This window comes from Toxotes jaculatrix, chromosome 8 (genome assembly GCF_017976425.1).
Source record: "Toxotes jaculatrix isolate fToxJac2 chromosome 8, fToxJac2.pri, whole genome shotgun sequence".
Lineage (NCBI taxonomy): Eukaryota > Metazoa > Chordata > Actinopteri > Toxotidae > Toxotes > Toxotes jaculatrix.
Genome location: NC_054401.1, coordinates 15,857,840 through 15,992,448, shown reverse-complemented (window position 1 = coordinate 15,992,448; position 134,609 = coordinate 15,857,840). Strand labels below are relative to the sequence as shown.

Genomic DNA, 134,609 nt, shown 5'->3' with positions numbered 1-134,609 from the left:
TAAGTAGACTATACTGTCATGTCATCATCTGCCACTTATCTGGGTCCAGGCCCAGGTCGCGGGGGCGACTGCCACCCACTCCACAATGCACTGAAGTCCTATGGCACCTCCACAGGTGGTGAGCCCATGGTAGGTGGTGCCACCCAGAGTGGGGTTTAAACCCACGACCCTGAGAGATTGAGTCTCATGCTCTACCAACTGAGCTAACCAGGCGGCCCGACTATACTGTCTATACTGCTAAATGTTTGCTCTTTTATCCACTGCTTAATGCTATGTTTTTTTTTGTGTGTGTGAACGTGTGACTTGGCTGCATGCTGCTAATGCAAAGCAAAAATTCCCATTGCATTGTCTCTTACACAGAAGCTTCTGTTCTGTGCTTTATGAATTGCAGTTATTTGTCATCATCATTTTTATTATTCCTTTTATTATAATGATTTTAAATGAAATAAGATTCAAAACAGTGGTTGCTCTAGATTTTAACTTATATCAAAGGATATATGTAGTTATTATGAGAAATAATGCATTATCGCATATGTAGATATTTCATTTAATATGTGTGTCAGTGTATGTGTCATAATTTATCAAATTGTGTAATTATGGGAATATACAATGCAGGAATGTTGAACAATGTATGAGCAGAGCTTCCTTATACGCCCGCCCTCTAAACCACGTTGGATCATTACTGCTGAACTGCACCAAAGAGGGGATTAGCTTATTTATTTTGAGAAAGAAACAGAAATAGTACGAATGTTTTGGCTTAATGAGGTGTAGGAGCTACAATTGATTTTTACTTTTATATGGAAATGAGCTATCAGATTTAATGCACATTCTTTGTTGTGGTAATGACCTTCAAAACAAGCAAACAAACAAACAAACAGAGAGTGCAATCTTATTAAAGGTGATGGTATTTAAAGGTTATTAATGAATCTTTTTTAAATCCTCAGTCAGCCAGCACATTTTTTTTCTTCACTGCAACAGGGAGCAGCTGCATAGACAGGTGTGATTGCACACAAACACGCAGTCACACATGGGGTTTGTGTTGTTGGTGTATGAACAGGTTTTCTGGAGTAATTAGGAGAGTGTAGTGTCCCACTCAAGAGCACTCCACTGCTGGTGCAAGAGGAGACTCAAGCCTCCTCTCGACATGATTTTTACATAAAATATAAGATTGGTTAACTAATAAATGTGAATATCTTTCTGTGTAAAGAAAAACAGACCGCAGAACGTGATCCTCCCTGAATAATGTTCACTCCTTACCCACCTGTCTTTCTCCATCCTCTCCTCTCCATGTTCAGTCACCCTCTTTATTCTAGCTTTTCTCTTTTGGTTTCTTCCCCTGCATCCACAGCTCCTCGTTTCCTTCTCTTCTCTTGTTTCTTTTAGCTCTTCTAGTTCATTCTCATTCTTCATCAGTGCTTCTTCACGCTTTTCCTTCACTCTGCCACTGATTTTTGACATATTGCTTTTAACTGGCACAAGCCCAGTTCACTGAGAAAAAAAACCAAACATTTGTATGTTTTCTACTCATTAGACAGACTGAGTTTTCAGAGATGAGGCTGGAGAAATATTTTTCTTTTATATTTTGCACCATTACTATATTATTTGTTCTTTCAGGATTTAAATGTGTCCTGTGGATTTTCTTGTAAATGAAAAGAAAAAAAAAGAAAACTCCTATTGACATTCAGTGTTTTCCACTGAATGTCATTTTCAAACGAGGTTTATTTTTCTCATGCATTTGCAACACAATCAAAATTGAGACTCATAAAAACATAAACTCCAAAAGCTCCACAGGGTACCTTTAATATTAAAGCCACAGGGTTGCCTTGAAGTCTGCATTTACAGGCAAGTAGAACATGTAAATGTTGATATACATGAATTGAAAATAAGCCACAGAAATAAACATTTGTTTGTAGCTTCTAAATCTGTCATGCTCAAACCAAATGAAAGTAAAGTTTCAAGATTTCATCTGCACCTGATGCAGAAAATGTGGAAAATAGGAACAGATGAAACAGCTTTGTTTAGGACACAATTTCTGTCAACAAATATATTTTACATCAGCAGAACTTGGAATTTGGAATAAAGAGAGACAACACATCAGAAATTTTATCAGTAACCACAGTTAGGGGGTTGCACTCCAATGCAGAATGCTCAATAAACAGGACAAGTACATCTACTACATCTACTACAAGTAGATGTACTTGTCCTGTTTAGTTAGTAAATTAGAAGCAGGTGGATATGAAATGACAGGAACAATGAGGAGAATCAGAGACAGGCAACAGCTAAACAAATATGCAAATATGTTAACCAACCAATCAAATAACAGACACATGTTGAAGTGACTATAAATAGAATACTGCTGGTGAAATAGTATTTGACACTGAAAGTAGTAAGAAGTGGTTCAAACGCTTTATTTTACGTAACAGGTGATATATAACTAAAAGTATTCAGATTACAGAATCACAGATTCATTAAATTTGGCATTGTCAGTTTCTGGGTGGTTCAAAATCCAAGAACCAGAATTACAATCATACATTTGAAGAGTTAAATGTGCAGGCAGCGGAAAGAATATTTGTGTGATGATTCATTTCCTTTGACTGAACACTAAAATATTACTCCTTTGACGTTAACCTCATAAAAGTGGCATTTTCGATACAGTTCATATGATACTATCAAAACAGGCAAAGAAGCTTGTCGTAGATTTAGTCAGTGTTGCTTTGGCTGAGAGGAATTACTATGACACACAAAACTGACTTAAGTGTCAACAGGAGGTAGTCATTAAGGATTCTTTAGAATTGGAAACCTAAATAATTTTTTCATTTCATGCCATTCATGTTTGTTAAAACACTGTTAAGGGGGTTAAATTAATGTCATAAGGAGGAGCAGAGGGGAGGGGTCAGTGGAGGAGCTCCACTACGTCATTTACAGAGAAATGAAACTTACGGTATTCACTCACAGCTCAGTTTGTCCATTTGCATATAGAGACCGCAGAGCTGAGCATCCCCATCCAAGAAGGTAATGTATGTTTACATAATAATATTCTAATGTGGGAGGATATTCATAGCTATGAACTGCATGTAAAAAAATCCACATGCAGAGATGAATGGTTGCTGCTAATCATATTTTTAGGTGAATACTTCAGTGAATACTTTGGCATTTACAAGAAATAGAAAAAGTCTGTTTTGAAATCTGTTGTGTGCCATGCTTTGCCACGTTCAAATTCAGAGCTGACTGTTTGCTGTTAGGTTTATTTATTTAGGTCACTCATTTTAAACTTATCTATTAGATATTTTTTTATGAAGCTCCAGTTTGTATTGACATGGTGTCACACAGGTGACTTTATTATCTATTGCCACCAGAAACACTGTATCTAAAATGAAATCTGTAGAGTGAACTGTTGTCTTTGTCAGCCATTATTTTTGTGTAAAATGGGTCAGAGCAGTAGCTCTTACTGCTAATAATGATGGTTGATGATGGTTCTGAGCTTTAAAACCTCTCCTCTCCTCTAGAAATGGCCTCAGCCAACAGTTTCCCAGCTGAAGATCAGTTCCTGTGCTCCATCTGTCTGGATGTCTTCAGGGAGCCTGTTTCTATTCCATGTGGACACAACTTCTGCAAGGCCTGTATCACCAGGCACTGGGAAGGCAAAAACCGGTGTCAGTGTCCACTGTGCAACGAGAAGTTCAACAAAGGGCTCAAACTCCGTGTCAACACCGGATTCAAGGAGGTTGTGGAGAATTTCAGGAAACGTCGTATCATAGCTAACAATGATGTCCCCGTCAAACCAGGTCAGGTACCATGTGACTGCTGCTCTGGCAACAAGTTCAAAGCCTCTAAAACCTGTTTGGTGTGTTTGGCTTCTTTTTGTGAGACACACCTCGAGCCTCATCAGAGAGTCGCTGCCTTAAAGAGGCACAAATTGACTGATCCTGTGCAGAACCTGGAGGACAAGATATGCAAAAAACACAACAGGATGTTAGAGCTCTTCTGCAGGAAGGACCTGACTCGTGTTTGTGCCCTGTGTACAGAACACAGCACTCATGATAGAGTCCCATTAGAGGAAGTGTATGAAGAGAAGAAGGCTCAGCTGGAAGAGAAAATGGTGGAAGTACAGGAGATGATACAAGAGCGACAAAAGAAGGTTCAGGAGATAAAAGAAGCAGTGGACAGACAGAGAAAAAGCAAAGATGAAGCAATAGCAAATAGTTTTCAGGTCTTCACTACTTTGGTGGTCTCAGTTGAAAGAAATCTGTCTGGACTGGTGAACGTGATTGAAGAGAAGCAGAAAGCAGCAGATAGACAGGCTGAGGTGCTGGAGAAAGAGCTGCAGAGGGAAATCAATGAGCTGCAGAGGAGAATCACTAACCTGGAGCACATCTCACACACTGAAGACCACCTCCAGCTCATCACTAGCTTCCTGTCCTTCTCCTCCACCTCCTCTCCACACAAAAACTGGTCTGACGTCGGTATCAGTGGGCAGCACTGTGTTGAGGATGTGAAGAGAGCTTTGGTGAAGCTGGAGGACACGCTCACCAAAGAAATGGAGCGAGCCGCACAGGAATTCAGGGTGTGCGCTGGTAAAATCCTTGCTGAAGAATCTGACACAGTGAAAAAAACACTAAGCACAGTCACAGATCTAGAGACCCTGCCTGAAGGCGTGAAGTTGGACACTATCCGGCAGCAGTATGCAGTGGACATGACATTTGACCCACGCACAGCAAACGATCTGCTCCTATTTTCAGAAGATTTCAAACAAGTGCACACTTCTCACATTTGGTGGTTTGGAAATGATGTCCTGCACAAATTCAACAGATATGCCTACGTCCTGGGAAAAAAAGGCTTTTCTGAAGGGAGATTCTACTATGAGGTTCAGGCCAAAAGGAAGACGGGCTGGGATTTAGGAGTAGCCAGAGAGTCTCTGCTGGGGAAGAAGACATTCACACCAAACCCCAGGAATGGAGTCTGGATCATTAGACTGAGGAACAACACCAAATGCACTGCTTTGAATAACGCCCCTGTTAACCTCTCCTTGGTAAAGAAACCTGAGAGGGTCGGGGTGTTTGTAGATTATGAGAAGAGACTCGTGTCCTTCTATGATGTGGACACAGCGTCTCTGATCTACTCTTTTACTGATTGCATGTTCAGTAATAAAATCTACCCATTCTTTAGCCCTGGTCCTCCTGAGGATGGTATAAATGGCGCACCTCTGGTCCTCTCACCTTGCAAAAAATCAACCATGTGGGAAAATATTTCAGAGTTTTTATGGCTGATCTTTACTCTCATTGCTCTGGTTTTGATTTCCCTATATTAATCAGCTCTGCCCCCTCTTTCTTTTAAGGGGGCAGAGCTGAAAGAAAATCTGGTGAAATCGGATTTTTGATAAGCCCAGTTCCTGGGTATTTTGGAAAACCAAGCCATACAAACAAGTGTACAGACCTGTAGACTGATCTCAGTTTAATTGGAAATAATTGCCTTCTTCTTCTGTAAGTGCTTTTTGATATTTATAGAACATGATGTTACACAGTTATTTATTTTTTTTACCTTGGCATGTATTTTTGTAATTACACTTATTGTGTACATTTAACAAAAGCCTTTAAAAAATCAAATCAAATAAAATAAGTATGTGTTTTTACAACAAGTTAAAAAGATTGCTACAGTGGTGGATGTACCTGCAGAGACAAGGAGGGTTAAAACCAGTGTATCCTTCTAGTTGCAAACTCATCATAAAGTCTGTAAATCACAACACGTTTTAGAAGTTGTTGGTACATTCATACTTCCTTCTACTCGATCTTAAATGTAAAAACATGGAAACTGAGAAACTGTTTTGCTGAAGAGAGAATGTCTGTGGAGCGATTCATTAAATTTCTGTGGCAAAACACTAAAGTATCACTCCTGTGAAATTAACCCTTTAAGAGCGGAGACTAGCGAACTCGATTCAGAGATGTGTCAGTGCTTGTGTTAGAGGCACAGTTGCTCATTGCGCTGTTGTTTCAGTCAAGTAGATCTGTAATTACACTGTGACACACAAAAGAATTCTTTATTATCCTCATAATTGCTCCAAATCACGTTTCATTTCATGTCATAGCTTGTTTGACAAGGGTCAAGTGTTAAGGGGTTAATGTCATGTGGGGAGAGCAGAGGGGAGGAGTATTAAAGAGAGCAGGAGCACAATTGCATCATTTACAGACAAGTGAAACTTAACATTGGGGTTCTGCAGAAACCTCAACAACTGGTAAACACAGTTCAGTTTGTCTGTTCATGTGCAAAGAGAAGCAGCAGAACTGAGCATCGGAAATAGGTGAAGTGCAGCTCCTGCATTTACTGAACAATACGATGATACTATACGATATTCATAGATATTTAGTGTATGGAATTATTCATGTAGTGTGGTGTGAACAATGTTACTGTCAGCCATGATTTTTGTGTAAAATGGCTTGCAGCTGTAGCTCTTACTGTTGGCGCCAAAAAAAAAGTAATAAATCATTGTAGTTTAAAACCTCTCCTCTCCTCCAGAAATGGCCTCGGCCAATAGTTTTCTGTCTGAAGATCAGTTCCTGTGCTCCATCTGTCTGGATATCTTCAGCGAGCCTGTTTCTATTCCATGTGGACACAACTTCTGCAAGGCCTGTATCACCAGGCACTGGGAAGGCAAAGACCGGTGTCAGTGTCCACTGTGCAATGAGAAGTTCAACAAAGGGCTCAAACTCCGTGTCAACACCGGATTCAAGGAGGTTGTGGAGAATTTCAGGAAACACTGCATCGTGGCTAACAATGATGTCCCCGTTAAACCAGGTCAGGTACCATGTGACTGCTGCTCTGGCAACAAGTTCAAAGCCTCTAAGACCTGTTTGGTGTGTTTGGCTTCTTTTTGTGAGACACACCTCGAGGCTCATCAGAGAGTCGCTGCCTTAAAGAGGCATAAACTGACTGATCCTGTGCAGAACTTGGAGGACAAGATATGCAAAAAACACAACAGGATGTTAGAGCTCTTCTGCAGGAAGGACCTGACTCGTGTTTGTGTCTTGTGTACAGAACATAGCGATCATGATACAGTCGCTTTAGAGGAAGCGTATGTAGACAAGAAGGCTCAGATGAGGAAGAAAAAAGCAGAAGCGCAGGAAACCAAACAGAAGAACAGAAAGAAGGCTCAGAAGACCAAGAGAAAAGGAAAAGATGAAACGACAGCAAACAGTGTGGTGTCCAATCAAATGCAAGCTCCTCACATTTGGTGGTTTCCCTATGAAGGCCCACACCATTTCAATAGATATTCATTTGCTCCTCGAAACAAGGGCTTTTCTGGAGGGAGATTCTACTATGAGGTTCAGGCTGAAGGGAGGACTGGCTGGGATTTAGGAGTAGTCAGAGAGTCGATGCGTGGGAAGAGGACATTCACACCAAATCCCAGGAATGGAAAGTGGATGATTAGGTTAGGGAGTAACAATATCTGCAAAGCTCTACATAATTACCCTGTCCACCTTTGCTTGTTAAGGAAACCTGAGAGAGTGTTGGTGTTTGTAGATTATGAAAGTGGATTGGTGTCCTTTTATGATGCAGATACTTCAGTCCTGATCTACTCTTTTACTGGCTGCAGTTTCAATGAGAGAATTTTCCTATTCTTTAGCCCCAGTCCTACAGAGGATGTTAGCTGGGTACAGAGACTGTGGAGGAAGGTTCAGAGGAAAATGAGGACACAGCCTTCAGATACCTTATTCTTCTTTATTGCTATGGTCTTTGCTTGCTTGATTTTCAGTCAGCAAAAATGAACATCACATTTTTTCCAGGGGCAGAAATGAAACAGGTTGTGATGAAATCTGTAAATGCATCTCTACAATGTTTTTAGACGTGATAAGTTCAGTTTTCATTTGCCAAAATTAAATAATACGAGAGTTAAAACAGATTTGATGAAATCTAAAATCTAAATCAGAATTTGATTATGATGAACTGGATGTTTTGAAAAACCAAGACTGAGCTCAGTTTAACTGTAAATAATTACCTTCAGCCTCTATAATGCTTTTTGATAATTGTTGAACATTATGTGACATGTTTATTTATTAATTTACCCGACCATATTACTGTAAACTTTCTGAAAACTACTGCATCTATCTAACCATCTGTTTGTTTGTTCCTTCAAACAAATAAAATTTGAGCGTCCAGACTGGGGGCCTCTCTCTCTCGCCCTCCCTCCCTTTCTCCCTACTAACAGTGATCTCCCATCTTGTTCAGTGTTTTTTGCTGATCCATCCATCCACTCCTTCTGTCATAATTACTACAGCCACAAGAGGGCTTTGTCACTTGAACATAAACCTGTTGCTTAGGGGCAGTTGCTGAAAAGACAAATGCTGTCTCACACAGCGACTAAATGTCTCTTCACAATAAAATGTAACAATGGGTCATAATAAGCTGCTTGCACAAACAGCCTATGGGATACATTTTTAATTGAAGAATAGTCTCCAAAAATGAGGGGTCTCAGGAGTGTTGAGCTCTCAAAGAATGCATGCCGTGAGGTCTGTTAGTGTGCTGATCATATTTGCTCAGAAAACTGACTGATCAACCCATCCTTCCATGTTGAATTACCTTACCTTAATTACCCTAAAATAGTAAATCTTAACAATAAAGTAGATAAAGAGACAGAAAAAGATTTAAATAGATATGAACCTATAAAAGGCTTTATAAGGTAATGGTGACAGGTGAGGTCAGAGTTCTAGAACACAGACTTGTGACCTCACAGTGGAACAGATCTCAGTTTGGCTGTGATCTCCACAGTGAACAGACACAGTTTCTGTGCTAAGCTTCAAACATCATCTCAAGAGAAAAACGCAGTGACCAAACTAGAAGACAGAGAGCTCATCAAGGAAAAAAGAAAAGGAAGAACGAGAGAGAGAACGAACACAAACAAAGATCATCTGAAGATGTTTGGAGACAAACAGGTAAACAGGCAGAATGCACTCTGCTGAAGCACCATCGGTAAGTTAGTAAAGAGGTAAGAGATTAATTTTCACAATTTAAAAACTTTTTTTTTATCAATAGTTGATGTACTTTTTTTTAGTTAAAACAATTCTGTGGGGTGGTATCTGTGTTTCAGTAAGTTAATTTATTGTGAGCTGGTGGATACTCAGCATCTGTTTGTCTGCCCTACACAAACAAGATGAAAACTTTACAGTCATTTAGTAAAATTACATGTATTAAATAAAAGATCAGTTACAGGGTTGAATTCTAACAGAAAACATTGAAAATTGAAAATACTATGATAAGTTAATGTGCATTGCACATGTATTAAACACACAGACAGCAGTAAACAACTGACAACATATAAAATCTTTAAGCAAGTATCCAAAAGAGTAGGAAAACGGTTGTACCACAAAGTAGGATAAATCAAGATTTATCTTACTTTATGGTACAACCGTTTTCCTACTCTTAGTCTTAATATATTTACAATTTGTGGGAAAAAAATGAATGTATTGTGAAAATCCTACTGCTAATGAGGTAGAAAATTGTATGTAGACAGAATAAAGTTGTAAAGTTGGAGTTTTCAAGATGTAAATCAGCCCCAACAATGATTGTTGTAATGTTGCACAGGAATATGTTATATATCAGCATTGTGCACTAAGTACATTAACACTTAAACACTTAAACTTCAGTATAATTCTGAATTCAGGACTTAAATATTGTGGTAGTTCAAACTTAAGATGAGAGAAGGATCTGAATATTTCCTCTGACGTTGCTTATATGCTTGTGGGAAAAAAATGAATGTATCATGTGAAAATCCTACTGCTACTGAGGCAGAAAATTGTATGGAGAAAGAATAAAGTTGTAAAGTTGGAGTTTTCAAGATGAAAATCAGCGCCAACGATGATAAGGTAAGATGAAAAAGATTAATCCTCAAGATTCCTGAAGAGGACGAACACATCGCCTGCACTTCCTCTCCAGCACCCCTTCCCAATTCCCCTGTTTCTCCTCCTTCACAATTCCCCTCTTTCTTCCTCTTCCCAATGCCCCTTGTTCTCCCCCTTCCCAATTCCCATGTTTCCCCCCCTTCCAAATTCCCCTCGTTCTCCCCCCTTCCTTATTCTCCTCTTTCTCCCCCTTTCCAATGCCCCTCTTACTCCCCCCTTTCCAATTCCCCTCTTTCTCCCCCTTCCAAATTCCCCTCGCCCCCCCCCTTACTCCCCCCTTCCCAATTTCCCTCTTTCTCCCCCTTCCCCAATTCCCCTCATTCTCCCCCTTCTCTATACCCCTCTTTCTCCCCTTTCCCAATTCCCCTCTTACCAACTCCCCTCTTTCTCCCCCTTCCCAATTCCCCTCATTCTCCCCCTTCCCTATAACCCTCTTTTTCCCCCTTTCCAATTCCCCCCATTCTCCCCCTTCCCAATTTCCCTTTCTCCCCTACCCAATTCCGCTCTTACAACTCCCCTCTTTCTCCCCCTTTCCAATTCCCCTGTTTCTCCCCCTTCCAAATTCCCCTTGTTCTCCCCCTTCCTTATTCTCCTCTTTCTCCCACTTCCCAATGCACCTCTTTCTCCCCTTCCCAAGTCCCCTCTTTCTTCCCCTTCCCAAGTCCCCCCGTTCTCCCCCTTCCCAATTTCCTCTCTTACTCCCCCCTTTCCAATTCCCCTCTTTCTCCCCCTTCCAAATTCCCCTCATTCTCCCCCTTCCTTATTCTCCTCTTTCTCCCCTCCTCTTTCCGACACTTTACAAGGTTTATTGCAATGCATCGAGTTATTGCTGGTAATGATATAAATGGCGATAAATAAATCACCTGCACTTCCTCTCCAGCCCCCGTTCCCAATGCCCCTTTCTCCCAATTCCCCTATTTCTCCCCCTTCCCAATGCCCACTTACTCCCCCTTTCCCGATTCCCCTCATTCTCCCCTTTACCAATTCCCCTCATTCTCCCCCTTCCCGATATCCCTCTTTCTCCCCCCTTCCCAATTCCCCTCTTACCAACTCCCCTTTTTCTCCCCCTTCCCTATGCCCCTCTTTCTCCCCCTTTCCCAATTCCCGTTTCTCCCCCTTCCCAATTCCCCTCGTTCTCCCCCTTCCCAATTCCACTCTTTCCCCCCTTCCAAATTCCCCTCGTTCTCCCCTTCCCAATTCCCCACCTTCTCCCCCATCCCAATTCCCCCATTCTCCCCCCTTCCCAATTTCCCTTTCTCCCCCTTTCCCAATTCCCCTCTTTCTCCCCTTTCCCAATTCCCCTCTTACCAACTCCCCTTATTCCCCCCTTCCCTATACCCCTAGTTCTCCCCTCTTCCCAATTCCCTTTGTTCTCCCCCCTTCCCAATTCCCCTCTTTCTCCCCACAACCAATTCCCCTCTATATCCTCCCTCCCAATTCCCCTCGTTCTCCCCCCTTCCGAATTCCTGTCTTTCTCCCCCTTCCCAATTCCCCTCTTTCTCCCCTTTCCCAATTCCCCTCATACCAACTCCCCTTTTTCCCCCTTCCCAATTCCACTCGTTCTCCCCCTTCCTTATTCTCCTCCTTGTCCCCCTTACCAATTTCCCTCTTTCTCGCCCTACCCAATTCCCCTCTTACCAACTCACCTCGTTCTCCCCCCTTCCCAGTTCGCCTCTTACTCCCCCTTCCCAATTCCCCTCGTTCTCCCCCCCTCCCAAATCCCCTCATTGTCCCCCTTCCTTATAGCCCTCTTTCTCCCCCCAACCAATTCCCCCCCTTCTCCACCTTCCCAATTCCCCCGGTTCTTCCCCCTTCCCAATTCCCATCCTTCTCCCCCTTCCCTATTCCCCTCTTTCCAACTCCCCTCATTCTGCCCCTTCCCTATACCCCTCTTTCTACCCCTTCCCAATTCTCCCCGTTCTCCCCCTTCCCATTTCCCCTCCCTAATTCCCCCTGTTCTCCCCCCTTCCCATTATCCCTCATTCTCCCCCTTACCAATTCCCCTCAGTCTCCCCCTTCCATATACCCCTGTTCCCCCCCTTCCCAATTCCCCTCATTCTCCCCCTTTCCCAATTCCCCTCTTACTCACCCTGCCCAATTCCCCCTTCCCAATTCCCCTCATTCTCCCCCTTACCGATGCCCCTCTTTCTCCCCCTTTCCAATTCCCCTCTTTCTCCCCCTGCCCGATTCCCCTCTTTCTCCCCCTTCCCTATTCCCCTTACCAACTCCCCTCATTCTGCCCCTTCCCTATACCCCTCCTTCTACCCCCTTCCCAATTCCCCTCATTCTCCCCCTTGCCAATTCCCTTCATTCTTCCCTTTCCCTATACCCCTTTCTCCCCTTTCTCAATTCCCCTCTTCCCACCTCCCCTCTTTCTCCCCCTTCCCAATTCGCCTCTTTCCCCCTCTTCCCAATGCCCCTCTTTCTCCCCCTTCCCAATTCCCGTTTCCCCCCTTCTCAATTCCACTTATTCTCCCCCCTTCCCAATTCCCCTCTTTCTCCCCTTCCAAATTCCTCCCATTCTCCCCGTCCCAATTCCCCTCTTTCTCCCTCTCCCAATTCCCATCGTTCTCCCCCCTTCCCAATTCCCCTCTTTCTCCCTCATGCCAATTCCCCTCACCCCCCCTTCCCAATTTCCCTGTCTCTCCCCCTTCCCCATTCCCCTCTTTCTCCCCCTTCCCAATTGGCCTCTTTCCCCCCTCTTCCCAATGCCCCTCTCTCTCCCCTTCCCAATTCCCCTCTTTCTCCCCTTCCCAATTCCTCCCGTTCTCCCCATCCCAATTGCCCTCTTTCTCCCCTTCCCAATTCCCCTTGTTCTCCCCCTTCCCAATTCCCCTCGTTCTCCCCCCTCCCAAATCCCCTCATTCTCCCCCTTCCTTATAGCCCTCTTTCTCGCCCCAACCAATTCCCCTCTTTCTTCCCCTTCCCAATTCCCCCCGTTCTCCCCTTCCCAATTTCCCTTCCCCCCCACCCAATTCCCCTCTTACCAACCCCCTTCCTTCTCCCCCCTTCATAATTCCCTTGTTTCTCCCTCTTCTCAGTTCCCCCGTTCTCCCCCCTTCCCAATTCCCCTCTTACCAACTCACCTCGTTCTCCCCCCTTCCCAGTTCCCCTCTTACTCCCCCTTCCCAATTCCCCTTGTTCTCCCCTCTTCCCAATTCCCTTCATTCTCCCCCCTTCCCAATTCCCCTCTTTCTCCCCCTTCCCAATTCCCCTCTATCTCCCTCTCCCAATTTCCGTCGTTCTCCTCCCTTCCCAATTCCCCTGTTTCTCCCCCCTCCCAATTCCCCTGTTTCTCCCCTTCCCAATTCCTCTCGTTCTCCCAGTCCCAATTCCCCTCTTTCTCCCCCTTCCCAATTCCCCTCGTTCTCCCCCTTCCCAATTCCCCTTTCTCCTCCCTTCCTAATTCCCCTTTTCCTCCCCCTTTCCCAATTCCCCTGTCTCTCCCCCTTCCCCATTCCCCTCTTTCTCCCCCTTCCCAATTCACCTCTTTCCCCCTCTTCCCAATGCCCCTCTTTCTCCCCCTTCCCAATTCCCGTTTCCCCCCCTTCTCAATTCCCCTCATTCTCCCCCTTCCCAATTCCCCTGTTTCTCTCCCCTCCCAATTCCCGTTTCTCCCCCTTCCCAATTCCTCTCGTTCTCCCAGTCCCAATTCCCCTCTTTCTCCCCCTTCCCAATTCCCCTCTTTCTCCCCCTCACCAATTCCCATCATTCTCCCCCCTTCCCAATTCGTTTCTTTCTACCTCTTCCCAATGCCCCTCTTTCTCCCCCTTCCCAATGCCCCTCTTTCTCCCCCTTCACAATTCCCCTCTTTACAATTTCTCTCTTTCTCCCCTCACCCAATTCCCCTCTGTGTACCACCCATTGCCCCATAATTAGTCCCATTAGTTATCTCACCCCTTCTCTTTCTCCCTCTCTTTCAACCCAACCGGTCGAGACAGACGGCCGCCCACCATGAGCCAGGTTCTGTTCAAGGTTTCTTCCTTTTAAAAGGGAGTTTTTCCTTGCCGCCGTCGCCAAGTGCTTGCTCATGGGGGAAATGTTGGATTTCTGTAAATATTAAAAAGAGAGAGCCCACCCCATCAATAAAATTCATTTCAATTAAATCTTCTGCTTCTGTTCATCATTGTTGTATACAGGTAGGGACAAATTCATTATTAGCAAATTATTGTTAATTACCAAACATAAGTAAGTGAGTCTCGTCCAGTGAGAGGCCAGAGTTTGAATTTGAACTTCACACCAAGGTGAGATTGGATTTTGGAGCTGTTCTACCACTGGCTGTAAATCTCTTGCCCAGGCCTCTGGGGCTAAATGTAGGCCCATCTATTGTCTTATTCTCAGCACATGGCATGAGATCCCAACATTTCGGTTTTACAGCTCATAGATTCAGGGTTTAAAGCTTTCATCAGTGCATCTCCTTAAACCTTATTTTCCATCCCGTGTTCTTTGCTTCAGGCTCATGTCTGACCCCAGAGTTAAAAAGAAGTCAGCAGGCTGCGGGGCCTTTTCCTATCAGCCTCAGACTGCCATCAGACTGTCTGACTCTGATGAGACTTTTATATCCAAACTTAAAACTTATCTTTACACCTTAATTTTCAGTTAGTGGCTTATTCTTTAATTGACTCAGGCCTTGTTCCTGTTACCATTCTCCTACTGATGGGGGCTCTCAGTCTCAATGGTTCTATTAGACCTAGTATGTACAATGGAGTTCATGTTTTCCCATGTACATTTCACAAAAGCCTTCTTATAAACGTTCTTATCAATAAATAAATAAAAATAAAAATGTGTTTTACAATAAGTCAAAAAGATTGCAACAGTGGTGGAAGTAGAGACGGGGAGGGTTGAAAACAGTGTTTCCTTCTAGTCACAAACCTGTTTGTTATTTGTGTGAAACGAAATGACAATATTTCATATATGATAAGTCTGTAAATCACAATGTACGCTGTAGAAGTTCTTATGATGACTTTCTGTGATTGTTTTGTCATTTGCTGTTGATTTTTTGTGTTTGAGACACAATGCACAGTTACATGAATTTATACTATGAAAAGGCGATGATAGTGTCATTTCTGAAATGAATCAACAACTCTAAACATTTAGAGTACCTACAGTGCCTAAGCCCGCTGGACTGGTATCAGTGTGTTCACTCTTCCAAACTAAGGTGCAGGGTGGAATTTTGCATTAATGTTACACAATGAAGATCACTCTAGTGAAGATGGTGACTCTGGGTTTATTCAAATACACCACTAGAGGGAGCAATCCACTCACCTTTCGTGCAAATGACCCCTCTCACTCAGGATGTCATTCTGTTTGAGCCACAACATTTAAACTCTTTAATAGTTTGCCAATTAGCAAGTGTTACCACATTAACAGGCCACTAACTAACTAAGATGAACACAGTAAACATTATACCTAATGAAACACCAACATGTCAGCTAGTCATACACTTTACATGGTTTTTTTTTGTTTGTTTTTTTAAAGAGAAAACATTGTTTGAACTTGGAATATGATAAAACCTAAAAGCTCAGTTTGTGTAACCTGTTGATATATTGCACTGAGTTTTGAGGATTGAACAATACAGCACAACACAATTGGAAAAAAGTAATTTCAAGTCCAATATTACTGTTGTAACTACTGAATTTCTGTGGTTTAACTGGGAAAACCTGGTTATCTTTGTGGCCTTTTACAAACCAGAACAAGCAGCTGAACACATTCAGGTCATACCACTCATAGCTAAAAAGGTTTAACATTCTTCAACAGTAATTCAATAAATGAACTAACAGTTAAAAAATGTCTCAGGAAACCAGTCAAGTTTTAACTGCACAGAATTCTGTCTCAGATGCAGCAGCCAATAATTCAGACAGGGAGGCGCCAAAGAAAACATGGCCTAAAAACATCCTAGTCATGAAGTTCAAGCTGCAGCTTTGTGGTTACTCAGCTGATCAGATCATTTCACTCTTTCTAGTTAAGTGGCCAGTCAGTGAGTCTGTATTTGGCACACCTTTTTTTAAACTGAATGCTGATGCCGGCATGGTAACATGACTGTCACAATGACAGTGCTAACATGGTGATGTTTGGCAGATACATATTGTTTGACATCTGTACAAACTTTTGTGGCAATCCATCCATTGTTGGGATGTTTCAGTTTGGATCAAAGTGTTGTACAAACAGACCAAGAGACGGACCATCACTGCCTAAAGCCGTGCCACCAGCATCTGTCTGTCTTATGTTTTCACCTTTTAACTGACACTTTAATACTAACATATTTACAGTGAGTGCAACACGAGAACAAGCTTCAAATCCTAGATCTACAAACATAACCAATGTGTAACATTACCACACACCTGTGATCTGCAGAAACCATAGCATACTTGCAACCAGATGTGTCGAGCACATTGTCAGTCCCCCGCTGATTCAAGCCACTGCTTAAGTTTCCACTGAGGTGCTATTTTAGGAAGCAGGAGTAATTCTACAGGGAATGAGAGGGTTTTCCATTGTGACCATTCAGACATATGGGGTTCACTGAGAGAGGTCAAATGTCATCACCCACTGTCAGTGGGGCCTCGAGAGTTTGGTAGCTCCTGGGTCCCAGTTGATGACATGAACATCCTGGACTGTTAAAAGGGAATCCACAGGAAGAGGTCTGCCCCAGATGCAGATGTGTGAAAACTTTCAAGATGTGCATTCATTTCTAGTAAAGGGAATTACACATCGAAAACTCATCAGTACAAATGATTTTACAATATGTGTTTGTTTTTTTGGGATATTTTTATCAAATACCAAGACCAAAATTTATTGGCTAAGCAATTTTTGAGAAAGGTGATGAGTCTCCAGTACTGCTAAATTGCAGAGCAGCCATATTGTTAGTGTCAGGTTACACCTGATATACATCTGAGTGACCGAAAACCTACATAATCTTGCATGAAAACTGCATTTGTAACATAATGTGATGTACAGCAAAGATTAGCCTCACGTCAAACAGCACCAGATGTTACTCATCATTAAGACTGTCGTTCTGTCTCTCTCTTCTCTCTCTTCTCTTCTTTAGCTTTTACCTCTCAGCTGCTCCTTTTGGGTCTTATTCATTCATTCTCTATATTTTCCTTCTTCTCTCAATTATCCTCAGTTAAAAATCTAAGAGATGATTCCTTCTTGATTCACTTCATGTAATAAACTTGGCTCCCACCACCAGCATCAGTAGAAAATATTTTATTACTTAATGACAATAAAAAGAATCAAACCTTGATACAAAAAATACACATTTATTCATGAAGAGTTTTGCAGTATTGTTCTGACCGATACAGAAACAAGCAGTGTGAAGTATAATTCAAGTAGTACGAAAACAAACACCATATACCAATATATACAATACATGTTTACACTGTTACCAATCAATGCTGTGTATTTGATACACACTCAATCAAACAAGCTATCCTGCAAGTATTCACAAAAACTTTTGTCATTATAAAAATAGCTGCTGTTTATGTGCACTACTTTTAATAAAAAAAGAGTAACAATATCCTTTCTAGACCAAGAACAACAAAAACAAACATTTGCATTTTTTGATGGGAACATAGGCATTATGCATTTTGCAACAGGAGCAAGATTTCAGGCAGATGTTAGAAATGACACTAAGTCACCACAGTGAACTCTCTTTCATAGGCTGAGCCTTTGGTTGGGCCCAGGTCACAGTCCAGTTATTTCAAAAATGTGTCCCATAGTTGGAAAATTTCCATGGTAGTGCCAGGAAAAGATAACAGATCGCCTTATTGAACTCGATTTCCTACTGCCTTTTATTAAAGTTTTTTTTTTTTCTAGATTAAAATGTCAAAAGTGTCACAGTAAAGGAAATGATGAAATTAGACGATGTACAGTACTTGAAGCTTTTGGCTACATTGTATTGCGAAAGCTTTCCTCCTCATAATTTAGGTTGAATGAAAAAAAAAACCCACTGTGGTTTCATGTTGTTTTGCCTAAAAAAATGCTAAATTCTGCCTGATTGACCAACCCACGTGTCAATCAAACCAGCAGGTTGTGAGGCTACATGCAGCCAAGACACTGCTGCATGTCTGTTTGACCCTGTGACTGTACACCTTCATTCTAACTGACCTCTTGTATTGAGACTTTTGTAGGTAAACCTCCACAGTCTCAGAGTATGTACAAGGAGCACTTACAGACCACTGTCTGACCAAAGTCCATTGTGAATAGCTGGTATCGTACTCTACCTGATCTCCAGAAGTGGAGAGAATCAATTCATCACAAGGATTAAGTGCTTTACTAAGCAATAGTGAAGATCACACTAATTTGTCCACAGGATGTTACACGATTAAATCCAATATAGAGCTATTTAATTCTCTATGATTTCAGCCAAAAATTGAAGATTCCCATTATATGAATATAAAAATGATTCTGATCATAATAAGCCTTTATACTCTACAGTTTTAAGACTATCGTACTGTATACATTTTGTTGGGGACAGACTTGTTTGAATCTAAAATTCTGAATTTACGCAACTCATGTTTGAGAAGAAGAGGATGCTACTGTCCTTCAACCCAACTCAAGGAATTCCTGGATTTATGGTTCACTGAAAACTCATTATTATCTTAGACCTATTAACTATTAACCTATTATCTCTGACCTATAACCTCATGCTGCTGTATCCCAGCTCTGAGGGCTGCCACACAGCGTTGTCTCGGGGGCAGTGGCTGTGGCAAGCACAGGTCAGAATCACCATGACTGGCCTCCTGGCGGTTTTACCGTTGGCACACTGGAACTCCACCAGGGCGGTCTTGGTTCTGTGGGGAGTACAGCAGCGACCGTCTGTGCAGGAGCCGCAGTATCGAGGCTTGTAGGCCTGGACACTGGTGCAGTTCTTATAGGAGAGGTGCACGGCTTTGTCACTCCTCACCATCCTCTGGCACTTACTGCCTCTCTGCTGGGAGAGAAAGAGCAATTTACTGATTGAATGTGTAACATATCTGTCAAGGAAAAGAATGTTAAGTGTGATTTTCTTGAACAAAGTCGCCCTGGTACTGAACAAAAAGTATAGCAGCGTATACATTCTCCTGTTACAGGCATGTAACTAAGCTAAAGCAAATGCAGAAAGGATATGTCAATTATGTTGTTCCTAAGAACTACCCAAAAAGTACCTTTGGTGCGAGCTGTGTCAGCTGTGTCTGATCCTGCAGGTCGTTACAGGGTCTGATCATACACAGCCGGCTCTGCTTCACCATCTCACACCGACGGTTCTTATTGGTCACTCTGGTGGACAACCCCATGCCACAGGTTCGAGAGCAGGCGCCCCATTCTGTGGTCTGCTCAATGCAGTTCAGGCTGGGGTCCCAATTGTCAAAGCTCACGGTCTCTTCCTGACGATAGGCTAAGGGAACACACAGAAGGCCAGAAGACTGTAGGTTAGAGTGGAGAAAGAAAACAACACACTGAGTAATAATTCTACATAATTCAAAAAGCAGACAAAGCTGTTTAGTTGAAAACTTAAAAAAAGCTCTCTAAATAAAAGTTTAAAAGTATATTTGGAGAAAACCTGTTGGCAACATGATTACTGACACACTTGTGTTTGGATTCAACTGTTCGGGTGCAGAGCAGTGTATTACATATTACTGTTTCACACTGAGTGACAACAGTGTCTCTTTCCTCTGTGTTTCCTCCTCTTTTCTCATCCCTTATTCTATTTTCCTATTTCCTGCCTTCCTTGGATCCTGCTTCCTTACCCTGAAGAGGTCAGAGTTATGTACATAACCTTTTAACTTTATGTCTCATCACTGGAGTGTCAACAACATCAAAGAGAAACAGGCGACTGCATGTGTGAATCTGTGTATGTGGTCTGCTCATATAAGATCATCTTGTCTCAGCCTACTTCCAGTCTACTCACCAGCCATGGCAAACCCGCCCAGTGCACTGGCCTCAGGCTGGGGCTCACACACCCATGTCTCGCAGCACTCTCCGGGCAACTGGACCCTCCGTGGCATGGGGCAGTCCGGGCCGGGCAGCATCACATCCAAGTTGCAGCGGGGCAAGCAGGCGATCTGTCCGTCACGACACATACACTGGTACTTACAGCTGGGGAAGAAGGTCTGGCCGTTCTGGTAGACAGAACCGTCCAAAACACACACATCTCCCTCATGAGCTGGAGGAAAGAGAGAAAGAAGGCGCAATGGTTTTGATTTAGGTTTTAAAAATAAGCTACTCGTGTCAGGAGCCACTTATGTATTCACAAAGCATTTACCATTTAAAGTATACATTTGGGAATAATATGACCACTCACCTGCACAAATGCCAGTCCTCTTGTGGACGTCAGCTGTGTAGTCACACTGAAGCCCTTTACGTGTGTCACAGGGGTTCATTTCAGAGCAGACCTGTCCTTTCTGACGGGCGCACACCAGGCAGCAGGCACAGTCGTCCAGGATCAGGGGCACTCCAGGGAGACACATGGGGGGCTCCTTAGGGCATTGGCATCTCCGTGGACATGCCTGGGACCAGACTACTGCAAACACCTGGGTGGGGAAGAAAATTAATTTTAGTGCTTGACCATACATGTTGGTGAGTCTCACTCTTTAAACTAATTAATATAACTGATTACTGATAACTGAGGTTGAATGTTACACACAAAAACAAGTCTTTAGAAAAGAAAACAAAAATCACAGGATATAAAAACTGGTAAACATTTTGTAGGGTATTGTAATATTACACATCTTGTGCAAAAAAGGTTGAATTAGCAGAATAGCAAACAGTAACTAGTATATTTTACCAGCAGTAACTTGCTCAATGAAACTGATGTTTAATGTGATGAAGAAGTAGTTAAAAACATGTTTTTCTATGAATTGAATTATATTGTTTAATAATTTGTAGTCAAAGTCAGTTTCATCTGCAAAAATGACCAAAAAAAGTCTTCATGTCTTCTAATCTTAAAATTATTTGTTGATAGATAATCTTAAAACTTCAGTAAAAATATTTTTGTGTTGAAAATAAATTGTTGACATTATTTCAAATTATTGGTGCTACAGCATAAAATACTATCTTAATGAAAGTCATACGAGGGTATTCAGTTACTGTTATAACGCCTACCTGTGCTGTAAAAAAAAAGACAAAGAGAGCTCGCTCTGGAAGATTGGACGTCTTCATGTTAAGTAGAGCAGAATCAAAGATATCTGCAGTCAAGAAAGCGTTGCGTTGTCTTAAAAGGAGCTGAAGTGAGTCCTTTGGTTCAGGGTTGAACGTTCTCCTCTCCTCTCTGGCTGTGGTGTAGCAGAAGGTTGTCCTGTCTTTGTCGTTCTGGCTCAGGACTCCGGAGAGGAGGGACCTTATATAGCAGGGCTGTCCTGCTGGCACCATGACGACAAACAAGAAGGAATGTTGGAGAGATCTCCCAGAGTGTCGGAGGAAGACGGGAGTCACATTTTATTCCAAGATCCTGTCAAAGAGGATAGCACAAATACACAGAGAGAGTTGTCAGACTTTACAGTGTAATATTCTACTAATATTACTTTTATTTTTAACATACATTTTAACACATAAATGGTATACACCTTATAATCACTATAAATTTGTTAATCAGTCAGTAATTAACTCAGTATCTTCCACACACTTTATCTTTTCTTACTGAAGAATCCTTAGCAGTCCATGATGTTCATGTTATCATGGGGCCTGGAGGGGGGGGGGGGGGGGGGGGGGTCCTTACTCTATTCCCACTGACACTGGGTGGTGACCCTTTGACCACTCTCCCCAAACCCCACCTGGGAGGTCACAATGGAAAACCCTGTTATTCCCTGTAGAATTGCTTCTGCTTCCTAAAAATAGCAACAGAGTGGAAACTTTGGCTCATCAGTAGCTTCGATCAATCTGTCGGGGGTGGGCACTGTGGTCTACACATGTGGTCAGAGATGTGTGATGGTTTCTTCCGAACAGAAGTGGATGGAGGGATTTTGATGTCAAGCTGAATGGGCAGTAAGTGAAAAGATCAATGAGTTTCATTCCAGTCCTCTGAATAAATCTGACTTTCACCCAGACCCCAGACCCACCCATTTTTGCACAATAAAATTGGCAATGGCTTAAGGACTGAGATGCTGTGTCCATGAGTGGTTTTCAAATTTCTGTTGAAAGTGTTTTTAGTAGAAAGTAAAGTTATTAAAGTGGCATTGTTTACAAATATGAAAACAAGTAAAATGTATAGATATAGTTCACTAGTGTGTGTAATTATATTTTTCTCTGGAGGTGTGCACAGAACAGTATGGGTAAAGCTGTCTCTTGTCTTACATCAGCGCCCCCCAGTGGTAGTTAAAAAAAGGTGATGTGGCAACTGCACTAGGACATCAGGATTGTCCAAATTTTCCACAAGCAAGATATTAAGCCGTCATAACAATCATATGCTACCAGAAAGACATAAAGACACAAACACATAAAGATATACACAAAATTGTTTTAATAAGGAGTTCACTCATGGTTTTCTCTTAGGCCGCCCACAGGCACTGACTCTCTCCGGCTGTTCAGACTTAATATGGCGGGCTAACCGAAGTTGGACTGTGCCTCCTAACCAAACCAAGCCCAGATTGGTGGAACCGGGCGACTGTCAAAGACAAATCTAATGCAAAGAAGTATGAAGAGGACTGAGGAGGATGTGGGGGACAGTTTGGAAGAACACAACTGTTAGTATTGTGTTAACCTGCTAGTAATACGACCAGCCGCTACTTCACCTGCGTGACCCTCCTTTTTCTAGGATGGACTATAACACACCAAGGTGATCCAGATCCTCACCACACCCCAGTTAGACCAATTTTCTCAATCACCCTGGAGTTTAGTGTCATGGTGCCTAAGGAAAGGACAACGGATTACAACACACACCTCATCCAAGGTAAGACAGCTTGCTTTGCTGCTATGCTAATATTTGTTGCTGGATGAATGAACAAACAGTGCAACAAGAAGTTCGTTTTGCTCATTGCTTTGGCGATTATTTCATAATTATTTATGTTTTAAGGTATTTGTTGTCTGTGGCCACATTTATTTGCTTGTATTTTTTTAGTTAAAATGTTTCAAGGACCGCTCAGGTGTCTTCAGTTATTTGGGACTGATTAGACCAGCTGCTTGTGTGGACATGTCCACTTAGGCCTGAGAAGAGGTCAAATTAGCCAAAACGAATACGACCGCTGGTAAAGGCCTCTGAGAAGAGATTAAGATATGTATATGTAAATAGTATTAGTGTTTGAAATTTTATTATAAACAGGCTTATAAAGGAATTCCTTTTAGATAGTAGGTAATTATAAGATGATGAATTGTAGGAGTTCAATGTTCAACATTTTCTATATTTGATACTCGTACTATTTGGTCACACCTGCTGCTGCCAGTTTTATTTATGGTGATATTTGTTGTCTGTTGCTATAGCAAATACTTGGATCTTTGTAAAGTCAGACATCTAAAATATGTGACCTGGAAATTGTTACCAACTACCTCACTAGGTCAGCATTTTTGGATAGAGACACAAACACAAAATTCTCGAAGAATTCACAGTCTGTCTATATGGTTCCTCAACCAGTACGTGAATAAAGCAATGAAGGTAAGGTTAAGGACAGCTTTCCAAATGGTCTGTGATTCCAACGAGCGGTGGATAACTCTGCCAAAGTCTTGATTCAGTGTTGTTTAAACAGTTTGCAAAGTTTGGAAGTTGAAGAATGTCAAACTTAACTGGATGGCTGTGTTTGCTGACTCTGTGTGGATTTCTGTTCCTTTACTGCTTCTACTTCAGTCACTTTCATAGCTGATATAAATCAAAGTGACATAGTACTGAAGAAGTAACTATGGCTAAAATGCTGTTATCAAATTGCAAGTAGTCTTTAGGTTGGAAAAGTCTTACATTGACTTAAATTCCCATTTTCCCCCTCCTTCTTGTTTTGTTTTCCTCACGGCTTTGACCTTCTCATAAAAGTATAAATTAAGTAGTATTTAGTAATAAGTTAGGTCAGCTGGTCTCCACACCTACTTAACCTAAACAGGCCTGCTCATGCTCTAAAGGAAACATCAAACATTTGTTTTGGTTTATCTCCTCAGTCAATTTCAGCTTCTCCTTCTCATATCTCCTTTAATTATAATATGTATTTAATTCCTTTCTATTGTAATCCTTCAAGCTTTTCGTTCATAGTCACTGGCAGGGAAAAAATATTTAAGCTTGTTCTCTATATTTCTCACAGAGTATCCTGTTGGACTGGTGATCTGAAAGTTAGTAATGATTAACCTGGGAACATTAGCGAAAAGTCAAAAATACAAATATGCATCCTGGAAAACTTAACATTATAGTCTTATTTGCTGTGTGAAACTGTGAATTCCCCCTGGAATGAGGTGGGAAGTCTGCATACGCACATTCACGGTATCTGTGAAATATTTCTGCTTGACTCTAGAGAGGAGAGAGAAACCTATGGAAGAAGACAGACAGGGGGACAGATATGAGATGGAGTAATGAAAAGAAGAGAGGTAGCTGGCATCGTAAAGAACAGGGTGGAGGAGGGAGAAGGATGGAAAAAACTTGTGTAGAGTGGGCAGTGTGGCAGGGAGCTTGAGTGGACGTCTCTTTCTGTGTCTGATTCCTTTGTCCAGAGGGGGTCTGTGTAAGCACCAGTACTTGTTGAGACTTTATACTTTGTGTTATTGTCACACTCATCTTTTGCTTACCCTGAAGATGCACTTCATCCTCCAGTGGTAGGAAATGTTTCAGTACCACTTTAAACTGAGGTTTGACACAGTCCTCTCTAAACAGACAGATCACACAGTGAAAGCCCTCAACAAACAGTCGGCCCGTCGGCCTGCTAGCTGTTGTTGTTGGACGCTGCTGCATGGCTTCAAGCATTTTGCCAAGTGGTCAGGCCACACAGTCGATGCTGCCTCTGAGAGCTCACCATGAGTTTACATGGAGAGTCCAACAACATTTTGCAACAAATCATACAGAAACATTTGTGGTCAGCAGTCTGTGTGGCGCAGTAGGTTGAGGATTCAGCGTCCTCTCTGTGCTTTTCCTTACGTCATGGTGGTCTGTCCATATCTTGGAACTTATATTTTATTATATACTTTTGCAGATAAAGGAGTCTTTGTATTTTCACTTAATGTTCAATATCCTGCTTTCTTGAGTTGCAGGATCCCAGATTCATTTTTTGGCCCTTTTCCTGATGAATTCAAGCATCAGTATACATTAATTTGAATGAATGAAAGACATAAATCCCTTTGGGGTTTTTGGGGAAGCAAAGTTTAGTCATTCATTGTTATTACTGGCACTCTCAGGCATATATTCATTCACGAATCCTTGCTTGCAGACAGTATTAGTTCAGGAACAGATGAACTGTCTGAGATCTCATTACAGCCAATCGCTGACTACAACTTGGATGAGATTCTCATTTCCTTACAAATTTAGGCAAGATAATACAGGTGTATAGGGTAAAATATTTAATAGATACTGAAATTTTATGTTTAAATATCCAGATGAGATATTATCTAATTACATATGTGCTAATTTACATACATTTCCATAACAGAAATCTGAACATTGCATAGAGCCAGGTTCAAAATTCCCTTCATATTTGTTGGATATCTCTTTTTATCACTCCATAAATCAGAAAATACTGTCAACAGCCAGAGGAAAGAGGACATGTTATGGAATCAGTATAATAGCCCAAAATCTCAAATTGAGCAGTGCATGAAAAAAACAATGTTTTTGCCTGCTGTGTCTCGCCTTAAAACAAAAGAAAAAAAACATCATTAAATGTTGCATGTCAAGGAAACGACAGACATGTTTCAGCAGGCCTAATGGGCTATTAAAGAAATAAATGGAGTATTAACATCACATTAGTCTGAACAGCTGAAAAAGCATGAATTTAAATGTTCTTGGCAGGAATCAGATCTTGGCAGAAATGCTCATATTGGCCAGATTTTTGGTAGTATTGAGTGTATGAGATTTTTTTCAATTTCAATAAGTAATGGAAGTTAGTTAGTTAACAGTGTTTTATTAAATTGCTGTTTTCCTTACTGTTCCTCCTCATAATATGTCATTTTAATGTCTTATTCTAACACTGCTTTGATAGTTTAATGGTGACTTAACTGTTTGTAGGAACCTGACAACACCTGAAAACCATCTGGGACTAGTCATACTTTGATCCAAACAGATATGAAGTGTTGTGTAAATATGACTTTTTAACATAGATTGGATTCACTGTAGGTCAGTGTTGTAATTACAAGCACAGATTATTGTTTGTAATTACTGTCTCTGAGCATTACATACTCTACACTTGCTGACATGATGTGTCTCTATTGCCTCATAAAAATGTCTCTGTGGTATGTGTATTTAGGCATGCCAGAAAAGTATTTAATTCATTTACATGTTTCTGTGATGTGTTTTTAAGTGCTCTATCTTCCTGTGCACTGTGTGTGCTACAGAAATGTGTGAAGTAAATCAAAGAGTCTAAGCAGCAGGGATTGGAGCGTGTTTGATCAGTGCTCTTCCAAAGGAAACTCAGACAAATAACTTGAATAATTCCACATGGCTAAAATAGCATTTCCTTTAGTCCAAATATAGTTTTTTTTTCATATCATTAAACACTGGCTTCCAGTCTTTAGACATGTAACTCCACAAGACATTGTTACTGGCTCACAGGAGACATCTACTGAATCTACTGAGGAATTTTAACCACTGTTGATTTGTCCATGTTGCTAGACACAAAATGGAAATGCCTACTTAATGGGCTATGCAACCAGTGAGTTAAAGCACTGCAGATGTTGCTGCAGGGATTGTTTGGAGACAGTTTATATTTCTCTGGGAATGAGTTCATCTCAGGCTCTGGTTGGGGTTCAGGGAGAGTTGAAAGGTCCTGAAGAAAGTGGCTGGTTGGTGGTCCCCCCCTCAAATTGGATTATTTGCCCAGGACCAGCAGCTACAGTATATGCTACTGTCAGAATCTCGCTGCCATTTACTGTCTTTGTCGTGTAGTTTTGTTCTCTGAGCTCAGGTCTTTTCCTGTCTCTCTTTGTACCTCTCCCACATGTCATCAGTTTACATTATTTTCTCCACAAATTCAAATACAAAGTTGAGTGCTCTTCATTATTTCAATTTGCTCAGCTATTGGCAGTCAGGCAGTGGGTTTAACAGCTTGGGAGGCCACCACAAATCCCTCACTCACAGTTTATTTGCCGTACGCCAGTCTACATGAGCTGAGACGCAGGGACGTAGGCAGATGTGTCTTATGGTGGGTGGTAGAGGATGGATGCAATATGGACCAAAAATAACATTCAGTATGGAAAAATCTCAGGATGCATTACAGGAGGATGTCAAAGGCTTTATGTTCGGTCAGAGCAGACACAGAGGCCTGATGGCAGCCCTTGTGGAGGAGGAGTATTGTATCCACTGTTCTTGGCACATGGTGTGGAGAAAGCTTAAGTTTGCAGACTGGATTGCAACCTTTAAACATAAAAAAACTTGTAAAGCACAACAACAGCATGAGGCATTAATACAGTTATGGAAAAAAGTATGAGCATGTTGAGTTGCATGTCCTTTTAAGTGGTGCTCCTAAATTTTGTGCTGATGCTCCTAAAATTTTAGGTAGGGAGCACCAGTGCTGCTATTTAAAAAAAAAAAAGTTAAGTCTGGTTTTTCCACTAGAGAGAAGTCTTCCTGCTAAAAGACATATTTCGGACATCCTTATCCTTATCGTAAATGTTTCTCTGTGGAAACATCTAACAAAGTCAAATATAGGTAAGCGTTCTTCACACACTTGTTGTTTATTGGTACCGGTGGCCGCAGGGTAACAAAAGATTTATAATGTCCCATTTATCGCCACTGAAGTTACCCTACTCCCCCGCTGAGTATTCAGTTCGCAGCCACGGACCTACAGCGTCTGTTCCATGGTGATGTTTGTTCTGACTTCTCCTTGGTTGAAGACCTGAACACATGGCTGCCACTTGGGGGGGAGATCTCATACAAGAACAAACAAAAACATTTAAATTTATGGCCCCATTTTTACAGGTATTATTTTTAGCAGTGCTCAGAGAGCACCAAAAGCAGAACAAGCCCAGTGAGGCCTGACTGGAGAGATGAAACGCAGTATTTCATCCTGGAAGGTCAATGAGATCACAGCTTGGACTCAGATTTTGGAGTCTGATGTTTATATTTTAAGATTAACGATTATCAGTGAATTTTACTTTGACTGTTTAATTGATTCACACAAAGCGTTTGTAGAATAATTAAAATCCTCATATTTGTCATATTGATTTAGTTTGTTGCTTATTAATTCAAATAAACGCAGTGTTTATTTGAAGTAATTGTCCAGTTGTCAGAGCTGGTGTCAACATGATACTACAAAAACATAGTATTCATCACCCAGAGATGGTTTGAATCTTTGGCCTTGTCACATTTCACAAGTTCTTGGTTTGTAACCTGGTTTATTTGGAGCAGTGGATGTAAATCTACAGTGTTTGTCAACCGCAGGAGACAGTCCAGTTTCTAAGGAACGTGACGTGAAGTTAAGAGACTTGCGTCACACTTAATAAACCACAGTTAACACGTGTTTTGCCCAACAGCATTTTAAATGCACTACCCTTTTATGCAGTTTACATGTTGTCCCTCCTGTGTGGTGTACATGCTCTTTATGATTGTTACAGAAATAGTGGTACTGTTAAAAAAAAAAAAAAAGGAACTGCGTCATCACTGTGGCCATTATCTCTTAGCCTTTACTCTTTTTTTAGTCAATTTTTGCACACCATTTTGCTTCTCATTATTAAGTATTATCAAATATCAGATTTGCAAAATTCACTTTGTTAATGTAATTAGGGTTTGTTGCCATGTCAGATCATCTGAAAAACTAATTTAAATTAAATTAAACCTATCAGACAGTTAATCCAATTATTCCAACTGCTATAGATGAATTACAACTGCTTACTCCAAAATAATAGTATTTTGCAATAATACCAGTTTTTAGAAGAATATTGGTAGTAAACCCACTCAACACTGTCTTATGTTCCTGTTTGTTTCTATATGCTGTTTTTACTTGATTTGAGGATGAAAAACATTTGACATATATATAGATAGATAGATAGAGAGAGAGAGAGAGAGAGAGAGAGAGAGAGAGAGAGAGAGAGAGAGAGAGAGAGAGAGAGAGAGAGTTTTCTTGCCAAAACATATTTTTTCCCTTTCACTTCCCTTCTGTTGTAAAGGTCATCGAGGTGCTCAGGTTAAACCCATGGCAACTAGTGAGCTGGCAGATCTATACATTGTGAATTAGGTTTACAATTCAGCTTACAGGTTGCCTGAACTGCATTTAGCCCTGGCATTTTGGGAATGGGATGGGAACTTTAGGTTTCACCTAGGAGAGGGGCAGAAACGCAACCTTAAAGAACAGCAGAGAGAGACTTTTAAGGGTTACAATTTACAGCACCTTTCTTATTTGTTGTTTACTTAGTCAACAACCTTTGGAGGCAGAGAAGAAAAGAAGGAGAGAGAGAAAAGACTTGAAAAAAGAAATGGGCGTCAGTGGTCTGTCTCTGTTAGGAGCTTGGTGCCTTTATATTTAACTACTCATTGTTCTTAGCAAAGCACACTCCAGCTTCGTGCTACAAGCCAGCTACTCTTTCTTAATGGCTCTAGTTAGTTACTTAGTTGCAGTGCCTGGTCAATACAAATGAAATTTCATCATGGTCATATTTTCTGTGCCTGTTGATACAAAACAGTTTTTTAATTTATATTAAATTAGTAATTTATTAGTTATTAGTAATTTACATTACATATAGGATTTAACATTTCCAGATTCCTTTTTTGTTTAAATCGTTATTATTATTATTATTTTTATTATTATTATTTGTTCTATGCTTTAATTTCAGAGTTTACTTAGATTTTTAATGACATTCATTTCAGTAAAAACTGGAAAAAAAAACATGTAGAACAAACTATAGGCACTAAAAAAACGAACATGTACTGCTATTTCCTGCTACTGTTGAGACAGCACAGAAAAACAATGATCATTTGACACAATTTTAACCACGATAACACTCCCAAATATATGGGACACTGGTCAGTGGTGAAATAGGCTAGCAGGCCAGAGCTTAGTCAGGGTTAGTATGATGTTAAAATGACTTCAGACTGACGTGAGGCTGAGTAAGACCCATCTGCTGCCCTCTGCTCTTCAGCCATCACTAAATGGATTAAACCTGCTGCACACTCAGAGCTTTCATCTAGACGTGTGTGTTCGAGGCAGTGGTGGAATTACATCTTAAGGAAGGTGGCCATCGCACATTCTGCTGTGTTTCCATTCAGCCAGCTGTTACTGTCTGCTGTGAAGTCCACCTGCTGTCTAGACACTTACTGCACATTTTAACTTGTTGACATATGGAATATCCTGCATGTCAGAGACAATAACAGTTGTATATGCAGTGTAAGTCTGCTGTATTCTGATCACTGTTTTCCTCAGGGCTACGTGATTGAGAGGAGAGCACTTGTTTATTTACCCACCCTGATTTCCACCACTAATTCATAAACCATTCCAATGAAATTACCTCCACTGCAATGCAGTTTGTAGATGGAAAAATCTGTCTGACACTTTTAAAAGCCCCATGCTTTATACTCATGTAAACTGAAGAAATAAATTTCATGAAACAATCAAAAACTAAACAACAAGCTCCTGAATTCTGGCTTTCTCTTCACACTTAGTAACCCTGTTCACACAACAGCTGTTGGTCAAGGCCTCAGATATTAAATTGACACAAGGGTATGACTTCTAAGACTTAATGGTATTCGAGCGCAAAACAAAACAAAACAGAACAAAAAAAAAAAAATCTGGTTTATAGCCCTGTCAGCCACTTTGTGTCTGCAAATTTCATTTTTTTTCTCTCAAAGATAGCATTTGAAGAATTGTCTTATATTGTGCAGTGAAGTGATCATTAGATTTTCTTGAAATCTGAAAATCCCCAAACTGCCTTGAAGGTGAACACAGACAACACAGTCTTTTTATTACATAATATTGCTTCATCACTATACATTTGACTGTATTATTTGGTATTAATGAGGAAGTATAATTGTGTCTGCGTGTTGGACGGACAGTTCAGTCACTGTGAGACATTCACATACACGGAGAGACTGATTTTAAACAGAGAGCTTCTCACATCCACACAGCCTTCATTTCTACCAGTTTCTATTTTGTTGGATTTTGTAAAAATGCAAATTTAAATAAAAAAATAATAATAATAAAACAAAAACTAAATGCACAAAGGTATTCACAGGATTGTGATCAACCATCACCGTTAATCCCTTTTTATTTCCACTGAAGGATCACATTTGTTTTCATTTCACAGACTAATAGCGGGAAATTACCTAAGATCAGTGTTACTTTTAAAAACTGCTTTAAAAATGAAATGACGTGAATAAAAGAAGTGATGTCCCCAGACTAACCCTTGCATTGACTCAAAGGACATCTGCTGTAATGGCTTTTTCAAGGTTAGCACAGAATAACCTGTTGAACTTTTTTGTTTTGTTGTTGTGTTAACATGTTTTTGCAGACATGATTAAACCTACAGCCCATAGGAGTTCATTTTAGTTATAGTGCTGTGTAAGAACAACATGACACAGAGTTCAGAGATGCTATCCAGCTTAAGTTACTATACTTTATCAGGAGGGTCAAGGTTACTGCAATGCAGGGAGCAGAATGTTTTGCTGTGAGGAACAGATGGTACACTGAGATTAGACAGCTGACCTGCTCATGGTTTGGCTGAAGGTGTTGCTATTCCCCTGATGACCTGCAGCAAAAAATAACAAGCTTGAATTTTACTTAAGTTCCCAGGTAACAAGTTTTATTAGAGGACGCATTTAATCAGATTTATTGTCCTAGATAACAGGAGTTTGTTTGCTTTCCATTCATTTCAGTGTTTCTGCATAAGACATTTAAAGAATAAAATAAATACCTAGAAACACATTTCATTTTCACAGCTCTAGTTTCATTATAGTCATTAGAGCTGGCTTTTTCCCCCAAAACACATTAAGGTGCATGAATATTGCACAGTGGAGTTTAGTTTTTGCAGTTTAGGTGTTCTGGTTAATTCCCTGTAGAAATCCAGTGATGTCTCTGTGGGAATGCAGCAGCCTGAGGTCAGATTAAAACAGGAAGAGGCCAGTTGGCCACGTGTGAGGTTGGAGTTAAGGCTTAGAGACAGATCAGTGTGAGAGGATATATAAACCAGCTCAAACATATAGTCTGTCACATACATACTGTACAGAACTGTCAACTATATACTTACACTATCAAGTCGTTTCGTTTTACGGGACTGGAAATGTCCAGAAATACCAACTAGGAGAGAAATTAATTTGCAAAAGGAAGTTAAGGATCCACCTGAGGACACCTGCTCTTCATCTGCTGCACAACTCTCTTGTTTCTTTTGTGATCTACTCTGCATCAGCAGCCATGGTCCTGGAGGAGAACGAGTGTGACTCAGTCTTTGAGCCTCAAATCACAGTAAGTATCACAGGGAACTTAAGTTAACCTTGAGGATGGATTCACTGTTTTAACTCTAATCTTTGAGCAACGTTAAATGATTTTTAGCTGGGTAATGTGTGGCTACAGAGACCACTATTCAATATTGTCAATATTGTACTACTAGTATGTCTGAAAAATCTGAAAGTGTAACTGACTCTGTGTTTTTGTTTTAGGAGGAGCACATAGAGACTCAGTATGGGAACGTCCACTGCATCATGACAGGGACTCCTAGGGCAAACCGTCCTGTTATCCTGACCTTTCACGATGTTGGACTGAACCGTAAGTCTCATCTCTTAACCCCACAATAATGCCAAGTGACAGTGTCTGTGCGCAGATATATTACAATATGCCTTTATACAAGTGGGAAAAATTCCAAACCTTACCAAAGATGTGGTGAATTTTCCCAGTAAAAGGATGAGGTGCACACATGCCTTCACATCTAAGTTAATGATGTCAAATCGCAGGCAACTGAACTATTCTTGTGTGTATATATCCGATGACTAAAGAACTAGATTTTCAATGGTGTTTGTGCATTTTACTGTAATTCAAAGTTCACCTGCATTGATGTATTGATGTATATATACACTATGCTTTCTATGTCCTTGTGAGATAAATCTTATGTGTTTTCTTACCTTTTGATACTCTTGTGTGTTTTGACTCTTGAGTGATTTATCACTTGATTTTTTTTTGTCACTGCAAACACATATATTAATAGTTCAGTGATGCCATTTTTGCTTTATCTCCCTGTAGACAAGACCTGTTTTGAGACTCTGCTCAACCATGAGGACATGCAGGAAATCATCAGACAAGTGCCTATTTGTCATGTTGAAGCACCAGGACAACATGAGGGAGCCAAAACTCTCCCTACTGCGTAAGGAGACTGCCCTCATTACTCTGTCTCTCTTTCTATGGCAGTCTTACTCTCATAGTATTTATAGTTAATTCTGTAATTATACCATTATTTAATATGAGTTTGACACTTGTAATTGATTAGTGATATTTATTTTGACCTCTCAGGTACACCTACCCTTCCATGGACCAGCTGTCTGAGGCACTGCCTGCCGTTTTAAAACACTTTGGGTAAGACAGACCTGAAACGCCTCAGGTCCCTAAGATTTAATTTGATGTTTACCCAACACTTTTGGTCAGGCTCTCCTTTAAATTAACCACTGACATTTGACTGATTAGCCTTTTGACCTTTTGACTGTGCTCGTTGCAGATTACGTAGTGTGATTGGACTGGGAGTTGGAGCAGGAGCCTACATCCTGGCGAGATTCGCTGTGAGTTCAAATCTCTTCTCTAAATCCCATTTAAACTTGAGACAGTGAGAGAACATGACCTGACACCTAGTTTGTCTGAATCATAGTTTGTCATATGTAAATCAGATCTATGCCAGAGTTATTTATCACCTTATTCCTAAGGAAAGCTACACAGATACAATTATATGTGTCTAATAACTGATCAAAATCTAAGACTGTGGAAATTAAGACTGTTATGTGTAAGTAAGTTATGTGGCAATATGTTGTAACCACAATCATAATTGTAAGAAACAAAATAAATAAGAGAACTGTTGTGTGTGTGCATGTGTGTGTAGCTGAATCATCCTGATCTGGTGGATGGATTACTGCTGATCAACATCAACCCCAACGCTGAAGGACTAATGGATACTGTTGCAAACAAGGTAAACAATATGTGGTGTGTGTGTGTGTGTGTGTGTGTGTGTGTGTGTGTGTGTGTGTGTGTGTGTGTGTGTGTGTGTGTGTGTGTGTGTGTGTGTGTGTGTGTGTGTGAGAGAGAGAGAGAGAGAGAGAGTGTGTTGATGACCTGTCTTGTTTGTCTTCTCACTAATGTGATTTTGTGTGTGTTTTGTGCATAGATCACTGGATGGACCCACACCCTCCCAGACACAATCATCTCACACCTGTTCGGAAAGGTAAGGTATCAGGCCTGCTCTATAAAGACTGGCTTCAGTTACCATGACAACAAAAGTGGAAGCACATGTTAAAAAAAACATCCAGTGAGTCTTAGACCTTATCAAACGCAGAATATCTCTGTCTTACTGTCAAATTTCTCAGGATGAGATCCAGACCAACCACGACCTCATTGCCACATACCGTCACCACATCACAACAACGATGAACCAGTCCAACGTGAGTCAGTTCCTCCGCTCCTACAACAATCGCAGCGCTCTGGAGGTGGAGCGGCCTGTTCCTGGAGGAAACATCAATGTCAGGACACTCAAGTCAGTCAAAAATAATCTCACGCATCCCAGTGATCCTTGTTCATGGTTAAAGACATAAATTAAGTTACTTTTTTTGTCAAGGTTTCACTGTAAAACTAACAAGGCTCAGTCAACCTATGTGTCTTACCTTCTCTGCCTATAATATTTGTCGACCTCCTGTTTTGCAGGTGCTCCACTCTGTTGATTGTAGGAGACAGTTCTCCAGCTGTGGAGGCCGTGGTCGACTGCAACTCTAAACTCAACCCCACCAAGACCACACTGCTCAAGGTAGCCGGACGGCTGACTGATTCAAAATAAGCATCCAAAGAATTATTAAAACACACACACACACGCCTCCATACAATGTCTGATATAAACCTAACACTGTATTCAGAGAGACAGCTACACTTGAGGGAAAGAAACTATTTATACTGATGTGGTATTGTCAAATGTGAACTTACTCTGCAGTGGTTTCGGTTTATGACGGATTCAGCCGAGAGTCTAAACCTGTTTGTGCTTTACCCTTCTAGATGGCGGATTGTGGAGGACTTCCTCAGGTGGATCAGGTAGGCTGTGTCATTTTATTGGCTTCTCTGCCAAAAACACTGTAGAATCTCCACCTCGAATTGGTTGAAAATGTATTTAACAGTTTTCATCTTCCTCTCCACAGCCAGCCAAAGTGACTGAAGCCTTAAAATATTTCATCCAGGGCATGGGATACAGTAAGTAACTGTGACTTAACCTTCAACTATTTTAATCTTAAATTCTCGACTCCCTGCTGGTGGCTTCTTTTTCTGATAATGCAGCTACTCATGATAACTACTCAGTTCAATTCAATTTATTTTTAACTTATCACTGTTAGACATCACTTCCCATAAAAGGGATTCTTACCCGACATGGATGTTTAGAACAGAAAATATTAGACATTTGTTTCTGTTAAGTCCATTTACTGTAGGTCGAATCAATATTGTGCTATATCAAGAACATTAATTCCTTGTTATGAAATAAAAGGTGTATTGATATGAAATATCTTTAAAAGCAGAATAAACTTTGAGAACCTTTAAAGTCAAATGCAAGATAACACAAATCTGTCTCTCCTCTACCTCTAGTGTCCAGTGCCAGCATGACCAGACTCCGCTCACGGACAACCTCCAGCTCCAGCATCTCGTCCTTCGATGGCCCTCGAAGCCGTGCACACACCAACGAGTTGCAGCGTGGCCAGATACACTCACGCGGCACAGAGGAGAAGCGTGGACGCTCGCACACTGATGTCTCCATGGAGAGTATTTCCAACAGTAATGTGGACCACGGCATCTCAAAGTCCACTGAGGTGGCATGCTAGAGCGCACTCTGCCCTATATCCCATGCACTTAATTCAAATTATACCTCATTATGTCTACATAGCTATGTTTTACAGTCTTTCTTTACATCCCCAACTCTACCCCTCTTCACTCTGTAATGCCCTTTCATCTGCACTATCTCTAGCTGCAAGGCCACAGGTCATGTGACCTTCTTCCATCCCTCTTTTCTCCCTCTCCATCCCACTGTTTCTGTACCTATCCATCCATCAATTTAAGGTATTTCCTCACCAGCTCAGCCTCCTCCTCTTCAACCTGTCCTGAACTGTTACTCCATGTCTCTACCTCTGTATCCTTCTTGGTCGTGTGTTTTTCTCTCTGCCCCTGTTAGTGTCCTTTTTTCCTTTTTTTCTTCTTATCTCTCATTTGACCCTGATCTGCAGGTTTCCTAAGTCTCTGATAATCATAATGATACACATTACATGTGGAAAATGTAAAAGCTTGAATGTATTCTTTGGAAATTGAGTCCTTAAGTTATCATGTATTTATGTAAAACTCAGATGTGTATTCATGTATAACGAGTACAATCAATATGTAAAGATGCAGTATTCCCTAGTGTGAAAACTGGATATTCATAACTGTAGGAATGTGTATTGACTTTATGCATCTATGACAGTTGTGTGTTATTAACTACTGTTATGGACATACATTTTAGTTCACAAAATGTTTTGGACTTGATTTGGGTGTTCTGTGAAAAACAGAGGGATGTTATTACTGTAAAGACATGATACATTATAAAATAATAAAATAATATTTAAAACATGTTTTCATGTGAGTATTTCTTGTGCTATCTGTGATGAAACATTTTACTGTAAACATGCAGCTTTCAGGTTTCATTTCTTTAAAGTAAGGATGAAAAACAACAATCTGACCTCTCTGGCATCATCTGCTATTACTGAGTCAAAAAAACAAAAACAACCATCAAGTCCAACTGTAACTGTTTCCATAATAAAAACACATTTCTTAGACTAAAGATGACCAATTTGTCCACCGTTAATGCTGAACTGTATCTCTGTACAAGAGAATAGTAGAAAACAGAGTGTCTTGTTTTCCACCATGCTTAAAATGTTACATTAAAGGAGAACTCTGCATATTTTACACATCAAAGTTATGCAAAGCTTTGTGTGTCTCCAGAGGAAGCTGTGTAAAATCTGATAAATTGCCTCAAAAGTGATTTTGTTGGAGTCAGTGTCATAAATCTGGGGGTTGGAGCTAGAAAGAAGTGAGGTTAACAAACCTCTGCAGCCCACTGTGAATTGAAAGTCTGTACTGCTATGGTTTTTACACTAGATGGAGCTCTATCTGTTCTCTTTTTCTGAACCAGAAGTCTGCCACTGCCAGGTCAGTTTATTCAGCCAAAAAACATTCTATGCTCACTGTACTCAATCTCAATCCTAACTGCTTGTATTAAAATAAAAGCATTCAAATCACACTGAAATAAAACTTATTTCCAGTATTTATTAGTTTTGTTTTTTAATATAACTTATCTGCATTATGGATCTTTTTAATATCATTTATGAGTAATTTTTAGCCATGTCCCTTCCCAGAAGGGTGGATTAGAGTGCATTGTATAATAGTTTCTGTCCCTGCACATGGTCCCTGTTCTGATCACTGATTTACCATTAATTTCATTTCTTCATTTTTGTTTGTTTGTTTGTGGCATCTGAAACAACGTTTTGACCATATTCATCACTGAGTCCAATAAAATTCTATTAAACAGAGTGGCTGCTCCATCGGACACAACACTGAAACCACTGTTTCTCATCAGTTCAGTTGGTGAAATAGATGAGTGACACACACCATCCACTTCTCTAACAACAGTACATGGTGACATTTTAATGCATAGAGTATTGAGTAGAGAAGAGCCTGTGATCTGCAAATGCCTCAAGGTTGATTTACCCTTTCCTTTCTCTCCCATGCTGTTTATAGACCAGAATAATTTTACACTAAACATAATATGTTTTTCCCAACAGCTGCCAAGCTGTGTGACTGCCAAATGCGTAAATGTGGGGTATGGTGGTGGCACAGCGGACACTGTGTAACCATGATGTCAGGAGTTTTAATCCACCTAAGTGTCACCCTCCCTCGCACCATCATTTGCATCACTCTTGTGCGTGGATAAAAATAATCTTTGAACTGAGTGTGTGTCTGCATGTACATGTGTGTGTATGAATATTAGCTGCATGCATGAATGTACAGTGTGTGTGTAGGTGGGACTGTGCATGTAGGCCGTCAGTAGATGGATTGTTTTGGACTGTGACTGTGAGACAGTGGAGACACACATATCCAAGACAGCATAATGGCAATCAGCATCAAAGTCACAATCATTTTGTTTATGAGTGTGTGCTTGCGTGTGTGCATGCTTGCGTGTGTGTGTGTGTGTGTGTGTGTGTGTGTGTGTGTGTGTGTGTGTGTGTGTGTGTGTGTGTGTGTGTGTGTGTGTGTGTGTGCATGTGTTGGGGGTGCATTTTTATTTCAAAGCCTCTTTTGTTTGGCTTACATTATGATACTATGATGAATAATGCATGACAGAAATCTCTTAAGATTTCATTTAAACATGAGACATCAGCTCCAGCACGACTGGGGGGGGGGGGGGGGGGGGGGGGGGGGGGGCTTATATGTATCTTGTGTTTGCTGTTATTTCACTGTGCTTTGGTGCATTGAGCTTCACTATAAAAAAACACTAAATCCTGCAAATTTCCATCTGCATTGGCAGAAATTTTGTGAGGTTGATTTGATGACTGCCTTGCCAGCACAAGTGATTACTTGCCCAAAGCGAGATGGACAAAGTGGAGAGCAATTTAATTTCAGCTTCATCCGGCAGCATTGCTCCAGTGAGGTAATGACTGTTTTGTTCATAGATGTTAGTGCCCCCCACTACTTTTATCTCCTTACCTACAGCAAGGCACTTCTGATCACTCACTGCAACTCAGTTTACACAGCTTTTTATTCAACTCCAACAAAGCAAACAGCCACTATTATGGACAATGTGATAGCCTGACAGTGGCAATGACACAGGAAAAAATCCTGCTCTCACTCCACTTACCAATATATATATACACACACAGCTCCTGGAAAACAAAATCAAATAAATGTAGACTTCAATATGTGTTTACATAATGTTTGACTCAGCCCAGTTTTTGTCAAGGGCTTATACCATCAACCTTTGAAAGCATTGTATGTTTAATACGTTATGTTTATATCTGATACATTCCTATGTTATATAGTCACACACAAACAGTTCATTTAGTTTTTCTTGCCCCTAGATGTAATTTAAAAAGTGTCATATAAGTCCACCTGTTCTGTAGGCTACCCCTCTGGTGTATGAAATTAGTAAAGCCATTTCATATAAGTACTACGTTGTTAGGCTATTGTTTAAATGGTTCTTTTGGAGCCTGTGTCTTTCTCTCTCTCTCTCTTTTTTTAATAGTTAATTTCATGGGTATTTATTTCTTGTGCTCTGTAATCAGTGATGGTTGATTAGCATATCGTATCATCATGCCAGCACTGTAATTTCCATTACTTTACAGATGAATAAAAGTAACCTTAGGCTTTGATACCTGAATAAAATATTGTTTAATATATGATAGTATAATATAAAAAATATTCATTCATTATTCTATAACGCTGCTGGGTCTTTAAACCGTGTATCCTAAGTATAGTTCCAGTGCATTATGTGGCAATAGTTGGAAATTGTGCTTTGGGAAATGAAAACAAATAGAAATAACATTGTAGCTGGAGGAAGGTCTATATTTTGTCGTGTTGTATAAATCTGACAATATTTATTCATATTTTAAGAAGAGCATTATTCCCTTTTCGACAACCATAAAAGCCCCCTAAACACAATTTGATCACATACTGTACAGTGGAAGATTATGGATTTGGGCATAACTGAGATTGGACAGCTTTGCCCTTCATGACTTCATTTTACATAAAACCCGTGCCTCATGTGAAGGGTATTATGAAATGTGGGTCTTACATAAAAAACATATTAGGGGACCCTTGCAGTGGTGTTGGACACGTAGGGGCCCTCTCCTCCTGTCAGTGAGCCCTGCCAGCTGCAGCCATGTTGGAAAAGCTCGGGCTCCAGCAGCAGAAGCAGCAGTGCTAACAGCTAGCGTCAGTGGACACCGACAGCCGGGCACGGCGCTGTTGTGGACAAAAACAAGACAGGGAGAGAGACTCATGACGGAGAGACACAGCCACCAAGCCGGTTCTGATACCAACGGGTGTATGTGAGAAATTCAAACATACTGGCTGGAAAAGGTGCTCGGTTAACGGGAATAGGTGCGGCCAGGCTCCAGGGCTGAAGCGGGTGAGTATTGATCCCACTGGGAGGCGGATTGAGTGGGAATAGCCCGCTGTTAGCAGAGCTAGCTTAGCATTAAAGGGGGGTAACACACACACACGCACAGACAATGGGGTTAACGCTAATGCAATACGCGGGGGGTGTGTTTACGGGGGCCGGTATTTGGATTTATGGTGAAATATTGTGGACTGGGATGATTTGAAACACTGGTCATTTTGACACCGCGGAGTCATTTGTATTCCTAACAGACAGACAGTGGTGCAGTGGCCGAAACCACCCCTCTCTGATTCTCCGGTAGGTGCAAAGGTCCAAGCCACGGAGGATTTCTGTCATGCACGACAACAACGCCGTGGCAAAACATCTGTGTTTTGTTGAACAAGGAGTTGCTCAGGACAGACATTCATTGTTGCAAGCAACGGGTTTGAGACAAAAGGGGGCAGTTCATACTTAACCTGAGCGTCTCAAGTGTATTTTGGGCTGCTCGCTGCCTTGTCAACCACAATACTGAGCACTTATCGCTGTGGTAGGCCGATTGAGATGTATTAAAATTTTAAGTAGGTCTGGTTTTAGGATCACAAATCATTGTTTTAGCATGCTTGGTGTGATTAAACTAATATTTGGTGTTAAAATGAACGGAACTGAACATCGTGCGCTGCCCGGTGCTCAGCAGCTCTGAGGATGTGATTTGCCAGTTTTGCTTGTGGGTTTCTGGGATTTGGGAGTCAAAGCTGCGCTGTCACGTCTCCAAAAGATTTCTGTTTTCCTGCCTTTTTCCCATTTTGTTTCCTGCCTGACTGTTCCTGCCCCTGATCACATCCCCGTGCATATCCTCCAGCTGTCAAACCAGAGGGTCAGAAACACAAAGTGGGTCCTCAGATGTTTTAATACAAGTGTGGAACCCCCCCCCCCCCAAAAAAAAAACAACCAAAAACATACTTTTTGACTAGCTGAGAGCATATTGTTATTGCTGAATGCAAGCCAGGCAAGGCTGGTATCAGCTCACTTTCCAGTAAATAAACTTAAAATGTCATTCATTTTTGCTACTGGTGGAGGATGTGTTTCCAACAATTCCTGAAGAAGGGATATGACAATGTTTTTTAAAACAAGTGTTTTTCTTCCTAGCATGTTCATAAAGTCACTTCCTTCCCAATGGATGAACAGAACTGCTTTTCTGTATAGATGATAATGTAAGACTAGTTAATGTTTGCCAGATTGCTTGTCCAGTCAGTGCTGCAATTCAAGGTTTTTTTTTTATTCCAGTGTTGTGTACAGGTCTGCAGTCAGATATATAAAAACCTGACTCATGCACATCAATAACTCTTGCCATCTGTCTTTTGACATGCCCTTTTATTTCATCTCTGATTATTGTGTCCATATGCAGAATCTCTCTCACTTAAATTGCATTTGCAAGTAGAAATCATATTTTTTATATGCTTGTTATACATACAAATGATTAATAAGAGGGCTTGTACTTTGCAGTGTTTTTTTTTTCTCTTCTGCCTCTGCCTTGGCTCCTCTTCCATCATTTCCACTAATCTGAAGAGGCAGGGATGGGGAAAGCAACATTGAGGATGGATCGATGTTTACATCTGTCTGTTTTCAGTCAGGGACAGATAAAGATGGGAGACAGAGAAGTGGATAAGATGGGAGGCAAAGAAAGAAGTAGCGGGAAGGCAACAAGAAGCAAAGGCTTAGGAGAAGGAAGCAGCTGCTTGGAAACGAAACTCAGCCCACAGGTGTGTCAGTCTGAAACAATCAGGGGGCGGGTGTTTTCCCTACCCTATAAGTGACAGAATACAGTACAACTAGGAAGTGGTGAGACAGAAGACGGACATATAACGGCGCCTGTGATTTAGCAGAGGTTCAGTCCTCTGCGTACCAAGTGCTAACATGCAGTTCTGGGATTTCCTGGGCTGCACCAATGGAGGTATGTACGTGTGTAGTCATACTGATGGCTCAGGGAATGCATTCGGCTTGGACTGGTGTGTGGGTCCTCTGTGCTAGGCAGGTAGAGAGGGTCTGGCAGGCTGAGGGCTGGAAAGGAATTTGTGCTGCTCACCGCTGTGCAAGCAGTTGCATGTGAAAACCTCACAGACAGGTAGAGTGTGGAGCACAAACAAAGACGCAGGAGGCACTGATACGGTGTCAGTCTGCTCTGTTTTCCTTTGATAAACCTGGTCGATTGCTTTTGACAGCAGATTTAACAAATGAATAAACAGACACAAATGAAGTGTTTGTTGCCCGGAATGTTTTTGGATCTTGCTGGCTTAGCTTTCCTCCATGAAACATAGTGTGAACACGTGCCTTCCTGTCTGTCTGGAGTTTTTTATTTTTGGCTTGTTTACCTGTCATTTTAGTTTTCTTTTTTATGTTTGGTGTATAATTTAAAATCCCACAAACCTAAGGATGGGGATATAACAACTACTGCTACTGTCATTGCTCATCTTACTGTGACTATCAGTGCCGCTGTGACTGTAGTTGTCAGAAAGTGCTGTCACACTGTCACAAAAAAAAGTCAGAATTCATAGGGGCCATTTTGACTGCAGACAAGCCGAGCATTGAATTTATCGCCCTGAAAGTCATTTTTCATGGTTCTCTGTGCCGTGACCAGTCATGCTTCACACTCATCCTGTGCATCTAAACCTGCATTCACACAGACAAAAAGGGTTTAAATGTTTAACTTCTGAATGTGACTCACATCTGAACTTGTTTACCGCTCAGGGAAACCCCATGAAAACTGATCTTCTCCAGACTTCTTTTGGACAGCCATGTCTGGTCAGACCTATGCCACAGAGAGTTAAACATCAGAATTCTGTTCCTGTATAAATGCAGCTAAACAACCACAGGCCACAGTGATCAAATGTCACATTGCTTGTCCACAAGGACACACGTAGGTGTGCGACTGACAGCAGGGTACGTGGAGCAGATGTCTGGCAAATGATACTTTAGTGGAAGTATAATCTTAAGAAGAAAGTAGTGAACCATTTTTATTATATAGAACTTGTTACAGCTTTAGTTACCTTTTTAGCAAACCCATATGTTTGTCTGTGCAGTCGAATGCAGCTGATCAACAGACCTACGGAAATAAAAACACTGTGTTTGCAATAAGTAGTATATAAAAACACACACACACACCCTTTTAATCTATGTAGGATGTAAATCTCTGCCTTATGATCTCAGTTAAGTCTTGTGTCTTCCCTCAATTGTGGTTACTTTATTTGTGCTGCATTGAATTCCAGGACAGTTCCACCTCCAACACCCATCCTGTGCCCGGGGCTATGTTTTCTGTTATTGCGCTAATAGCTATAGCTGAGATACCTGATGCGTTGTGTCATATTCTTTACACTTCACTGGCAAGTATCATAGAAAAAAACATTGTTGGGTACAGTTCTGAATTTTGAAGTTGTATTAAACAGTTAGATTTGTTTTTTAGCTGATTGTTCCATCCATGAAATTTTGCTGGAACAAGTTGCCAAATCAAAATCACAAATTGTAGAAAGCAAATGTGTTTGATCTTGAACATATTTAGCCCTGTTCAGTCACCAGTCCAGAACTTGGAGAGCACCGTTACAGTAGGTTTGATGGAGCAGCAGTTGTCATCTGTTTTTGGGACAGTGCAGCAGCAGGTTGTCTGGAAAGACGAGTGAAAGTATGACTGGAAACATGCTCTCATGCAGTGCCATCATCAGTTTTTCCCTATTTGCATCCATAGCTTGCTGTTTTGTTTAACTTGTTCCACGTGGTCAGCACTCAACGCCAGGCGCTTTGATTGTGAAGTGACTCGTATTAGAGCTTATCAAAATATAGCTTTGCTCTTTAGGTTTACATATTGTTCTGCATGTGTAGTCAAAGTACTAGGTTTGGTTACTCTAAGTAAATTAATGTAACACGCCTGACATTCCCATTTATCTGACATCACTTTCAGGCTCGGCAATATGGAAAAAATCTAACTCAACATCACAATAACTAGAGCACCTGCTTCCAATATTCATATACAACACAACATCTGTCTGGGTTTGGAAAAACATGCCAGGTTTTCTAGCTGATGTTTATCACATTGGACTATATGGTAATAGGAAGTCAAATTGAGCATTTCAGTATCGTGTCTATGGGATCCTGGTTGAAATTAGACAATAAGTGATGAATATCATTATTATCTAGGCCTAATCAATCTTTGATGATAGTGTTTTAGGAGTCCAGTAAGCTATATACACCTTTCTCCATCATTCATTTTACCTAGAATTTCCTGCAGAAAAATTCATCTGAAAGTGGTGATCACAACAGCAGACAGAGAAGTAAAGTGGTAGTCAAATATATACCTACAGTGGGGATAAACACCAGCAAGACTGGATTAATTTTTCATGCTTCCACTTATGAGGTTGTTTGAGCAAAATAAAGTGTACTTCAAGTATTTTGAAAGTAGCAACAGATATTTTAATCTTTTTATTTTTATTTTATTTTTTTATTATTATTTTATATTATTCGTATAAAATCATGGAGCAAAAATTCAAAAACAGTGGGTATCTAATAGCACAGTCCTTTATTCTCAGCTCCTGAAAGAATTTAGAGATGTGAAGTTTCTGTGGGACCCCAGAGACACAGTGTTTTGGATCAATATATTTGTGAATGTCTGAACATTAACTTTGGTGCAGTGTGCAGCACACTGAGGTAGAGCAATAAAAAGGCTTGTAAAAAAAAAAAGAAAGGCTTGTTTGTGTAAAATAAAAAAAAGGGGAAAAATGTGATTGTGAAACTATAAAAGGTAAAGAAACTATAAATGAAAATGAAACTATAAGTCTGTGAATTTGGGGAACAACAGCAAGAACAGGAGGGTGTCAAAGGGGGATCTGAGAATGCATGCTGCAGTTCAGTCTTGTAAAACTGTCAGCTTTTTATATAGCCAAAAACTTTCTCTGCAAATGAAGTGGATAATGTTGCTAATAAATGACCCACTGTGTCAGTCTGGAACATAAATTATTTGGTCCACTTCACATATAAATAGACCTCTAACATCATTCACTTGAACAAACTAATCTTAGAATGACTCAAAAATTGGACAGGTAAACTAGGAATTTGCTAGTTTAATATTCGAGTCTTTGTGAATCTCGCTTTTTGATTTGCAAAGGGTAACATTAAAACATTTAGTAAGTAATTAAAGTAAAAGACAGAAATAAGAAAAACAGTTCATGTGGAAAAACAATATGTTTTTCTAATTTATTTAATAAATGTAATGTTTTATTGTATAAAGTCATTATAATTGAATCAAGTCTTCGATGCAGCAGATTAAATTGAAAGGAGAGCGTGTAATTCACTTTATTTGTTGTTAGGAGGAAAAGAATTGATTCCACTGGGTGATCATAGGCTCCACAGCTGGTGATGAACATACAGTATGTGAGGGATGTCACGAACTTCATAAAGTATATGTTCTGCCTGCTGTTGGACTGTGAATTGCTACTGCACTGGAACGTATAGTAGTGCATTATGTTCAAGCATTTATATCGGCAGACTGCGTAACAAATTGAGCATGCAGCTGTATTTGATTGAGTGTACACAAACAAATGAACCTACAGGGCTGCCTCTCTCGGGTTATGTACTGTATGTATTCCATGAAGGTTATTAACACAGGCGTTAACAACAGATAACATTTGAAAACATTTTAGTGACGTCAGCACATGCAAACACTTCTTCTTCCAAACATAAAAAATACAGATGTGAAAAAGGCCGCCAGTGTAAATCGGATTCCTCTGCCTTGCTTCCATATCGCTGCAGTATTCCCAATACTACAATAATGTTTTCATAGCTGCTACTTACAATGACAGCTACCTCATTAAATCTGTCGCTGCTACTGTGGTGACTTTACTCTCTGATGCCGCGCTCAGAGCTGCACCACTCCATTCTTTTATACTGAGTTCTGATTGACTGATCGGTGCAGAGGAGCTGAAAAAGGCGGTTGTTGTTTTCTTGATGAGAATGGAGTTGTGCAATGCCCTTAGCGTGGTGTCAACTGTACCGTAGCCTCTATGGTTTACAGCCAGAGGCAATAGTTTTCTACTCTGAGTGGGAGAGAGAAAGAAAAAGGCTGCGAGCGTGAGGGGGGGAAATGTGATTGAGTAGGAGGGAGAAGCTCTGAGGAGTGTTTATGCAAGTGAAAATGTTTTAAGAGGGTCTAGTGACAGATGTTTCAGTACTGTTTTAATAACAGGTTCTAGTTTTGGCTCATTATTTGTGGATGTGAAAGATTAAAGTTGGGTTTAAAGCTAGGTCATTCTTGGTTTCTTCCAAGAGGAGTGTTTAGAACCAGAAAGGCAAAACAAAATTTATGTGGGGTGATGTGCATGTTTTCATACTTCTGTTAGGTGTTTGAAACTGTTCAATGAACAGTAACTGTATAAACAAAAGGTGGATGTATAAGAAAAATGTGTAGGCAATGGTGCTTCAGCATTCTGTTCATAACTATATTCTTAACACCAAGAAACATTTCAATACATGCTGAAGCCTCCCTTACCCAGTGCACTGCCAGTCTTGGCTCAAAACTGATCTGTGTATCAACGCCTTAAATGTTACATTTGTCACTAGTGAATATTAGAGACGGAGCGAGGGAGAGACAGAATAAAGCCAGGATTGGTGTTGTGTTGCTTTTGTTAATAGCATCTTCCTTGTAGCCAACATTTTGGACACAACTCTGCCAGGAACAAATTGGATTATGTGATTAGAGGAAATTATGCGAAGTGGCTGAACACACACTGAGCAGCAGTAAATCAAACCAAGTAAAATGTCTGAGTAAGAAGTAATAACCAAGATGTTATAAGTCCGTAACCAACATTGTTTATGAATATACAACTGTCCTGACCTGTGTCCCAGTTCTACACTACCGCCTTATTCTGACCAAGTTTGTTGTGTGTTAGCATTCATACTAAACCTACTAACCTTACTTATCAACTTTATCAAATATTTAGTACTTTTTTTTTTGTGTGTGTGTTTGTTTTCTCTGGTATTTACAAAGCTGTTTTACCACCAACCAAAATTTGTTTTACTTTAAACAAGCACTTCCTCCTTTGTGTAATTAATGGAAAAAATATAGTGTTCTGTAGACTATGTACTGCCTCTTTTAAGTATAGTTTATTTTGCCACTTTGTCAGTGTTGACATGTTACACGCTTAAAACCTGTTTAGAATAGAAATGTAATATGGAAACAGGACACAGCCACAGTTTAAAAAAGATTGAAAAAAAAAACAATGACTGCAAAGACATCTGTCTTTTTGAATTTACTTTTGAAGTTGCAGTGTTGGTGACGTGAGTGTCTGTCATGTTTCCTCTACCAGAACTAAGTGCATGAATTTCTTGCACACTGTCTGTACCAAGAGCTCACTTTGGATATTTGTATATAGCTCAGAATGTACAATAGCGGAATTGGGACACAGCCTCTATCTTTCATATATCATAAGACAAAGCCTTGGCATCCTAATTAGCCCCATCGTCCTGCTTCGTGCCTGTTGCTTAGTAACGGATCTCAGAGTGTTGGACATTTCATCATATTGCTCATTTTGATGCCTTTTTTTTTTTTTTTTTACATGAGAATATAGCACAGAGTGGGTGAAAAGATGGGGTGGCGAGCAGAAGGTGACTGAGGGTTATGAGACAGATTTGAGTCAAGCTGAATGAGGCCAGTGCGTGAAGTTATTACAGCATGACAGGGCAGATATATTCTGCCAAGTCATGGTTCTCGCCTCGCTCCAGCTGTCTGGAATGTAGCTCTTACCAGATCCTCCTGATTCATCAGAGCTGCTGCACAGTCACTGGTTGGTCAGTGCTGACAAACATGTAAACCAGTGGATGTGCTTAGTGTGATAAGAGATGGGCTCTTTTCAGTCAAATAAAGAAGTGAAGCATTGTAATCATTTGGATTGGACAGCTGGACTTTCCAAGTGATGAAATCCTCTTTTATGTTAATGTAATTTGTAGCTAAAATAATTAGTTGTTCACTATATAGAAAATGGATTGGGGATAACTGATTAATCATGTAAGTAACTTTAAACTAATGGCAGTCTTTCTTAGTAATCCTCGATGGGCATGTCGTTGTCATTCACTTAAAGAAGAGTACATTATATTGGAAAATAAATGGCTCATTACCATACATACATACTGTATAGATGCAGTTTACAGGGTTGGAAATAAGCACCACATTTTTATACCTTTGGCTACAGAACAATCTTAGAGTTACTCAGCTGCTGTGGTGTCACCATCCTTTATTACTGTAGCTGTCACTAAGGCACTGCGATTGTGAATTATTCAGTGTAACACAGTGTTATGTATACAAATTTATTAAAATAAAATCTTGTTTTTTTCCTCTTCTTTTCAGATATTTCCAGAATATCATACTACGCTGGTGAGTACAAATTTTTACCAGTTTTTTTTTTTAACATACAACCAAGTGCTGAATTACCCTTAGATTAAAAAAAGGTTTCCTTTGCAACCTTATAGAATATAGCTTTTTTTTTTCACAAGACATGATGCTCTTTGGTCTCAGCCTTGGCTCCCACTTGAAGAGGGCTGGTGTTACTGTATTATGGTATGGATGGAGATAGCACTGAATAATTTCAGAGGTATATTTAAGATATTGTATGGCCCTAAGCTCCTGTCTCTCTCCGTGGCTGTTGCTAGGTAACTGTTGATCCTATGTCTTCGAGCAGGATGTTGTATATTTGGAGCTGGGAACTTGCCATTCCTGAGAAGGACCGAAACATAATTTACGTATCTTAACCTTAACTTTGGCAGCTTTCCACTGGGAGATGTGTTGCAACAGTTGAGGTTAAGACTGAGGTTAACTGAAACTTATAATGAGATGATGCTTTCTAACTTTGCTAGAAAGTAACAACAACATGACACCCAGTGTACAGAGTGGTCAACTGGAGCCTCTGTGGCCTTTAACAGCCCTGGGAAAACACTTATTCTCAATACTGATAAGGATCATAAGTTCATTTTTAGTGGAGACCATACTGCACATAGCATTCGGCCTCTGTAACTCTGTTAGGACAGAATTTATGTCATGAAGCAATTTTAAATGGTGATAAGACTGAGAACACAAAAGAAGACATCTGGAGTCATGACTTGCAACTGGGCTAAAGTATCTGAGCGCCACATGTGGTTTAAAATCTAGTAAATCAGCAAAAACAAAGGTTGCATAACTGATTAGAAAAAGAGAAAGTTACAGTACAAATTTCTTCAATTTCCAAAAAACAAAAGAAGCTGTAATCACTTTGTAAATGTTGGTCATTTCACTTTGTTCATTTCAGATGCCTGCATAGGATTGGCTGTTGGCGTGTTGGTGCTGAGCACAATTTATGGCACAAACATTTTAATTGATTGTTAATTGTTTACATTACGCATCCTAGCATTGAATTAAACACATTTCTTGTTGAGACGACAAGAACGGCATCAGTCATTTCAGCAGGTGCTCCAAAACGACATGTTTATGCTCAAGTGGCAAAACAGGAATTATGACCGGAGGAAAGGAGACAGTCAAGTGATGTTATTAGAGAGTGACCAAGTCTGCATAGTGATGACGTCGGGGTGGATGAATGGATCAACAAAATATTGGGCATTAACTCAGGAGGCCACTGTTCATTTATCAGTAAAACCATGATGATGAAGGTCTCTTAACCTTAACGAAGAACACCAACCCAAATGGCGTTTCCCTAAACATAACCACGTTCTTTTGTACGCAAACCAAACTAACTGTTAACACTGTCACATCATAAAACCTGATTCATTTTTCAGTAGTGATTTGTGAGAGCTGTGGAAGGAAACAGTGTCGTCCTGCCGTCGTCCTGCTGATAGGGGCATCAGAAAAAAGCTTATGTACAGTACATCAGTTTAAGGTTCATGGGCAAATTACATTTTTTTTTTATTTACAAAATCTACACTACATATCTTCATGATCTACATCAGTTTATATCACTACATAATCACAGTGTGATTGTTGGTGTTTTGCAGCAGGAGGCCTCGCTGTAAAAATGTTCACGACCATCTTGTGCTCTGCTCTGGATTGAATGTCAGAGTGCTTTACTGCCAATGAAGAGCTGGCATGCTGCAGGAGCAGGTGAAATATGTTTGGAGAGGAGAAGAGACAGAACAGAGAGTGAGGACAGAGGGCAGCAGAGATCTTCCGTGGCCAGTGGAGAGAGACAGGAAGACAGACAGACAAGGGGGAGGGTTAATGAATAGAAATACAGAAGGAAAGTATTATAAGGGGTCAAAGAGTGGAATGTATGTTTTCAGCGGCTAAGCTCTGATCCTCGTAAAACCGTGCCTGTGTTAGGTTTGTGTGTGCGTGTTGGGTTTGTGTGTTTATTAAAGTTGTAGTGCTGATTGAAGAGCGTTGTCCTATTAACGTATTTATAAGCGCTGTCCAATCAGTTCGCCTTCTTCCCACTGCATCAAGTCTCAGTTACAGGATTTCTGTTTCTCTTTCTTCCTCCTCTGCTCTCTCTCCTTCTCTGCCCTACACACACACACACACACACACACACACACAAACACACACTCACACCAACATCCCCCTCCCTGCCTCGTCCTGCCTGTTAGTGAGCGGAGCAGCTTTTTTCGCAGCGTGGTCACAGCAGCCTATACCGAAAACACAGCAGAGGAGAAACACTTGGCTCACACATGCACACACTCACTTTGAGCATCTTGCGCACTCACTCCCACCTTTGCTAACACTCACACACAGTTTCTCTCTGTCTCTCTCTCTCTCGCACACACACACACACACACACACACACACACACACACACACACACACACACACACGTACATGCACAGTTGTCTGCTTGCTTACCTACACACACGTACACACTCTTGTATACATACATTCTCTCTCTGGCTTACACACATACTCTCTCACTCTACAGTCTTTTTGTTACACTCATTCCGACTGCTCAAGGATTGCGCTGGATATACTGTATGTGTGTGTTTGGCTGCGGCAGTGTGTGTGTGTGTGTGTGTGTGTGTTTGAGGTTGGAAATTATGTTGTGATCTAGTTTCTCTTCCGCCACTGTAGAAGAAAGCCTTCAGAAGCCAGGCTGAACGACACACAGCTGACTGACTTCAAAATGGATTTACTGCATAGAAATTTTTTTTTTTGTCCAAGCCGCTCCAGCAACATCATTTTCTCTTCATAATCTTTCTCCCATAGTGCCTGACTTTGCTTCACAGCTTTTTTTGTTCTTGCCTTTCTTTTTTTTTCTTTTTTTGTGGCTCTAGCTCGCCCTTCAGGTCTCTGTCACTTTATGTCTCTCTCTGACATCAGACACCTGCTCTGACCTGGTTAACTCCTGCAGGCTCAGAGCATTGTGGGAAAGCGTTGGAGGATGTGAGGCTCCACTTTTCCCCTGGGGTTTCTCCGCTTGCTCCCTTCATCCCGCTCTCTTCATTTCTTCCCTTTTCCCTTTCTAATTCACATTTTTGTTTTAGTTCTTTCTTGTTTGATCATTCTGTTTTTTCTCACGTCATCCTTTATACTCTGCCTGTCTCCTCTCTCCTCTCTACATCCTTCTTCCCCTGTCTTCCCCCTACATTTTTCCTCCTGCGTTGGTCACCCTCATCTACCTCTCGCTCACTATGCTCCATTTCTGTACGCCCATCTTTGCCCTACATTTTCATCTTTTTCTTCGCTGATGCCAGTGTCTTCTTTCTCTCATCCGTCTTTCCATCTCCTTTAGACAACATTGTGGATTTACAGAACAAAACTACTACCTTTCTTGGAAAATAGTACTTTGATGTAATTACATGGAGACTTACTTTGCCAGCAAGCGCTGTCAGTGTTATTTTGTAACCTGCGACTTGAGATTTATGGCTGCAGGGATGCCGCCTTCTTTGAATTTCACATCAAGGATTGATTAATTGGATCAGCAGCTCTGCACAGAAGACCTGAATTTTATATTTTGTGGGGATTTATTGGACCGCGGGATAGCCTAACGGGAAGAGAAATCATCCCACAACCACAGAAGCCAGGCTTTAATGTCTGTTTTGTGAAGCTTACACCCTGCTGAAGTGTCCTTGAGCAACTTACTGAATCTTCTCCACCCACAGGGGCTCAATTTCCCAGGAGTGAAGGAACGGAAAACAGACCTGTCTAACAGGGATTGTTACATATCACATTGCACTGTGCTAAAGGTATTTTGCTGGGTTAAAGGTCATGACATACTCTGGACAGATTGGTTGCTTCAACCTGGAACTCAAGCCGCTTCCTGTCATGAAGTAATATGGTGTTTCAGTGAGATGTAGAGGAGCGAGTCGCAGTCTTGTGATCAGTAGCTTGGATTCCTGTACCAGACACTGTACTTGCAGTTTTTTGTGTTTTTCAATTGTTTCAAAATAAGCAAAGAACAAAAGAAGGCCTGACCTTCAGATCAGCTTTGATTTGGATCATTTCTTCATCCTGGACCGTCGTGAGAAGCTGAGTCCAACCTTTGTTTCGGTGATATTTAAAGGTGAAAACGTTTTGGGGCATCTCTATCAGCTGGACTTGGACCCTGATGATGGATGTCAAGTCGAGGAGCTGCTAGAGCATAGACAGTCACGAACTGGTATTCGCTCAACTTCCTGTGGGTTTACTTGCTGTGTCACCACATTTTACAGTAGAAAGGATATTTGACATCCTCTGTTTCCTCTTAGTGGGTTCTCTGCTGTACTGGAGTTACTTACAACCCTGGGACTCTGGCTTTGATTGATTTTTTTTTTCTATTGCATTTCCTGTGGCTGTGTTGTGAGCTGGCTAAAAGTTGCACAATGGATATTATACCCAGTGACAGTCCAGGAACCAGCACAGCAAATCTCGCTTTCTAACTTCTTGGGGAACATTTTTGGATATCTCAATTTGCTCATCCCAGGCTTATTTAAAGTTACATACCAGAAATTTTCCATAGTTGCATCAACTCAGATCAGGAGCCAGTCTTAGTCCTTGGCTCTATGCTGATTTCAGGGCCTGGCAGGTTTGTCTGGGCCCTGTGTCCAGACCTGGAACTTCACCACCTACAGAACAAATGGAGAACAGCGGCTGCATCCCTCTCTGCTGGAGTAAGGGGGCTTGCATCTACGCACAGCACCCCCTACCAAGTATGTACGAAACAGAAATACCAGTGTGACACATGTAAACTGAATGCAAACTTCAGAACTAGAAAATAGTAAAAGGTGTAGATGGGCATGCTGTCGTTTACTGCCCTTGGGGTATTTCATTAAATCTTTTATCATGCACAGCTATGCAGTGGTAAATCCTAATCATTGATCATAAAATATGAAATTGTTTCTAAATACAGTGCACTTGTCTCTATTTTGGTATCATTATTTAAAATGCATTTTCTGCTGCTAAAGCTACAGCATTTTGACTGTTGGTTGGACTTAATTTACCTGAGCTATATTTTCTGCTTTGTGAAGTATGAATCAGACAGTGGCACTAATCTAATTTGTTTACTTCATCACTCTGGGCTTTGGGAGAGGCTTTGATCCTAACTCATAATGCACTGCAAAATTCCTTGTTTCTGTCCTGTCCGCCGTTGCTTATGACAGACGAGATCCACAGTCACGACTAACAATGTTCATAACAGACTATTAGCTTTGAGGTCTTGGAGACCACCAAAGAATGAAAAAAGCCATTAGGAACACTAAAGCATAATCATAAACTTTGTTTTCATTTTCCCAGCAGGTCTGTGTACAGTAGCGCTACAGCATGACAGGTTACTGAAACTGTCCAGCGAGTGTGTATCTTCTCTGTCCATGGTACCCCATGTTTACAGCACATGATTTGACGTAATAGAACCGTGTGGAGAAGAAACTATACTGAACTGAATTGCAAAAATTTATCTTGCTTGTTTTTTTGTTTTTTTTTTAACTTTGGCTTTAGCCTTTGTCTGAAAAACCAGACAATGGCAAAGTTGTGAGTTCTTATGAGTCATTTGCCAGTGCTGCAGTTAAACAGAGCTGTATGTGGGCTGATAATTAAGTGTGTGTTGGGAGATGGTCGATATATTAGTTGTCCTGGATGTCACTGGAACAGCTCAGATCACACACACTCTTAGTGCAGGTCCCTCGGTTTGTTTAGCAAACTGCATAAAAACACAGTATTTAAATGGAAGTGGCATTAAGACCAGCACTGAGATGCCACGCCGTGTATCATGTATGTATATAGGGATACAGCCAGTGTTTAGACTTCAAGCTTTTCTCCTTGGTCCCCTGGTATAGATAATGCTCATCCTTAGCAGAAGGAAGAAGAGAGAGAGAGGAGTAGTGCGGGAGAGGGGGAGGGCAGAGGAAACTGAGGATGAGAGAAAGATGAGAAGGAGGAAGGAAGAGATGTGGTTCAATCGGTCGGGAGGATCAAATGGAGATTTGAAGGTAGAAACTAAAAGGTCTGTGAGCATGTGAGATGAGCAACAGGAAGAGATTAAGAGCTCTGGAAAGAAGAGGATGCAGAAAGAAGGGGAATACAGGAGATTTGGGATGAGGGGAGGAAAAAATGCAAAGTTTTTGAAAGAAAGACATAAAGGGAGGGGTAAATGTTAGGAACGAGAGAAAGGGATGGTTAAAAAAAAAAAAGTCAGAGAAGCATATGCTCCCCCTGGATTGTGCTAACCCCAGTAACCCAGATACCGGTTAGACGAGGAGATAAACCGTCCTACTGCTGCTGCTGCAACGGGACAGAGCTCAACTCCAGCCTTCTGTGGTTTAACAGGCTGAATGTCAGTCAGTGGAGCCCCACTGAGAGAGAGGGGGTGGTGGGCCTGGCAGCTGCCTGCTCCCCTCCTGGCTGGTTGCATGGCCTAGTTGATTTGATTCCTCTCCTTGTGAGACTGTGAGGATGCATGTGGGGATTTAGAGCGGTTCTGTTGAGTAGGAATTGGTGCAGTGAAAAATGGTTTAATTTGTCCTGTGTTGTGTAGTGCACCTATATTTAAAACAGTAATAACCTACCTTTAGATCATATATTGTAGTGCCCTAATTCTGAGTTGGCAAGGTATACAGCTCAGTAACTAAGGGAGCGATTCTGTTATATAATGTCCTTGTGGTCTATTTGTTTTGATGGTATAATGCACAAGAATGCACTGATGTTTAGCAGCAAGACCCAGGTGTGAGAGTCTTCCATGTTGAGGATCAACAAAAAACTAATGTGCCTGATGGCAGAAAGAGTTTTATGCCAAACTCATTCATAACTATTTTAGATACTTTGCTGGTACACAGACGAAACAGACTTTCCAGTCAGTGTCAGATACAGTTAAGCAAAACAACTTTCTTGCAATACTTAAGCTATTAATCATTTATTTTCTTCTAGAATACAGTTACATTACATCGAATCCATCACATGCTATTTGGTAGCTTTTGTAGTTTTGAGCCATAATAATAAATGAACACATGCTTTTGAAAAATGCTACTGAGAAACAAAGTTTTACTACATTTCCAAGTTAAATGTGATATAACAGTATTTACAGCATAAAGTAGCTGTATGAGTGCAAATGTAGGAATGCCCACTTCTCTAATAGGATTTCATTAAGCTGTATGTAGTATTTAGGTTAAGGGTATGTGTTTGTGATTTTGTGTCACTATTGTGTTTTGTGTCAGCGTATGCAGCGGTGTGTTACAATATTTGAGTGCTTAATATCTAATCTGATTACTGGGTGAGTGAGCAGCAGCAGCAGCAGATGGCTGACTGTGGTATGTGACTCTATAGCTCCTCTGGTGAAACTCTTTCTATTTAAAAATGAGTTGCAGTCAAAATAATGTCCCCGATACATTTTTTAACGTGCTCCTCTGAGAGGAGGCATGAAAACTGAAGACTAGTGCTGTTCAGACAACTGGAGATATGTTGTGCAACTGTATCACAACTTGGATTTTCCACATAGTATGCTTTGATAAATTTGTAATTAACCCCCAATTGGATATCAAACACTGACATTCTACATTTTTTAAAAAATGCAGTGACTTTTAGTTTTTTTAGGCAACATCATTTTTAGTATGTGTGGTCGACTTTTTACAAGAAATATTCTGATGTTATTACTCTGATGTCCACCGTACACAAAACCTAACGTCTCCCACATAGAAGGAGCACCTAGGACAGTAGGACATGAGCAGTGGGTTTTTCAGGTCAAACGTAGTCAGATTTGGACATAATATGAAATATACTGCAAGTGATTGTTATTGAACAGTTTTACTCAATAAATGATCTGCTGTACACCATATTGTATTAGCATACTAGATAAATCAGAAAAGTAATGTGTATGTTGTTCTTTGCATAGTCATTAGAAGAAAAAAGCCTCACATTGGGCCAGAAGCTTTGGCATTTGAGCAGCAGTGTCATCAAATAGTTTATTGCACCTGTACAGCAAATATAGTGCCAACAACAGTGCTGAAACGATTCATAGTTCAAGCCTCCTTCCTTTTCAACTGCAGAACCGAGGAACTAAGGTTGTTTAAAAAAAAAAAAACTAAAACAAAAGCATAGTGCAATGCAAGGTGTAGTTCATAAAACTTTGGAATTTGAAGGGTTCAAAGGCTCATTTTTTTGTTTAGAAAGCTTGAAATCTCAGCAGCTCATTGACATAACGGAGGAGCGACTGTAAATGATCTTCACCACAAAAGCCCACTAGTGTGTGTCTTTCAGCAAAGAGCCAGTATAATTTTGCACCTTTTAATGTATTCATCGTGGTGATTGGGTTCATCATATGGACAGAGTAAGTCAGTAGTTACTGTTATAATGAGATGATGTAGTGGTATTGTTAATGGAATTATAGCAGCAGCACACTCTTTGGGGATTGTAACAAGCCACCTAATAATCCACTGTTATAATAGCCAAAGTACTGTAGCATCAACTTAATTGGATGATGATAGACATTCTGAAAGAGGGACATTTGTAATTTGATCTGCACTAATCTGTTGTATTAAAACCTTGGGTGAAGCTCTGTTGGGTCTATAGCCATGCCTGAGAGCATTATACGCTGACCTCTATTCATTAGATCTACAGTGATTCAGTCCAGTCGATCCAGAAATGAAACCAAACAGCAAAAATGTGACACATGTAGAGGCATTGCACTGCGGATGTGAGAATATGTATCGGACTTGAGCCCACACCCACAGTTTATACACACACACACTATCGATACAGCAAGTTCTTACAAGAGAATGCTGAGTCAAGTCATTAGATACGTAATGTCCTCCTTTACACTTCTGTTGCAGTCACTGTGCACACACACACACACACACACACACACACACACACACACACACACACACTCACACACACACACAGGCATGTATTTCACTTGCTGTCTTTGAAGATGCAACCGTAGGTCAAGCTGTTAAAAGTGCTGAACCAGCTTTCCCTGGATCAGTCTCCATATTTCTGTCTCTGTGTTTCTTTCTTTCTTCCGTTCTTCCTTTTCTCAGTATGAAGTGTTCTGGCCGTGACCTGAGCACAATACAGAAAAATGCTGAATGTAGGGAATCTGATGTTAAAAGTAGTAAGTTTTTTTTTTGTTTTTTATTTTTTTGCTTACTACAGCGCAGTATTGAAACAACCAGGGCTGACAGCAACAGTAACTGAAAACACAGACTGTCTGTTGTGTTTGTTGTCTCGATATTCGGTGGATTAAAAATAATCCTTTGAGTGTTGAATAACCTGGTGGATGACGATGCAGATCACAACTTTAAAGACAGGTATTTTGGAAAAGCATTTTCCTTATATAACATCCACAATACTGGAAAAGAGCCCTGAAAATATTCTCTCAGATTCAGTTTACTTTTGTCACCACATGACAGCCAGAATTCACAGTCAGCTGAAAACAGTCACTGGAGTGATGATGACTCAACAAGGCCTGCTGGGATATCCAGGAAATCACAATATGACACAGGAAGCAGCAGAGTGTGTGCCTCGCACAAGGGTAAGATGTGTCAAGATGAACCTCCAGTAGAAAGAAGGTGGCAAATAAACAGCTTAGAAAAGGGTAAATAGGTGAAAAGGACACAGAGACAAAAAAAAATGGATTTGTAGCAGGATGGTTTGTGCCTCTATTTTCATAGTTCTGATTTGGAGACTTCTTGTTATTTTCTTGGCCTATACTCATCACCAAAAAAAAAAAAACACCCTGTATTTTGGCAGCTACCCCATTATAGAAATGATTAATTTTCCTTGTAGGAGTTTGTAACTAGAGATCCTCCAATCTGCCTGATCGTTATCAGGGTAGATACTGACCGACTGGGTGTCGGCCAGACTTAAGGAATCCGCATTAAATACTGTTTATTCATCAGTTTCAGTATGAACTAGAGTCAGTACCTTGAGTGGAGGAATTGGAATCTGTATCAAGAGAGAAAAAGATCAGATCAGCTCATCCTTATTTGGAAAGGCTTCTGTAACACGAGCCAGAGCCACTCCCAGTGCACACTGGTATGTCCAGAACAATTTAGTAATCTTCCCACAGAACCTTAGCCAGATTTTAGGAACCACTAGATTGCAAACCATGCAGGCAGGGCAGGGTAAATGTGCTCCAGGAAGACTAGAGTATGGCTTGTACCTGTTGGCCACTTACACTCTACACTGCAGGAAGGACTGAATGATTAGACCACTGACTGACTGGTTGGCTGACTGGACTCTGTCTTGGCTTGACACGACTGACTACCTGGGTGATGCAGCAGTCGGACTGCCAGTCTGAACTCAGTGTTTTCCACTGTTGGAGGATTTATTTATTGAAACGCACCTGATTTATGTTGATCTGTGAGTCCGTTAGGTCCATCTAAAAAGACCTTGCCTCAGTATTTTGCTGGTTTATATTGGCTCATTTACTGACTGACTGACTGGTTAACCCCATCTCATCACACATGCTCACGCACAAGCTCAGTCAATATCTTGTGTGCATGTTTCCCTTCTCTCTTAAAACAGTCACTTGTTGGCTGAGTGTTGCTATGCTGTCACAGTTTGATTGTCTCTTCTCCACTTGAATTTGTTCTGGATCTCTTTAATGTGTTTATAATTATTATTGTAACCTGTTTTGTGTAATGACAAATGTGTATGTGTAATGTGAATGACAGACTGGTGGTGACTTTCTTCATCTTTTCTGCGTAATGCTCCTTTAGCAATCTGCTACTCAGTTTTGAAGCCATGTTTTGACGTCTATCTTCTCTGCTTGTCCTTCTCTCGTTTTCAGAATATGATGGCCAGTTAACCCCAGCAGGAGCATTTGAGTCCGGCATGGCGTCGTCTTCCTACTTGGAGCCTAACCTCAATCACTCCGCAGCGGGTGGTTGTGGGGTTAAATCCCGGTCTGGGATGCCTGGTGTTCCTGGTGTTGGCACCAGCAGCTCTGCTGGAGGCCTTGAGCGGCCTCCAGGTTCCATGGACCGGGTTCTCAAGATCTTCCATTACTTTGAGACAAATAGTGAACCATGTACCTGGGCTAGTAATATCAGGCATGGAGATGCTACAGATGTCAGGGTAAGACACTCAAACATTCCTTACCTTTCTGTCCTTGTCATTATCATTATTCCCTTGCCTCTCACTATCCTTTATTCATTGTTGTTTCAACAGGGTGTTATCCAGAAGATAGCAGAGATCCACAAACTGCGCTGTGTGTCCTCCCTGGGCCTCCGTCTCACCCATCTTCACTCTGATGTTCTCCATTGGTTGCACCCTGATTTGGGCGTGTCTCACGTCAGGGAGAAATATGAGAAACAACATCCCCAGGAGGAGTGGAGGTAGAACTACAACAATGTTCAGTGTTTTACACTCACGGTCTGCTCCCTCTCCCCGTTCCTTTCCTTGTTGCACTTTTTCCAGTAGGATTGCAAGAGAGTAATGTTTATGTGTGTGTGTGTGTGTTAGTGTATAGACAGTTTACTCAGATCAGTGAGCAGGTCTGGATATTAAAGTCCCTAAAAGACCATCAGTACACACTTGTGCTTGATGATGCCTCTGTCGGTGGTTTATGTAGCTGTGTGTTGATAGTTCTGGGTTATGAGGGCACCCACCTTCCTTAATGTTTATCTAGTATCAAAGAGCAGGAAAAGCAAACTTTATTCTCCTCAGAGGAGGACAAGAGGTAGATCTGTATGATTAACATGCCCTCTTTACAAATGCCCTGGTGGACTGGACAGAAGCTACAAACATGCCAACCAACAGTATTTTATTAAGCCTAGCTTACAAGCTACATAACATATGGTCCCAATGAAACCATTTTATATTTTCAATAAAGCAAAGACCAAGACCTTAAACTGTATACAAGCAGTAAAAAATATTACAACCAATTATTTAATATTGAGTTGCCCCATTTTACCACGACTCCTGTCTTGATTTTATTGAGATTTAAAATACCTTATATATAATGTGTTTCCTCATTCGTCCATATCTGATACCTAATTGTGAATATAGAGAAGTTAATAACCGCAAAGAGTTTATGGCATTTGCCTGAATTCATCTAGTCAAGGTGACTTCATTGCACAAGCACATGCCGTGCATGCAATGAGCAGTTATTGCTGGTACTACTGTATGTGTTGCCTGTTATGAAATTGTAGTATATAGAGCCTTATTCTACACATTTATTTGATGCAGTTGCCGAATCATCTGCTCTCTTGTGCTGCTCGCGATTTGAAAGCAGCTCTTTCCGTTTTCAACATACAGTCAAACTGAGCTGGTACTGGGCTATACTCAGTTGATATTGTTAAGATCTCCCCTTACAATTCTGTCCATTGTCCTGCAGTAGATGCGTTAAACCCAGAGTCATTAAAATTGAAATGAATTCAAAATGAACCAGCCGTTCGCACCACTAACATGCAGCAGAGCAGCTCCGTCATTTGTTGCAGCTCTGCCTCGGAGGGCGGCGGAGCTGCAAGCCCGCAGGAGCTTCTGCTGCTGCCGAGCTATTGTTAGAACAGCAGCAGTAGCCCAGGGGACGGACTGACTCTATCTCACTCCCCTTTCGCTCCCTCGCTTGCTTTCTCCCATTCTGTCTTGTGCGCTTGCAGTCACTCTTTTTCACTTTGATCTTTCTCTCCATCCTCCTTTCTGTCTGTTCTCTCGCATCTGTTTCCTTTCTTATCCAGTTCTCTCTTTTTTCATTTTCTCTCTTCTCGCACTTGTTTTTTGGTTCATTCATTATAGAATGTGGATGTTTTATTCATTTTGTCCTCAACCTTGTTTCCTTTGTTATCTAACTGCGGGCCTGTAGCATCACAACAGCTTGGAGCTCACTACTCTCCTGACCCATTTCTCTCAACTGTAGTCACTGCAATATGTCAGTCATAAAATTATATGTGACTATAAACAATGATGGCCCATCTGGATATTTCTGTGACACAGCTGACTGGCAAGTGTAGCAGCAGGAATTTCATTATGCGTTATGGTATTACAAGGTTATCACGTTCGGTTAGGTTCACCGTCAGCAAAATATGAAACCATACCTCACTGTGCCACCAGACAGGAACATAGTGAGCAGAAAGGGGATCTTTCAACTTTAAGACTCGGTTTCAGGCCCCCGTGCTGGCAGCCTGCCATCCTGCTGAAGTGACTTTGAGCAAGACACAGAATCTGCCAGATCCTACCAGGATGCTCTTCTGTCACTCACATATACTTTAACCTCTCTGGGAAGCTGGAGCAAGACACATTTTGCTCAGTGAGGCAAATTTGTGTTTTGGTACAGCTGTGTCATCATAAGAAAATCTGTTTCCTTTTGATGCTTATTACATTATTTGATGCTGATTAATATAGATTGGATATTTTTGCATTATCTCAATTACTGTAAATGTCACCAGATTTGTAGGACAACTGCATACATTTAACATTTACTTAGGCATGTTGTGTGGTCTGTCAAATCTCAAATGGCAGTGCAAGAGGCAGCAGGTTATCATGTGTATCAACCATGCCAGCTTTCCAAGTCATAGACATTGGCCAGTTAGTTGCACAATGGTCTGAACTAAAAGTGATAGAGACTGATATTTGCTAGGCTCAAGTTAAGATTTTTGAGAGAGAGAGAGAGTTGTATACAACCTGTAGGGATGTGTTTTGAAATGAATGGAATTGTTGTGCCTTTCATTTCTTCTGTACCTCAAACTGCGCCAGAGTGAGCTCTTTATTGAAAGGTTTATGTATGAATAAGCACGCTCCTTCTGTCTGTATGCCTCAGACAGGCATTGAATTTGGATGCTACAGGTTATTTCATTGTGTGTTTTTGTGGATATGTGTGTGTGAGTGGAGTGTAAGTGAGTACTGTGTGGTTATTTATCCAGAGTGTCTCTGTCATTCTCAGGTATGAGTTGCGGATACGGTACCTTCCTAAAGGTTATCTCAGCCATTTCTCTGAAGACAAACCCTCTCTCAACTACCTCTATCACCAGGTGAGACAGCTGGTTCACAGTTAAAGAGTCAACAGAAAGGCATCCATCTTGTGAAATACTACTAAATAAATTTTTTTTAAAAAATGTAACTGATACTATTCACTCTGGGACTACTGTAGAAAACATTTAATGCATTTAACTTTTAGTAATTTGTATCTTTATAGCAGTGTTGTTATAAAATGTTGGGCTGCTTCACTGTTTCTGCAGGTAAAGAGTGATTACATGCAACATATAGCTGATCAGGTGGATCAAGATGTTGCATTGAAACTGGGCTGTTTGGAAATTAGGTAGGAAACACACATGCTTTATTTCTTATGCTGAAAAAATCAACAAACTAAATCTGTTTGCTCAAACTGGTTCCTAGTCATTACTTGTATCAGAGAAGTTTTAATTGTTACCATTTAATCCTGTTTGTACAAAATAAACCTCCTTCTCTCTATGCATTATGCAGAAGGTTCTTCAGAGAGATGCCAGGCAACGCCCTGGATAAGAAATCCAACTATGAACTACTAGAGTAAGACTGATGTTGTTTAGTTCACACTGTAAATCATATTACTTCTAATTTAACTTGGTAAACTTCAGTTACTCAAAGCTGGATGTTGTGATGCTGTTTGTCTTTTTAGGAAAGATGTTGGTTTGAGAAGATTCTTCCCCAAAAGCCTGCTGGACTCTCTCAAGGTGAGGTTCAACCACTTTTAATAGAGAAACAAAGTCAGTGACTTTCATCTCTCTATCTGGCCAGAGCCTCTCATTTCAGTTCCATTGCCTGATAACAGAAGTGACCATGCTGGGAATTTCTTTCGGAATCGTAGCCCTGCTTAGTCGGACGGACAAGCCGATGGCTATTTGTCTGAGCGACCTGCTGACAGGCAGGGAGAACTGACTTGATGACTGAACGGATGGCTGGCTAAATGTCTGATTATCTGATTGTCTGGAATTAAGTTAAACCTGCTGTTGTCACTCGTCTTGTGCCCTAGCAGTTGTCTGTTGTGCATTTGTCTCCGAACCAACTTTCGCCCAGAAAGATTTAACTCTTGGGAATATTTTTCCCCCCCTTCCTTCTCCCCACACTCTGTCAGGCAAAGACTCTTCGTAAGCAGATCCAGCAGACCTTCAAGCAGTTCGCTAACCTCAATGATGAGCAGAGCATCCACAAGTTCTTTGAGATACTCTCTCCCATCTACCGCTTCGACAAGGAGTGCTTCAAATGTGCTTTAGGGGTAGGGAGACACCTCATTCATAGAGATAATGTTGCATGTAAAGATGAATAGAAAAAAGTTCATTCATGCATTGTCAGTACTGGAAAATTTATTCAGAGTCATTGGGGTGGGAGGTAGGAGCCTGTTTAGCATGCACAGGGTAGAAAACGTGCAGAGTGGAGTTTCATCTTTAATGTAAATGGCTTGTCAGAACCACACAAGAGGAGCTTAGCAATTGCAGTTTTTGCATTCGTTCCACGATCATGCTAAGTGTCAGAGTTTGGTTTTAATTATACTATTCTCTACAGCAATGTATTATAACTGTCATCTACAGAATGCAAATAAAGGACATTTCATGTCAAAAGTAGTGAAAATAGATCAGAATATTTAAATTGTTTTATTCTATCTGTAATACATTTTTGCCAGTACTGTGTTTAGTTAATGAAGCAGATGAGAAGATGAAATGTGACATCTGTTTTAATGCTGTGTTTCTTCCACTGTCTTTCCATCTCTCTGTCTATCTCCAGTCTAGTTGGGTAATATCAGTAGAGTTAGCTATCGGACCAGAGGAAGGAATCAGCTACCTCACAGATAAGGGCTCAATGGTGAATACACACACACACACACACACACACACACACACACACACACACACACACACACACACACACACACACACACACACACACACACACACACACACACACAAGCTCAGATTGGATGATCTGACTTCTCCCATTCTGTAAATGTGTAATGGTTTCAAAATTTGCTTTCTTTCTAAAAACATTTTTTAATTCTTTCAACACAACTGTATACTGTTCACTGGACAGACACTGTGGTATTAAAACATACTGCCCTCTACTGGTTTGTCTCGCCTCTGTAGTAGGCAAGTTTTCTCTTGTCTCCTCATTTGTCCAAGTTGAAATAAGTCATGAAATGTCAGGGGCCTGACAGTTTTAGTGACAATTCAGACAGAATGAGCCAGAAAAAGCCAGATGTGTGTGATCACCAGGTGACATTATTATGACAGCTGCTTTAAAGGGATACTTGCTGCAGCGACATCTCAAAATACAGGAAACAGCTGCATACCCATAACTCCAGCGCTTAGATTGAGTTATTAAATTCCACCTTAATGAAGACAGACTGCCTGTCAAACTGTCACTGATTAATTTAATGAATTCAGCTTCGCATGAAAATGAATCAGAGCTTGTCCTGTATGGCCTTTATAAACACATTAAAATTCACTCTTGATGACATTATCTTTCTAGGGCACAGTGTTAAAAGACTTTGATTACTGTGGTTGGCGTTGTGTTATGTAAAAGAAATATGTGACTAACTGGTACAAAAAAATATGTCTGAACACTATTAGATTTATCAACATACACAGTATGTTATACATGATTTTTAATATTTCTGTGTATCTTTTTCCCTGCAGCCGACACACTTAGCTAACTTTAACCAGGTTCAGTCCATCCAGTACTCTGCTTTGGAAGAGAAGGACAGGAAAGGCATGCTGCAGCTCAACGTAGCTGGAGCTCCAGAGGTAAAGACACACACACATACACCTTACATATTATGGTGGTTCTTTGTGAAATATTTTCTTATTGCCACACAGGTATTTCAAAATGACAGTGAAGCGAAACTACCTAAAACTATATATCAAGCCCATTAAGTTTTCAGCACTGTCTGCTTTCATCCACCTGTTAAACAGCAAAATATTTTCTTTCATATGTAACAAATATACTATAGCTACTGTTATATTTTAAGTGGTAATACCACATAAACTGAAGGAAAAACATGAGGACATTTAGGGAAGAGGGAAATGGTACATGGGAGGCTGAAGGCGGGTGTTGGCATTTGCACTTTTGTGTCAGCGTGAGTGTGTCTGTCAAGAGTGGGTGTGTGTTCGCAGCAGGCTAGTACTAGTGGAAAAGCATGTGTGCATCAGTCCTAGAGTTTCTGCGTAGGCTGCGTGTGTGTAAAAGTGTGTATGTATGTGCACTTGAAGAAGACGTTATCTCTAATAAAGCTCTCATTGTGTCACTGTGAAGCAACTCTCTGTCCCCCTCTTACACGAGTCCTTCTCTGTGTGTGTGTGTGTGTGTGTGCGTGCGTGCGTGCATGTGTGTAGCCTCTCACAGTCACCACGGCATCACTGACTACAGCAGAAAACATGGCTGATTTGATTGACGGATACTGTCGGCTGGTCTCCTTAGCTTCTCACTCCTTCATCGTCAGAGTCCAAAAAGGTAGGACATGTATCCACTCATACCTGTATTATATGGTTTTTTTGCAGTACTTTAGTGATACAGTAGTGTGGTATTATTAGGATTTTTCATTTTCAATTTTTCTTTTTTTTTTTTTGTCTTATCTAGAAGGAAGCTTGGAGCAAAGAAAAAAAAATGTTTTACCTTATGCTATAAATAGTTCCCAGGGCTGAAATTGCTGTCAGCCATCTTTCAAACAGTAGTCAAGTCTGATTGCGGCTGGTGAGGCTTTAAGCTTGTCACTTTGAATAAGCAGTCTGTGTTTGGGTAGTGTTTTCTAAAAATAACTATGGCAAGCAAAGAAATGGTTACAATAATGTCGTAGCTCTAACATGAAGCCAGTATGCTTCTGTTTTCTAATTCATGTGTCCATTTTGTCTCTGCAGAGGGGGACAGAGCTCTGCCTTCTATACCCAAGTGAGTCAGCTCTCTCTGTTTACACTAATTGATCACTTTATGAAGTAAAAACAAGGTGTGACTTTCCTGTGAGACATTAAAACTTTTTTTTTTAAGTTCACTGTCACACCTGTGGCACTGGTAGCTGTACTTTAGCTCTGTTTTGGTTTTATTCCACAGCTAATATTCACACAGCCTCAACACATTATACATTTCTCACTCAAAGTCTTTTTATTCCATCTGTGCAAAGTATTTTTGTACAGATTTCCTTTATCACTGCAACAGCTGTTGAAACAGAACTGGTTCTGTCTTGTGGTTATGGCTTTAAAGTGTTTTCCACACGTAATGTTCTACTACAGGCCTTATATTCCCTTTTTTATGCAAGGCAAAAAAAAAAAACCTTGTGCCTCTGTAGCTTTGGTTCAGTACCTCTCATGCTTAGTTTGACTTTGTGGCTGGTCTCCTTTTAGTTTAACAGTAATCAAAAGGATTGAAGAACAGAAACCTTTTTTTTCTATTTAGGGTACATTGTTTTTGGGATTGACCACAACAATGGTGATGACTATTAAGAGGTTAAAGAGGTGCAGTCAAAGTTCTAGTAACACATAATAAAATATCATCCATCATCATTCCCTCCCTTTTACCATCACAACTTTGTTTTTCTTTTGTGGTTTTTAAAAGCTGCAAACCTAAAAAAAAAAAAGTTATAATTCTTTGAATTGCCCATATAGTGAATATAATATTTTTATAAGATACAGAAACTCTTTCGTGTTTTTAATGTTATAGTGTTTGACATTGTAAAGCAGCACACATGACAGGATGTGGGAGGATCCTTCTTTACTCTGGTTCCACTACTATCTTCGTAGGTGCAGCTGGAAGCTCATTCAGAATACATTGGCTTAGATGTGAACCAAATCTTTTTTTTTTCTTATCTCCGGTGCAGAGTTTCAAATCATGAGAAGCGGATGGAAAAAAGAATGGACGGAGTACGGACCAGAGCTGTTTGCGTCTCAGGTATGAATCCCTGTCTCTCTTTCCCCTTGCCTGATGGTCTCTTTCTCCCCTGACAGTTTGCCTCCCTGTCTGCTGCTCTAAATGTCATGAATGACAGTGACTGCTAAGAGTTAGATAAAGGCTTCATAGATATGTGTGCGTACCCTGTTTCCCCTATAAAGCCTCATCTGTGTGTGCAGTGAAGAGTCCTTGTCTCGCCAGATGTCCCCATGGAGAGCTTTAGTCACTGTCACTCTGTCTGTCCCCTGACTGTCTACTGACCTCTGACAAACTCACGCTCACACAGAATTAAATGAAAAATACCTTAAAGGCATAAAGTAATATCTGTGGCTATATTTGTGTATCTTATAACACTAAAACTAATGCTTCTCTTCCTTTTCTCTTTCGTGCTGCATGTGGCTTCTGCAGGTCACACTAGTGGCGATGGTAAACAACATTCTTTCTATTAACCCTCCTAAATTAGTAACACAATGGAATTCAGCTCTGTGTCTACATGTAGTGTGTAAAGCATCTCTCCATGTTTCTGCATTATCCATGACTCAGCCTGTTTTCCTTCAACTTGTTTCTCTGGAAAGAATGAACTGTCTATCCCTCCCCTTTTGTCACGTCTGTTTCTGTTTCTCTTTCTCTCTCTGTCGTACCGTGGTCTCGTTGTTCGTGTGCAGTTGTTCAGTAGTACATGAACTTTTTAATTTTTGTGCATGTGTTTGGAGTCAGGTATGGTGACAGTCTTTTGGAAAGGTACTTCTCTCTGATGATGGTGTATTTCTGTTACTACTGGCATTTTCACACCTGTTTTTTGTCTGTGATGGTGTTTTTTCTGAACTTCATGAGTTGCATGCAATGATGTGATGGGTGAATGTGTAATATGGTGGTGGATGTAGAGACCAAGGATATAATTGCAGATTTAAATCTTGATAATTCAAATAATTTTGTATAACAGAACTTACAAATTGTAATTGAAATGCTGTCCCCGGGGTCTTTTAGATTTGATCTAGTTAAAATTTCTTTTTATTAAATTGAAATGTTTTTTTTCCTCCTCACCTTGCTCTGGCTCTGCAGAAACGGACGACTATGCTGAGATCATAGACGAGGAGGACACCTACACCATGCCTTCAAGTAAGTGCACACTCACATGCACATTAACATTGTAGGCTGCTTATGTGACAAGTGGAGAAACAAAGTGACGAGGTGTTGCTTGTGATCATGTAGCTTACTGTGTGTGCATGTGAGATTTTTATTTGTGTGTGTTTAGGTTTGAAAGTTGGTGGGCTGATGGATTAAAAGTCCATAGGGGACATGAATGTGTTTGTGGCAATGCTGTATATGATTCGTGTGTTTCTCCGTTTGTGCGATTGCAGCTGAGTTGGGCTTAGATCAGAGCGAGGAGACATGTACTGGATCACAAGTCAGCCCCACTTTGAAAGTATTTGACTTTGATCTAATTTGTCTCAGTCTTATCTTGAATATTCTTCTGCGGGGGCTAGTAATTCTGTCCCGAACCAGATAACAGATGATCTTATTAAAGTACATTGAAGTCACATTCAAAACCAGATTCACTTCTGTAAAAAAAAAAAAAAAAAGATCACTGTGTTTCTTGTAAATTCTGACACTTTAAAGCTGAAGAAGTTAACTTGTCCACAAAATTCAGATTAGAAATCTGCTGAGACTTCAGCTTTGAATTGAACTCTTTTCAGATGGGTGGATGACAGGATGGCTGATGCTTGAATAAACCGTTTTTCCCTGGTCACATGTTGCAATTGTATATAAAAGGAGGAAGCCACTTAAACCACATATTACTATTTGTGTATTATTAGGCCGACAAGCTATATTTGTTAATGTGAGTTGTCACAAGATTTAAAGAGGATCACAACTTCCTCAGACTGTACTGACACGTCATCTTGCCACGATGTTTACGTTACAGGGAACAATCTTCAAATGACTTCTTGTTCCACTAATCACTGCTGTATCATGAATGTTAAATTTGACAGTGTTCTTTTGGTTTTAGGTGTCAGTTTATAGGTTTTCTGGCCTTAAAATACCTATCAGCTGTTTTGTATTAACATCATTCTGCATTATTACCTTAAAAATGACACTTGAGTAAATATGAGGGCCTGCTGTTGCTGCTGTTGCTGCTGAGTAGTGCCTGTTCACCAGGTTTAGGACTGTTGTGGACGCTAAGTGGTGATGCTACATAGGCAACATTTAGAGGCAGTGAAGTTGGGTGATATGACCTTCAGCTAGGGTGGAAAATGCACCTGGGACAAAGTAAATGTGAGCTGTTATCATAGTGAAAAAAGAACAAAAACTACTCCCATTTAAACTGCCTCAAAATGCTGCCTGGATATCATAAGCACATGTTGTTCCATGCAGCCAAATTCCAACATGGCTTTGCTTTTTGACCATTCATAAATTATATCTTTCACTTTAATCCCTGTGGATTTACAGGTGTAAACACACAAACACACACACAGACAACAAGTGAGTCAAACAGCATACAGAGAGTTCTTGACGTCCACACTGTAAATGACCAAAAACAAACATCATTACTGTATCCATGCAGGACACTGACATACAGTACAGAAGCCAGCGAAGGTCACATTTATCTGTTCATGTATAGACTGAGCAGTTTCAGTGTCTGTTTTGGTTTTGTTGAGTAGCAGTTTGCCAAGTAATTAGATGGGTACATTTGGTGTTGAAGTTGCATTTGAATTTTAAAACACTTGTTCTACAAATTGTTTACACTGTCTAGGGGTGACCAGTGGTGTGTGTATTTGTTGTTTTGTTTGCTCTTCATATATACACGTCAAAAAAAAAAACACCAAAAGTTATTTGATACGATCAGGGACACTTTAGCTAAACTGGCACTGCTAGCTGTATCCACTGTCACACCTACAATCATGGCAATTATTGTTAACGTAACATTAACATAACTAATAAAGACTGCAGTAACATTTTATGGCTCTCTGTACTCACAGCTAGTTATTTCTGTCTCCTATCACTAACCCATTTTCCCAGAATACTATGGACTAGATCAAGGTAAAGATTGGAACGTACCATAAGTCTGGTTGTATTGTGATGGCTCTTTGATTTGGTGGTTGTTGTGATCCTTTTTTTTTTTTTTTTTTTTGTCTTTACTTTTGCTTGCGACTGTAAAATAAAAAATTCAGAATTTATTTCTGTATCTGTACCCTGTTGATTTGACCCCCCCTCTGTTGATGTGTGATGTGCTGTCAGTTTTTGGCTAAACTGGTGGTAATTTCAGATCCCAGTCCCAGTTGTTGGACATTGATCTTGTTGTGTATGTTCAAGGGAGAAAAAAAGGTGGAACAAATTGTTTCCAGATACATTTTTCTTAAAAAACAAACAAACAAACAAACATCAATAACATAAGCAATCCACCATTGTTGAAACCCATTTACTGCTCAGGGTAACAACAACATGGCAAGAGTTCAATATTTTTATTTATTTATTTTTTAAATATCATTTGACCTGCCAAGTTGACTGAGTGCATGTTCCCATTTACAACTTTAGACTGGAGGAGGAAGTGCAGTGAGACCAAAGGGTTAGAATAGATACATATATAAATATATGCTCTAAAGGCAAACCACTAACAAACAGGGTAGTCCCACTCCATTGTTTGACTATAACACTTGACTTTTTAAATATCAGGTTACATGGGCAATATTTAGAGGCAAAGCACGCAGGCATTAATTATGGCCTGCTGTACATTTTTGTCAGTGTGTGCTGCAGCCCATCTCCGCATTTAGTCCCAGGCATCTTATTACCCGACATCATTGTCTCTAAAACTCACACATGTACTGGTCATTGTACAGCACTGATAGTCTGATCGTCATAAAGGAGAAGTGTGAGATTTGTCAAATGTAACCTGACATGTTTAGCTTCATGTATGTTAAGATTCTGATTACATGGACAAAGTCAGGTCAACAGTGTCATGCCTTTTTTGGCAGAGCAAACCACCAGCCTCTCAACAGCCAACATTTCACAGACCTTCCTCTTTTCTTAAATCTAAATATAAAAATAGTGCAATTTTTCATTGCACATTCACTTGCCAGAGTTACAGATGGAAATCGACTTGACTATAGTTGCGGATAGAAAGTTCTTTTAGATCAAACAAATGTGAAACTGGTCCTATATCAGCTTATGAGCTTTGAATCCCCACCAGTTATGTTTCACTACTATACAACCAACCTGACTTTATCCTTATTACATTTGAATTAACATAGAAATTCAAGTTCATATATACATTGAGTGTTACTGGCTGTTGTTTGTCTGTGTTACATGGCATGTCTGGCTGAGGTTTGCTGATGCTGTTGTTGCATGCTGTTGACATTGAGCTATGCCGATTGCTATGAAGCCAAGCTTGTCAGAGTAGGATGGTGGATTAGCTTTATTAATCCAGAAATTCAAGATATTTTTTAAAAATTATTTTTTCAGTTTCATATAAGCCAGAGAAAAGATGGCATCACAAAACGTTACAAACATAAAATTAATCAATTTGTTCTGCACTGTGTGGTTGGGTCTAAAATGGTTCCATCTCTTTTTAAACAGTAACCATGTCACAATCGTAAAAATTTGTTAAAAGAATTGTTCTTAAATTTGATCATTTACAGAATCAATTGCAATCAAAAAGTTTTTTTGCAATTGATGTCAGATTTAAACAAACCCTGCACACTGTGAAGCCCTCTAACAAGCTTGGCAAATGCAACTCCCGACTGAAAAGTGTATGTGTGGGCGTTGATGTGCGTGTTTTATCTGAAAGTCTGCTGTTTGTCCTCATTTGTGTGTCTGCATTCGTGTGCATTCATGTCCGTGTTTGATGTGTATCTAGCACGGGACTATGAGATTCAGCGGGATCGTATTGAGTTGGGACGCTGCATAGGTGAGGGTCAGTTTGGAGATGTCCACCAGGGAGTCTACATCAGCCCGGTACGCAGTCTCTCGTTCTCTTTCTCACACTCACTCACTGTAAAACAATTTTTCTTACGTTTTGCATGTAAACCAACACTGGCTTTCTTTTGTTACATGAATTGAGTGTATCGCAGGGCCCCATATTATATGTGACTCAGTGTGCATCAGGGACACTGCACACTTTCATTTTTACAGGAGACAACATGAACGTCAGGAGATTGTTGATGTGTCTCACACTATACTGGAACGAAAATGTGTAGCAGTAAATTAGCTTTAAATATTTGTAGCTGTTTAGATTTAAATTATCGTATTAATATAGCTTACTATAGATGGCCCTTAACCTGTAAAGGGTTGACCCAGGGGGGAGCAAAAATGCTAATCCATGCAAATTTTGTAGTATTATAGAAATCACGCACATGACAAACAGTCCTGCAGGTACAAAGATTTTTTGCCTTTATTTTTAAAGGCAAGAAATCTGCTTTGTCTTTATTCTCTCTCGCACTCTCTCTGCAAAGTCACTTTCAATAAATTAATTTGACGTTTACTTTAAATCTTTAAATTTTGAGTTTCTTTCTTTCCAATAAGCCATGAGGAGACAGTGAATATGCTGAATGTTGATGCTTCTGTCGTAATGCTGATTACGCTGTTTCGCTTAGTGTATCTATTTCTTGCAGGAGAACCCGGCTCTGTCTGTGGCAGTGAAGACGTGTAAGAACTCAACGTCAGACAGCGTCAGGGAAAAGTTTCTCCAAGAAGCGTGTAAGTTCCCCGTGTGGCTGCATTTGTCACGTTAGCTGACAATAGTCACTCATTCTCAGCAGAGTTTAGAAGAATAGCTCTTTGCATAAAGAAAAACCTGCAAGCTGTTTATGAACTGACCTTCGCTCCTCTCTTCTTTCCCTCCAGTAACCATGCGTCAGTTTGACCATCCTCACATTGTGAAGCTGATGGGAGTTATCACAGAAAATCCAGTCTGGATCATCATGGAGCTCTGCACACTGGGAGAGGTAGGAGACTGATATGGGTTTGTTTAAGCATTTATAGTATCTGGTAGTTTATGTGGGTGTATACTGATTATATAGTGTATACATAGAACCTACGGCTAATTTATTCAATAATTATTAAATACAAAAATAGAATTTATGAGACAAAAACTGGATTTTTAAAAATGTCAGGATGCAAACTGAATTATTAAAATATCATTGGCACTAGTTCATAATCAATAGCTCATTTTTGTTTTCCAGCCAATTTTTCATTTCACTTTATATTAGTGCACATTAGTGAACAGAGCTGCAGACGATGACCTGAAACATACAGCTAGAGTGCCTTCGAGACAAGTCTCTGACTGTCCTTGAGCGGCCCAGTCAAAGCCCAGACTTAAACCCCTTAGAACATCTGTGTAGAGACGTGAAGACGCTTCCCATCCGACCTGAAGGAGTTTGAGAAAATCTGCCAGGAAGAATGAGATAAACTGCCCAAGAAAATTTGAAGCTGTAATTGCTGCCAAAGTGGCTTCTATGAAGTACTGAACTGATGGTCAAAAATGGCAGTTGTATCCATTTACAGTTAAATCTACAACACAGTAAAGTGTGAAAAAAAGTGAAGTGGTCTGAATATTAGTAGGCAGCAGTACAGTGGATTTCTCTTCAGTCATGGTACAGCTGGTTTTATAGAACTGATTATGTGGCTATGGTTATTTTTCACACAGTGTTCCTCTCTCTCTTACCACTCTTTGTCTCATTACATCTCTCTTTATTTCTTCCGTTCCTGCTTTCTCTCTCGCTGTCTCTTTGTGTCTTTTTAATGGCTGTTTCCCTCCTGGTCTAACATCCCTCTAACTGTGTATATGTGTGTTCTCTCTCTCTCTCTCTCTCTCTCTCTCTCTCTCTCTCTCTCTCTCTCTCTCTCTCTCTCTCTCTGTTTTCTATAGTTACGGTCATTTCTCCAGGTGAGGAAATACAGTCTAGACCTGGCCACTCTCATCCTGTACTCCTACCAGCTCAGCACGGCATTGGCCTACCTGGAGAGCAAACGCTTTGTGCACAGGTACGCCGGAGGGCATCCTGAAACCATAGTACACTAGAATATTTAGAAATTATAAAATTAATTCTCCATTCACAAATATTAGCACAAGTATTTTTTTTGTTTATGTGTATGTTGCTAAGTGGCCCGAGCACTATAACCTTACATAGATCTTTCACAAAATCTTTTTATCAAATAGTTATTGTTTCCAAACAGTCATTTATAATGATGTAGAGCAGTTGGAGGTGAAATTATATTATTTTTAAATAACTAGAGGCAGGTGTTGCCACCTACTGGAAGGAGCTTTAAAATTATTATGTATGTCCTGCTAAAAAAATGAGAGACATGACGATGCCTGTAAGTCTCACAAACATGCTAATTGATCTGGAAGGCTGAATTAGGGACACTAACCATCTTATCATGCTGTTTTTCCGGTAGAGAGATAAATTATTATCTCATGTGGCAAATGTGCAGTCACGTAGACTGAAAGAATAAACGTCAAAGTCTCTGCAACTTCCTCTAACTTTGGTTTTGTCGTCTTTAGGGACATTGCAGCGAGGAACGTGCTAGTGTCTACAGTCGACTGTGTGAAACTGGGGGACTTTGGTCTGTCGCGATACATGGAAGATAGCTCTTATTACAAAGGTAACAATAAGATACCCATACACAGGCTACCCTGCTGTCAAACTCTGCCGCCTCCTTCTAACTCCTTCTGTTACATATGAAAGAAAGAATCAATATTATTCATAGGGCTCATAAGACTTGAACTGATCAGTGTGACATAGTTCTCCTGATCCCTGTTTTTCAGCATCCAAAGGTAAATTGCCTATTAAATGGATGGCTCCAGAATCCATTAACTTCAGACGATTCACCACAGCCAGTGATGTCTGGATGTTTGGTGAGTTAAAGTCCGTTTCTGTTTTACCGCTCACTGTCTTGTTTTTGCAGCATGTAAGAGCCAATAGGTGGCTGTCTCACGGTGACAGGTGTTATATGTTTCTCCGTCTTTCTGTAGGCGTCTGTATGTGGGAGATTCTAATGTACGGCATCAAGCCCTTCCAGGGTGTGAAGAACAACGACGTCATTGGCAGGATAGAGAACGGCGAGCGGCTGGCGATGCCCCCTCAGTGCCCTCCTACTCTCTACAGCTTGATGACAAAGTGTTGGTCCTACGATCCCAGCAAGAGGCCGCGTTTCAATGAACTCAAAACACAATTGAGGTACTAAAACACGTGGTTTGAGAGTGTGTGTGAGTCTGTTTGTCTTGTCTTTTGAATGTTTGAATGAATCTTGGTACAGAGATGGGTTTAATTATCTTTTTTATACATGCTTTACCTCAGTTAAAGAAGTAAAGAAATTTATGCTTTCAGAGTCAAGATCTCTTGACGTTGTTGTAGCCATTGGCACCAACCATTTTTTATTCTTCATAGTCAGCTACGGGTGTAGTCAATAATTAGAAGAAAAGATCCAGTGAAAAGATCCGTTTATTACATTAGGTTAATTACATTTTCTTATAATCTGAAAATTGAAAAATTAATGTCTTTACCATGACAGCTTACCGGTAAATCACCTCTCTCCCTTCTACAGAACATGATACTAGTTTCAGTAAATGCAGTGTGTAGTTAGACCTGTCAGATTTATATTTTCTGTCTGTCTGTCTTTTATAGGTGTAGATGTGAGATTTTGATTTACTCCCAGTTTGAATCCCACTGTTTGTTTTTCTCTGTCATTTTCTGATTAGTAGTTTAGATAAAGGAATATACCATAGTAAATGATGTTTCCTAGAGGAACAGCTTTCTTACACGTTCCTAACAGCAGGTGTCACTGTCTGTCTGCATCAAAGTGACATGAGGCTGTGTCTTTGGCTGCTTGTTTAACATCAGACCTGAACGAACCATTGACGATGGTTGGACAGTTGTAGAAATATAGACAGATAAGCAAAGGGACTGTGATGTTTTAGGGTTTTTTTCCCAGCTGTGAGGTCACTTTTACATGTCTTCTTATTTATCAGAGCAGGAGGGTGCTTCGTTTCTGCTCAGGTTTAATCCAGTTTCATACACTACATGAATAATAGTTTGTAATAGTTTGGTGAGAGTTTAGATGCCATAGACGTTGCATTAATGTCACTCCAAAACAATTCTGTGGATAACAACATATATGCATATTCTAATGTTGATCAAATGATAGCAGTTACTGTCTGTGAAGTGTTCATTTTTGCACGTACCTTCTCTTCAGCGGTGTCATATAGTGCAGTCTATAACTCATTGGACAGTAACATCTTTTTCATTGTTTTGGCTCTCCTCCAGCCCACTGAGGCTCAAAGGGAACAATGACTAAGAGGTAAAGTTGCCTGCTTTCAGCCCCAAGAGTTCTTAGTGATGTTCACTTCCATATTGGGTTATCAATGTAGGACTCCTAGCACTTTTTCGTCTTGGGAAGTGCAGTGTGTAATATAAAGTATGGAGCCCAAACAAAACTGATCAAATACTTAGCAGACTGCACTTTTACCTCCTGTTTGGGCTGCTGACATTACGGTCGACATAGTAACAGCGACGTGATGTTGACAGAGATAGATTAAATGAGACATCTTGGTCACGCCTCGCTTCCTTGTTAAATGATACATCATTGCCTTGTGACTGTCTTTGTCTGGAGGCAGATTTGCAGAGACCTTATCTATCAAGAGACAATATTCCGGGCATGTTGTGATCAGATAAGGCAGAACTAGACAATACTGTCAGTAATTTAAAAAAAAACTTTCTGACTGAGCCTCAGAGTAATGCGTCACTGTGACATTTCCCTTTAAACAGGAAGGGGCAAACCTATTCATTAGTCATGTCATGTTGTACTGCTAATTGGGCAAGACAGTTGACAGGCAGCTCGAACAAATACTAAACAAAATCTTTGAAGCTTAATCCCAAGAACAGCAGGGCATGGTGTCAGTCATCATCAGGTTGGAGGAGAGGAAAAGAAAGAGATTGCCCCCATTAACCTGGCATGTTTTATTATTTATGCCTGTCAGTGTAGGGTTACTATCTGCGATTGTAATTAGCGCTAATCATCGGATGCCAGCAGCCAAAGTGGTGCCACTAGCATGCAAGCTGTTAAAGATATGTTCATTCATACTTGATAAGACATTTTGCTCTGCTTTGTGCTATGGAATCAGGATTCCTGCTCAGATAGGGATATAGCAATATAGTATAAGCTTAAAGACCATCCTTCTGAGAATGAGCAAAACTAAAGTGGGTAAAGTGATATTTTAAATATCTTGAGAGACAGCATTGAGCAAGTTAATACTAGTTTTATTTCCCTTTTCATTTCTTCTTTTTTTGTATACAGTAAGGGTAAGTAGTAGTAGAGCTTTTCCCGGGCAGCATGACACATCTCTCAGACATGAACAGACCTGTGGTTTTTTGGAAGTGATGTTTCAGCATCGCCTCCGATAGCAAGATGGATCATAATAAGAGGAGTGGTGGTGGTGATGGTGGTGGTAATGAAAGATCTGGAGTATGAGTTTTAGATGGCAGCTGTAAGAGCACAGCTAGCAGAGTGCAACCTGTGGAAACAGCTGATTACACTTAATCGTGACATAGGTTTTACATGAACTGCACATTAGGTAGAGTCTGGGATCTGCACCTCAGTACATCAGCCAATGCTGGATGTACTGAATTTACTTGCTTTTTTATTTGTACAGTGGTCTTTTCTCATTTGTACCCAAGGACGGATTGTCCTAGATCAGTTTTAACAAATAGCCCCTTGGCTGAATTCTCGAGAACAAGGATGTTTTTAAAGCACTGATCAAAACTGAATCACTTCCTCTTCACATACTTCATGTGAACCAGTGCATTTGCCTCAAAGGATTAGCATATTTACTAACTCGTAGGATATTTTCATGCAGTGCTGCATATGCTTATCCTTGAAAACTGAATTAACCAGGAGAAAACTAGACATGATGTATGCAATGTTTCATTTTTTAACATTTTACCTCACTTTGTTATTGCTGATGCTTGAAACACACTTTTCTGCTCACAAACTCATATAAACAAGTAGAACAGCGCGACTTTGAGAAGCACAGCAAGATGCCATCATTGTTTCCTTCAGCATGCACATTCTCCCTCTCTTTGTCTCTTTCTCTCTTGTACTCACACACACACACACACACAGAAACAGGAAAATAAGAGTGCATATTCGACTCCTGTGGTTTTATGAGTTTGCTTAAAACCAGCATGACTCACACCTTAAATTCCACCATGATTCCTCTTCCAATTTTCTCAATGTCAGCTTTCCTCTCTCGTCCCTCGAATTCTGCTTCTCTTACAAGCTTTTCAAACTCTACCTTTTCTGCTCTCTCTTTTTTTTTTTAATCCTCTCCTCATGAACTCGTTCACCTTTTCATTGTGTCCTCCTGATCTCGCTTTCTTATTTTGTTTCCAAATGAGTTACAGGCCTCCACATCATGGAGGTCCGCTCATTTGACACATGTACTGTATATTTGTGGTTGTATGTTTTAATGGGCTGAAAACCCAGTGTGGAAAAGTACATGTGAACTGCGTTTAGGTGCTAAGCTGACAAAATTAAGAACATGTATTCTAATTGACTGTGATACCTTGGCATGAAGAAATAGTGGGGGACCCTTAATGTGCTTCATCCAGTGTCTTGGAAACCAAGTCAATATTGACCATGTTCACTGTGGTCACTGGCTATTAATAGGAGAAACTCATGCCATATAAGGTTATGCAGTTCGGTTTACTTTTGGTCTGGCCAGCTTTTATATCATAATATCAATTATAGGTCTCTGCTGCCAAATATGCAACTCTCAGCTACTACTACAGTTTTCCTAGACGGCAGACCAACATGAGTGTGTATGTGTGTTTACACAGTGGGCAGCTGCCAGGAGCTACAGCTTTCCAACAGAGAGAGAGAGAGAGAGAGAAAGAGAGAGAGAAAACAGACAGAGAGAATGAAAGAAGGAAGCAAAAAGGCAAGCACAGCCAGTATAGCTCTGTACCCCATGGTCCAAGCTAGCAGAACGAGGCTCCTAATTCTCAGATCTTATAATCCTGATAGTGAAGTCTATGTTTGGTGATGTACTGTAGCTAGTGAAGTCGAGTGGGGTTTTGTTCGGCAGAGCGTATTTGTGTCATCCTGCCAGGAGAAATAGGCTTTATCTGTTTATTGCCGCTGGAATCCTTTTGCAGTTATTCGTGTTGACCTTCAGTAGCGCATCAGTGCTGAGTGCTTCTGGCCTGTCATCATTTTAGTGGCTGGGATATTCTTGACTGGAAACACTCTGGTTCTTTCAGATAGGCCTTTTCTAAAGGTAACGTATGGTCTCTTATGTCTCATAAGGCATTTTTTAAATTAATTTATTTTTTTAAATGTTGTGGCATCAGCCTGTGATAGAGTGCTGCATTCAGTGGATGCTACACTACCTGTGGGTTCAATCCAAAGCTGCTTTTGAGTAGCCATTTTGTATGGCTCTTAAATATAATTCATAGTTGTTGTTTGCCTGTCCACTGCTGGTTCTCATGAAGAAATGTCTCTTTGCAATGAAATGTCTCTCTTTGAAGTCGCTCTTAAAATAGTATTCACATACCCTGTGTGTACATTGAACTCTGTAATAGTTCCTCCTGTCCTTGGTGGTTGCAAAGAGATTCTTTCATAAAAAAAAGCTATTTCAGTGTCACTGATTTTCACGGATTAATGTCTTGCTCAAGAGCACTTCAGCTGCAGGGATGCTTGCTATCATTAGTTTGAGCCTGGTTTTAAATGCCCTGCTTACTTTTGATTTATAGAACTGGAAACATAAAATGTGAAATCAGTATTTCAAATATATATCACTTATTTTGTTTCTGACATGTATAAAATTATTCATCATTAAATTTGCATCAGCTAATGAATTATTAAAATGTCATGTCCCATTTTTTTGAACGGCAAGAAGAGATTTTTTTTTGGTGTCCTCCATTGTGGAATCAGGGAACAGACAACAGAATATCTGATCGGATAATCACTGGTCAGTGGTCACCAGTAGCAGTTATACTGGGCAACTAACAGGTGAGAACTATGTGAGAGTGAAGCAGGGCGTTACTGAGAAGTCCAAGATTGTGCAGCCAGCCCAGCCTGAGTAAATAAACTCAACAGGCCTTGTTATTCCAGGTGGTGGCACGGTGTAGGTGGGGGGGAGGAGACAGTCAGGGTTGATGTTGCCAGGTGCTGATGTTATTACCATCACACATATACACAAATGATGTCATTTACTGTTAAACTATGAGGCAAGGCTTTCAGACTCATTGATAACCGGATACGCTTAGATCAGTTTGTAATTGCTTGGCTTGTTAAATAGAAATTAAGTAACAAGAGCAGGGACACACAGTTACACAGCAGAAAGGCTGTTAAAAGTGAAAAATATGTCTCTAACCTACAAAGTAAAGCTTCAAATTGATACTATAATTATTATGACTGAATTATTCTTTTTTTTTTAATCATCACTGTTGACTGAGTAAAGTAAAAAAAAATAATGGATTTGATCTGTTTTTAGCGTACAGTGTTCATCCAGGCAATTTATACTGGCATGCACATAAAATAGAAACTACCAATAGCTGCCAGTGATTTGTATAAAGAGCAATTCACACATATAATACAAATTAAGAAACGCTCAGAATTATATAAAAAATATAAAAACTAAACAAAAATGGCCAAATTCATTAAGAAAATAAAAAATGAAGTCAAATGGGCATCTGTTAACAATGGATACAAAAATGAAAACTTAACAAACAAGTGAAATTAATACATTTTAATTATTAATAATCAAATTCTTGATCATCTGTTCATAGCATTTGATGTTTAAGCCAGTGTTCAGTATCATGGATCTGTTTTTAGAGGTGATTTTAGTGGAATAATGTTATTTCCACATACCGATATTTTCCAGTACCGATATTGTGAAAACGTGTCAGAATGTGTGTTGTGATGGATAAGAAGGACTAAACCTGACAGGAGACTGACTTGGACAGGTGCAAGGACACACACACACACACACATACACAAACACGGCAGGAGACAACAGAACAGGAGGGTAATGATGTTACTAGAAATAGCTCTTACGCTTGTTGAGGACAGGGGAGCAGAAAGACTGTGTGACTGTGTGGAGATAATATGTGTATGTGTTGGATTGTTGCACCATTCGGTTTTCTGTTCTGTGGAACCGTCAGCTCTTCAGCAGTAGCTCCTTCCTCTGGGAATCTGGGTTTGGTTTAGCAGCAGTTTTCCCAGGGAACAGGTCAGCGTGAGTAATTTTAGGGGGTAAATTCAGAGTGGTATCTTTGGCTGCATTAGTAAATGCTTGGTTTGGGGCGTGGGACGTTGTTTAGTTTCCAAGTGACTCAGTTTGTGAATATGCTAATTTCTTAAGCAATATTACCCAAAGATTTACTGCTTTAGTTGCTGTAACAGTTTTTCCACAGATCTGTGAATATACAGTGAGGGGTAAAAGTTAAAACATTTACAAATCCAGTCTTTCTAAGATGTAAATATTGAGTAAATGTTTCAACGTAACCGCTGACCATCCCAGCACTACTGCAAAGCAGACAGAGAGATTCAGAGTTTTATTCTTCAAGCATCTGGAGCCAAAACTGTTGATTTAACTGTTGACTTGTTTTTATGACCGTTGCTGGCAGTATTGGCACACTGAACATTGCTGGGAGTTATATGAGTGTTCAGAGATGAACTGAACTGTGGTAGTAAGAGACTGAGCAATAAGACATTTCATAACAAAATGGAATTTGTTTTTCCTTTGACTGTAGTAGTTTGTGTTTTGACCCTCTGTACTAACAGTTCGAGGAGTTCTCTGTAGGCATGAGTTTGTGTGGAAGTGAGACTTTGCCACGTAGAACAATGTGTGTGTGTTTACAGGGGTGTAAGTGAGTTTTTGTCTTTACAGAGGAAAAACACTAAAGCAGACAGTTTTGGGTTTGTTTGTTTTTTAAAGATGGGTTTTGTGGAAATGATAGGCAACATGGAAGTGGCATTATGCTGTCTTACAATATGTTATAAATGAGGTAGTCTCCTCTGACTTTCTTCACATTTATAAATGGACATTAGCTGCACTGTAGGACATTTCACACCTGTTCTAATGTCAGGGTAGGGTGGACATCATTCTCATTCAGATGGTTCATTTCAGTCCTGTATTCACTTTATGCCTGGCCTAAAAACACGCCATCAAATTCTGTACCATAGCACTGTATAATAATAACAACAAACTGTTTTATTCCATGTGTTCATTTTTGCATTTGTAGTAGAGGTTGTGACAGAGATAACTCCTGTTTATAACCTATAGGCTTTGTTTTTGTCTCTTTCCAGTGCTGGATTAAAAAAGATGACAGTTCAGTAGAAACAAACATAGATATCTGTTGCATGTTTGTGTCACATCGTCTTTTTTCCTTGCTTCCAGCACTATATTAGAGGAGGAGAAGATTCAGCAGAAGGAGAGGAACAGGATGGAGATGAGGAGACAGGTCACTGTTTCGTGGGACTCAGGAGGGTCTGATGAAGCACCACCAAAGGTAAGACATACTTCACATGTTTGTGTCTCCATTTGTCTACTGTCTGCTGTGTTTGTGCTCTTTGTGGTGAGACACCCTGGTCATTGCAAGTCCAGTTCACTGCTTAGTTAAGGATCACAGCCTCCCTGATTTGGTTAAAGATATATTTTCTGTTCTCTACTTTGCTGCATTACACAAGTGGCCACCATTTAATATCAAGGCATTAAAATGATTCTGCTGAATCCTGGTGACCTGTTCAGTTCAATTACTGCTGAAGTCAGTTGTCAAGTGGGGTTTTCTCACTATGACAAGAAGACAAATCTGAACACATCTAAAAGCCTTTGAGACCTTGGGTCCAGGCTTTTATGTCAGTGTAGCTAGGTTTCATATCATAGGAAAAAAATGCCCTCGCACAAAAAGACGAGGCTCAAACTTATTTTGCAACTTCTTTTGCACATGCTGTGGAAAATGATCACAAACAAGGTGTTTTGAACTAACTCCATTCGAATGTCTCAACAATGTGAATATCCTGAATAATTACCCTTTAGAAATATGACATTGCCTATTAAATTGTTCTTTTTGTAAGACAGTAAACTCCACCCCCTGCTCCACTAGCAGCATCCCATAGCTCAGAGCTTGTTGCCCCAGCTGCTGGATGCTTCACCCTCACTCACTGCCCCCATGCCCCTGCTGTTTGCATCTGTTACCTGCTTCTTTTGGTTACAACTAAAGCCATATGTCCTGCACAGTAGTTAAGAGATTTGTTTTTTTTTGTTTGTTTGTTTGTTTTTTTAGGCCTTAGTGATGCAGTTGCCCAGAACTGAACCTCATTTCCAGAATAAATGAATGTTGCATTGGTTTAATTTCATTTTACAATAAAAGTTAATGAAAATGTTCTTCAGGGAAGTAACAGCCTTTTCACTGGTGGTTCAAAAACACTTTATTCTCTTTAGAGGCTCAGTCACTGTATGGCTTTGGTTACAGTCATGCGTATTTCTGTCTGTACTCCGTCTCCCCCACCTATCTACTCCATGTCTCCTGTGATACCCTTTTTTATTTCCATTTGTCCTTCCTCTACCTTTGTGTTTCTGTTTGCAGCCCAGCCGTCGTCCCACCCTGCAGCCCACCTTCAGTCTGGATTGTCTTTCCGCTCCTTCTTCTCACCACCATTGCCATCAAAACCAGCGCTTTGCCTCCCAGCTTTCCCTTTGTCTTGGAAACCCTCATCCTTCACCCCCCTGCGCCTCCTCTCACCTACCCACTCCTCCACTCTACTCATCGTCTCTGCAGTTTCCCCATCACTTTTTCTCTTCTCCCAATCCTCAGCCTCAATCACCTCCGCTTCAAAACACAGCTTACTACGATCGCTCTTTCTCTCCACACCACCCTAGGTTAAAGCCCGAATCCAAAGCTGGCCCCAGCTTGTCCCTACAGTTTCAAACTAACCTCTGTTCTCCACCTCACACAAATCCAGGCAGCTTGTCCAGTGGCAGCTGCCCCCAAAAGATAAATCCCCCTATTAACGGCCACCTGCCCTGTTCATCCCAGCCAGCGTCAGACACCTCCCACTCCCATCTCAGGCACCTCTCTCTGCTCCATTCCGAATCCAGTCCTAACCTTAACACTCTGCCCAGCAGGATGGCGAATGTTTGTCCCCTAACCCTCCAAAACATCCAGCCTAAGTCAAATTCTAATCTTAAAATCCCACTGTTGCCCAGCTTTCACCCTGGCTGCCAAACTAATCCCAGTACCTCACTCCAACCTGACTCTGACCCCCAGACCCAGCACCCTGCGGTGCAGTCATCTACGAGGCCCCAAATGGTTTCTCCTGCTCCCCTCAGTCCCTGTAATCTACCCTCCGCTAACCCTCATCCACCCAGTCGAATACCAAGCCTTTCTGTTACTACCCACATGCCATTTCCCATCCCCTGCTCTGAAAGACCCATGTTCAGACCCTTGAAGGCAGGTGGTGTGTTGCTTCACTGCACTGTAGCTGTTTTTAATAACTAAATCAAACCTGTGTGTCTGTGTCAAAGAAAGTTGCAACATTCTTGACTGTGGAGATAAATGACCCAGAAAATTACAGAGTCAAAGATTTTCAGGTCTGTGAGGCCTCTTGTACAAAAAATAATAATTTGATCTGTAGAGACTAGTGGAGGTAGATACATTTATTATACTATACTATACTATACTATAGTATTGATTGTAGTTTTGAAATGGTGACCCTCACTTAAAGAATTTAAGAATTCATAGGAACTGACACCAAAAGCTGAGTTTTGTATTTTAAAATAAAAATATTTCCACTTGAAATATTTAAATTTTGTCCTCATGTTGTCTGCATTTGTCTCATCGTGGTGTTGCCATCCAGTAACTTAATGGCTGCAGAAAGAGACATCACCAGAGATTTTAAAAGGAAGACAGTAGTTTAAAGTGGATTTGTTTTTCTTACAGCCCCTGATAACTTGGTTTGAAATCTAAATCTTTCTCTATAACATCAGGACTGAGGGTGTGTCTTGATCAGATTTGATTGACAGTGGCCTGGCAGCATAAACTTCGAACCTTAAAAAACATACTGAAAAAAGGAACATATTAGTCTAGTTTTCTTGGCTCAAAGCACAGAATGGCCAAAAACTCCACATTAAAAAAAAAATGTTGCAACATTTTTCATTTATGTCTTTTGATTTATGTCTTTATTAGTCCCCACTGTGCAATCAGCATGTTTATGCTTAGCATGGTGGCATGCATTAGGACGTGAAGGACATGCTGTTAAAACGTCCTCTGTCGTGATTGAATGTAGCTACAAATATTTGTGTTTGTCTGTGTCAGGCATTGTGTTGATGTGCCCTCGCATTTTTGCACCCTATTTCTAGCCTGTTCATGATGCCTGCGTAAAATCCTAATTCCACCGGGCTGGGAGTCTGACTCACCTCGCAAGCATGGAGCTCAAAATACAATATTTCATGGATAAGCCTGAAAAAGCAAACATTCACATAACTGACCCCAAAAAAAATTTGTGGTCAGTTTTTAAATGTCACTTGAGCTTAAATGATGAGGAATTAGCTTAAAAAAGGACGTGAAATCCATTTTTTAAAAATCTAGATGGAACCCAAAGTCCAGAACTAATGTGGTAATGCAGCAACTTTTCCACTCTCCAGCTCCGGGTCACATATCTGTCCAAGACAAAAGACTTTCAGATACGCCGCACTGCTTTACTGCAGATAAAACTGAAGCTTATAAGAATGTGTGAAGCCTGTGTTTGAGACAGTCACTATAAATACATAAGGACCAAGCTAAAAGGTCTCTCTCTCTACTGAAGCCTGTTTACACAGAGCTTGCTCTCTGTCATCTTGACCTAGCTGTTGGGAGCTGGCCAGTAGTACTACACATGAACTTGTTTTTGTAGGTGACTCTGTTTTAGGGTGAAAGTTCAGTCCTCCCTCGGAGCTGAAGCAGCACCATACCTTACAAAAAACAAAAACAAAAACAAAAAAAAATTGGGGGATGTTTCAAGACAGCGGGAAGACATGTCAAGTTAAATCCCTGCAACGGCCAAAATCCATCCCTGTTATAAGTCAGACGTCCGTGTTACAGAGCTGTTTGTGTATGTTTGCGCAGCACTGTGACCCTTATTATGGTGATAGATGTGTCTGTGTGGGAGTCGATGAATTGTGCCCCAGAGTGATACATGAAGTAAAAGGAAAATCTAAATTACACTGTGCTACTCAACATTCCCAGAATTCTTCATGGAGCTATGCCATGGGTCTTCATGGGCTAGTAACAGGGGAATGTACCTCACAACAACAGGTTCATTTTAAAACGAATCTCCATTACTGTGTGGGCTATCCCTGAAATTGCAGCATTTTTAATTTATATAATCAGTTTAAATGCGAAAGGAAATGACACGTTAAAAAAAAAACAGTAGTCTGTTCTGCTGTGGCTTGAGAATTTTTGGTTAATAATATAAACAGTTATACATTTTTATCAGATGCAAAACACTTCATGGAACTAGGTTGTAGCAAACTCACAATTTCGCACATTTCCCTTTGGCACGTTGCCGATTCTCCACAAGGGTGAACTCAAACAGAAGGAACAGCCGTAGCACTCGTGGTTTTCCTTTACCAGTAGATGGTGTGCATTGGTACATCTGCAGCTGTAAACTGCTGCTGTTATCACTTGTTTTTCCTGTAACTGGCGAGATGGTGCTGAAAATCATTGCAGTGCAATTCTACAAATGGATGATACTAACTAGGCCTGTTTATTTTATTTATTTATTTGTTCATTAATTCATATGTTCAAATATTCACCCAAAAGTCTCCACATTGAAACCAGTTTCCTGTCTTATCCTGGTGTGTCAGTCCTGTCTGATTAACCTCCAGACTGCCTGTCTGTTGTCCCTGTCTTTATCTTGCTGTTTTCAAACTGGGTATTCCCTCTACATGGACTGACTATGACAGGGTTGTGAATCTGGGGCAGACTGAAACTTTTGAGATATAATTTTCTTCTTGAGTAGGAAAGTTGTGTCCTTCCACGTCTGAGCATGTCCACAAACATGCTGTATGTTTCTGTCTGCTGGTCTGACTCTGTGTCTGAAAGTCTGACCCTCCCTTTTTGTCTCGTCCTCAGTTTCTTTGTCTTGTCTGCCTCTCTTTGTCCCTCCCTTCCTGCTTTCTTCCTTTTTTCTTTCCTTGTCTCCCTCTCTGTGTGTCCCTGTGTCTGTCTCGCTGTCGGAGGTGTGGTCCAGAGAAAGCTACTATGAGAGACTGTGGAAGGTAGAGGTTACAGTAATATTGTGCTAGACACCAGCTCTGTGTTAGAGCAGTTTAAATCATAGAGAAAAATGTCTCCAGTCATTCTGAGAGGGGAAACTGTTCATCAGCTTTTCACAGCTTCATCTCAACAAACCGCCAGAAACCAACAGAAGAAACAAGGCCGCGGGTTCACCAGGGATGTCTGTTTTTAGCTACAAGTGCTAACCAAAGGAATAGAAAAGGAGAATGGAATATAATCAAGTATCGGACTCACTGTCCTCTGCTAAACCCTGTTCCTTTTAACCAGCAGCTTTCAGCAGAAGCTTACGTTACACTGTCTTGCATTACAAATGCCTCAGAGCAGGAGATTTTATTTGTTTATTAATGCTGATTGGAAATCTTTCATACTTCTGTCATCCAGCCAGCCGTCATCAGCAGCAGTACATCCTCTTTTCCAAATGAGATCAAATTTGTACTGAAAATGGGGATCTTTGGTGAACATGCAGCCATAATACACTACGTACACACCTGCATCACATCTAACCAGATTTCCCAGTGATCACTAGTCCAGGAGTATAACATAGTTTATACTGGTAATCCCGTGGATGTTGATGTTTGTAACACAGGGACAATGGTTCATATCAGTTCAACTAACAGCTTGTTGGACTTGCAGCCCAGTGGGTGGTCCCTTTCTTTTTTTTTGACTGACAGCTAACCCAGCCACACAAACAGCTCCTGGAGGTTTGTGTGTTGATTGTCTGATTGACCCAGTGTCTCGTTTTCTATTGTTTTCAGTTTCAAAAAAATGATGAACAAGCTTTTTAACTTAATGTGTGTTTTTCCTCTTTCTATCTTTTTATTTCTCAATCTCTCTCTTCCTGTCTTTTGCTTTGTCAATTTGTCTGTCTATTCTCTTCTTCTCTTTCTATTCTCTTTCTTTTTTCTTTTGTTCTTTCTGTCTCTGCCTGTAGCCGAGCAGACCAGGCTACCCCAGTCCTCGCTCAAGTGAAGGTTTTTACCCCAGTTCCCAGCATCCTGGACACTATCAGGTATGTCGACAATCTCCTCTGCTGCTGTCGCATTTGGTTTATAATTACAAAATTTAAATTGTGGTGCAACTGAATACAGAGTGGTCAGAGTTACAGGAATCCAAACTGAAAGAATTCAAAGACAGTTGATAAAGGACTAACATTTGTCTCTGTCTTTGTCTCTGTCCTCCCTCCCTGTGTCAGATGGCAGGGTACCCCGGCCCTCACACTCTCCCCTCTGTGCCCAGCGCGCTGTACCCCCCACAGGCAGCAATGCTGGACACACACCACGCGCACACACACCCCCGCCACCACGTCCACACGCACTCGCATGCACAGCTCCTTCCCCAGCCTCATGGACAGGACATGGCACTATGGGGCTCTGCCATGGAGGTAGGAGACTAATTTTACACTCACACACACAAATACACAGGTATTGACAAAACACATGCAGAGCTACTGCTCTCAATAAGTTACCGACTCATCCAGCTCGCATCAATTCATACTCATGTCATGTTCACAGATGTTCAAAGTAGTAAAAAAAACTTTTAAAAAGATCTTTTTTTAACATATGTTTTTAATTTTCAAGAGTCTCGACATCTTGAATCTGCAAGGTCGGCTCTAAGTGGTCTTATAATTATTATCTTGTTTACTTTTTGCAAATAACTTTTGTTGGTTAAGACTATTAGAGAAAAAATCTGCCATCCTGCCAAAATTGCTTTTTTTTTTTTTGTCCTGGCAGCCTGAAGAGACTGATTATTCTGAGGTGAACCATTAGGGACAAAAATAAATAAATAAGTAAAACACTTGCATAATGAGCCGAGTCCACAAATTTACTTAATTATCCAAATATTAAAGCAGTAGAAATCAGTGGCCCACTGACACCCATTATTTTTAAGTGTGTGTGTCTGCCTATCGCATCAGTTCAGCCTCTCATCAGTCTGGTGTGTGTGTCTGCCTGTCTCCATGTCCTGTGTTTGTGTGTATGTGTATGTGTGTGTGTGCATGTCTCTCTTCATCTGTGTGCTTCTGTGACTTTGTGTGTGTCCTTGTGTTGATGTGCATGTGTGTTGCTATGCCTCGTCTTTTGTTGCATGTTTGTTTGTGTATGTGTATGTGTATGTGTTTGTGTATGTGTATGTGTGTAGGACAGGGCAGTAGACATGCAGCAGTGTGTAGGCCAGCAGTGCCTGTTAATGGAGGAACAGCTGATGATACAACAACAGCAGATGGAGGAGGATCAGAGGTGGCTGGAACAGGAGGAAAGGCTGCTGGTAACATACACAGCACACACACAGTGGCAAATACACACAGACACAGTTCATACAAACACAAAATTAAGGGTGTTAGAGTGCTTAAGCTTGAAATGTAAGACCAGTTTCATTCTCGAATTAGCTTAAACATTACAAAACAGCAGAGTGTGTACATGTGTATCTGTATCGCTGAAAATTTCACTGCAGATGATCAGAACATAGAGAAACCTCTACATCTTCTGACTCTCGGGTCTCTTCTGTGTGTGATGGTGTTGTGCATGGTACAGTGTGTTATCGTTACCTAAGCTGCCTTCCTAAGTTTGCCATCTTTGACTTGTCAGTTGTGTTATTGAGGTGTTTTTAAGTTCCAGTGTGCATGTTGTTGTGTTTTTGTAAAGTTGTTAATGTACTCTCTGAAACTCATCACATCTTCATCAAGCTCAGTTATATTCAGTCCATTCTTAATACATTTCAAATCAGGACTAACTTCCTACGTCTGAAAGCTGTGATGACTTGTTTATAATATTTGCTTATAGAACGATACTTCAGTCCTGATAAGAATTACATTTGTAGCGAGACCAGTGAAGGTTCTCAGGTGTGGTCGCAGTAAAAATATAACTGATTTTGAGTTTTTTGAGTTTTTACAACTTTTGAACCCGTGTTTAAACCCGCGGCGTTGTTCTTGAGCAAGACACTGAATCCTTGCCCTTTTTTAAGTGCCTCTAAGATTGTGATGCTGCTCATATTTTCTGGGCTGAGTGAAAGCAAAAGGAGGATTTCTGGGATCAGTTAAGAACCACATTATTTGGAGGCTTACCATGGGCTGGAAAATGTTACGACTATACCCATCGAAAGCTGCAGATCTTTTAAAATGAGCATTTGATCAATTGCCTCAGGCACCTACACTTGAAGTACTGTTATGCACAGTATGTAAGTCTCTTAAGCGGACATAGTTTCTCTCTGCTTTTACCAGCTTTAAATTCCTCATAAATTAAGGTATTCAGTTCCTATCAGAGCCTCTACAACTCAACAGTTGGCTGCACTAGTAGTTTGAACATAGACCTTACAAATGGGATGTGTGATTTTCAACACAATCGATAATGCTCCTTGACTCGCACTCTAACCGCAAAGATCTCCTACTTTCATTCAGAAAATTATTTCCATCTCTCCTGCTCATGTGAGCCGTGGATCACCAACTGGTTGTTAGGTTTTCTGTGTTCATTTTGACTGGACGTCCTACTAGCTACCACTGGTTCCTCTAGTAAAGTGCATTCAGATAAATTAGTTAAGAGTTTGTTGCTGTCTCATAGATGTAGTGTGAAAAACGTTTTGATGGAGGGACCCTCGACATAAAGACGGGGGGAGAAAAGGGAGGAGACGTTTCATGTAGGATGCATATTTCTGTGAACACTGATTGAAGGATGTCTGGGGTTTTTGCTCAAGAATTTTATTGTGTGCGTGTGTGTGTGTGTGTATGTGTGTGTGTGTGTGTGTGTGTGTGTGTGTGTGTGTGTGTGTGTGTGTGTGTGTGTGTGTGTGTGTGTGTGTGTGTGTGTGTGTGTGTGTTTGTGTGTGTGTGTGTGTGAGAGAGAGAGAGTTTGTAGGCAGGTGTGGCCTGTGTGAATTCCAAGCTAATGATAGGCTTAGAGAATCTGACAGCCCAGTCAACAGTCTGTCTTTGACCCACAACCACTAACTGACAACAGACACGATTACTGAAAATCTTGGGAGGCGTGTGTGTGTGAGTGTGTGTAAAGTGTGTGTTGTAAGCTGGCTGGTTTTTGTAACGCTGTCACTTCAGGGAGGGGCAAGAGAAGGGGGTGAGGAAGGTTTTGGGAAAAAAGGGTAGACGTGCTCACACACTGACGGCTCGTTGGCAGCGTGCTCCATCCCCCCTCCTCCTCCTCCTCTCCTTCCACCTCTCTCTGTGCGTCAGAGTCAGATATAAGTGCGCTGGAGGCAGGAAGCCGGAGCTGAATCTGAATTCTTGTCTTGGTGAAACTGCTGGCACAGACGGGGGTGCAGGCGAGCACACAGACGGGAACAGCACTCAGATATAGAGGCAGACAAAGCTGCAGAGAGAATATAATAAGATCAGAAGATAACAGCACAGACACATCATCAGGCAACTTTGATGAACTCAATGGCAATGCTGGTCTTCAAGTCCTGTCTTGGAAAACTGGTAGGCGAGGATGTGTGTGTCGGTGTGTGTGTGTGTGTGTGTGTGTGTGTGTGTGTGTGTGTGTGTGTGTGTGAGCAAGCGGCTGGTTGGGACGGTATAGTTAGTTGTATGTGTAGATGTATTTTTCTTGGTGTGTGTGGTTTTATTTTTGCGCATCAGTTTGAAAAGTTGGAAAAAAAGTTTGTGTGTTGCGTGAAAGTCTTGGACATTTGGATCCTGCTGCTTTGTACAGTGTGTTCCTCTTTTTATTGGAGGTCTCATGCAGTGAAAGTGTGTCTGCATGCGCATTATAAGGCGATTTTTGTGCGAGCTTCACTGCTGCAACTCACTCATTCATTTCCTCATTCACTTAATCATTGTCAAGTCCTCAGATTAAACTTTGATTTGGAGAGTTGGAGCCTGCTCACCTTCACCTTGCTCAGATCACAGTGTGAACTGTAACTCCTTTATTAATGACAGGGTTCATTAAAAATGGCTATACATGGCAGCCGTTTAATGATAAAACATCCTTAATGAATCAGTAAATCTTATGGCAGAAGTGATTGAGTTTGCACCATGTAATGAAACCATTCTGAAAATAGAGTGGAAGACTGAGCTGACAGTGTGACATTAAAGAGTATTTGTCTCTGAGGATATCCTAAGAATAAAAATCCAGCACTGCTTTTAAAATCATATACATAAAAAAGCAGCGTAATTTACTGTAAACTGAAAAAAAAATCACAGTAATTTTGGAAAACTGTAAATACAGAGCTTTTGATCTGCCTTGATGAATCTTTAATTGCCTGTAAATTGGAATAAAACCAGCCTCGAACTTGAACTTAAATACCTGTTGATATGTGGAGATGTATGATTTTTTTTGTTGTTGTTGATTTGTGTTTGTTTAGAAACCAGACACCAGAAGTTCTAGAGGGAGTCTGGACAGAGAAGACGGTGGACTTCAACCACCGGTAAGTTAGTTTTCCTTGTTTTCCATTGTTAGTTGGTGTTATTCACTCTCGCAGCAGGACAATAATAGTTTCACCACAGATTGAGTAAGATAAAGTTTTCTTGACCGCAGGGAGTTAATATGTCCTGGTTGGTGTTTGTTTTGTTTTTTTTTTCCTGAATGACATTTTCACTGTCAAAATCATGACCGCATGTCCTCCCACTCCACATACACATCTTAAAAAATAGAGGGAAGTTGTTTTTCTGAGCTGTTTGTGTTTTTAAGCGAGGAGGATGTCTGATAAAGACAAATGTTGACGGAAGTCCACGTTCTGGTTCTGGACTTGCTGCAGTTGGCTGAAGCCCGTGTTTGTTTTGATTAGAGCTGAGGGGATAGATCCAGGGACAGGAAGTGACCTCTGTTGGGGTGGGGTCATCAATGAGGGGTCAGTGGATTCCCATAACATCACCAGTTTTTAATAGAAGACTATTACAAGAAAACAAACAAGCCATCTTCACTCATCCCTCTGTCCCAGTGTTGCCCTCAGTCACTCAGCACCAAACCCAGTTTACCAAATCTGTCCATCAGTAACTACACACTTCAGACTGTGAAAAACTCCAGTAGAGGAAAATATGGTGGATCTGGTCTCATAGAATGGGCTCTGGCTTTTCAACATGTTAGCTTGTGCCATTTATGATTATAATTTTTTTTTTAATGAAATGATTTGCACAGTGACAGATGTGAATTTTCACTTAAAACCTACTGGTGGTGAGTTCTGTTAACACCTCGACCATCTGTTAACACAGGTTGTATTAAAAGGTAACCTCATCACTGTTTCCCTCATGTAATGTTTTTATTTTTTTGCGTAGACTTGAAACCGGAGACCTCATGTTTTTCTTGAGGCCTTTCAGTGATTAATCTTAAATCCTGTCACTACATGATGTTGCTGATCAGAGTTTTTGTGTAACTTTATCCCAAAGCTGGAACCCGAGGAGCCAAACTCTGAGTTGAAATGTTGTTGTGTGTTAACGTCCCTGATGCCAGCAGGAGTTGTTGTAGCAGCCTCTGTAGTTGCCATGGGCAAGACGGATATTTCTGTCTCTGTAATTCATCGTGCTCCTTGTCCTCCTCCTCCCATTGAATGGCTGTGGTTTGTGGTGGGAAAATCTCCCTCGTTTGTATGTGTGTGTGTGTGTGTGTGTGTGTGCGTGTGCGTGTGCGTGTGCGTGCGTGCGTGTGTGTGTGTGTGTGTAAAATGCTGTAGTAGAGTATTTTTGGGGGTTGGTGGTTGTCAGACCGTGACACTCTGATGGCACCAAGGCTTTCAAAGCCCTCAGAGCTGTTTTCTCAAACAAAGAAAACAAACAAAAAAAAGCAATAATAATAATGTAACAAAGAAAATATGTAAGATGCCTGGCACCACTAGAGACTTTGTGGCATTATTTTATGCTCACAACCATCAAATCATAAAGATGCTGTAGGATTTTTTTTTCTGGTTTTAAAACAGTTGCACTAACAAAGGAAACTATTTTTTTTTGTTATCCCTGTATAGTACAACAGAATATTTTTGTTAGCATAAGTAACACAGTGCTCGACCACACACCACCGAAAACCACAAGACGACAAGAAAGAGCTCGTCCACTGGAGTTTTACAAGAACAAATCGAGACTTGGTGTCATGTTGCATCAAAATTAAATGGGATTCCCTAAATTTTTCAGAACCAGCTGGTGGTTTTATCCTGTGAAGTTCTAATTTCATGTCCCGCTTCTGATTATGTGACTGTGTAACTGCTAACCAAATGTTTTGCTGTTTGTTTGTTTGTGCAGACGGGAAACCAGCACATATACCAGCCCGTTGGCAAAGCAGGTAATAGACGGGGCGTCTAACCCTCTATAATTACAGTCAAACAACCGCTATTGTTTTACTCTGTCTTCTCTTTCTGTCTCTTAATCTCCTAAAGTTTGTAGTTCACACATATAATATTACATGGCTGTGTTTAGCTCTTATTCACTCTCTATATACAGATTCTGTATCTCCAGCCTTTCTGTCGGTTGCACAGCAGATAGAGTGTCAGTGTGTGTGTCAGTGTCTACCAGCAGAGTTTACAGTCTGTTGCCACAATACGACAGATCTGATTGTGAACTCGGCAGCCTGTTGGCCTGTGAGTGAGCAAATCAACCTCTGTTTATATGGACTCGGACAGCATGTCAGGCAATATGTTGTGAGAATTTACCCGCTCTGCGAGCAGCCGAACACAGAGGACATGGACAGACGTTGAGCTGAAAATAGCTTTACAGTGGGGAGACTCTGCAGGACAGTTTTCCTTATGCTTTGATCATTGAATTGTTTCTAATGATTGTAGATAAGGAGTGAAAATGCCAAACATTCACTTTATAGCCTTTCAAATGTGAGGATCTTCCTCTTTTTCTGTTTTACATCATTTTGAATTGAATAAATATTTGATTTTGTCTGATGCTCAAAGAAAACAAGATGTGAAGAACCAGTTAATTAATAATCATTAGTTGCAGCCCCATACTGATGTTGATTTAGATGTGAACTACCATTGAAGGTGCAGACTGTAAACTGAGACATTCTGAGGCATCAGATTACAATGTGTCCAGAACTTGTATGAGACTTTGAAGCTGTGAGGAAACATCATTTTCACTTTTATATGCTGTTTCCTGCAGAGCATGCAGCTCCCCCAAAGAAACCCCCTCGACCCGGGGCCCAGAGCCAGGTGGGCAGTCTGGCCTGTCTAAATACTGGAGACAGTTATAATGATGGAGTCAAGGTACACACAGTCACACACAATCACACACACACACACACTTTCATACATACATACAAACAATCGCACATACATACTCATGCATACACTAAATCAAAAATCAAGAATATGAACTTTAGCACACAAAGACAAAAATACTCACAAATGCTCACTATTATTCCCAGACACACTGATATACACAAATATATACATTGCATGTTTTTAATGCTTAGAGCTTTAATATTTTCCTTTTATCTTCTTTTCCCTTGGCTGCTCCCTCTCTCCCTCCCCTCCTCTCCCTCCTCCTGCACTCTGCCTTAATGTTGACCCCTAGCCCTGGCGGGTAAGCAACACACTGTCTGTGTGTGTTTACTGTGCGTCTTGTGTCCTAGTTGATCACACATCGACTCATTTGGTCCTTTTCTTCCATCAGTCCAACAAATCAAATTCCACTAGTACATAAAACAAATCTGTCATCCCTGCAGTTGTGGTTTCGTCAGGTTTCTTGTTTCTGCTCTCTTTTCCTCTCCAGACTAACCTCCAGATCCAAATGGTTTGATTGTTTTCTTATTCTAACGATATCTAACCCTCTGACACACCAAAAATCTTTCAGGATTGATTTACTTTAATCACACTAGGATAAATTTTGAAATGATTAAGCACTAATTATGTAGTTTTCTTGGCTACGGTGAAAAATATTGTCATAGATTAGGCCAGGGGATTCATCTTTATCCTATGAACATGATCAGAAGATGGAGTATTATAATATTATTATTATTATTAGTAGTAGTAGTAGTAGTAGTATAGTACTATATTGTTAAGCAATAGTAGCAGGCCATAATGTGGGCAATGGTCAGAGCCATAGTTTTTTGTAGTGTCTGTCACTGGCTGCTCAGGAGTGGGTCGAGGGTGATTAGGAAGAAATGAGAATATGGAGAGGAATAGATTTTGGGACAATCATAATTTGAGTAGTATACAGATAATCAATTTATGATACATCTGTTGTATGAATAAGATAAATCTGACCCCTCTCTGATTAGTTTGGATTAAATTGTCATGATTAATTTACAATATCTGGTTGTGCCAGTGTGACAGTGCCATCTAGTGGCCACACTCAGGAATTACATGTCCCTACACAGGCTTAGACTCTATAGTTATTTAAAGTCAAAGCATGTCATTGATCAAAATAACCTACTGACACATCCATTCACTCACTCACTCATTCATCCATTCAATCACTTACTTATTAATCTCTCATTTGCGTCTGTGATATCGTTTGTCATTTGTGAGGTTACAGTTCTCTGCAGCTGTGGCTTCTTTTCTCCAGCTGTTTATAATATTTGAAAAGCAGTGTTGTGGTTAGGTCAGTGCATGATTCATGTACATCTCTGTAATCATGCAGGGTTGGTACTGGGAACTCATAATAAATCTTAGGCTGGTTTGTCATCAGGAGATTCATCAGCTTCATCTACATTGTCTCAGCTGGTTTCCTGTGTATTGTTGCAGGTTCTCACCATCAGTCCCCACACAGCCCTGTGGTTCTTCATTCAGTTAACTTGTCACTAACTAACTGATGTTTTGCTTTCATGGTTCAGCTGCAGCCCCAAGAGATAAGTCCGCCCCCCACCGCCAATCTGGACCGCTCGAACGACAAGGTGTACGAGAACGTGACCGGATTGGTCAAAGCTGTGATCGAGATGTCAAGCAAGATTCAGCCAGCTCCTCCTGAGGAATACGTTCCCATGGTCAAGGTAACAGATGGCATTCACAGTGTGTTCTCCTCAGCAGCTCACTTTGACTCGTCACTTTGTCTGTGTTGAGCTTAAATATTGCAAAGATCAAAGCAGTTCTGTATATATAATCTCATGTTACCCTCCCCTCATCACCCTGACACCATGTTTTAATTTAATGACACTGTTCAGCTCTTCAGAGGGCTGAACTGTGATACTCCTGCTTCCAGTTGAATCATTTGTGAGTCATCTGTGAACCAGATGCTGCTGATCTGACCTTTTAACCTCACTAGATTTTGCTTTTAATCGAGGGGATTAAGTAATTGGAGTCTCCTCATCAGTCCGTTGGGCTTACACTCTAAAATCAGAATGTTATGTCATTTTATTCTGTTTTATTTTTTTACGTCTCCACAGTGGTATCAGATTCTCTTTATATTGCATATAATTTTGTCCTGTTCTAAAAAAAAAAAAAAAATAATGTCTGTGTGTTCCAGGATGTGGGTCTGGCACTGAGGACGTTACTGGCCACAGTTGATGAGACACTACCACAACTTCCAGCCAGTACACACAGAGAGGTTCAAAAAAACACACACTCTTACTAACACATAACACATAAATATACACACACAGTAATGCATATGTATTTATAATCTGTCTTATTCTTATAAAATTCATTTTAATAGTAGATGTAGGTAAAGGCTTTTAAATCACACTTGTGTGTTGTTTGTGCTGCTCATGTTTTCTCCCGTCAGCTCCATGTTTAATGCTCTGGTTTTCTTTGACAGATTGAGATGGCACAAAAGCTGTTGAACTCTGACTTGGCAGAGCTGATTGGGAAGATGAAGTTAGCCCAACAATATGTGATGACCAGGTGAGTACGCACCAACAACTTAACAACAGCATTTCTGTTATATTTGACAAAATCTTGCATCATCCATGCAGCAGATAGCTACCTCTTTATCTTGTATTTCATAGCAGTCTTTCTGTGTCTATTTATTGGATGTATGTGATCAGAAGATATATATTATTATTCTATTACAGGATGCCAATTAAGTCAGCTAAGTTTTAAGAAATAGTATTTTGTTAATGTCTGGGAAAACTTCAAGTGGGCAGCGACGACTATTTCAACTTCAAAAAGAGGTAGAAAAAAAAGCCCATTGGTTGTTTTTGGCCTGTTCATCTCTGCCACAGTGACATTTTTGATGTTGCCACTCGGGGGCGCCACATTTCTATACATAGTGTCTTCAATATTGCACCATCCATCTATCCACTTGTAAAAATGTGTTAACATATGTGTTTATATTTTTTTTTCTCTGTCCCAGTCTCCAGCAAGACTACAAGAAACAGATGTTGACGGCAGCTCATGCTCTTGCAGTCGATGCCAAGAACCTGCTGGATGTCATCGACCAATCCCGGCTCAAGATGATGGCCCAGTCCCGCCCTCACTAGCCAGCTGAGCCGACCAACAGGAGCCGGTCTGCTGCTTGAGAGACGGCATCGTTAAGGTTTCCGTTGGCAGTGGAGAATAATAGACTCCTGGATGAGTGATGCCAGCAGTGACTCCTGACATGTGAGAGCTGACGGAGAAAACAGTGGCTCTGATACTTTAACAACAGTCCGCGAAGACTCATTAGATGTTGAATCCTTCGTAAGCCGGGGTAGTCCGTTCATCTGGGATTAAACTCTCCACCACTGTGACTTTTTTTTAATACAAGAACAGTGCAAAAACTCTTCCTGAATCAGGGACTTGGCAGCTTCACTCTCTTTGGACTGGAATATAATGACGAGGGGAAGAGAGGAATATACTGGTGATTTTTAAACTGTGAGCCCGGACAAGCCTGATTCCTCAGGTCATAGGTTTTCACGGGCTTAAAATCCTCTGACAGAAACACCGTCACGCGAGCGACTGGATCTGGATTTGTTGATATCGCATAGATTAGTCATTGTAGAATACAACTTTAAGCAAAGCCATCCGACCCTGATCAGACTGCGTTTGATCTGCTACGTATCTGCATGAAACTTCACCGTGGGAAAGGACTTGGACAGGCACAGCCAGCAGCCATGTCAGTCCATTTGTTGACATCATGTGTTTTGACCCCTGGATGTGAGCTTCCTCCTCAGTTGTAATACCTCCTCATCACCATGGACACTTATCAATGGGCAGATTGAACCAGATGTTTTCTCTTCAGCTTTGGTCATGTGCGGTGCTTCAGGTGAACGACAAGAAAACTCAGTAAAGACCGCCTCGGTTTGGTCTGACAGGAGGCAGCCTCCATCGCTCCTCCCTGCTCTCTCCTCCATCCTTTCCCGTCTTCTCTCCGTCTCGCCAACTTTTATTTATAGACTCAAAAATTGGAGGGAGAGACGGGAAGAGCAGATTAAAACCTGAGGACAGCGCAGCGCCGGTCTCCTGCCTGAAGAAAGAAGACACTATCCTCCTCTCTCCTTTCTGTTTCACTCACTTTTCACTCTCACTGCTCCTCTACTTCCTGCAGTCTTCCTCAGCTCCTATCTGAGCAGGTTTTTAAAGACTCCAAATGTGAAGAATCCAACTCTGTCTGTGTAAACACCGCTGACAGGAAACTCCCTACCCGCACTCACTTTAGTCTACTCTTTTTATCGGCTGGCTCCATGTTTTTTGTGTTGTTGTCAGCAGTCACAGTCTTCTTCCTCGACACCAAGAACAGTTTGTAACTTGGAACACGAGCAGATATTCAGTCCCAGCGTTGACTCTGATGAGAAAGAAAAGTGGAAAGAAAAATAAAAATAGAAGGATGGATTTTGAGGATTCAGTTTAAGTGACTGGATGCTTCCTGTTCATCTACGAGGAAGAGGTGGACATCACGTCTCGGACTGGTCACTGAGCTCGACGTTTTTCTCTTCACCTAAAGTCCCAGTATTATTCAGATGTTCCTCCTCTAAGACTGGTGTCACACCTTTAACAGCCCCTCACCTACTGGTGTCACCAAGTGAATTTCCCTCGGGGGGGAGACGCAAACAAACCTCACAACTGGAACCTTTGTGCTTTGAGTCCCAGTTTCTGTCAGGTGTAACACTTTAGAAATGTCCCTCCGAACAACAGTCCACAGGGAAACAAACCAACACACAAACACACACACACATGAAATGTGGAGCCACATGACTGGAACTTGTCTTGCAGACACAAAACACTGAACTGAAAATACAGCAGATCACACGTGTCTTTGTTAATACTGACCCCACATGGAGTATGACATACTGCTATATGAAATATACTGGTGACTGTACTAGTATAGCATGATATACTGGTATGGAGAAGAGCATATTTGCACAGCAAACAGCATTTTTTTTTTTTTTACCTTATTTTACCCAGATTTGATTTCCATGTTTAGCCAGCAATGAAACTATCACATATCTGGGTGTTATAGGGATAAAAAAATGTAAAGACAAAAAGACAAAACACAAAAAAAAAACCCAATCTATTTTATCTCCTTGTTGTTGCGTAAATCTGCTCATGTTGGTATATTGTAAGCTATACTGGTGTGTATCACTGGTGAATTGTACAGAACTCGTACTAGTAAACACTGGTTTTTATTTTGTCTTCTGGGCTAAATCAGCCATCTTGTGAAATAGGAGGAAAAAAACAATGAAATAAAATAATGATGAAATGGAAATCAGTCTGTCCACATTCTGATCCATGATAGAGATATTTATTTACAAAAAACAATCCTTTCAGGTTTTATTTCTCCAGCAGTCTGGAGTCTGGAGTTACAGAGTTTTTATTGTGGTAATTTTGCTGAGGGCAGGGAGTGTGTGTGTGTGTGTGTGTGTGTGTGTGTGTGTGTGTGTGTGTGTGTGTGTGTGTGTGTGTGTGTGTGTGTGTGTGTGTGTGTGTGTGTGTTAAACAGAACTTTTCCACAATTTACAGCATATTGACGGCATTGACTTCAGTATTGAAGTCCCTTGAAGTTTCAGAGCTCACACACCTGTGTTCACTGTGTCTCAAAGATAATAAAATCAGCATTCACTGTAACAGTACAGCCTCAGGAAGGACGGGTTATTGTCAATATTTTAAAACGTCATACATGTATATACAGCGGTATCAATAAGAGGCTTACATGTGTTTACAGCATAGTCTTCAATAGAGTTAGAGATAAGCAATTTTTACATGATACAGTATATTACATAATATTACAGCCTGTATTTAGAAACATTTATCCCGTCACTTTCCGACATAAAGAGCAGCAGGTTAACTCAGCTTGTAGCTTCCTCTGCATTGATACTTCCCCTTGACCTCAGTGTGACAGCAGGAGTAAAACACCTATAGCTAGAAGCAGGAGTGTTGCGTGTACGTGAATGGACTCGGCTCCACTGAAGTTGCACAGGTTAAAGCTGTTGCAGCAGGTGACGCTGTTTCCGTTTCCTTGTGAGTCGACTTGGGCAGTCGAGGCGGCTCCTAAGCACGTGGCCCGACTGGCACACTGCTTCACTATAGCTTTCATTGCACCTGAACAACACACACACACAGCAGGATGACAGAGTGAGTTCTTTTTGACTGAAATTCTGTTTATCCCACATTGTTGGAGGCGGCACAGTATTAGATGAATTAAGAGCTGAGCTCATCAGACCAAAGCTTTAATTAGAATTGCATTAATCAAAGTTCCTTTCAGTAATTACACTCCGAAAAGACTGTGTGTAGTCACTGTTACCTAAAGTGTCGACAGTAGTCATGCACGTGTCCAGTGGCGCCTGACATTCCTGAGTGTTCTTGTTGCATTCTTCATTAGTGGTAGAGGCGCTGCACACATAGCAGTCCAGTGCCACAACTGCAGGTGTGAGGAACAAGGCAAAAACAGGCACAGATTAAAAAAAAAAAAAAAAAATAGAGAAAATTAAATGATATGTTTTGTCAAGTCCTGTCACTCAGTCACTCATTTTAGGTCATAACATTTTGTAGTCATGATTCTCTTGGGTACATCAAGTCTTTACTAACAATTAAAGCCTTTGACATTTTATGTGTAGCTTACATTACACCATAAATTTAAATTGAAAATCCTTTAAAATAGAAAAAACAGCTACTCCCAAAGATGGCGCTGTTAAAACTTGTCAGGCTTCTTCAAGTATAAAGAGGATTGACAAGGAGGTTACATGCTGTTCCTCCCATTCACAGTTTATTGTTCTGCTGTCTTGTGTCATCAAGCTGATCCATCACAGTAAACATATGCACATCCAGTGTTTATAGACAGCATGTGCAACACGCTGGGATGAATTCCACATTATTATTGTAGTATTTGCCATAACATGCATTAACATACATTTAATCTGATAAAACGACAAAAAGATGGAAACCCAAAGGCAAAAATTGGGCCTGCATTAAAACCCAGTTACATATCTTCAAAAAACTTTAGTGTTATTAACACATTCTCAGTATCACTGCATTAACTTTCCTTGGAACCACTGAAAAAAAAGGTAAGGACACCGAAGGTCCCAAACTCATGCCTAAATCAATGACACAAGTTAATCATTAGTCAAGATAAGGAAAAACCAGTGCTTTATCACAGTGCAAAAAATATGCCCTCATTTGTACATTTCCTTTAGCAACACAGCTGCCTTGATAAGAAAACCCCTCCTGGTTTTTCTTCATTCTTTGATTATTTTAGATAAATCATCATGTGTTGTGATTATTCTGCACAATTAAAATAAAACAAAAACAAACAAAAAAACAGCTCTGAATACTTTGAAGAACAGTAGCGTGTGATATAACAGGGTTGTAATTTTGTTCACACTTTCAGTTTTTGTAAAAAAAAAAGTCCTGAAATTAACCACCAGAATAATTCTCTAACACTTATGCTATACTCTAAATCGTATATTTGGTCACAAACTCAGACTTTTTCAACGAGGGAGCAGTGATTCTCGCAAATTTTAAATTTTCACCAGACTGATGTTTTTAGCAGCAATTTTGAGAGATTAAAATGAGAATGATTCCCTTCCTGAGCTAAGCCTGTAAAGTCCTGCTCACCACCTTTGAAAAGCCCCTGATCTGTTGACCTTCAGTCCGAGCAAGTCTAAACTCTAAAGTCTGAACTTACATACCAGGAGAGAAGAGGAGGGAGAGGAGCACGAGGCTGAGGAGCATCTTCGTAACAGGTGTTAGTGTCTGTTTGCCACCTGAACCTCCGCTGTCTGCTGCCACACCTGCTGTGTCCTGTTTGTTTGTGTGTGTGTGTGTGTGTGTGTGTGTGTGTGGTTACCAGTGTTTGTCCTTGATTACAGCAGTTCCACCCACATGGCATAAAACAGAAAGTATCTCATACATGTTGTCGCTGTGTGTGTGTGTGTGTGTGTGTGTGTGTGTGAAGGGCATTCCTCAATCTTGCTTTGGTTTCACAGATACTTGTCCTTTTATTTATCTACTGTCAGTCACAGACACAATGTGGCTTAGTGAGTCAAAGCAGCCGTTAAGTGAAATACAGTTGGCGTCTGTGCAGGCTGAGGCAACAAGTATTATGTCAGGACTTTCTGCTCGACCTGTGCTGCAGGACTTCTTAGAGAACTGATGGCTGTATTTTCTCTATTCAAGGGAAAAACTCCCATTTCTATCTCAGAGCAACCTCTATGAACAAAGGGGAAGTACTAGAAGAAAGTCAGGATTAAACCAAGAATTGACCCTGTAAATGAAAATGACCTTGTGGCCTGTCAGCCAATGACTCTTAATATAAATCTAAGGGTTTGATAGAGTCAGTGGAGGTGTTATTACAGTAAAACCAATTTTTTCTTAATGGTACATCCTTAAAAATAAGTTCCCACGACCTTCTCCCAGCTCCTGAAAAGACTGCAGGACTAGGAAATTGTAAATTTGGAGAAAAATAAATAAATAAAATTAGTTGGTAAACTTGGTTTGACCAACAACATCACACCGTCCATGACGACCTACAGTGAACATCAACCTCGATCCCAATTACTGTGAATAAAAACCAAAACATCTTTTTTTCACTGGATTGGGACATGCATTTTTAAAATATCTATGACTTGAGGTTATTTTCTGCAGGACTGGCAGCTGTCACATCATCCTCATATCTGTCACATCACATCTGTCCGGTGCCAACAGAGGAATGCACCATCACACACACACACCCAGTCCACACCTAGCACACAGGCACAAACACACTTCTTGAAAAGGACACCCCGTTGTTTAACATTCATTCCCTCAGGCCAAAACCTGAATCTTAAAGGTGACATGGCGAGGACGGTTTATTTATTTTATTGATAAAGACAACAAGAACAAACACACACATACAAAGTGAGTGAAGCAAGAAACTCTCTCAACAGAAACCAGTCAAGCAATTGCCATAATTGCCAGTCTGCGTCTGTCTGCGTCGTCTCCTGATTGCACGTGTTGATAGACGTGCTGACACGCACACATGCACTTCAGTCCACACACACTGTAGCTGTTTTGTTCACATGTACATAAACTGCAAGGACAGCTGCATTTTTGTTTTTATTTTTTTCATATTATAAAATAAAGAAATAAGAATAAGCTGGATAGATTGCCATAACATAAGTGTAATACAAGCACAATAAAAAAAAAAGCTTGATACAATTTGGATGAGTTCATCTGCAGATAAATGTTTCTCATAGCATGTGATGCATTTATGTGTTGTGGAAGGAAACAGTTGTATAATCTTCAATTAAACAACTATATTGTGTGTTGAAGTTAAATTGCATTGTGGGGATTTCATAAACATGTGCCATTAGGAAATTAGCAGCAGAGTCATGGTTTCTGTTTATATGGTGAAATAATTTTACAGTTTGTAACATAATGGTTAAAAAAAGACTTTATCTGGTAAACTTCAGGATGTGATGAGGGAGCTAATGTCCAGCAGCAAGCAACAGAAATATAAAATAAGTCATTTATTTATTTTCCTGATAAGGATGATCAGGGGGAAAAAAAGGGCTTCACGTTGCTGGTCCGATCTTCTCATTGCTGTCTGGAAACATGTGGCTTATCTGGAACCCCTGAAGGACCCACTATCATTACAAACATGTGTCACATGTGTTGCAATGCAAATTTTAGTCTGGATAGCAAAGTTTCTGAAAGACCTAAATATGTTGAGCCGAGCTGAGATAACTGTGCAGAATAATTTTCATTTGACATCACGGTGCAGCCACAAAAAGAACGTTGTGTTACATATAAATATACATGTATATATATATATATACATATATATGGCTTCTTACAGCTTCACTGAAATGTTTTTTTTCTTCCTAATGTATTTTATTAGAGGCTGTCCGAGCTTCACTGATCTGCTGGAACAAGCATACAGAATATACTGAACGTGTATAAATCTATACAAAATATCTGTAAAATAAAATATATTTTTTTTTAAATTTACAGCTTCATAAATGAAGTAAAGTTGAAGTCTAGTTGATTAATAGTTATCAAACCATACCTGCAGTTGAACGCTCCATCTTTTACAATGTACCAGGAAACACTTATATAATCCTCATATGTGTGCATGAGGAGCAGAATCGAACAAATGCACAACACGACTGGAGAAATTATTCCTGAAAGAGAACCCAGAATAACATGCAGCAGAGAGAATCTGTGGATGAATGAATTACCGTAAATCACCGCAGCAGCAAAGGGGAATCACCAATGCCAAGCAGAAAGCAGCAGTGAGTGTACAGCAGTGAAGAGTCTGAAGCAGAACGGATTGTGTTGGGTCAGTCGAGGCAGAGTGTTCTGCCCGGGTCTCTGTTCCACATCTTCAAGGCTCATTAGTTTCCCTCTGTTTATTTCAAACATGAGTTTTTGTGATTTTGAACATTCATTTCTGAAAAGAAGTGATTTTTCTTCTCCTCACTGAGTCTTTATTTTCCTGCTGTGGGTCCCAGAGTCTCGTCTTCTGGCCTTGGGGGCATACCGCCTGGTGGAGATATAAGATGAATGCAGTATGGTATTTGTTGTTATCTTAGCAACACATACTTAAGTCATTGAGATACTGGAAAGTAAGGTTTTCCTGGTAAGATAACTGCACAATGATAAGCACAAAAAAAACGACTCATTGTAGTGAGTGAGTGTTCACACGTTCTACCTTCGCTGGTAGAGGTAGAGGAGGAAAAGGAGCTCGTCTCGGAAGCAGGAAAGTTGATGGGAGGAGGAGAAGGATCCAGCAGAGGAGAACAAGGAGGCACAGGAGCACAGATCTGAGATCAGTGTGTTCACTCCCTGGTGGAGAGAGAATAATGACACTCATCAAGTAGCAAAGTCTCTTATAAGAGTAAAAGTTGTGTCAGAGTTAAATTAAAATGGTTCTCATATCTGACAAGTGAAGTCAAGTTCAGGAGCATAAATAAATAACATGAAAATGGGGACCATTTTACTGTAAAGTAAGAAGTGTTTGGTGCATGTGGTGAATAATAGAAAAATGCTTGTACTCACTCTGTACATCAACACTGTCCCCTGCAGGTGGCTCACAGACTTCAACTGATCCAGAACAAGAGTGTGGAGAAACACGAGCCGGCGCCATAAGACAAAACAGAGACAGGAGAGGATGCAGTTCTTTTCCACTCAGCACGATCAGCAGATCATTTGGTAATTCATTTAATTAACTTTTAAAGACTGGGTTTTTATGGGTCTCTGATGAAGTTGCAGAACAGACCTTGTGGTTAATGAAGAGCTGTGGGGCCATAGACAGGAAGCCAAAGGCATATACCCCTGAGAGGAGAGTTAAAGAGTCAATATAATGCATTAGAAATATGAATATAAAAGTAAAGGCATCAGCTTGATTTGAGGAAAACTGACAAGAATCCAATGAAGTTAACAAACAAACTGATGAGTCATTAAGATGAGCATGTTTTGACAGGGACAGATGATGCTATGGAGATGGAGACTCACCCGTGACCAGGCTGTTGATCAACCAGGAATAGTAACTGTCAACATAATATAATTCAATAATCATTTAACAATCAGAAAAGCATACTTAGTGTATTTATTATTGGCTTTTAATGTAGGTGTAGTAGTCAGGGTACACTAAAGACATCTAACTTTAATCTAGGAAGCATTTGAATCAGTTGGTGGCGACGTAACCAGGAAAGAGTTGAAGTGTCCAGGTGGACTGCAGAAATGGGGGACATTTGGTGGTACTGCAACAAGACAGCATTCAAAATCATGTGGCAAAGCAGAAAGCTGAACACGGTGATCAGCTCACCTCTTTTGACGCAAGTAGGCCAGTGAGAAAATAGCTCCGCTGATACACAAAGGATAGACCAAGTAGGACAAGTATCTGGACGCCTACAGTGAAAACCACAGACAAAACATTAAAATTAAACAAAGCCTGAGGCTGAGACATAAAATCAGGTCTTACAGACAAGATAGAAACATACTGATACCTGTGTATCATACTCCACTGTCTTTCTCTCTTCTTCATCCAGCTTGTTTACCTGCACAGTGAGAGAGGAGGCAGTTGTTTTAATTATCTGCTTCAGAGCTGGAGCCAGAAAGGTGAACGATTGGTTTTGTCACAAATTTAAATCTTTACACTGACAGAAGAAGAGTCTATATGTCTATATACAAACATAATTATTTTATATCAGTGTACACGGATGCTGAATTTGACTGCACCATACTCACACGGAGCTTGGAGCCCTTCCATTGCAGCTGGATCTTAAACACTTTAAACACCTTCCACACCTGGCAGGACAACAGTTTAGTGAGTTAAAAGTGTCTGTTTTTAATTTTATTTGACACTTTTTTTTTTTAGTTGGAGGAGACCAGTTACGCCAAATACCTCCACACATGCTCCCAGTCCGACGGGGAGCAGCACCAGCAGGCTGGTCTCCTCCAGCAGATGTAGAAAAATCAGCAAAGTACTCAGACTACGCCACAGAACTGCAAACAGAGAGCGGGAGAAACAGAAGAAAGATTTAGACCCTCACTGATTTAAAAAGTCAAGCTTGTATAATCTGATGACTTTCTCACCGGACTTCCGGGACATTCCCGCCATGCTCTTCTTTTTCCTCCATGAGCTGATGTCATTTTTAAGAGCCAGGAATTCACAGATGAGCTGTGGGAGACCACAAACACCGTGAAACAGCATGAGTTTTATTTTACAGTGAGATGCCATGTCCCCTCACAACAGGCTATGCTACATGCAACTGTGATTTATAAAAGAATTCACAACGCGAGATGTTTAAGGTGGATTCTAATATGTATGATATTTTATTAGGTGTTATGTAGTCTTACTTGCAGAGCCGTGATGAGTGCAGTGAACACTAACAAGTAGAGGTTGGATCCTGCCAGAGTTTCTTTAATTTCATCAATGTTTTCCTCTGTGAAGCCTTGAAGAAACACAAAGAAGCAGCATCAGAGGATTCAGTTCAGTCCCCTGATTATGCAGAGTAACATGCCTATTTATATTTATCTAAAATATGCATTTACATAAAGAAACGTACACTGAAATACGAGTATTTAGCTTTCATCCAGGTCTCAAAACTGTAACATACTGTAAAAATTACTCCTCAAACATAATAAGCTTCTATTAAAATGAAAAAGACAAAATAAACCTGAACCCAATCCATATTTTTTCTTATTATAATTTGCCACATCAACATATCACAAAGCATCTGTTGTGTTACTGGCTCACCAAACTGGCGCAGGGAATAAACCACATCCTGTAAATGGACCCAAAACCTGAATCTCCTTAAAGAGATTCCCTCATAGGACACAGTCAGAGGGAGCTGAACAGTGCTGCTGTTGATCTCCTGTTGATGGATGACAGATAAATAAAACCCAGTATTTAATGGAAAAGATTTTACTATGTGTCTTTTAAATGCTGTGTGTAAAAGCTTCCCACCATGAGGTCTCTGACTCTGAAGCTGAGTTCGTTAACCAGCAGCAGAGGAAGGTAGATCATCTGTCGGCCCTCCTGCGACCTACAAGGAGAAACAGGAAGAGAGTTTAATTTAAACACACAAGTCGGCTTGGGGCAGATTCCTTATTTACAGACTTGGTGGATTTGCAAGGAGAGTAAATATCATGAACAAATATATGCACACAAATGCATTTAAATGACTTGCACAGCAATACTTCTAAGGTAGTATCTGAGAGATCTGACAGGTTTTCTTTACTTTCTAATCAAGACTCTGGTGTTGCTGCTGCATATTTTTTGAAGCGTGTAATTTGTGAAAAATAAAAATAGTATGTGCCAGAGGTTGCTAACTTCCTGAAGACTGTAAAAATGATTTAAATAGATCAATCTGACTCTCGAGGACATACGAGCCAAGTGGCTACAAATAGATATTGCTTGTTGGTGTATAAAGGGTGTATGGTGCAGGGTAAATGCTCTAAAAAGATCTAGAAGTTTTCCGCAGCAAATGAATATTGAGTAGTGCTTCAGCTGTTATCATTCATTTTAAGTCTCATTCTCAAATACCTTTGATTCTCAGCATGCCAGCGCTACACTCTCATGGTGAGCAGCAGTAATAAAGCAGACGTCAGCAGCACTTTGCCTGATCACCTGGCTTTGACCTCTAAAGCTTCCTGCACAGACTTACACTCTCATGTAGCGCCGCACATCACTGGGAAGCCCCGCCTTGTTGAAGGTGAAGTCCTCTGACATCATAGTAACTGACAGGTGAGGTCTCCAGTGGGATACAGGATTCTCTGATCTGGGGCTGGGCCTCTGGATGGAGCCACAAAAATAAACACTAAATGTCTAAATGCACTGTGAAGCTCACGCGGCCGTTGAAATGTGACAGCACATCGACTGAACTGCTGAATTGCATTTTACCTTCTGTGTGTCTCTCTGCGCATCTGTGTGTGGGGGAATAATGGGGGTGGTGAGCTGAGCTGTGTAGTGGACCTCTCTTCTGTCCTCCAGAGGTGAAACTCCAGCCTTGTGAACATAAATGACTGCGTACAGAGTGCCGTTAGCCCGAGTCTCCTCTGGCAGAGAGACAGTCACCTGCCTATGGAGAGAGAGAGAGAGGGAGGGTATGAGGGAGAAGAGTACAGAGAAAAAGAGAAAAAAAACAGTCTGATGAACAAATAGTTTATGCTTTTATGTTCTTATTATATACTAATGTTGACCAGTTACTCATACTGATTTAAATTTGTTTGTTTAAGTTTGTGTTTTGTACATTTTACCTCTTTTGACAGTGTCTTTTATGTAAAGGATTTATAGTCTTCTAATGGTGATCAACTGTTCCTTTCAATCATACACATGTAACACAGGTTTCTGTCCTCTGTGTTGCAACTGCTAATTTTGACAGTGAAAAGAAAAACTTCCAATATATTATTATTTATTTTCTATGATTTATTTGCTATGTTGCAACAACCAATGTCTGGAATTGCACATCATGCCCTTAAACTGTGGCCACAGTGTATGGTTAACAAATGAAATAATGGTTACATGGTTGTAATGTTAACACGTCAAACCCACCTTTCATATGTCGAGTGTGGGTCAAACGGGTCTATTTTTACAGCGAGGGTGAGTTGGCTGTTGTCAGGCACGAGGCAGGTGAAAACACTCAGCTGGATAAAAGAGAAGAGACTGAAAGTTCTCTGTGGATTTGGCATAAGGAGTGAGTCTGCAGTGAACAGCAGAAAAATCTGACCACAAGGCAGAGAAATTACTATTATTGTTCATTTTTATGAGAACAATGCACCAGAGGGTTTTGTGTTGACGGTGCAGTATCAAAGCAAAGCACAGCTATAGAGATCTATAGAGCTTAAACTCTGGGGAGAAAGCTTAAACCTGCAGTGGTATCGTCACATTCAGATTAATACATCTGTGTGAGCATCTGCTCCATCATGCAGAGATCACCAAATCATGCCAGAGGCTCAGAATGACACACTTAATATCTTCATTTTAAATTAATCAATTCAAAACACATTTTCTCTGCAGAATGATGAGAATACGTTTGAATAGGTTACAAAATCTACAGTTTACACATATACACTATACACGTCACTAATAATATGTTGTAGACTGTAGTGCATATTGGCCTAACAGCTAAAATTAACTATTTCACTCACTGCCATTAAATTTTATTTGTCCAGGGTTTTGTGCTCAGCAGTAACTTGCTGGACAATAACATGATGAAATGGCAGAGGCAGTCTGTTTAGCTCTGTTCAACTGCGTGATCAGGCTCATGCAGAAGTCCTGAACTGGATTTGGCAGAATTTATTAATATTATTATTATTTATATGTGCCTGATTTGTCTATTCGCCACGTTTAGGAAAGTAAGAAACAAAGGCCTTGTGCGAACCTGTAGTCTGGGTCTTGCTGCCAGGTAGGAGATGATGCAGTGCTCTCCTCTGCCTCCATCGCAGGGTTTGGTATTGAGGAAGCCGTACAGCAGCCAGGCGGTGTGGAGCATATAAACCACAAACACACCGAACAGCAGCTTAGCGATGGAGCTCCTCTTACCTCCGCTCTCCGCGGGTTTGTCGTAACACGATGGGAACATGGCGGCTATTGATACTGAATTTCAACAACAACAACAACAAAAAATAGAATACAAAAATAGACGTGGTCTGGTATGAAGACTGTTTATAATCGGCTGCGGCATCAAGACAATAAAATCCTCACGCTTCCTTCCTGCCACAGCATCCTTCCGGTGATCTGCATCCAGCGGAGGGATGCTGATGCTGACACAACCATTGCGGCTGCGCCGACACCGTTCTCACCAAGCTGTGTCCACATCTGAGCCATAAATACACGATATCATAGTTATAATATCCACAGCTTGTCACGTGTCTGCGGTGGGCATTTTTTTGGGAGGAACAGCTTTACAGATGGTCAGTACCATTTAGGTCACTGTGACAACACCTGCACCCAGGTGGCCACCGAGGTCACGTGTCATTTATTTTTGTCCTGGAAGCCTGTATTTATTTTTGACTACTTTTGGACCACAAAAATAAATAAATGGCTTGATATTTGTATTTCTCCATCAGAATTGTATTCCTGGCAGCGTGGGGACAATTTAGAGCTCTTTGTTGGTAAATAAAATGGTAATGCGTCTTTTTATGGGTCTGTCTGACTGGACAGTAGCTACCATTGAGGACATCCAGATTATATCCAGTTCATTTTGTGGTTTATATGCATCCTATTATAACATACGTATTACTCGTGTTGATTTATTTATATATTTATTTATTTTTTTGGAAAGACTAAATTTAACTATTTAAAAATAAAAAAGTAAATAGGATCAAAATAAGATAAAATTAAAAATTATTATATAATATTGCAACCGAACAGTTAAATGAGTTAATGCGCTTCATTATCTGTGGTTAGGGGCTTAGACTCATGACCTCGGTATTTTTAAAACCTTGACTTCGGCACAACATGTACTGTGTGTAGTCAAACATCAAAGGTCGCAGTCGGAGAGATTGACTGCATAGTATAGACGATCTTTGGCAGTCGGTCCTCGTCACCGCGGTGCATTATGGTAAGGTACGGTGCTCTTGCCTCTGTCCTGTTAGCTAGTCCTGTCCATCACGCTAACCCGGATACCGGCGTTTTCTGACTGAAACGCCGCCTTAGTGTCGATTCAGGACGCTTTGTCGTTAGCGGCAGGTAGCTGACTTGTGTTACTTGTGTCTTTGTTTACTGTCGTTGCGAATTTTAGACGGAGAGATACTGAGAGCACCAGCTGTCAGCTAAGGTAGCTAGCATAACATGAGGGAGCCGCACAGCACTCTTGGAAACATCGTGAAGAAAGTTAGAAAGTAGGCAGCGTATGACTGGCTTAACAGGAGGCTACGTTAACCAATATTTGCTCTTACTGTAACTATCATGTAAAGGCTTTACACACTTGTTGTACCTGTGGATCTGGACTCTGGGCTCACAAACAGCTGGAGGGCACTGAGGGACTACCAATGAGATGACTGGAGGATTTTACACATACGCAGCTTTTCACGCTACACCTGTGTTTCAAGCTCTGTCCACACCTGAGCATCTGAGCTGAACATCAGCTCTCCAGAGCCGCCATGGCAGTCTGTGTGAAGGCTGTGTGTTGTGGTGGTGTGGAGATGAAAATACACAGAGTGCTGCTCTCTGGATGTATGAACTGCACCAGGATGTATCTGCCATTTAGTGGGAACTTTTACCCAAAGCGCCTTTTTAGCTCTGTAAGTGCTCTTTCCCCAAGACTTGGTGGGACTCAGGCCCTCATACTTTGCCGGGCTCGTAAACTGCTCTCCCCACTTGGAAATAGAAAACTAACCTTGTACAGCAGGAGGTACAGTGACGTTGCTTCAAGGTGTCAACCCAGAAAATATCAATCTGCTGCAGCAAGAAAGGAGAACCTGCTGCAAGGAGGTGCAGCGTGGCCTGGTAAGCATGGGAAATGGTTGGGTTAGTTAGAAGCATGCTGACGATGGGTGATCTCACAATGACAAGTGGTTTAGACAATCAGAGTTGACACTTACTGCACTTATACTGCACACTTTTAACATATTTTAATGTCATCAACTTGTGACATCAGTTTATCACAGATATGTTTGCATCAGTGTTTGTGTCTGTGGAGAAGCAGCAATATTTTGCTGTACGGAGATGCCAGGATGTTGCAGCTAATTTAGAAAACACCAACTTCATTACATAATTTGTTCACCAGAGAACATTGACAGGTACAGTGTCCTGCTAAATACATATCTTCATCATGAGTCTTTAATAACCAAGCATGTTTGTTTATGTCATGTATTTAAAAAAAAAAAAAAAACAGCTAAACTCTGGAATATCGATGTCAGTATTGGTCTCAATAGTCTGTCATTGAATCAGTCTGTTAAACTGATAATTAAGACGTCTGTTTCTACCTACTGTAATGCTGTATTACAATACTGCTTATATTATACACGTATAATGACACTCTATAAAAGCTGAACTCTTATGGAGGTATAGTGAAATGTAAATAGGCTGGTTATAGAAAAGAGGTTAGATATGTGTCAGTGATTTCACTGCACGATTGGTTGTGTTAACATACAATTCATCTTAAATTTTTTGTAGCTAGTCTAATATAAATGTCAATTTGCCCAGCTGCGTTAGGCACCCTGAAGTGGGACACGCAGGTTTCTACTAAATTGGGTATCTTCCCCTGACAGTGTAGCAAATTAGCCCTTTAACATCATCGTGATTTAATTTCTAAAATAAGCACAAGCGTATTAAGCCATTGAAGTGACAGTTTCAGGGTCTCATAAGTTATAGAGCTCAGTACATTTCACATTCTCTTTATTGCTGCAGTCAAAGAAAGAAAAATAAACCAAACCCTTTTTGGCAGTGTGAAGAACTCTGTAGTTGCAACTGTTCAGCTTTATGTGTGAAATATTTTCCTTCACATGTGTGTTCACTTGGTCTCTTCCTTGCATAGTGTCCTTTATCCGCAGCAGAGTGACAGATGCTCCTCTTTCCAGTGTGCCTCCAGCTTTTGTAGTGGTAAGAGACGTACCGAGGGCAGTTGATAAAAACATTTCCATGGTTACTGAATCATAGCTTCTATTATCAAATCTAAGTTAGATATACTTAATGGTAAGGTTATTTTGGTGACAATGATGTGGATTTAATCCAAATTTGGCATTATCAAACATCTACTCTCGTACTTTTTACGTATTGAAATACATTAAAACTGGTACTTTGAATAACTGTGTTCTCTAGAGGTAGGTAATCAGTTCATTTTTTTTTTTAATTTCACAGATGAAGTTTGACCAAGGGGGGAATGTGACATCATTTGGTAAGTGTTGGGAAATGAATCTTTTTGATCTTTGACTGACTTACATTCTGTCTTTTATTTGGTGAGGAAAATCAAGGTTGTGACTGAGACTGATGATTGGTTATCTCTCTCATCCTGTGATATCACCACTCTCACCAGAGGGCAGGTATCATCATTTTCAGTATGTCCCCAGAGCACACATTTTAATCTTAGCCATGCGCAGTTGGACATAACTCTATTGCTCACCACTACTGTGTTATTGTGTTACTTCTGCTGTGACCTGTGATGTGAACATCCTCTAATGGTTTGTGTTAGCTCCCTCGCTCAGTTATGCTTGTTTTTCTGCAGCAAGTGTTTTTTTTGTTTTTGCTGTTTACAAAGACAATTCAGATTGCATAAATAAGATATGTTATAACCTCTGCTTTTGATATAGAGTCCTGTCCCATATGAAGTCAACAATACATGAAAAAGGAGGGTGTCTGTATGGTGTCTATATTATTGCTTTCCTTATTTTTTCTCTCACAGAGAAGAAGAAAACAGAGCTTTGCCAGGAGCTAAGCCTTCAGGCCAGAGACCTTCGCTTTCAGCACAGTACCAGCCTCACTGCGAGGAACAACTGCATTATCATACGAATGGCGGTAAGCTCTATTTTTGATTCATAAGACATTTCTGCTCTCAACCAAGTCTGCATCGTATTAGATCTGGCTGGTGATGAGGAAACATTATGTAGCCAGTAAGATAATAATTTCATAAATAATGAAAACTGGAAAAATATGTGAAGCCTAAAGGTTTGTGAAGGCATAGGATCATTATGTTGTTTTCAAGGCTGCAAATTATTTTATTCACCTATTTCTCACAATAATCAGAATGAACAAGACCATGAACAGAACAAAACAAACCCCATTAACACTAAATATGTCGTGGACTAAAACCCAATCCGTGAAGCTAATTTGGAGCTTTAGTTGTGCCTAAGACGGGAAGAAAAACTGAACTTAGCTGGGACAGCTCACATCACACACTCCTCCCTCTGCCAGCTGATCACTTCCACAGTGCACGGGGACAGTCTTTAGTACGCACCACAGTTGACTGTCCTCCAGAGGGCGTTTGGGAGAAAGTGTAGTAGAAGAAGCAAGAGTCATCACGGCTGATCATTTTACAGAACACCGTAGTTTCTCCTGGTTGAGGCATATCGTCTCTGGTCTCCACCATTGTCACACTGAGGTAGCCACACTCTTGGTCACACCTGATGTGCAGTGAGAGAAAACAATCAATTCAACACAAGCCTGAATTTTTTGAAGACAATAATAATAATAATAAATGGTTTTCTACATTTTTATTGTCTGGCTGTAATTGCAGCACTGGAATATACATGTCAATAGGTAAATAAAGAACTGAACTTGACCCCCGAAAAGAATCCAGGACCTCAGAATTAGTCATTTTAGCCATTGTAAAGCTAAAATCAGCAAGAGGCAGCTATAGTATCTTCAGAGAAGGCACCAGATACTTTTTTGGTTTAAGTTTATGACTTTAGTTAATGTTTTTAAATAAAACTTCACATCAGTCTCTGAAGAAGAAAGTTTAATTCCCCGCCTTATTTTATCGTAATACCCTGTATTAAAAGCAGCCAGGACTCACCTGTCCTTCTTTTCTCCCATCCCAAATGCCCGACACTCCACACACGCCGCATGCTGCTGACATCTGTTCGGACAAACAGGGCAGTCCTCACAGGTCGGGCCAGCGTACGGTGGCTGACATTTACACGCTCCACACTGACACATCCCTCTGCCGTTACACAGCTGCTTGTTTGTTGCCATACAGGAGGCAGTTTCCAAGGAGCAACTGCAGTCTTCTTCTGTCCAACTGTCATTGCAAATGCAGTGTCCACACTCACACTTCCCATGGCCTCCACATATTCTGTTGGATATAAATTGCAGTCTTTTAAATATGAATCTGTTTCTGTAATTAAACAGAGTTAAAAGGGAAGAGGGTACCACATTGCAAATTTGGAGTTCTAATTAGCGTATATCGCACCTGTTGTTGTGATAAGGACAGTCAAAGTTGCTGCACTCGCAGAATTGTCCACTGTATCTTTCTTTCGGGTTTTCTCGCTTCTGGCACTCGCAGAAACCTTCCACGCACTGCCCCCTGCCGCTGCACACTGGGGCATTTGGGCCAGAGCGACAAAAATCTTCATTTGGGGAAAAAAAAGAATCAGTGTCCCCATGGCAGTCTTGTCCGGCGTACGACTCGTAGCACTCACACTGGCCACACACCAGCGCTCCGTGGCTGCTGCAGGCAGGGCTGTTCTCCTCCCGGTTTCTTGTGCAGTCACACTGACCTGCATGAGAAACCGTGTAGACGGTGTAGTTTTATTTATTTACACAACAACACATTTGTCATATTATAGAAGATTATAGAAGAGTCATGTGCCTTTTTTCTGTCTTGTGACACATTCATTCTTGAATGAGCTATTTCAGTGTGTAGTCTTTACAGGACCGATTTTATCTAAATATTTTGGGGCTTTGGTTCTGCGGTTGTACTCACACTCCAAAGTTATTTCTAACTTTACACTCAGTGAAAAGCCTCTGGGTGTGATGTGGACGGACCAGGGTCCAGTCCTGTTCTGGTTTGAGTCACCACTCTCACTGGGACAATGGGCGGCCTCCACATCCACCTAGAGAACAGAGGATTTATTATTATATATATATATATATATATTTTGTAAGCTCACAAATGACCTGATATTTTTATAGTTGCTTTTATCAGTCTTAAATTTTGCTGACCTGTACGCGGTGGGAGTTTGTAGTCGTGATGCTACTGAATGTGATGTTGACTTCTGCTGGCACATTGCTGGTGTCCATAGTCAGCTCTGGGACAGGCTGATCTGTAGGCATGATGATAGTTAGAGGGAAGGACTGGCTCACACCCGGCCTCAGGCGGAGGGAGAACTCGTGGGGCTGGAGGAACATGGCCTTGGCATCTGTTGGCTCTGTGCTGCAGAAGTTCAGTAGTTGCCAGTCAGAAGTCAGAACAGTGTTATATCATTAGGGGATAATTTGATGCTTTTTTCCCTGGCCTAGTGTCAAGGTCATCATAGTGGATCTTTAAGCTAGTACACATACCTTTTGTCATTCATGACAGTCTGCACCATACCTTGAGGGTTATATATAAATCTTTTATGACAGCCTGCTCTCCGCAACCCCTTCAAGCTATGACAGCGAATGTTAGAATGAGGGGCGGTGCACCAAGCGCACTCCGGGCCGGACCGTATACACTCGTCGCAGCTGGAGGCAGATGTCAGACATGTTTGTTTTTTGGCCCAGCTGGGACACAACACAGCAAACAGCAGGCAGAGACAGAGCAGCTTCACCTCCATCCTGCAGTTACAATAAAATGTTAGGATGATGATCTTGAAAGTAACAATTTAGTCATCAATAGTTTCAATAAAATAAAAGGTAGAAGTAAAAAAATAGTCATATATGCTAAATAGGCAATCTTGTTCGAAGTCAACTCATTTTTTTCTTTTTTCTTTTTTCCTTTTCTTTACTCGTCTCCTTTCTTATTTTCTTCCTGCATGGAAAGTGTAAAATGAGACTGAATAGTCTCATCTTCTCTGTTTAATGCGTCACAATTAAATTTGAAATAAAGAATTACATGATCAAAATAAGACAAAATAACACATTATTTACCTTATTAGACTGCTGTATTCATTACATTTTTAAAGCAATATGAGATTTAGAAACTGATGTAAACATTTAAATACACTGCATGTACGTGCACATATCTTTCCAACAAGGACAGAAACCATAGATAATGTATTTCTGTCTGTAATTTAAAAAAAAAGAAAGAAAGAAAGAAAATACTACCATGACTGTTAGAAAGACAAACAAGTAAACAAACTGAAGAGGTAAGTCAGTGATGCATGAAGTAGCCTACAGTAATATACCTGTTAGTTTTAGTTTGTCTAACAGCAGGCTTCTGATTCTGGTTCTCTTATGTGGTTAATAAACTAAAACACAAATAAAGAGCAGTGCCGGTGCATTACCTGAAGTATTGAAAGCTTTCTGTGTCTTCAGGCTGTCTGCCTGTGCTGCCTGTGACAACTAACAACCTTCAGTCATTCAGCATATTGATCGTGTGTGAATGCTGCTTGAGACCCAGGATGCAGAAAGTGATCGCCGATCCCTATTGGTGCATCTGTGTTGGGTATCCGGCTGTGGCTTTAGAGAGCAAACGGAGTTGTAGTTGTTGCAGATCAGCATGCTTGATTACGCAACAAGAGTTTATCATTAATCAGGTCTCTCACTACAAATATTTACAGATCAGAGTCAACTATTGAGCCTGAAGTCTTCCAAAAACAGATCTTCATACACAGCCATAGATGCACAGACACATCCATATTAACCCATGAACTGTCATGTATTGCTAAGAAGTCTTACATCAGTTAGAAATGCAGGTAATTTCAAACTTTGAGTCAATTCTCTATAGGATCCCCACTCTCCACCCCCCTCTGGTCACACTTTCAAAACAATTCAGTCTTTTACAAAAAGCTTGGGAATCTAAACAAATTCATACATATTTGGTGTAAGCTTCCAATGTTGTGTATCAGGACACATTTCAGTGCTTCCTGACGTAGTTTCTGCCCTCCCCCTCGTCTCTCTCCACAGTCTCTGAAAGCCATCGTGACCCCAGAGTCTCTTTTGGTGTTGGATTTCCGTGGTCTGGGTTTAGAGCACTGGTTGGTACTGGAGCTTGCGCCTCAGCTAGCATCACAGACACACACTCTGCCCTTCGAGTTCAGAGCACTGGAGGCCATACTGCAGCACAAGGTGAGACAGATTACAGGAGCACTGTGTCTGTGTATTTAAACTTGTTCTAACCCAGATAAAAACCCTCTCTGTAAACTGAGAACATACATGAGGCTCTTTTTCAAAATAAGGTGACGGCTTCTGCATATGTGTGTCTTTGTGTATGTGTGTCAACAGGTAAACACTCTACAAACCCGGCTGAATGAAGTTGAACCAGTAATATTGGACGTATTAGAATCCCTAGTGGATCCTAAAATCCTTTCTGCTGATAGAAGTAAACTACACATACTGTTGCAGAACAGCAAGAGGTAAAGCACTCGACCGTACAGACACACTTACATAGCTTGTAAAAGCTTTTACGAACAAGGTTGGATTAAGTGAAGCATAGGATTGCAGTGTTTTTCTGCATTATGGATCAGAGGAACTGGGTCTGTTATTGTCTAGGTCATGACATTCTTCAGCATAGTGATTCAGATTCTCTCAGAAATGCCTTAGTGTTTAATTTTGAAGTCACCTTCACTGCTCCTCATCCTTGGATCCCCAGAAGGAGTTACATTTCATTAATGTTTACAATTTCCACAGCATGCACGTTGTATTTATCGCTTTGGCATTGTTAGACCGAAACATTTACCAAATTTATCTGTCCCTCTTTTACCGTTAACAGTTTATCAGAGTTGGAAACGGATGTAAAAGTTTTTAAGGACTCCTTGCTGAAGATTTTGGATGAGGACGAAATCATTGAAGAATTCTGTCTAACCAAGTGGACAGACCCGAGAGTTTTGTATGTCACACATCCACTCACATACACTGACATGAATACTAACAGCAGTTCACTTAAAAGCTCATTTAAAGGGCCAGTCAGTGGCTGCAAGATAAAGGATAAAACACTGTTGATCCCCCAAGATGTCGAGGTCTGTTTCTCCTTGCATTTCCCCTCCACTTCAGATAATGCTTTTCTGTGTTGTTGCCTGGTTGGGGTTAGGTTATTCTAGGGTTAGGTGTCACAGTGGCAGGTTGAGTTTGAAAATCCCAGAAAATGACTGATTGGTGTTAGGGATTCATTTATGTTCAGGTTTTTTGCTGCTGATTGTGTAAAAATTGTAATTTTTTTAAACTTAAGATTTTTTGCTTCCCCTCTCAACATTATTGAAACATAGTGTGTGGAAGAGAATACAAGTGGTAACGCTTCCCTTTGCTGCAAAGTAGACTAGAATATTTGATGAGGGCGACAAAATATGAAATTATCATAAAGCATTTATATTACACCATATTTATATTCAGAATATTTGTTTTATGTATTATACAGACTATGCATGAAAAAGATGTTTTCCTTTGCCGAAACAGTAAGTCACAAACAGAGAAATCACAGATAGGTGATTCTAAAATGTGCCATCAGTTCAAAATTATGTTTAAAAGCAATTCTCATAAAACCGGGAAAGTGCCAAGATGATAAAGCACTGTTAAGTATGTCTTCAGGAGCCTAAACAGAACATCAAGGTTAAAGCAACGAGCGGCGTACATCATGGAGAAACTACACGCGCACTCAGGGGAAAAAATGAAAATACGACCACGAAGGGACTCGAACCCTCAATCTTCTGATCCGAAGTCAGACGCCTTATCCATTAGGCCACGCGGTCAGATGAGAAGAGTGTGTGACGCAACCGCCATGATTGGCCCCTCTGCAACTTTTTTTTCTTTTTTTCTTCCAGATTTATAATTAGATGACATATAAGAGAGATTTAAGACAGCTTTCAACTATTCTCTCTAATTTATAATGTTCTCTTTTGGTACGCCCGAAATTCTCGAGTGTTTCAAACGTCTCATATGAGTTACGTACAAATGATGTGTATTTTTTCATATGGACAAAAACAATATTAGTTTGACTTAAGAATCATAATGCCTTAAATGTGAATGATTTTAAAGTTTAAATATGCTACCGAGATTAGAATAAACATTCGTAATTTGTTCGCCTACTGCACATCACATCATTTCATTTCATTTGAGCTGATTTTTATTTTTATTTTATTTTTTTTTTTTCTCAGGCAGTTTATACAGCTGCCTTTGACGGTGGCAAGACTTATTTTTTAGCTTCCAACTTCACGGAAAACCATCGATGCTCTTTAACGACAAGTTGATGACAGCTGTATTAATATTTCCTAATTATTTCGGGCCTCACTCATACAGCAAGGCTTTACTCTTACACCTAAGGCACAGGAGGTGTGAATTAATGCCATTTTGTGTGCGTCTGTTACGCTTGTTCGAATCTCACGTCCGCGCGCACCTTCACGTGAACAGGAACAACTTTTTTATTATTATTAATATTATTGAACAACAAATGTTTTACTTTTTTTTTTTTTTCAAATGTCATACTGATTGCTGAAAGGTTTAATTACTACCATGTCTTTTCTAAAACATTTAGATTTTTTATTTAATTATTATTTAATTAATATATGACTGTCTGCCTTTTCTAGTGAGGAGAGCAGTTTGGGCATTGACCATGCTGAGGAGATGGAACTGTTACTGGAGAATTACTACATGCAGGTAGAAACCAGCTTTAACAGACACCGTCCACTTGCCCCTCTTAATTTGTTTTAATATGAAAAGCACTGAAATGCTATGTTCATATATGTGTAATTTCATTGAAATGTTTGTGTACAGTGAGTGAATGTGTGTGTTGACTGTGGCCGAGTGTTCATACAGTGACTGTGAACTGCTTCATACAGGCTGAAGAGCTGGGGAACAAGACCAGAGAATTGAAAGGGCTGATAGATGATTCTGAGAGTGTCATCTTTATCAATCTGGACAGGTACACACATACCCGCACACACACTGGGTGTACAGTATGTATACATACAGTTTGTTCATGCGTATTTTTGGATATCTCACAACACTGTGATTATAAGGTTCGTTTTGCTGCCACTTGTATTATATATAGAACATTAGATTTTTCAAAATGTGTATTTACAGAATTTTATTTGAAACTGCTTGGGAATCACAGAAAAAGATTAAGCTGATCCATAAAAGACACGTTAATCGAGTTTGAAACAAACTGACTTGTTGGCTCTGCATGTATTGTTGTATTCTAGCCATCGTAACGTGATGATGCGGCTGAATCTGCAGCTGACAATGGGCTCCTTCTCCCTTTCCTTATTTGGACTGATCGGGGTGGCCTTTGGAATGAATTTAACATCGTGCTTTGAAGAGGTGAGATAAATAATTATATCACATGTGGAGTTTGACTGTTGTATTTTCTATTTTGAGCCCTTCAAATATGAGGATTTTCTTGCTCCTCTTAATTTTATATTGCTCTAAGCCTTTAACTTTAGGACTGTCAGTCTGATCAAATGAGCAACTTTCAGATAAAACCTAGGTGAGAATAACATCTAATGGGCATTCGTCATTATTTTCGACATTTGTCAGTACATTTCCTTCCTTTATTTCCAGGACCCTCGTGTTTTCTGGCTGGTAACAGGCTTCATGTTCTTGGGCAGCGGGCTGATATGGAGAAGACTGCTGTCTTTTCTGGGGAGACATCTGGAGCCGTCAATACCCCCACTAGTAATATACACACACACATGTGCACGCTTAATGTGTCGAATATGGCTCCATGGCATCTCATATGGTCTCTCTGTATGTGCATGATCTGAGGCTACTCCTCACCACAAAGCCCTGATATAATTTACTGATTATAATTTAATTTACATTCGTAGTAGCAGCCTGATGAATGAGTGGTTAAAGATCAGGTCATAAGTATCATTTCTCCTGTTTGTGATACAGATCCCTCCGGTCTGGAAGAGAACTGTGAAAGCATCAGACATCAAAGCAGGAGTCAGATGAAGTTCTACCTCTGCTCTGTAAAGTGCCACAGACCTCACATGGACTCTGCAGCTTTAAAGACAATTGTTTTATTATCCCAAACCCCCCGGATTCTCTATGAATGCAGAAAACTTACTTTTTTTTTTTTTAAACACATCTCATCATTTTAGTCTCCCATGCCTACAGCAGAGATCAAGACTGCATCCAAATGTCTGGCGATTCCACTGTGTTACAGTATGTGTGCTCATGTGTCCCCATCATTATATTTCACGCACTGTGTCGTGGTTATTTCAGATGCTTGATTAGATGTCTTGATATCTAATCATATCTGTGGATAAAACATGGGGGCGCAGAGTGTTGCTCTGTCGTCACTTTTTTTTTTTTATGGGTGGATGTGTAGGCACTGAAACCAGAAACAGGCCAACTAATATGATAACCACCTTAACTGCAGTTGTACGTTCCCTCATTTCACAGGTAAAAAATGTGTTATAATTAAGTAAATTTGTATTATTTAAATAAATGTGAGCCATATGAATGTGGAAAGTCTATTGTTAATATCTATAAAGAGTTATTCACACTGTTTGTTAAGCTGAGTTGATACAGTGTGCAACATTAGTCAGACAATGAGGGCTTTTCTAAATAGACCATTTTCACGACAGACATGTTGAAATGTCAGAGCAGGAAAAAGCACTGGTGAAAATAATTTTAACGTTCCAGTGAGCATCTACGATACCATTTGGATGGTTTGCAGGGACTGTTCTTAAAACACTTGCTGCTCTGAAATACAAGGATTTATCAGGTGTTGACCAGGCACTTGATGTGATGGTGAACATGACTGATTAAAAGCAGTGAAACACAGGCTTATTTGTTTCAGGGAACTCTTTTCGAACAGTGGCGAAGCAGCAGGTTTTCCTCATTCTTAAAAAATTATTTGTCTAGTTATTTGTCTTGTCAGTGTCTCACTTTTTGTTTGTGTGTCTCAAAATTTGCCCCAAAATTAAAGGGTATTAACATACATGGAGTTTTCAGGAGTATGACTATGACTGTTCCTGTTCTCAAGAAAGCTGAGTTAACTTTATTGCAAATGTTAGGAATTTGCCTTGGTGAACTCATAGTGCAGCAGAACAGACACAACATGCAGCACAGACTACTAATAATAAAACCATATACATAAAAAAATTAATACACACAGAACCTAAAACAATATACCTTAAGTGCAGGCACTGCGAGTTATTAGTGTTGTGAATGTTAAAGGCAGAACCTTAATGAAAATATGTATAAACCTACAAAAGGAAACCTCTGTCATTCTGGGGTACTGTAGGCCAAAGCAAACTATGGTGAAATGACACAATGCAGCATGTAAACAACTGAAAATACCACTGTGATGTTTTCATCATTTTCACAAGTGCCTGAGTTCTATAATAGTCTCTGGATGTTATATTTTTCTTTTACTGCTATGGACAAGAAAGATTATCTTACTAGATGAGCTGCTGCCTGAATGTGTCTGTAAAGTCCACCACTTAATCCCCTGTACACACCCTCAGCTCTATTCAGTCTCACACAGAAAACGTGTTGAAGCTTATTTAAAGCAGTCGGCCTGAAAAACAGCAACGTCTGAAAGAGAGGCTCTCTTGCCTGTTTCTCAGATCTGGTACAGTAAACACTCACCACTCTTTTTACAGGACATGTCTAAAACACAGTGGCGAGGGTAAGATGCATTAACATATAAAAATTTTTAAAATTAGAGATTGATGGAAATGTTCAGCTGACGGCTGAATTAGATCAAGTGCCCCAGTAAGCCTTAACCAGTGAGCCAGCATGTGCAATAGCAGGACTCTAGAACCAACTCACCTAAATGGAACGCAGGCGTCTTGTGTTATCAATTACATTTCTTGCAATGACAGACCAATATGCCTTCTATGAAAAAGGTCTAAAAAGAATAAACATGTACAACTTTAGACATAAAACAAAACTTTATCAAAAAACCCTGCACATACTCTATATCGGCCTGTCTCTTTGTCCCTTTATGTATTTACAGTCAGTTCAGTTTAAACAAAAGGCAAATGTGAAAGCAATCCACTAAACACAATATAATCTGCCACGCTGCCAAACAGGGCTGCTCTTAATTTACATTTGACCTTTATTAGCATATAATTCAAAAATCAAAGTCAGTGCAGAGCATTTTATTTTATATCAACACAACAGAAACAGTGAAATCTTCCATTGCAAAAACTAAAAACAAAATCCAAAATCAATTAAGATCTTGAGCAAGTCATTACCTGAAAAACAAATGTAACAAATTTTTATATAAATTTGTATGTCATAGTTTCATTAAAAGCATCGACCACCAAGAAAACAGAGATCTATTTGTGTCTAGCACCCTTATCTTTAGATATAACCCGAGTGTGTGTGTGTGTGTGTGTGTGTGTGTGTGTGTGTGTGTGTATATATATATATATATATACACACCCTTTAGCCTACAGTTGGTTTGTTTCTGTTGCTTGGGAAGCTGCTTGCATTTTGGTTTCCTTCCTGTCAGCACTATTTATATGAGCATCAGTTGATACTGCAACAGGAAATTTGTAATGTCAAAGACACTACTGTGTATGTAATTCAAGTGATTTTGCACTGTGATTGATATTTTCAGGTCTGAATATTTATCTACCTAACTAGCCATGCTCCAGTCTAACAAAACTCCATAAAAGAAATGTGCATCGCTCACAGAGTTTCTGCTCATGCTTCCCACCATGCACCTCTCCTCCTCCAGACAGGAGCTACCGGGTGGATCCATGTTCACAGATTCTTCTTGCTGCTTCTTCTTGCTTTTCTTCTTCCAATTCACACTGGAGTAAACCACACCTGTCCCTTCCTCATTCTTCTTCCCTGATATTTTTCTGGCTTCTTCTGCATTGCTTGGCCCAGAGTTTGGAAAGTTTGTGCTGTTTGGCTCAGATGTAGTTGCAGGGTGGGGGACGTCTGCCTGTTTCAGCCTATCAGTGTTGACATAAATGTCCTCTTCTGTTGTGTTGGGTGTCTACAATTAAAGAGACAATGTCAGTGGTGCAGTTATTCTGTTTGAATCAGGAAAGTACCTGGCGTTAAGTCAAAGTACCTCATTTCCCTCGCTTCTTGTGAGAAGTTGTCTCATAGCAACACAGGTGTCACCTGTGCACCGACTCCTATGAAGTTTAAGGCGAGTCCTCTGAGCCCTGATAAAGACAGAAGAACATTCAACACACATTATACGAGACTCATCCTTGTTTTTCCCATCTTCATTTTTGTTACCAAAAACAAAATATCATAGGAATGGATTTGACCTCTGTTTTAACTTTCATAATAACCACTGCTATAAAGGTGGGTCATATTGGTCTGGCAATCAACATTTTAATATGTGTATTTTTGAAAGGAAACAAAAGAAGTGACAGAACTTCAAGAGGCTGAGTTATGTGGGCTTAAATTGCATATGGTCTGGTAACAAAAAAAGACTCTCAAAACATCTGATATGTTTGTAGAGAATAATCTTGAAAATCAAACAAACATTAAAAACAAATTGCACCTGCAGAGAGGGGAGACAGTCAAATGTTGAAACTAACCAACAAGGAGATGATAGACATGTTGTTGATGATGAACAGTGCTGATTGACATGAAACCTAATATTAGCCACCAGTGCTGGAGAGTCACTCATTACAAAGACAGACATTACAAAGTTCTTTTACAGTATTAAATTTATACTGATGTATGAAGATCCAGGTAAACACTGCATAGATAGTATTTCACAGTGTTTCCCCTCAGAGTTCAAAATAAAAACAAAAAAAAAAAATTGGTGTCTCAAGTTGTTACCCTACCTGATTACAAACAGCCGAGCACATACTAGTACTAGTAGAGCGACAACTGTGGTGATGAAAATTGACAACGTCACTTGACCTGAAACATACGAGGACAATAGAAGATTAAGATGAAGACAGAGAGACAGAGGTAATTCTCCTGGTAGAAGTGTGGACATACTGTGTAAAGTATTCATCTTGGTAAGTTGTTACCTCAGATCATATTAAACACACTGCAAAGAAACTCTTCTATTACTACTTCCTCATTCACTGCCTGTCAAAAGAACATCTCCATTTTTCCAGCTGTTTTTAAATTCACATGATTTAATGTCTCATTGATTCTGATAGTAAATCAAAGAAAACATTAACAATTGGAGATCAATTGAATCAGAATCACTGAACACACTCATGATGTTCTTCCTACAATGGAAATCAAACATTTGCTCAGAAACAAGTGGCTGATTTGTTTTAACCTTCTGTCCAGTTCATCTCAAAACAGCTCCGTGTGGTTTATGCTTGGAGACTGTTCTTATATTATTTGAAGCCACTGTTTTGGTTGATATAGTGTTTTGGCTTCTAATCTTGCTGTAGGATGAACTCCTGACCAACAAGTCTGTCCCCAAACTAAACCTGAACATTTACAAGCGAAGCACAAAAGACACACCTTGACTTCCTGCACAGGTTTGTTGCTCAAGGGTTTTGAAATAAAAGTGTTGACTGTCATTTCCCAGAGAGTTGGAGCTGTGGCAGACCAAGGTGGAAAGATCTCTCCACTGTGGCTGATTCACAGTGATGATGCTCCTCAGACCTGTGCCACTTAGAGACTCATTGCTGACTGCAAACTTGTCAGAGTGACTGACAGGTAGCCCATCCAAATACCAGTGTAAAATGGGAGAAGGGTTTCCCACTGTCTCACAGGAACAGTTGACCTGGCTTGCAGTTTTAGTGCAGTCAGATGAGAGCAGGATCTGTGGAGGAACTGTAATAAAGAGAGGACAGACAAGCTGAGAGCCAGGTGGAGCCACTTTAAATCAAGTTTGAAAAAATGAATAGTAGCATGTACTGACTTAACAAAATAATTAAAAGTTGAGAACAAAGACATTTCATGATGGAAAGTAAAATGCTGCTTCTTCCCAACCCTTAGTTAGTTAGTTACTTTTACCAGTGGTTCACTAGTAACATTTATTTTTCTAACTTTTATCTAAGCTTCATTGAGACTGATGAATCAAATGTTTTCAATAATCACATACGCAGAATGAATTAACAAATTTATCAAAAACTTAATGAAACATAAAATAGATGAACTGATATAAATACAAATTAATAAACTTCACGTAACAAGAACTTGAATTTAGTGAAACTGACATTGAACATCTATTTGACTGATGTTGGATCGTCCAGCTCCAAGATCATTTTCAGCCGTGCAGAGAAAAGGACCAGTGAGTTTAGAAGCTTTAATATTTATTACTAGATTAGATTAGATTTGACATTTAAACTAAAGCTGAAAGTAACAGTTATTTTCATTATCAGGCAAAGCGTTAATTATTTTAACTTACTGTTATGTCATTGAATTTCTAAATTAGTCTATATATAAGCTGATCAGTCTTAGAAAGAGAATTATGAGAAACTGAATAAAACATTAACTAGATAAATAAAAATATAGAAATTAAGAGTAACAGGCTTGATGTGGAAAAAAGAAAAGACAGATTTATGTGATTGAAAAACTTAATGAAGTATTAAATAGATAAATTGTTAAAAAATCAATTGGCTTCATGTAACAAAAGTCTGAATCATGTGATACTCACATCGAACATCTATTTGACTGATGTTGGATCGTCCAGCTCCAAGATCATTTTCAGCCGTGCAGAGAAAAGGACCAGTTTAGAAGCTTTAATATTTAAAGTCTGTCCAGTCCCGATGAAAGTCTCCTGTCCTCCATCAGCTCTGTACCAGGTGTAGTTCCTTACTACTGGGTTGGCAGAACTACTGCATGTCAGAGTCACATTGTTGTTCTCTGGTACTGGACCAGAGGGACTGACAAACACTTTGGTGTCTTTGGGTGAATCTGAAAAATGAGGAATGAATTATTTTTATTGTTTATACGTGTAACAGGGAAAGATGGTTCACAATCTAGTTTTGGTTCAGATGCAAATTTGCAGGGAGGATGCTGTTTCTTCTAGAGAAAGATTTGACATTCAAACTAGAGCTGCAAGTAAAAATTATTTTCAAATTGTGTTGATTATTTTAAATTATTAATCATTAACTCTATAAAATGTTGGAAATCTTACGTGAAAAATGAGGTTAAATGAAGCTGAAAACCACATCAGCAAAGAGGCTGTAAAGGGTCACTTGCTATGAACTATATCTCTCAAAAATGTCTCCAAAATAATTTGCAGAAGCATATGATTTAAATTGGGGATGAAGACCATTCAGTCTGGCCATTCACAGTGATCAATCAATCGATCAATAAGTGAAATATTCCACAACATCTCTGTTGTTATCAGTTACAGTTATGTGGTGCTGATTGTTGCTGTATTTGATTCTGTTTATTAACTGAACATTTGAACTCCGCTGACAGGAAGTGACCTCTCTGTTTCCATGGCAACAGCACCACCCACCGAGGCTGAGCAGGGGTCAGCTGAGGACGATGCTGAGGTTGTGGTGGTCTCCACCCAGCATCACTTCAGAATCAGAATCAGTGAGATGGTGAAATAATCAGTTGATCAGAACATTTACAGCGTCCTGCCATTTGTTAAGGTTTCAATAAAGTTCTGTGTGTTTGAATCCCCCCGTGTGTGAACCATAGAGTGTGAACAGCTCACACAGGGGGGTGTGTGAAGTATGTTTTTTTTGTGTTGCTCCGCCCTCCCCCTGGTCAGGTGCAGCCACAAACCAATTAGAATTAGACTCCCGCGCGGGAAACCTTTTAAAAGGTGCGCATCCGCTGACACTCGGTTTGCACCAGCAGAGAGACGAGAGCACCAGTACTCTATCGGAGTTCAGTCCAGGTACCGGACATTTGTGTGCGGGCAAAGTTTTACTCTTTCCTTCAACGCGCCACAGCGCGCGATTGCCAAGCGTGTGACGTCAGACGCCAATAAAACCGCGTGGGTGCCGGACTGAAGTTAAACCCCCGAACCTGACAGAGCCAGAGAGACCGAGTCCTAGTAAAGAATGTGGGCGAACGGCGAGACTTCAGAACCCGGATCCGAAGTGTCGCTCGCTCAGGCCAGTAACGCCATGAGTCGGCCATCACCGTCATTACCGCCAGGTGAGCGCGTCTCCACGCCGGTTCATGTTCCTGTAGCTGCCGAAGGCCTGAGGTTGAGTCTAAACTGGGTGAAGTGGTGAATTAACTGAGTCACATCACTATGTGCCTCGGTCCTCCAGAGGACTCTCCAGCTCAGGAGCCGGGCCTCAGTCATAATGAGGATCAGTCTAAAAAAAAAAAAAAAACAAACAAAAAAAAAAAACACCTTGAAATACACAGCACAAGTTAGCTAACCCTGAGAGCCCGGGCTTAAACCTGAAGTTAGCCGCCTAACCACAGGTCCTGCCTTGTGGTCCCGGCCTCAGGTCTGGATTCAGACTGACTGACTTTTCTCTTTAATTTAACAGAGAAACGGCTCCTCTGGTGAAGAAGGCAGGAGAAGGACAGAGACGCCGACTCGACCTCGTTCAGATTCACGTGGAATTTAAACTAGAAAAGAGGTCTGTTGAAGTAGCTACTAGTTAGCCTAAAGTTAGCATCAAAATGAGAGCTGTCATGTAGAGTTGGGCAGTATTCAAACTTTCACACCGTCAAACCTCCTCCACATTTTACCCCGGTATACGTTATTACCGCGACCTGGGTTTCCGTTAAACTCTGCCGGTATTTTCTAACCCCGCCGGTCAGAATGTCAGGTGAAAATATTCTCTACAAGTACAATCTGAATTTTGAGTCAAAGACATTACAACTGCGGTTAAGCCAGCCGTCTCTCCTATTTGCGAAGTCAAGCCAGCCGTTCCAACATTTCAAGTGCTCCCGTGTTACAGACTTGACGGAAAATAGACGGATGAGGTTGAGAAAGTCAGCGTTAGGATGCTACAGCGTGGACCAACTTCCGGTTTTCAAAATAAAAATGTTGGTTAAATGTGGGTTAGTGTTAAAAAGTAATACAAAAAAGTGTATCTCAACCAGACAGTGTAGTACTATGAGTCTGCACTGATTTTGAGTCATTAGGTCACATGACCTGGAAGCTATTGATCAAAAATGCTAATATTTACATTAAAAAAATTATTAAAAATCTCAGGACTGTTAAAATGGAAGAAATAAAGGTGTATCTCAACCAGCCAGTGTAGTACTATGATCCTGCACTGATTTGGAGTCATTAGGTCACATGACCTGGAAGCTATTGAGCAAAAATGCTAATATTTACATTAAAACATTAATATAAAATATCAGGAAAGTAGAAATTGAATAAAAAAAGGTGTATCTCAACCAGACAGTGTAGTACTATGATCCTGCACTGATTTTGAATCATTAGGTCACATGACCTGGAAGCTATTGAGCAAAAATGCTAATATTTACATTAAAAAACTTATTAAAAATCTCAGGAATGTTAAAATGGAATAAAAAAAGGTGTATCTCAACCGGCCAGTGTAGTACTGTGATCCTGCACTGATCTGGAGTCATTAGGTCACATGACCTGGAAGCTATTGAGCTAAAATACTAATATTTACATTTAAAAAATTATTAAAAATCTCAGGACTGTTAAAATGGAAGAAAAAAAGGTGTATCTCAACCAGCCAGTGTAGTACTATGATCCTGCACTGATTTTGAGTCATTAGGTCACATGACCTGGAAACTATTGAGCTAAAATGCTAATATTTACATTTAAAGAATTATATAAAATCTCAGGAGTGTTAAAATTGAATAAAAAAAGGTGTATCTCAACTCGGCAGTGTAGTACTATGACCATACACTGATTTGGAGTCATTAGGTCACATGACCTGGAAGCTATTGAGCTAAAATGCTAATATTTACATTTAAAAAATTATTAAAAATCTCAGGACAGTTAAAATGGACAAAGAAAAGGTGTATCTCAACCAGCCAGTGTAGCACTATGATCCTACACTGATTTGGAGTCATTAGGTCACATGACCTGGAAGCTATAGAGCTATAATGCTAATATTTACATTAAAATATATATATAAAATCTCAGGAATGTTAAAATGGAATAAGAAAAGGTGTTTCTCAACAAGCCAGTGTTGTACTGTGATCCTGCACTGATTTGGAGTCATTAGGTCACATGACCTGGAAGCTATTGAGCTAAAAAGCTAATATTTACATTAAAAAATGTATTAAAAATATCAGGACTTTTTAAAATGGAATAAGAAGGGGTGTATCTCAACCACCCAGAGTAGTACTATAATCATACACTGATTTTGAGTCATTAGGTCACATGATGTGGAAGCTATGGCACAAAAATGCTACTATTTACTTTAGAAAATTAATATAAAATCTCAGAAACGTTAAAATGGAACAAGGTGTATAAAAAAAAAGTGAATCTATTTAGCTAAAATGCACATTTTTACATAATGTAATGTAAACGTGCATTTTAGTACATATTTTTGTAAATATGTCAATATGGACATTATTGAGCTAAAATACAGGGCGGCATGGTGGTGCAGTGGTTAGCATTGTCGCCTCACAGCAAGAGGGTTCCAGGTTTGAACCGGGTTCAACATTCCTGAGATTTTATATAAATTCTTTAATGTAAATATTAGCATTTTAGCTCAATAGCTTCCAGGTCATGTGACCTAATGACTCCAAATCGGTGTATGATCATAGTACTACACTGGCTGGTTGAGATACACCTTTATTTCTTCCATTTTAACATTCCTGAGATTTTATATAATTTTTTAAATGTAAATATTAGCATTTTAGCTCAATAGCTTCCAGGTCATGTGACCTAATGACTCCAAATCAGTGTATGATTACAGTACTACACTGGCTGGTTGAGATACAACTTTTTTTATTCCATTTTAACATTCCTGAAATTTTATATATATTTTAATGCAAATATTAGCATTTTAGCTCAATAGCTTCCAGGTCATGTGACCTAATGACTCCAAATCAGTGTATGGTCATAGTACTACACTGCCTAGTTGAGATACACCTTTTTTATTCAATTTTAACATTCCTGAGATTTATATAAATTTTTTAATGTAAATATTAGCATTTTAGCTCAATAGCTTCCAGGTCATGTGACCTAATGACTCCAGATCAGTGCAGGATCACAGTACTACACTGTGTGGTTGAGATACACCTTTTTTTAATTCAATTTTTACTTTCCTGACATTTTATATTAATGTTTTAATTTAAATATTAGCATTTTTGCTCAATAGCTTCCAGGTCATGTGACCTAATGACTCCAGATCAGTGCAGGATCACAGTACTACACTGGCTGGTTGAGATACACCTTTATTTCTTCCATTTTAACATTCCTGAGATTTTATATAATTTTTTAAATGTAAATATTAGCATTTTAGCTCAATAGCTTCCAGGTCATGTGACCTAATGACTGCAAATCAGTGCAGGATCATAGTACTACACTGTCTGGTTGAGATACACCTTTTTTTCTTCCATTTTAACAGTCCTGAGATTTTATATAATTTTTTTAATGTAAAAATTAGCATTTTTGCTCAATAGCTTCCAGGTCATGTGACCTAATGACTCCAAATCAGACTCCAAATGTTGGAACGGCTGGCTTGACTTCGCAAATAGGAGAGACGGCTGGCTTGACCGCAGTACATTACAAGTGAGGACAAGTCGGCTGCAGCTACAGC

General features: G+C 40.3%; 8 protein-coding genes and 1 non-coding gene across 17 annotated transcripts; 5 read left to right on the top strand and 4 right to left on the bottom strand.

Annotated features, from left to right (window-relative positions):
• The first annotated feature begins 2,875 nt into the window (after positions 1-2,875).
• LOC121186194 (E3 ubiquitin-protein ligase TRIM21-like) lies at positions 2,876-5,629 on the top strand. Its single transcript, XM_041044869.1, has 2 exons — positions 2,876-3,012; positions 3,507-5,629. The coding sequence occupies exon 2, from the start codon at positions 3,509-3,511 to the stop codon at positions 5,306-5,308; it is 1,800 nt and encodes a 599-aa protein (XP_040900803.1). The 5' UTR covers positions 2,876-3,012; positions 3,507-3,508; the 3' UTR covers positions 5,309-5,629.
• Positions 5,630-5,781: 152 nt separating this feature from the next.
• Positions 5,782-8,150, top strand: LOC121186195 (E3 ubiquitin-protein ligase TRIM7-like). Of its 2 annotated transcripts, XM_041044871.1 has the most exons (3): positions 5,782-6,295; positions 6,511-7,241; positions 7,305-8,150. In XM_041044871.1, the coding sequence occupies exons 2-3, from the start codon at positions 6,513-6,515 to the stop codon at positions 7,758-7,760; spliced, it is 1,185 nt and encodes a 394-aa protein (XP_040900805.1). In that variant the 5' UTR covers positions 5,782-6,295; positions 6,511-6,512; the 3' UTR covers positions 7,761-8,150. The 2 variants fall into 2 exon arrangements, with proteins under 2 accessions (XP_040900805.1, XP_040900804.1); XM_041044870.1 differs by having other exon boundaries at positions 6,511-8,150.
• An 8,940-nt stretch (positions 8,151-17,090) lies between these two features.
• Positions 17,091-21,165, bottom strand: LOC121185367 (CCN family member 3-like). 2 transcript variants are annotated; one of them, XM_041043410.1, is made up of 5 exons: positions 20,973-21,165; positions 20,173-20,401; positions 19,780-20,034; positions 19,037-19,266; positions 17,091-18,822 (listed from the first exon to the last, which is right to left on the bottom strand). In XM_041043410.1, the coding sequence occupies exons 1-5, from the start codon at positions 21,027-21,029 to the stop codon at positions 18,526-18,528; spliced, it is 1,068 nt and encodes a 355-aa protein (XP_040899344.1). In that variant the 5' UTR covers positions 21,030-21,165; the 3' UTR covers positions 17,091-18,525. The 2 variants fall into 2 exon arrangements, with proteins under 2 accessions (XP_040899344.1, XP_040899345.1); XM_041043411.1 differs by having other exon boundaries at positions 17,091-18,819.
• Positions 21,166-32,283: 11,118 nt separating this feature from the next.
• Positions 32,284-35,952, top strand: LOC121185912 (protein NDRG1-like). The gene is made up of 12 exons (XM_041044429.1): positions 32,284-32,368; positions 32,563-32,668; positions 33,140-33,260; positions 33,407-33,469; positions 33,609-33,669; positions 33,984-34,070; positions 34,266-34,322; positions 34,465-34,631; positions 34,799-34,898; positions 35,141-35,176; positions 35,281-35,332; positions 35,720-35,952. The coding sequence occupies exons 1-12, from the start codon at positions 32,318-32,320 to the stop codon at positions 35,950-35,952; spliced, it is 1,134 nt and encodes a 377-aa protein (XP_040900363.1). The 5' UTR covers positions 32,284-32,317.
• A 4,166-nt stretch (positions 35,953-40,118) lies between these two features.
• Positions 40,119-101,295, top strand: LOC121186394 (focal adhesion kinase 1-like). 7 transcript variants are annotated; one of them, XM_041045114.1, is made up of 36 exons: positions 42,099-42,204; positions 48,637-48,663; positions 59,465-59,751; positions 59,845-60,011; positions 62,558-62,645; positions 62,853-62,932; positions 63,097-63,159; positions 63,269-63,323; positions 63,725-63,865; positions 64,372-64,449; positions 65,280-65,387; positions 65,976-66,093; positions 66,498-66,528; positions 67,451-67,521; positions 67,930-67,947; positions 68,584-68,640; positions 72,374-72,471; positions 73,128-73,212; positions 73,360-73,460; positions 74,384-74,499; positions 75,020-75,120; positions 75,284-75,373; positions 75,491-75,695; positions 82,919-83,030; positions 84,108-84,971; positions 88,729-88,806; positions 88,990-89,178; positions 89,934-90,059; positions 93,105-93,167; positions 94,972-95,011; positions 95,833-95,936; positions 96,247-96,255; positions 97,508-97,663; positions 98,137-98,217; positions 98,428-98,513; positions 98,965-101,295. In XM_041045114.1, the coding sequence occupies exons 1-36, from the start codon at positions 42,168-42,170 to the stop codon at positions 99,089-99,091; spliced, it is 4,257 nt and encodes a 1,418-aa protein (XP_040901048.1). In that variant the 5' UTR covers positions 42,099-42,167; the 3' UTR covers positions 99,092-101,295. The 7 variants fall into 7 exon arrangements, with proteins under 7 accessions (XP_040901046.1, XP_040901048.1, XP_040901043.1 ...); XM_041045112.1 differs by lacking the exons at positions 42,099-42,204; positions 84,108-84,971 and adding an exon at positions 40,119-40,283; XM_041045109.1 differs by lacking the exon at positions 84,108-84,971.
• Positions 101,296-101,309: 14 nt separating this feature from the next.
• Positions 101,310-103,833, bottom strand: LOC121186397 (prostate stem cell antigen-like). The gene is made up of 3 exons (XM_041045117.1): positions 103,715-103,833; positions 102,331-102,447; positions 101,310-102,128 (listed from the first exon to the last, which is right to left on the bottom strand). Exons 1-3 carry the CDS (start codon positions 103,755-103,757, stop codon positions 101,917-101,919), a joined length of 372 nt encoding a protein of 123 aa, XP_040901051.1. The 5' UTR covers positions 103,758-103,833; the 3' UTR covers positions 101,310-101,916.
• A 2,648-nt stretch (positions 103,834-106,481) lies between these two features.
• On the bottom strand, positions 106,482-112,093 carry LOC121186396 (cleft lip and palate transmembrane protein 1-like protein). The gene is made up of 17 exons (XM_041045116.1): positions 111,893-112,093; positions 111,064-111,155; positions 110,413-110,590; positions 110,177-110,304; positions 109,477-109,555; positions 109,267-109,384; positions 108,867-108,961; positions 108,603-108,687; positions 108,412-108,512; positions 108,255-108,314; positions 108,014-108,064; positions 107,833-107,915; positions 107,520-107,554; positions 107,284-107,339; positions 107,064-107,108; positions 106,717-106,850; positions 106,482-106,548 (listed from the first exon to the last, which is right to left on the bottom strand). Exons 1-17 carry the CDS (start codon positions 112,091-112,093, stop codon positions 106,482-106,484), a joined length of 1,608 nt encoding a protein of 535 aa, XP_040901050.1.
• A 1,000-nt stretch (positions 112,094-113,093) lies between these two features.
• Positions 113,094-126,194, top strand: mrs2 (magnesium transporter MRS2). Its single transcript, XM_041045270.1, has 12 exons — positions 113,094-113,961; positions 114,992-115,056; positions 115,315-115,351; positions 115,856-115,968; positions 119,998-120,159; positions 120,316-120,446; positions 120,803-120,919; positions 122,610-122,679; positions 122,862-122,944; positions 123,225-123,342; positions 123,583-123,696; positions 123,916-126,194. Exons 1-12 carry the CDS (start codon positions 113,616-113,618, stop codon positions 123,973-123,975), a joined length of 1,416 nt encoding a protein of 471 aa, XP_040901204.1. The 5' UTR covers positions 113,094-113,615; the 3' UTR covers positions 123,976-126,194.
• On the bottom strand, positions 121,703-121,775 carry trnar-ucg. The gene has a single exon. It is a non-coding gene; the product is annotated as a tRNA-Arg (tRNA).
• Positions 126,195-134,609: the final 8,415 nt, after the last annotated feature.

Bases quoted from the DNA above. Each gene is read 5' to 3' on its own strand.
- LOC121186396 (XM_041045116.1), bottom strand. From the start codon at position 112,093: ATGTTCCCATCGTGTTACGACAAACCCGCGGAGAGCGGAGGTAAGAGG. The intron at 110,591-111,063 runs GTGGGTTTGACG...CTCTCTCCATAG, and splicing joins CCACACTCGACATATGAAAG to GCAGGTGACTGTCTCTCTGC. The intron at 110,305-110,412 runs GTAAAATGCAAT...GGCTCCATCCAG, and splicing joins CGCAGAGAGACACACAGAAG to AGGCCCAGCCCCAGATCAGA.
- LOC121185912 (XM_041044429.1), top strand. From the start codon at position 32,318: ATGGTCCTGGAGGAGAACGAGTGTGACTCAGTCTTTGAGCCTCAAATC. The intron at 35,177-35,280 runs GTAGGCTGTGTC...TCCTCTCCACAG, and splicing joins GACTTCCTCAGGTGGATCAG to CCAGCCAAAGTGACTGAAGC. The intron at 35,333-35,719 runs GTAAGTAACTGT...CTCTACCTCTAG, and splicing joins CATCCAGGGCATGGGATACA to TGTCCAGTGCCAGCATGACC.
- LOC121185367 (XM_041043410.1), bottom strand. From the start codon at position 21,029: ATGAAGACGTCCAATCTTCCAGAGCGAGCTCTCTTTGTCTTTTTTTTT. The intron at 20,402-20,972 runs GTAGGCGTTATA...TTCCCCACCCAG, and splicing joins TCTTTTTTTTTACAGCACAG to GTGTTTGCAGTAGTCTGGTC. The intron at 18,823-19,036 runs GTACTTTTTGGG...TTTCTCTCCCAG, and splicing joins TGACACAGCTCGCACCAAAG to CAGAGAGGCAGTAAGTGCCA.
- mrs2 (XM_041045270.1), top strand. From the start codon at position 113,616: ATGGCAGTCTGTGTGAAGGCTGTGTGTTGTGGTGGTGTGGAGATGAAA. The intron at 120,160-120,315 runs GTGAGACAGATT...GTGTGTCAACAG, and splicing joins AGGCCATACTGCAGCACAAG to GTAAACACTCTACAAACCCG. The intron at 123,343-123,582 runs GTGAGATAAATA...CTTTATTTCCAG, and splicing joins TAACATCGTGCTTTGAAGAG to GACCCTCGTGTTTTCTGGCT.
- LOC121186394 (XM_041045114.1), top strand. From the start codon at position 42,168: ATGCAGTTCTGGGATTTCCTGGGCTGCACCAATGGAG. The intron at 89,179-89,933 runs GTAGGAGACTAA...GTATGTGTGTAG, and splicing joins TATGGGGCTCTGCCATGGAG to GACAGGGCAGTAGACATGCA. The intron at 98,514-98,964 runs GTGAGTACGCAC...TCTCTGTCCCAG, and splicing joins CAACAATATGTGATGACCAG to TCTCCAGCAAGACTACAAGA.
- LOC121186397 (XM_041045117.1), bottom strand. From the start codon at position 103,757: ATGCTCCTCAGCCTCGTGCTCCTCTCCCTCCTCTTCTCTCCTG. The intron at 102,448-103,714 runs GTATGTAAGTTC...TCACACCTGCAG, and splicing joins CTCCCTCCTCTTCTCTCCTG to TTGTGGCACTGGACTGCTAT. The intron at 102,129-102,330 runs GTAACAGTGACT...TGTGTTGTTCAG, and splicing joins GACTACTGTCGACACTTTAG to GTGCAATGAAAGCTATAGTG.
- LOC121186194 (XM_041044869.1), top strand. From the start codon at position 3,509: ATGGCCTCAGCCAACAGTTTCCCAGCTGAAGATCAGTTCCTGTGCTCC.
- LOC121186195 (XM_041044870.1), top strand. From the start codon at position 6,513: ATGGCCTCGGCCAATAGTTTTCTGTCTGAAGATCAGTTCCTGTGCTCC.